Source organism: Epinephelus lanceolatus, chromosome 2 (assembly GCF_041903045.1).
Source record: "Epinephelus lanceolatus isolate andai-2023 chromosome 2, ASM4190304v1, whole genome shotgun sequence".
NCBI lineage: Eukaryota > Metazoa > Chordata > Actinopteri > Perciformes > Serranidae > Epinephelus > Epinephelus lanceolatus.
The window spans coordinates 29,235,118-29,379,296 of NC_135735.1; the positions used below are offsets into that span (position 1 = coordinate 29,235,118).

General features: G+C 41.6%; 2 protein-coding genes across 2 annotated transcripts; both read right to left on the reverse strand.

Annotated features, from left to right (window-relative positions):
* Positions 1-5,703: 5,703 nt before the first annotated feature.
* On the reverse strand, positions 5,704-96,736 carry kiaa1549lb (KIAA1549-like b). Its single transcript, XM_033627349.2, has 22 exons — positions 96,079-96,736; positions 51,712-52,080; positions 47,899-48,387; positions 47,641-47,756; positions 39,165-39,384; positions 38,665-38,798; positions 37,688-37,856; positions 30,776-30,835; positions 29,813-29,964; positions 29,163-29,334; positions 28,454-28,617; positions 27,350-27,385; positions 25,503-25,693; positions 20,279-20,409; positions 19,225-19,349; positions 16,997-17,226; positions 15,810-15,942; positions 10,411-10,785; positions 10,238-10,332; positions 9,726-9,874; positions 9,428-9,579; positions 5,704-6,162 (listed from the first exon to the last, which is right to left on the reverse strand). The coding sequence occupies exons 1-22, from the start codon at positions 96,296-96,298 to the stop codon at positions 5,899-5,901; spliced, it is 4,146 nt and encodes a 1,381-aa protein (XP_033483240.2). The 5' UTR covers positions 96,299-96,736; the 3' UTR covers positions 5,704-5,898.
* Positions 96,737-102,456: 5,720 nt separating this feature from the next.
* Positions 102,457-140,575, reverse strand: hipk3b (homeodomain interacting protein kinase 3b). Its single transcript, XM_033620104.2, has 16 exons — positions 140,228-140,575; positions 130,262-131,582; positions 117,686-117,809; positions 112,286-112,405; positions 111,621-111,707; positions 110,938-111,122; positions 110,694-110,853; positions 109,030-109,153; positions 108,809-108,930; positions 107,975-108,099; positions 107,496-107,663; positions 107,086-107,406; positions 106,846-106,992; positions 106,487-106,743; positions 103,874-104,013; positions 102,457-103,046 (listed from the first exon to the last, which is right to left on the reverse strand). Exons 1-16 carry the CDS (start codon positions 140,298-140,300, stop codon positions 102,576-102,578), a joined length of 3,945 nt encoding a protein of 1,314 aa, XP_033475995.1. The 5' UTR covers positions 140,301-140,575; the 3' UTR covers positions 102,457-102,575.
* Between the last annotated feature and the right edge of the window lie 3,604 nt (positions 140,576-144,179).

The window sequence follows — 144,179 nt, forward strand, 5'->3', positions numbered from 1 at the left end:
ACCTGTGCAGCTGCTCTATAATGCAAATCACTAATCAGCCAATCATGTGACAGCAATTCAATACATCTAGACATATAGACATGGTCAAGACAACCTGCTGAAGTTCAAACTGAGCATCAGAATGGGGAAGAAAGAAGATTTAAGTGACTGATCGTGGCATGGTTGTTGGTACCAGACAGACTGGTCTGAGTACTTCAAAAACTGATGATCTACTGGGAGTTTCACACACAACCGACAAATCTGCAGCAACTGTGTGATGCCATCATGTCAATATGGACGAAAATCTCTGAGGAATGTTTCCAGCACATTGTTGAATCTATGCCACCAAGAATTAAGGTAGTTCTGAAGGCAAAGGAGGGTCCAACTCAGTACTGGCAAGGTGTACCTAATAAAGTGGCCAGTGAGTGTATATTCACAAAAGTAAAATTACACAGGCTATACATTTCTCTGTCATTGTTATCTAATACTTATGTTTGTTGTTGGTTATATTTATGATTGTTTTATTCAATCAAACAGTTAATATTCCCAAAATTACTAATCCACTGGTCATCAGTCACCTGAATGGGCTGTCATTCATCATTGCGACTTCAACAGTCGATGTGAGGGATCATCTGCTGCACATAGGATTGTGGGTCGGAAAAGCATGCTACTTTACATATTGCAAAATCTGACTAGATGTAGTAGAACATCCTGGTATTTCTGGCATACTGCATTTGACATCCTATGTATGAGGTCACACTAAATCTTTTTCTGGTTACTATATAGTATGGTAGTATGGGTATTGGAACGCACATGGGTATAGGTCACAATAACAAATACACCAGCGAGAGTAACAAAAAAACGCTTAATTTCTTTGTAGGGTCTTTTCTGTAACGGTGTCAGACACTTATTAAAACAATCTGAGCCTGTCGGTGGCAAAAACAAGCACATTCAATGAATGTAAATAGATGGTGCACAACTGCCTGTAGTGATTTCATTGCAGCCTGTTTTGCAGCTGTGTCTCTGTTGGAAGAAGTTGTCTTGGTTAATGTTAGGAGAAAAAAAATGTGGTTTGGGTTAAAATGAATAGATTAATTAATTTCTTTTTGCCAAAAAAGGGCATAAACCAACCTCATAGAAAAATAATCTTTTATGTCCGTTTCTCTCCCTACTGAACCAATTTTAAAAACTGGTGTTTCCATTAGTCCCTTGGACACACAAATATGGGAAAACAGGTTTCCTATCAACTACAGAAGTGGAGGATCAGTGCAACAGTCACTTTAACTCTTCGGATCTTGCTCATCAGGAAAATGGCATGCAGGAAGTAAAGGACGTATTGAAGACACAGATTGATGATTGATTCTTCTAATAAAATCTTTTATTTAATTTTAATCATGTAGGCTAATATTTCTCTCATTCTCCATCTGTCTCGCGGTCTCTCCGTCTAATCAATCTCTGAGGAACATCAAATATAACAAGATCAAGCAGATGAAAAAAAGGAAATTAGAAACCAGTCAGGAAGACAAAAAGACATTAACTTTTAATAGGTTTAGCTCACTTCATAGTTCATTTTATAGAATAAATACTCGTCATTTTTCTAAACCGATAAACCACCTAAAACCCTTTTTATTTAATATCGCTAAGTTTTCTCAGTTATCCAGCATGAGAATGTGGAAAGGTGTTCACTTCTGGTATACACAAAAAAAAATGGTTTCACTGTATTTAGTACAGTTCTTAAGACATTAAGTGCTCCTCTGAATAATGGGTAAAAGGAATATTGGGGAAACAAGCAACAACAAAGTTCTTGTTGAGTTTAAGACATACAGTATTTCCTTATACCTACTTAGACACCAACAGGCATGAGTAGAAAAGAACATTTCTCAGAAGAGGGGGAGGGTTTGTTTAAAAGTCATAATGCAAAAAGGCTAAATTTATCCAGGACTGCTGTAACAGCAGCAATACTGTTCTACCAAACCAAACAATGATTTAAAGGCATTTTCACTTATAGTTGTCTTTCTTATGTCACAACCTGTCTCATGACAGCATTGATTATAATAATCAGCAAAGCATTCCATGTGATTGGCAATAATATAGTAAAAGTAGGCGATCTATAGCATCTGAATGTTCACGCAAACAATATTGCAGCACCCCTGCTATAGGCCTACATGCACTCATCTGCCCTCAGTCCCACTTTCCATTCCCAAGCCAGCAATTCTGCATTAAGAATTCATCATAACCTATTGAAGGCTTTTTATGCCACAGTGAAATATGAGTATGAGTCTTTTTCCAAGAAAGATGAATTCCTTTCATGTGTGCGATGATTTAATGACTTTTGTTTCATGGGAGTTTTTATTGAATAGTTTATAGCTTTGTTTTGTGCACTGCCCTTTGATGACGGCCGCAGTCTGATTTAAAAAGCAGACCAAATAAAATAGGGTGACAAAGCTGATTAAGACAATCAGATAAAGGAAGTGCAGCTTCAAGATATTAATTAAAGCACACCATCAGACGGGTCAGTTGGATCCTAGAATACCCAAATCTTCCACTAAAATAAGAGTTGACCTCCTTCCTTCTTGTCACTGCTGAAATAATTCTGGCACTTACATGTCTGGTTTATTCCAGTGGCTATCAGAGGGCCTGGTCTTTTGTTTAACATGTACAGTCAGGTCCATAATTATTTGGACAATGATACAGTTGTCGTCATTTTGGCTCTGTACACCACCACAATGGGTTTTAAATGAAACAATGAATACCTGCTTAAAGTGCAGACTCTCAGCTTTCATTTAAGGCTTTTTCCAAAAATGTAGTATGAACCGTGTAGGAATTACAACCATTTCTTCACACAGTCCCCCGACTTTAAGGGCTCATAAGTATTTGGACAAACTATCATAATCATTAATTAAACAGTCAGTTTTAATACTTGGTTGCAAATCCTTTACAGTCAATGACTGCCTGAAGTGTTGGACACATAGACATCATCAGATGCTGGGTTTCTTCCCTGGTGATGCTCTGCCTGCCCTTTACTGCAGCTGTCTGCACTTCCTGCTTGTGTTTTGGGTGTTTTGCCCTCAGTTTTAGCTTCAGCAAGAGAAACGCATGCTCAATTGGATTCAGGTCAGATGATATGACTTGGCCATTGCAAAACATTCCACTTCTTTGCCTTAAAAATGTCTTTGGTTGCTTTTGCAGTATGCTTCAGGTCATTGTCCAACTGCACTGTGAAGCATCGTCCAATGAGTTTTGAAGCATTTGGTTGAATCTGAGCAGATAATGGTGCCCCAAACACTTCAGCTTTCATCCTGCTGCTCTTGTAAGCAAGACAAGACTTCACTAGAATAAATACAGAGGGTTTATCACAAGATGCAAACCATTGGTTAGCCTTAAAAATGGAAGACCAGATTAGAGTTTGTCAAAAACCATCTAAAAAGCCTGTACAGTTGTGGAACAGCATACTATGGACAGATAAAACAAAGATCAACTACCAGAATTATGGGAAGACAAGAGAAGGAAGAAGGGAAGGAACTGCTCATGATCCAAAGCACACCACCTCATCAGTGAAGCATGGTGGAGGTACTGTTATGTCATGGCCATGTATGGCTGCCAGTGGAACTGGTTCTCTTGTATTTATTGATGATGTGACTGCTGACAAGAGCAGCAGGATGAAAGCTGAAGTGTTTGGGGCTACATTATCTGCTCAGATTCAACCAAATGCTTCAAAACTCATTGGACGATGCTTCACAGTACAGTTGGACAATGACCTGAAGCATACTGCAAAAGCAACCAAAGACATTTTTAAGGCAAAGAAGTGGAATGTTCTGCAATGGCCAAGTCATATCATCTGACCTGAATCCAATTGAGCATGTGTTTCTCTTGCTGAAGCTAAAACTGAGGGCAAAACACCCAAAACACAAGTAGGAAGTGCAGACGGCTGCAGTAAAGGGCTGGCAGAGCATCACCAGGGAAGAAACCCAGCATCTGATGATGTCTATGTGTCCAACACTTCAGGCAGTCATTGACTGTAAAGGATTTGCAACCAAGTATTAAAACTGACTGTTTAATTGATGATTATGTTAGTTTGTCCAAATACTTATGAGCCCTTAAAGTTGGGGGACTGTGTGAAGAAATGGTTGTAATTCCTACACGGTTCATACTACATTTTTGAAAAAAGCCTTAAATGAAAGCTGAGAGTCTGCACTTTAAGCAGGTATTCATTGTTTCATTTAAAACCCATTGTGGTGGTGTACAGAGCCAAAATGACGACAACTGTATCATTGTCCAAATAATTATGGACCTAACTGTAACTTTGTACTTTGAATCATGTCTGGTGTCTGGGTCCTAATCCTTAATTATTGGCTTTTAACAATGTCTTTTATTTAATCTAATTTCTTCTTACATGTTGAGATTTATGATTGTTATATTGTCACTTGGTAGGTGAAAGCTCATGATCTGTGTGGATGACTTAAAACATTATTGAGATCGACGACTAATGTAAAGAAGCAGCAAATTCGCGATAATGGAATTTGCTTTTTAATGTAAATGTCTACCTCAGCATACACGCCCTTTTGCACCTTACAAACTGGATGATTCCAGGGCTCCACACTGAACACGGCGCTTACGAAACTGTACTGTACACTCAATCTGAGTCGACGCTCAGGCAGACATTCACAACGTTACACAAAGGTTTGTGCACTTAAAACTTCTTAGAACAGGAGTACTGATGTAGGACCTCTCATTAGGTCAATAGTTTACATGAACTTTGTATTTCATTCATGAAATGCACCCATTGAGACCATTAAGATGTCTTAAGGCCGGTAAACAAACAATAGATTCACCTTGTTTGTAGTTTAACATCACAAGAAACGGCGGCACTACTTCCAGCAGCAAAGACAGTTGTTTAGTGACAAAGGTCTTGGGGTTGTATGTGCACTGAATCATCTGCGCATCATCTTAAGCCACTGGGCTGGCTATAAAACTGCTACTCTGTGCAAATATCATTTAACTTTTCTGTGTGGGGTTGTCTGTAAGAAAAGAATAAACATGTTAAGTTAAAGTTTGTGAGTATTCACTCAGTCACAAGTGTATAAACTTATGCACACTCAAACAAATAAGGATAAATGCTTCCTTCTATTTAAGATAGTAAAAGGCAAATGTTTCCATCTATATGTTACATCATCATGTTCAACTAAAAAGGCAGATACGTATGTACTGTATTTAGTCAATTTGTTAAATAACGGGAGCTACTTTAAATCTCTACAAATCATTAGACAACCAAGGCCAGTCAGTGTTTCTTGTTACTTTCATGGTGTTGGTATGTGATGTGAAAATAAACTGAAAGACCTCAAATGAAATAAAGTGGTAGTCTGATTTGATATGGATGCTTAAATGAACCGATACTGATGCAGTAGGTCTTGTTGAAACTAATGGTCTATAAAAGGAGATAAGATACATGATTCCCTAATACTGTACATGCTCATATACACTGTGGTTTATACTTTTACCATTGGACTCAAAGTTTTTGGTCCTCTCAGTACAGACAACAATTTTACTTTTTCTCTCTTCTCGATTGATGCTAATTGACGAAAAAATGTCTAATCCGGGGAAAAATTATAGTTTCAATATTTAGCGTATCCTATTGACATATCTACAGAGAGAGATGCATGTAGTTACTTGGGACATCATCAATAGAGGATGGAATTATTTTCTAAAAAAAAACCAAACCCAATCTTTTCTGTTTCTTTGAGTCAGGAGCTGCAAAACACCAATGGTGTGTGAAAAGAAATCAATCGGTGGGTAATCAGTGGGTAAAGTCCATTGTACAGTACAAACATCAAAAATCAGTCTGAAGCAGCACCACCTTCGTGTGCCTCTGTTGAAGAACAACGCACGGTTAACCACCTCCCGCACACACAAGGATCCAAACTAGAACTCAAACACGTCATTCTGCTTCTTCGCCAACTTGGCCACCTCCTGACGGATAGCCTGCACGAGTGCAGAGGTGGAGAGGCTGCTCAGGGGCATGCTGTCCATGTCCTTCACCACCTGGGGCAGGCTTTGCTGGGAGGCTGTGCTAGGGGCAGTGGGCGGCTGCTCCAGTGCCTGGTTGTATTGCAGGGGCAGCCTGGTGGGGCTCCCCTGTGGGTAGCGAGGATGAGGAAAAGCCTCTACATACCCAGGCAGGGGCACCTGGAAAACAGGGTAGACATGTAATCAGTAATACAATAATACGTATTATCACTGCCCACGAAAAATAATGGCTACCAATTAGATAATTAGAAGGATACAGTATATGCGAAAGTTTCTTTTTGTTATTTTGCTGCGTGAACATTTTCCCTGCACCACTATTTTAGACAGAATTCAATGGGTGATAAGGGAAAATATACACATTTGTATCTGAGAAAAAAATCATTATAATTGAGCCAAAAGAACAGGGAAGGTAATGAGTGTGGAGGTCTACTGTGTGAGTGTATGATACTGAAATGGACTTTGATTCAAACAGTGTTTGAACTCCAGAATGGGCTACTTTTGAATGTTAGTACAAAATCTTCAAGTGTAAGATTTACACCACAAGAAATAGGAAGAAAAAAAAAGAAGTAAAAGAGGTGTTCATTTAAGAAATGTGCTCAACTACCCCGGTATTTTGTTGTGTCCACTCAACGCCAGCCATAAATTCAGATCAGCAAATGGTTTCTAAATGACACTGGTTCTGCAAAAAGACACTGCGTGAAGACATCTGGTTGAAACAGGCAAACAGACAAGGAAAAAAAGAGAAAACATTCCATACAAACAAGGAGACTCCTGTGCAGGGGAGGGGAGGGGACGGGGAAGGGAGGGGAGGGGAGGGGAGGGAAGGGAGGGTCACATGGCTTATAACAGATCTGACAGGACGAATGGAACCCGTCTTATTTTAATGAAAAACAGAGGAGACGGTAGGAGGATTATTGTTTAATGAGGCCCAGAACTTTTCAAGGGTAGATAGGAACATGAGCACAAAAAGACTTATGTCAGTGCTGCACATGAAAGATATATTTCCCTGCTGATATGTCCTTATTTTGTGTTTCTGAGTGTTTATTCCTTTTTCAGCCCTTGCTGGTGCAGTGATGTAGCTCACTCTCTGGCTCCATAAGGTGACCAGAAGTCATGGGAAAACATCCCGATAACCAGGAGGGGAAGGTGGGGTATTTTATTAACACTACAGCAATCACTTTTTTTCCAACTGCTCAGTGAAAAACTATAGAATTCAATTGTCTCAGGCTTCTTGTCTGAACTGTTTAAAGTCAAAGCACTGGCCATTGTAGTCTCTGTACGAGTCTAAAGTACAGACACTGATTGAGTCTAAACTTACAACTACATCACTTACAAGAGTGAGAAACAAAGACTTTCTTTTCTGTGTACTTTTCTATCCTGGACATAGCATTAATCAACCCCTTGCTAAGCCCCGCCCCTGGATGCAGACTGGCCAATCATAGCGTAGCATCAGGCCTGCTCAGGCAACACACAACACAGCTTTGCTCCATTGACTCTAATGCAATCGTTTCAGATTTCCTTCATTTTCAGGCTGGTTTTGTGGATTTGGAGCTAAATGTTGTGCCTGGGGCACGTCATGTATTAATGATAGTCATTACCTGGAGAGGTTGGAAAAAGATATATGTTTCTTCCCTGTTCCAAAATCAAAATCAGACCCTGAAAAGTGTAGGGTTGTCTTTTTAACCTGTTGTTGCTGCTGAGTCAGTTTGACATCCTGGATATATCCTTCAAACACAGACTGTAGACCCCTCTGTCTGCTTCTCTCTGGAATCACTATTTCATTTTCCCAAAAACATGATAATATTTCTTCAGGGAGTGCAGTTGGTTACAGTGTGGGCTCCATGTTTACTCCAACAGCTTGTTGGACCAATGCAAAGGGGCGGGACTTAGCAAAAGGTCAATTGTGAAAGAAATTTTACAGTAGTCACTTAGATTAGCTTATTATCTGATAAGTAAAGACCTAATTATTAGGACAAAGAGCTGTTGGGGCATTCAGACATATGATTGAATACTGGCACTGTCCTAGTTTAAAGCTACAGTTAGCATTTATGAAAATACCTGCCTCTAATGGCATTCGCTAGAATCTACCACAGCACACTGGAAACAACCAATCAGAGCTGAGGAAATGCAGCGGTCAGCCATGTCAATCATACTTGTGAACTTCGATCAAACTATCAAACTAGGCAGTGCCGATCAAATATGAATCAAGATTCTGCTAATGCATTGCCTATTTCTCCCCTTAAATGTTTTCAGAAACATACTTTAGTGTACTGTTTAGCTGTAATGGGAATTTCATTCAGCCAGTGGGCAGTGCTTCCTACTTCAGTCAACTATTTCCAACATTGCAGCTGCGTCACAACCTTTCTCGCCTAATATGTTCTCAGAAACATATTTTAGGTTGTGTCCGAGATTGCTCACCACTTACTACATAGTCCACTATATAGTGAGTTCGCCATTTTGTAGTGCTGTCCCAATGTATAGTAGGAAGAATTATACCTTATACAGAGGACTCAAAGTATCCCACAATGCACCATGAATAATAGTGTACAACTGACAGTCACTCACCAAGCAATACATCCCATCATGCATTGCGCCAAAGTAACAAATGGACTATATAGGACAGACACAGAGAAGGATGAGGTGAGAGAGGGCAGCTCGATTAAAACCTGCTGTACATGTTTAACTTATAATGACATGTTTACCAGTTTTTATTTGCCATAATTTCAAGTTTTTATCACATATGCATGTCAGTATTTGTTACGAATGGTTCACCAGCTGAGTAGTATCCAAAAGTGTTTTTTTCATGTTGCAGATAAGCTCACTATATAGTCCTCTACATAGAACTCTCTACATAGTGAGTAAGGAGTGTGAATGAGAGACTTTGTGACCCAGCTGCAATGTTGGAAATAGCTGACTGAAGTACGAAGCACCGCCCACTGGTCGAATAAAAAATTCCCATTTTACAGCTAAACAGTACACTAAAATATGTTTCTGAAAACATCTGAAAGGAGAAACAGGCAATGCAGTAATAGAGTCTAGATTCATATTTGATCAACACTGCCTAGTTTGACAGTTTGACAGCAGTTCACAAGCTGTGAATGACATGACTGACAGCTGCGTTAGAGACTCCTCGGCTCTGATTGGTTGTTTTCGTTCATGTGCGGGAAGGCCATTATAAGCGCTATGAGGAAATGGATTAGGGAGAAGAATATGATTTTTTTTTTCACAAATCATCTGCCTCATTTAGTGCTGTGTGAATACAGTGACAGTGTCAGCAAATATAAAAAAGTTACCAACTACAGCTATAATGAAGATGTTTGGTCATGCTATTCTACCATTGTAAACTGCTCATCTTTCAGTTATTCATTTATTCATGTTTTGCAGGATTGGGTGCTTCCTCGGCAAACAAAATGGGCTTCCTTACAGAGTCTGCCCACTGTGGTGGCACATCCTCGGGTTCAGGTGGATAGGACATCCAGGACGGACTGTGGTAGGAGGTGGGTGGTGTGGAGACAAAGTATTCTGAGTAGCCGGGCCTGGTGGCTGGGATGGCGTAGACGGCTGTTATTGGGTTTCCTACAGAGACGACAAGAGAGGCTGACGTTCACTGATGATTGTATTTCAGGAGATGTATTACTGTTCTTGAAAGAATATGTTGTCATGGAAGCAAGGCACATTATGGGTTTCTCTTAAAAGGCAATGTCATCTCCTCATAGACGTACCTGAGTAGTTGGACACAGGCTGCTCTGCAGTGATAGATGGAAGTGCCGCTCTAACTGTTGGCCCGTATGGGTTGTTGTCATGTTGACTCTGCATTTCAGTGACAGATGTCTCTGAGCTCCTTCCCTTAGGCCCCAAGTCAGAAGTGGAACTAAGTTGGGCAGAGATTGGAGAGGCATAAACATAGAGGTACTGATGTGCTTGGTCAGTACCACTAGATGGCAGACATACTCCATGTGGAAAAGTGACTGCCTTATTAACATGCTTGCCATCTCTCAATGCACTAGTTCAATATTCAAATTTAAACAAGGCCTAAAATCACTCTGGCCACAGCACATTACCTGGCGAATATCTGGTCCCTGAATATGAATTTGAATGTGAATAGCTGTGGAATATCTGATGGGCTTTGGGATGCTACAGACAGGGTGTGTATGTGTCTGGTTGCTTGCATTTGTATGCGTGTGTGTGTGTGTGTGTGTGTGTGTGTGTATGTGTGAGACCTATTAAGCCTTACCGTCTTAAGGAGGTCCCAGGAGGAGGTCCAGTGCGAGGCGGTAAAGGGGGAGGAGAACCCATGGCCATCTCAGGAAGCTGGGTGAAGCGAAAGGCCTTAAAGAGATAGTGAAAGGCATTTAAGGTTACATAAACTCGTTCTTAGGAGAGGGGAAATAATCTCATCCCACTTACCGGTTTAGGCAGGCTGCATTGATACATTTCTGCGCCATAAGATGGTACCCACTGCAGGCCTCCCCGTCCACAACTCATTGTACCCGGGGCACTGGTCACCACGTCTGCGTAGGGGAGGGGAGGCGGTGCGTTGTTGTAGTGGTCAGGAGGGGGGTGGTGGTGATGGGAGTGCCTTCCGGATGTGGACTGCCCCCCTGAAGCCAGGCTGAATGCCTCCTCCAGCAGCAGGTGCATCTGCTGTCGCACTTCATCAATGGACGGCTGTGAGCTCAGAGTGGATGTCTCTGAGTGGCCTTTCAAGCCCCGGCCGTACATGTACCCCCTCGGCCCCATTAGACGGTCAACATTTGTCTCCTCAATCAACTCAGGCTCAGTCTAAAACATATAGAAACACGTTTACACGAGGATATGAATTGAGAATCAACTAAAAATGTTCCTACAGCTTAAGGAAGGTTAGATCCAAGACTTTTTAATGGCACAAAGAATGAAATTAAGACCAATTTGGGTAGGGAATTCCACAGAGAGGAAGCAGCAACTAAAAAAGGCCTGTCACCCCAGGTTCGGCACTTGGTTCTGGGTATTTGAAGGAGGCTGGCATCAGCAGAGGGGAGACAACAGGAGGGGGACTACTGATGGACAAGGGGAGAGAGATATGGAAGAGCTAGATTGTTAAGGGCCTTGTAGGTGATGAGTAGAATCCTGAAGTGTTTAACCGGGAGCCAGTGGAGGTCATGGAGGACTGGGGTAATGTGGTCACGTGAGCAAATTCTGGTAAATAGGTGGGTAGCAGAGTTCCCTACATGCTGAAGTTTATTGAGGACAGTGTTTGACAGCATGCTACTGCAGTAGTCAAGCCTGCATGTTGCAAGTGCATGGATGAGTGTTTCAGCAGCGGAGGGTGACAGAGAGGGTCAGAGGCGGGCAATGTTGTGGAAGTGAAAGAAGGCTGTTTTGGTGATTTGGTTGACATGAGGTATGAAGGAGATGGTGGGGTCAAAGACAACTCTGAGGTTGCGGACGATGATGATGGGGATGATGACGTAGCCATCAGTGGTGAGTGAGTAATTCTTGGTAGGGCAGGTAAGGGAGTCTGGGCCAGTGATCAAGATTTCCAACTTATTGCAGTTCAGTTTCAGAAAATGTCTTTGTAGCCATGTTTAAATATGGCAGTGATGGTAATGAAAGAAATGTAGAGCTGTGTATCATCTGCGTAACAGTGAAACTGGAGGTCGTGGAGGTGGAGGATTTGTCCAGAGAGCAGCATGTAAAGGTAAATTTGCCCTTCCCCATGTCATCCAGGGTACAGTGACATCTAGCTAGCAGACAGTGGATCATCTGCTCTGAACAACCTGGCCAGAAACAAATTATGAGTGATGCTGGTCCTGCTATCCTGATCTGCATGACATCAATGCAAGATGCTTTTGGTAAATTATTTAAAGAAAAATTTGATGTTACCAATCATTTTGAGACCTGTCAGAAAGATGAAAAAATCATAAAAATCCTCCTTCCCTTGTCTTAACAGTTTAGGGCTTTTGAAAGATTAATTTAAAGATTATTTTTTCATTTTAATACTAATTAAGGCCTTATTTTTGGATTAATGAATGCAATGTCTTTTTAAGACTTTTTAAGGATCCAGGCAGGAACCTTTCATACATACAAAAATAAAATAATATAAAACTGTGGGACAATTTTGAGTGAAGTGCCGACATTTAAAGGTAGTTTAATGATAATGGGCTTGTGCGGGTGAATCTATGGCCACACGGGAAGGCATGTTCTGACTTTCACCTCGATCAAAATATCAGAAAATTCAATCTCTCTTTCCTGAATAGGCAGGATATAAAGAGATGCAGTTTGAGAGAGCTGGAGAGTTACAAGTTCCATAATGTCTCCTGTCATTCTCTCAGTGGGTTGTTGACAGGGTGCTGACTGAGCTGGAAGAGGCTTATTAATGTTACGCAGAGTTTCTGAGACAAGTCAGCTGGAGGAGTTTGATCCAGCTGTGTTACTGCTTGGTCACAGCAGGTTCAGCCAGCAGCACCAGGCAGTTTGTTTCTAACCTGCACTTTTCTGTACTCATAAGCAGAGGTGTGGTCTTGAGTCACATGACATGATTCAAGACACAAATGTAATGACTTTAGACTTGGTAAATGGACCTGCATTTGTATAGCGCCTTTCTAGTCATCTGACCACTCAAAGCACTTTTTACACTAGGAGTCACATTCACCCATTCACACACACATTCATACACTGGTGGCCAAGACTACCATACAAGGTGCCACCTGCTACTCAGTTTTTTTTTAACTCAATAACACCGATGGAAGCACCATCGGAAGCAATTTGGGGTTCAGTATCTTGCTCAAGGATACTTCGACATGCAGACAGGAGGAGCCAGGGACTGAACTGCTGATCTTCCGATTGGTGGACGACCCGCTCTACCTCTGAGCCACAGCCGCCCCCAAAATTTGCCTGACTTGACAAAATCAATTAAGACTTGAAACTTGATTTAAACACAACACAAATGACTCATGACTTCACTCAGACTTGAGTCTTTCGGCAAGTATGTTATGAAAAAGTTACAAGTTGCAGAAAAGAACCATGAATAGCTAACATTTCATTACTGAACACCGTTTGAAGGGTGGATTATAACTTGTTTAGGACTTGTAACTCAAAGTTAAGGACTTGGGACTTGAAAGCAAAGACTCAAGACTTACTTGTGACTTGCAAAACAATGACTTGGTTGTACCTCTGCTTATAAGCAGTCCAACAATATAGTCAGGCAGTTGCTGGAGGTCTGTCGTATGTGTGTTATCGCTATTTGGTATCTTCCCTCTCCATTTCTTTTTTCTTATCTACACTATAGATGGTAAAAGCATCATCCTGTCTCCTCTGTATAATCTTTGCATCTCCATCTTAATTGTTTACCCACAACTCTATTCCATCCTCTTTCTCACATCTTTTAAAAGTCCCTCCATCTTTTCACACCCTGTACTCTTTCTCTGTCTCCCAGCTTCTGTTTCAATCCACCCAGTCCTTATATTCAGTGATAAATGAATACAAGTTGAGGCTGCCCTACTTCCTGTGCGAATAGAGGGTAGCCACAGGAGACCTGGCGTAGTGCACCTCATAAATCAGCCCGCCCTGCAACACGAAACGGCAGAGGCTTGCATCTGCAGTGACGGAGCCTGCAGCCACACTGGTCCCATTGTAATCAACAGGGCCAGGAGTTCTGGAAAGGACCGTGTAGCTTGTAGCAGTGATTGTGCCATATTTCTAACAGAGCTTAACAGTTGGCTACACAGAGTTTAGCCACAGCAAATTCAAACTGACTAAAGTCTTCTGCTACCACTGCTATTTGTCTGGGTAATCAAAATTTGTGGGGCTTATCAAGAGTCCCCTGTAATACAGTTCTGAAGTTTGTCACGTTAATACCTGTGGTATTTTGTCATCCCAAGAGCCTGACTTATCAAATGTAAATGCACAAGACACTATTTTCACAGCATAAATTTCACTTGCAGTACTGGTACTTGCGCAGGTCCATATAATTACTTATTCATATCCCATCTAAGTGTCCCAGTAAGTCATACCTGTGAGCCAGCACAATACCAGAGCCAGCTACACCTGTGTCTCTCCTGCTGTGACTGGTCAAAATGGCTGGCAGCAGGTCAGTGGCAGTTCAGTGAAATATTTCTACCACTGCTCATATTTTTTACAAAAGGACAGCTTGGAAATAAAAACACTTTTTAGGAACAGGCTGCTCAATTACTCTTGGGAGCTCACATACTCCTGAGTATTCTGACTTCATGGCGGAGAGAGCCATACACAGAGCCATAATGGAACAATAAAAGAGTGGAGGCATAAACCAGCCATCCTGAGACGCATTACGTATCTAAACGGCAGCGCCTTATAAATATTAACTCTTAATTATGAATGAACCACTTCCCTTCCCTTGGCTTGCTGTGGCATACTTTAAACCACACCTGAGTAGAATATGTCTGGTTTCCAGCTTGGTGGCTGCACAGTGCCTAAAAAAGGGATTGAAAATGAACTTTTCTACTTTTTTTAAGTCCATCTTACTAGATTGAAAACTATGGCATTAGGTTTTTTAAATTATCATCTGAAAGCTTGCTTTGTCAATCACTTTGTTGGAGTAGGTGCTACTGTATGTTCAAAATGGTAAGTTCAGTCAGGAACACTCTTGTCATAGATTTAACCATTTATTGCAACAAATGGAAATACAGTTATGTTTGGCGCTAAGGGCTCCAGCCTTGAGGTGCTCCCTGGATTAGACAAGCCGCATGCTACGTCAAAGCAGGGAGCACATGCAGAAAACCCCAAAGCACACATTAAATACCATTTTGACCTTAGAGCCATGTTAGGACTCTGAGTTAGAAAGGTGGAGGCTGGGGTGTTGGAGGTAAAGCTTTGCTGCCAGCAGCAGCAGCAGCAGCAGCAGCAGTGTGTGGCAGCATTGGTGTAGCAGGGTGAGTGAGTAGGAAGCCATATTTAAATGGACCACCTTGTGTGGGAATGGGCTGTGATTGGTGTGTGACTAATAAGAAACAATGATCCAATCAGCTGGCTGACTTCCGTGTCCTGCATGAACTAACACAAAGCTTCATTTGACGGGGATGAGTGGCATGTAGGGGTGAGGATTGCAGATTGCATCCATCTTTAACTTCAGCCTGTTAGAATTCCTTCAGTGTTCAGGAGGTTTTTACTGGGAGCCAAATTATACCTCTTCCTCGCAGAAACAAATGGACAAGGTGATTAAAACCTGTAAAAACAACTACTACAGCTAACCGTTTTTGCTTATCCAGACATCCGGGAGGTTTTTATCGACAGCTGAATTATCCACAGAGGTCTCTTCCTCTCCAAAACAAACAGGCCCAGTGACTTAAACTGGTAAAAACACTGAATAAAGCAGTTTCATGTTAAAAACAATCTCATCGCGGAGGGGCTGCTAAAATGTGAATGGCCCTGTAATAGAGGCAGTGTTTGGTTTGTCTGTTCTGGGCTACTGTAGAAACATGGCAGTGCAACAAGGTGATCTCTGTGGACGAGGACCCGCTCCCTGTGTAGATTTATTCATCTCATTCTAAGGTAACGAAAACATAATGATGCTTATTTTCAGGTGATTATACAATAACAAAATCATACTTATCATTTCTGTTGTTGTATTGCCTTCTGGGTATCCCGTTTCTGCTTCTGTTTTGTTTGTCAAAGCACTGTGCAAACTTTGTTTTTAAAGGTGCTATGTAAATAACGTTATTGGTATTATTATTATATCTTGTAGTATTCTATTCAGTTTCTACCAGTATATCCTCCTAAATCCAACATAGTGAACCTTTAGCTGCTTCTTGTTGAGACACAGGCTCAGTTGGTGATGACGTGTGACTCACATCATAGCCACTGTTGCGGATGCCTCTCCTGGGCCTCTCCCTCATAACAAGCAGGTCCATCTCTGTTCCTCCAGGACTGGGACTGCTCAGGCTCTGTCTGCTGCGATAGGCCGTCTGCCCGACCTGTGAGTGCCTGTCAATCGGAGTAAAGGATGGATTCAGTGCATATCCGACCTGGGGTACACTTATCATTCATTGAAATCCTTTCAATTCAGCTTTCTTACTTTTCAGCCATGGTTTCAGAGTGTCTGCCAGTGAAAGGCAGGTGGGGAGTGGAGAGGGTGGAGAACACAGTTGGGGTTTTTATCTGATTCCCTTTCAAAAAAGGTACAAAAAGGTAGCCGTGCAGGCCAAATAGATACAGTACATGAGGATATCCCATGAGGACATCAAGTAAAAGAGCTGAATCAACAGTAATTATAATAATAATGATCCATATGCATGGTATGAGGATATCCTTGAGGCGCTGCATAGCAAATGCAATACTGATAAAGCATCTAACAAAACAACAATGTACACTCAATGACAGAGGACGAGATGCGTATCAGCAAACCTGCTTGCAATGATCCCCTCAGTTAGGTAAATGCATGCTGCTGGTGTAAGTGATCAGTCAGACACTAGCCTTGACAAGTAGCTGCTAAAATCCTCGTCTTCCTCACCATGTTGGGATATAAAAACAGCTAAATTCAACCCTTTGCTGAGTCAACACATTCACAAATTCAAATGTTGCTTTCCGCTCTGAAGGTAGCTAAATGTTAATCTCATGTGGACGTGTTTCATCTGAGTCTGTACTGATCAAAGACTCCGTCTGTATGTACATCTGTAAAGTAGAAGCAGGACAGAACCAGCATAGTGGACCATCCGACACCCTGCCAGTCCTGTTATCTCCTTTTTGGAAGCTCAGGACTTGAATCAAATTAATCAGACAGGCCTGATGGGTCTCTTGCTGCCGACTAAGACAGGATAATGACAACATTAGAGGAAACAGTTTTACTTATCTATAAGCTAATTAAGCAAGGCAGGGGTCAGCAGGGAGGAATAACTGGCCATGGTTAGAAACTCTGTCCACCAATATGAACTGCCTTGTCACCTTCAGGACTTTGTGACTGCTTGAATTGTATCCTCACACCCTTGTGTTTACACTCAGCCAAACCCAGGTTCCACCTGCTTTTCCACTCTCTTCTCACCTCCTGTGAGACTTGACATAAGTGGAACCTCGCTCATCATCAGGCTCCAGTGGTCTGCCATGCTCACCGGCTGCCCTCTCATGGCCGTGCCGCTGTCTCTGCACCACGGCTCGACCGCTGCTGCTGCCGTCTGTGGAGGGGAAGTCATAATAGCCCTTCCTCTTAGCCTTCAGTCTCAGCTTGTTCCTGTAGTGCTCGATGTCTGACTTCTGCTTCAGGGCCAAGTTCACCTGCAGAGAGGAAAGAGCGCAAGATGCAAGGAAACATGAGGAGATCAGAAGCAAAGCAGACACGAGGTTTTCTTGCTGCATGCTGTCTATGATTCTGCACTGTCTTGAAAGGGATGTGAGGATGAGAGATCAGAGGGTTCATGAGGACAAGAAGCTCTGAAAATGAAACGGTTAAGCAATTATTACTGTCCAAACACTATTATTTTTCATGTTCATTATATTGCCTTTAAATCAAGTGGTGCCCCCAGGAATTTTTCATAGTGGTGGCCAAATGGAGCCATGGAAAACTGAATTTTAGGAATTTCATTTTGCTGTTGACGTAGGTAGTCTGGTCGAAAAATATGTCAGTATTTGAGTTAACTAATTGCATACTGATATACTTGATGGTTTCTTATTTTACACTTAATATTACCAATTATCTGATGTGCATAGACTAATACCAACACAGTTATCATTTTGAGTTCTACAAAAATGTTGTTTTAATGGGTTATGTATCTATACATGTTAAGTGATTCATTGTTCTTTGAATAGGCTGGTTGTCCTTTTCTTTAAAAAGACAAATATAGAGCTTTTATTTGAAGGGGTGCACTTATTATAAGAAGCAAAACATCTATTGGTAACAAGCCTTCTCAAGTTTAAGGGACGTTCATCGATACCCATAGAACCCATTCTCATTCAGATTTCCTCAAGTGAGAGTTCAAGAGACCACCTTGAGATTGGTCATGCCAGTTGTTCCTTTCAAAAAAATGTTGCCTAAATTTGGAGCATCATTTACTTCCTTTTGAAAAAAGCTATGCTGACATGGTTGGTACCAGTGGATGCCTTAGGATGTCTAGTTTCACAAGATACCACTACCTTCCTACCTAGCTTAAAAAATGAGCGTCTCATGGCCCACTTAATGACAGAATGTGGGCCTCCAATTATTTTCACCAGGGGGGGTCAGTGGGGGCAAGCAATTATATAATTTTCATCAGGGTGGCCATGACCCCCCTTCTGGGTGTTGAACCAGTTGTATCCAGATGTTTTGATCAATTAATTGACAATATATAAAAAAAATCATATGTAAATATAGAAACAATAAGAATATGCTATGATTACAGTGCCAAAAGAAAATGTCCTTTTCGAGCTTTGGACACCCTATTTCAAACACCTGATTGTATTCTAATGTGGTCACTGGAGGTCAGGTTCATTTTCTTAAAGAAAAAAGAATTCTATTTTATTCCACATAATTGATTAAACCCCCAGAAACCTCTTTAGTTATTATTTATTTAAAGTGTAACAAAGTGCTCTATTTAACTCTGGAAACAGACTGTTGATTGTTGAGTCTCATTCTCAGGTCGTCAAATACCAATTTGTGGGGTTAGGAGTCCAAGTAAGTGGAGCTCGGAGTACAGCCGCTTGAGGTGGTTCGGACATCTGATCAGGATGCCTCCTGGGTGCATCCCGTTGGAGGTGTTTCAGGCAAGTTCCACAGGTAGGAGGCCCCGGGGCAGACCCAGAACACACTGGAGGGATTACACATCTCATCTGGCCTGGGAACACCTTGGGATCCCCCAGAAGGAGCTGGGAAGCATTGCTGGGGAGAGGGACATCTGGGGTGCTTTGCTTGGCCTGCTGCCCCCACTACCCGGCCTTGGATAAGCGGATGAAAATGGATGGATGGATGAGGTTAGTGGTTCGATCACGCTACCTACCCGAAGCATCAGTAGTTGACGACTTGGAAATGAGACTCAACAATCAACTATCTTTCTCCAGAGTTGCACACAGCACCTTTAATTCATTCAGGACTGTGTGGTTTTGGTTTAATCAGAGCTGACTGATTGTTTCTTAAAACAGAAATAAAACTTTGGCAGAAAATAGTAATGTCCTTTTCATTGTTCATAAGAGACTGATAGAGAGAACAAGTTTTCAGGACCTTTAACACATTTGTGCATTTGTGTTCAATATGTTCATGTCAGTCTGTGTTTCTCTCTAAATGAATGTGTGCTGGTGCATCACCTCTCCATTGACAATGGCGGAGTCCTGGCTGCGGTCAGAGGATGCAGGGTGTGTGTAGTGGGGCTGAGCCACCATGGGCTTTATTGAAATGAGCTGCAGGGAGCCAGAGGAGGTGTCATATGGATCTGAAGAACAGAGAGGGAGTTCACTCACAAAGAGACTACAAATACCTCTGATCATTACATTGTCAGTCAAAAGGGGAACAAACTGTCAGACTCCCTCTTTGTATCTCTCCCCCCCAATCACCTTGTCTCTCCATGGCTGACACTGTGGGATTATGTCAAATATCCGTCGCCTGTGTCAGCAAATGAAGTGGTGGACGGAGACGATAGATCACAAAGATAGCGTTGGCTTCAAAAGGTTGTGGCAATGCATCTCTGTGATAGATGAAAGCCACTGACTTTGCACTTTCGTTCCTTATCCGACATCAGACAAACTGGATTCACTTCGAGTTTCCCTTAACTCAGCTGATGAATTATTCAAATCCACCCATTAAGAAAATCATAATCTAGCGAGCTCGATCCAATTTACAAGCCGGGTGTTTGAGTTAGATTAATTTCGCTCACACCCACCAAATGTGGAACATTTAGCTTCAGTGGACAAGAATAGAACAGCAAATAGTTCAACGTCTGAGCGGCTTTCACTTAAAGTGCTCTGCATCTGAGTGGAGCAAAGGATGTGTGACTTCATGTGGTCTTTATGCATTTTTCTAATCAGTGAATGTGTGACTGTGTGTGTGTGTTTCTGCCAGCGTGTCACAGCATCCACTGGTCTGACATACTGTATCATGTCAGCAGAGTGTCTGTCTCATGCATATTCATCGGGTCCATCTCTGCTTACTGCTGAGTAGCTACCTTTCTAGCTGTTAAAAAAAAAAGCTGCAGTGGGAATGCATTTCTCTTAGTGTACCTGTGTGCATGAGAAACAGAGACTGGAAAAGTGTTTCCCGCAGGAGAGGGAAAAGATTTTTTTGGCATTTGTGACACACCTGACCTTGTCGGCAAAGGAGCTGTAGAATAAATTATTTGTATTTGCATCAGTGTGTGACTCTCACCGTCCCTCTTGCGCGTCTCCTCCTTTGTCAGTTTCTGCTGCGCTGTGACTTTCAGCACTGTCAAGCCCCTGCCGGAATTCAGCTTCTCTGATTCGTTGCTGATGACGGAACCGTCCTCACTCGGCAACTTGCTGCAAGTAACCATAGCAACAGGAAAAGGCGGTGAGCTCTCCGGAAGCTGGGCTCACAGCCAGGTTATGTCATCCCTCCCTTAAACAACCTCACCTTCCTCTCTCGCTCGCTCAGGCTTGCATCCAGTAAACAAAACGTGTCAGTATTGTAATTTTTTGCATAATTCAGTGCATTATCAAAACCATCACTACACACTACACACAGAATCCAGGCTGTGTTTTGTGCACTCACCTGCATGTTTTCATGAATAAACATGTGCACTGTTGTGTTCACGTCTCCTCTACATTATGTATTCTTAAATACGTGTCATGCATGTTTCAAAACCAGTGCGCGTCCATGTCCACTGCTTCTTCCATTAATTGGACAAACAATTGCTTTATCCAATTCTTGTTTCACTAGCTTCAAACGCTGCACTGTAGCTGGAATTAGAGCTGATCAAGCGGCGACTCAGAGGACCACGAGGCTGACAGTGACATCAAAGCACCGTGGTCTATCCCCTAATTGTCTGGTAAAAATGATAACAGCACAGAAAGACAGAGGAACAGCAGCTGCCCTCCCTGCTCTCGTCGAGGCAGTGCTGCAGAGAGCGAACTCCACGCTCCAGTCACAGGCTCAACAAAGACGTGTAATGTGTAATAATTAATTGAGGTGTGCTGAATATGTTTATATTGGCTTTTTGCGAGGAGTGTATGTTTGATCCTGTGTTTGTATTCAGAGGCTAACAGATGTGCGACCTTCAGAGAGAAAGATGCATATTAGACGCGACTTTGTACAGCACGCCTGCAAACATGTTTTTAGATTTGTTTGTATGCAACATGCATACCAGCATCCAACCCTGAGTTCATTAATTCATAAGTTATCCTATCCAAATCGTTTTGAAGTTCAATAATCGCTCATAAAAATGTAACATCACAGCATCATTCAACACGTTTCTCTTTGTCTGGCAGGGCTCAACAGGCATTTTGGGACAGATGTCATTTCAAACAGGCTGTGCGAACGAACAGACACCTGATTGAACGAACACAACGTTTGTCTGTCACTGGTCATGGCGTAAAGTACAGATCTAAAATCATGTTGTACCAGAGACAGCTTTGAAACAAGATGTTGCACTAGCGGCACGTCCTGAGTCTGTTTACTCCAATGGGAAAAGTAAACCTGAGAACAAATTATGATGGATTCTTTTGCCCTCTCAGTCACTAAAGTAAATATTGGACCCTTTTTCCACAAGCTCCAACCCTTCTAAACATTCGGACACTAAAATGGCATTTTTGAGAAGGACAAATCAGGAGAAAACTAACTTTGTTCCAGACATGTCTCCGTCTCAGCGGCACACTCTTGCAAGATCTGGTAACAACTGATATGATCTTGTGCTGGGGTTGATATCAGATATCAAGCTAGCAGATAAGAACGAGCGGAAAAATAAGCAGCAGACACTGAATTTGTACTGTATCCAGTGTTGTGTTGTATTCAGTCCGCTCTTACACATCCTCACAACGGTTCACAACACCTAAAATGAGGCAGAGATCTGAGGTGGAGGCAGCTGTGCCCACGTAGGAGACAGGAAGTGTCTACCATCCTATATCACTGGTGCAGCTGGTAATGTGTCACTTTTTGTAATAAAGCATGGGTCTGCAACAGTTACAGTAACTGCAGTAGGAGGTGTTGAATCCAACATATTAAAAGCAAAGATAAAACAGCCTATTAGTTATAAAAACACCTGTTAGAGAAGCATCTTTGGTCGTACTTGTTGGACAGCTGCTTTTCTCCTAGCTATCGCCTTTGTTCCAGACTTCATCACCTCATAATGAAACCAGAGCTTCAGAGATGAAGTCTACCTTTATGCAGCTTGTTAAAGTCAATTAGGCTCGAGCTAATTGTTAAACATACACCACACAGTATATCTAATCTCTTTATTTTCATTCATGATGTTGCTATTTTTGCGTACTTTCTGAAAAAGCAAGCATGAGACCTTAAAGAGTAAGCTTGTTATGTCCTGGGACAACAGCATCTGGCTGCTTGTAGACCAGATGAACACTAATGAAGGCTGACTTACGGCTTGATCTCAGAAAGAGAAAGGAACCTTTAAGATCAACAGTTTGATAAATACATTTTAAAAAGTTTTGCTGCCTTAGGAGTCACCAAAGTCATTACCACAGGATATCCAGTCTATAGATTCCCCATTCTGTCACATACATTTCATTTGATCTCATTATCCTGCGTGGCTCTGAAAAATTACGCCCTTTTGGATTCCTTGATTAAATAATTTAGCATGATTTAACATGGCAATTAATTCCCGAAACAGCGCTGCTGACTGTCAGATGAGGAAAATGGTCGATTTCACCTGCCCACACAGAGAACCCTGTTAATGACAGCCTATCAGTCAGCGCGAGGGTAGAGTGAGGACAGACAATAGGGCTTGAGGGATCTTTGTGTTTTATCGTCCTGCCTCTCTAGATGCAACCCAGGAGCTTTCTGACAGAGCAGTGGTGCAATTGTTGAGATAACACACACACATTGTAAGCGAATGTAATTCCTTTTGGGACAGTGCTTTTCCTTCAGTGTGAGTTGAAGGAGAAACCTTAATACATTTATGAATAAATTGAGATGGTTCAACTGACTATCATCTCTTTGAGGAAGCAACACGTTTCCTCCTAACATGCTAACATGTTAACTGAGACAAATACAGCACAGAATGATGAAAGCTGAGCCAAGTGGGAACAACTACATCTTAGCTGAGCCTGGCTGGCTTTGAGATATTAATATTATTAACAGAGTGCTGCAGGAATGAGTCTTAAAACTTGGAAACAAGTTAGCATTTTACCACTCCCAGTTCCCTCATATTGAAGTCAGTGGGTTTTTGATTGGTTTTTGGTTAGATGCCTGAAATAAGGTCCGTGCTTACCACAAGCTAAGGAGACTTTCATGGTTTGTTCTACCACATAAAATATGTCTGTAAATACTCTGTAAATACTAATACAAGTGGCTAAATGAGACTGAATGTCATTACGTCAAAAATGGCCTTACAGCCTCACTGTGGTGGCAATGTTGAATTATGCGACTGTAGTGTGGTTTGTTTTTAGCCTAACGTTAGCTTTTTAATTCTGACAATTGCATTTAAGCTTCAAAAATCCTAAAAGTTGTGTTCATTTGTTGAGATTATCTTGCTGAACACAATGTGTAAGTATCATTAACTTTAGTTTCCCACAGATCTTATTTTCTGCAATAATCCAAAATCCAATGGAAAAGTCCCACAGGCTTTTGACCAGAGAACCAGGACGATGCTAACTTCCACGTCAGTCATTCCTGCAGCACACTAAAGTTGCTGTATATTATAGAGCGCTGGTTTTTAAACTATTTGTGTCCGAGGCACCCTAAAGGGCAAGCCAAAATCTCAAGGCACACCTGTATTTATATCTGTCAGTAGCTTCTGTAGCATGTGTTATCACTCTTATCACCACATAAGACAATAAAAATACGAAAAAAATAAGACATGTAGCTTTCGTGTTACTGTCTTCTTTTCTTTCAGTCATAGGTCGTCTTCGCTGGTGCTTTGTTGTAATTTGCTCTGTAAATTAAAGTGATCCATTGTCCCACTCAAAGCTTTCTCCTTTTAAATGTCATCATCCCTCACACTGGCTGCCAATCAGGGCTTTTGATGTGTCACACACTTATAATTCCAATGCACCAACAGCAACAAATAGGCTCCCTGTGAAGGTTTTTCAAATTAAAATAAATCAAATTACATTTTTTGCTGGAGTTTGCCTCTTTATAAGTAAATGGGTGTGCACAACATATTAAATTAAAAATGCATTCATAACTTTTTGTATAAGCCCAGTTGAAAATTGCAGCAACAATGTGCAGTAAACACAAAATCCCACGGTGCACCTGGGTTGGCATCACGGCACACCAGTGGGCCACGGCACACCATTTGAGAACCACTGCTATAGAGGATAAATGCTACTGAAAACATGGCTTTTCCTCTTTGCCACCCTCACGTAAAACACTTGAGGATTTAAGATGGGGTTTTTTTTCAATCATAAATCTATTAAAATCTCAAGTACTACAGAAAATAAAATTGTGAGAGAGAGAGCAAAGATACCAGGTTAGAAAATCAATGGTGGGATTATTTACATATAGATGTCCACCACATCCTAATTAGCTGCTTTGTGCAGCTCTTCATCATTGCAAATATCAGCAGGACATGTTAACTAGCTTCAGCTTTCCGAGTGGGTCCTCCTGGTTGTTGAATGTTGGCCCAGATGAAAGCTAATGCTACAGTTTAAGAGAGAAAAAATATCTTGTATCAGTGTTTATAGGAAACACAGTTTCACATTCAGTATTGCAGCACAGACACACACAGTCGCCTACCAACGCCTGTACAAGTCAGTCAAGCTTGGATGCTATTTCCACAGATAGGTTATTACTTCAGGAGCCAGACCCCAAAATTTAGCCATTATGCCAATTTGGAGGGAGTGTTTTATCCTAATTATGCACAATAGCTGCAGGGAGGAGAATTCAAATTTCATTCTAACCTTAAATGCACTTCAGTAACTTTAACTCCTCCAGAGTGAAGTATGCAATTAACACTAGTTCTAATAAACTCCAACTATATTTTAAATTAACTTTTGGGTGTTTGTGATGGAACTGTCCCAGGCTTTTTCATATCTATTACAATGCCCATTTACACAAGCGCACACACAGACACACACACACACACACACACACACACACAAATGCACTTATCAGTTTAAATAGTCCCCTCGTGTTTTAATAGTTTTTGTGTCCTTGATAGCTTTGTAAAGGAGATACTGATTAATCTGTTTTGCTACAAATGCTTTGTAAACAGACTTTTAAATTAATCCAATATTATAATTATCATAATTAAAAATCATGCTGTGTTTAATCTTACCTCCAAAATAAAATAAATCACATCTCCTGTTAGTCTGAATATCAGTGAGATATTGCTTCACCTACATCCAGCTACAATCAAGTTGCAATGAAGCCTAAATTGTTATTTTTTCCTACAATTTCGGAAGTTTTGGTGACACAGATTGCAGCATGAGGAGGTGAATATGTTTAGATATAACGGTACCTCTTGTGTTTGTCTGAGGTGAGGCTTTTCTTGTTGGCAGTCCCGTCCTGCTGCAGGGCTTTTTCAAGGGAAAGTGGCGTGTCCCGAATTTGTAGAGACATCACGAGTGTATCCTGACTGGCAGGCAGGGTCTCTTCATCTCCTCCCTGTTGGCCCAGGTGCTGCTTGGCATAGTCAAATCCCTGGACCGGCTGATGGACAGGTGTTGAGTGAGAACGGAGAGGGACGAAAGAGACAGCTATAAGTAAGATTGATTTCTATTCAAGTACCTGTAGTCATATAAAGTACTGGTTGATAGGACGCACAATGAGATATACATTAGCCAACCTGAAGTGTCAAGAAGACAGACATCTCAAAATAGCTCAAAAGTATATCTTTTTAATAGATGTCCAGAGGACTTAGGGAACAGAACTGGGATTACTGCACTGCTGCGCCTTGAAATAGATAAGCACAGATTCAAGTGAAGCCCTTTTTCATCTTCCTCCAAATTCTTGTCAAATAAATGACTCGCAGTGGGCGGTGACGAGATGAGATCAGCGGACTCTCACGGAAATACAGTAGTGAAGTTAAACATTAGAGGATGAGAGGGAGGAGGAGGAGGAGTCGTGGTGTTCTACCTAACACTGGGTGTCAACATGTTTATAGAGCAAGGACCAAAATAATTCAACCACACACACACGTATACACTAAAATATTTAGGACTGCTCTCACTGCAGTGTCAGAAACTGTGAAACACAAGCTGTGCTGCCAAATCATTACCCCACCGACTGAGGAACATGCATCCTCTCTCCTCCTATAGCACACACACACACACACACACACACACACACATACACATACACACATAGGGAGAGTAAAGATTTTCTTTGGAGCCAGTTTTCACACTACCTAAAAGTGCTACTGTAGCCAGTCTCGAAAGTGGAAGCTCTAACAAGGGTGTGTGATGAAAGTGTTTGGCTTACAGATGGTGAAAGTGATACAGGGAGGGTGGTGCAAGAGCCTCATTTAAATTTTTAGGACTCACTCTATCTTTGAGCATTTTAAGAATATTTCCCCAGCTTTTACATTACTTATTAGAAAGAGGTGGCTATATATTCTGCCTGGAATGTGGTGTTTGTTCAGAAGCGGGCCGCTCGTATTTCATATCAGATTGAATTAAGCTTTTTGGTGGTTTTTACATGATGAGACTTTGCAGGACTTTAGATGTTGTGTAACTCCTCTGAAAGTAGCAGCAAAGTGGCGTTTGCAGTTTAATATAGAAGATTTTATTACTTTCTCCTAAATGAAATTCCATAAATAAGGCAGTGGGATGTGCTGAGCGTTACACTTTGCAGTTTCATTTTTCTACACTGAAGTAAGCACTGGGCTGAAGGAAAAACAGACACAGAGGTGGAGAGACAACTTAGATTGGGACACTGTGTCGCTCTTGATGCAACAACTGTAGAAACAGTTGTCAGTCTTCTCGACACAAAACAAACAAGTGTCAGTACACACACACACACACACACACACACACTCACACACACATTCCTTCAGCTTGAAAAAACAATCTCTGTAATAGCTATTCTCTGCAAAGCTTAGTCTTTCAAATTTGCCATCTGGAGAATGCTATAAGAAGAATAAGCAACACCAGCCTTTCATCCAGGAAAATCTCTTTGTGAAAGGTTTGTTACTCAAAAGTGCTGCTGTATCCTTAGTTTTCATCAGCACAGCAGGAATTATTGAAATATATCGTAGGTGATGTCTGCCCAGAATCCTGTTCAGATCCCACTGTTGGCACAGTTAAGTCCCACAGATGAAAACACAGACCGGTAATGAGAGGCAATACAGAGAGGCAGATGAGATACCTGGTGATAATAGCCCACATCTCTCCGATATGCCATCTGAAAACATAAGAAAGTTTCAAGATCAGGAAGGATTCCCCCAGTGCCGTAACACAGGTCATACAGATGTCACTGTGCAGATAATTTATCCCTCACTGACACATACTGAACCACAGTCTGCACACTTTAGCTGTAAAGTCACAAATACCCCACTGCTGCAACTAAAGATCTTTTAATGGTTATTCTGCTGATTAGTTTCTCAGTCAATCATTTTGTTTATGTCATAAACAACTGAAAAATGGCCATTATAATTTCCGCGAGCCCAAGGTGACATCTTTAAATGTCTTTGTCCAAAACCCAAACACACTTCTCTCATATAACGTGTATAAAAACTGAGAGAAGCTTTAAAGTTCCCGTGAAATGAAAGTCAGAGCATCTTTGGCTTCTGTGCTGTAACGTATTCCCAGTGAAACAAAATATTGACCGCTGTATGTTTACAAGAGGGATTTACATCTTTAGATTAGGGTTAAATCCTTCGCATTGATTGGACCGCAAAAAATGGGCAGGCTTGGAGTTTAGCATGACAGCAAAGTCCGCTGCTGAACTCACAGCACACACCCTTCACCGTCAGATCAGGAGGAGGATGAGGGAGAGATGAACGAACGAGACCTCTGCCACATTGTTTTGGAGATGAAAATAAAGGTTTGGCTGTTAACAAAACACACGTCACTTCCTGTCTTCCTCCATGTTGCTCTGTTAGAGAGCTATTACAACCAACAAATGGTGAAGAGCGGCTTTATGTGAGCAGCGTGGCTAGCTAGCCGCCCAAAGTCTCATTTGATTGGATGAACTTTTGTAAACACCTGAGTGCAGGATGCGTTATCAAACATTTAAAACTGTTTTGCCTGGTTTGATAGAAAGAAGAAATGTGTGAATGCAAAAATTCTCTGATACTGATTTTTTTTTTAACATAAATTTGGCATTTACATTTCACAAGAGATTAAAAAAATCAATTGTAATGTATTTTTCATTTCATGGAAACTGAACAATGAATTGATCATTAGAATTGTTTTAGCTGCAGCCTCCTTCAACACAGACAGACGGACACACAGAGAGAAAGATAGATACCTTAGCTCGGGGATTGAGGTTGCCGATGGCATCAGCTTTAAAGTCATTTTTATTCTTCCTGCACAGCACAGCTGTGATGATGATAATAATGAGTGTTACTACGGCAATGGGGGCCAGCACTGCGGCGATGATCCAAAGGTTATTAGGAGGGTTCTTGACCACAGCTGAAAAAAGAAACACTTTTTCACCATCGTCACTTTATTACATGACATCTAACGGACTCTAAACACAACAACAGTTAGTTCATTGTTTGGTTCATAGGAAGAAGAACACACAGCCCACTTTTCCTGCTCAAACATGCAGAGGCATCCGTCACACCCACGCTAAGTGACACAGCCTACAGCTCAACCTGATGTGCAGTGAGCCTGATTCAGCTATTGTAGGCAACAATCTATAAGAGAATGCAGCATGCCCTCTCTCTTTCTCTCCCTTGCTCCTGACCGGCTCTGTTTTCCCCTCTACCCCCGTCTCCCTGTCTCTGAGCAGTGAGCAGCACTGCAGCCCAAACAAACACCATCCTGCCGGGAGCGTTTCAGAGAGATTAGACAGCAAAAGAGCTTTCTCAACCTTTTCTTCTACTCCCCTCGCCCCAGCACCAGCTCTTCTTTCTAAACTCAGCATGAGTCATGTGTTTTGGTTTGCATGTCTGTCTGTCATTGTTTCTGTCTATTTGCCAACTTGTCAAACGCAAGAAGGATGCTGTGCTTACGTTCTGCTTGCAGCTGGACAAAATAGCCCAGAGTGAGCGCCATGGTCTGAGAATCCACTGTGTTCAGGAGCTTGGCAGCTGACGTGCCCGATAAAGGAACGCCATTGTGCTGGATGTAGTAGGTCATCTCTGCGGGATTCTTCGACCCTGACACCCTACGGATGCTCACCATCTGATTGGAAAAGACGACAATATCAGCTGTTACTGAAGCAGCTTACATTTTAGAGAGGAAAACAAAGGTAAAACCATGAATTAAGGTGTGGAGTCTCATGAGAGGAAAAACTACACAGACAGAAGAGAGTACTTGTTTAGTAAAACATTCAACCTCTGGCTTGTTTTGATGAGCAATTAGCAGATGATGAGCTGAGAAGCTCCCTAATTATCAAAGGTTGACCATCGAGTAATCATGCAAGCGTTTGCACAAGTGTACATCTCATGAAATATTCATACTATAAGAAATAAGCCAAAAAAGCTATTAGTTCAATGTGTTCATTAGACATCTGACTAACAAGCCAGGGCATTCAGGCAGAACATCAGAATAAGAATGATTTACTGTGCTCACTCTCTATCCCTGAGCATCACAGACTGTTTGTTCTTTCAGAGACAGACAGACTTGGCACTCCCCGTAGGCCGCTGTGCCAGTTTCTTACCTGGACAGTGTAGCTGCCTACAGCAGTGGCTCGTCTGAAACGACTGCCCTGCTGCCCTGCCAACACAAACAGCTCTGCCAGCCGCTGCTCCATTAGACTGGCAAAGCTTTGGTACTGTCCCTCCAGGCTGACGTTATCCACATCCTGGATCACTGCACATGTAGACGAAAGAAAGAGGATGGCCAAATAGTTGTTAAGACAGAAATTAAATTGGTGGGGAGGAAAGAGAAAGAAGAGATGAAGGCATAATTAGAAATGTGCATGTGTGAGACATTAGCCATAACAAAATGGTAAGCTAATGACAAATCCTTCCTGTGCTTCCTGGGAGCTTGTTTCAGAGTCTTCCTGTCCCAGAGTGGTCAAGCATCACCCAATGCAGCTTTAATCGGTTCTGTTTTATCAACTGTTGAAAAGCAATGATCTTGGTTGTACGTCTTGTTTAGTGCAAGTAAATCCAATTATCCAGGGGATGACCTTGAACCGACTGGGCCTCTCTCTGCAGTAAGTGCAGGGTTAAGAGCCACACAGCTGGGTCTGAAAGGCCCATCTATTATACAGTATAGCAATGTGCGTGCCCTTGAACACTGTGAAATGTTCTCATGTTGCTGGGAACATGTAGTCACTCATAAAGCCAACAATAGACAAACCAGGAGTCATCTGCATCTAGCTGCTCATGTGAAAGAAGACAGCTCAGAATATAAAAATATGAACATGCATTAAGTGTTTAAGATTCCATAAAGTGCACCTGTATGAAATCCACGATTGTAAAGGTACACATACATCCTGTTCAGGTATTTTTGGTGTCGTACAGAAAGCAAAGAAACAATGTTTACTATTGGAGATTCATGTAGTCACTGCAGCATTATAATGTGCACATTATACAACGTAACACACATAAGTTACCCTAGAAGAAGTTGTGTTTAATTGATATAAAAAAAAGATTTGAAACAATGATATACCTACCTGTAATAACCCAGAATTCTCTTGTAGCAACGGAGGTGTTCAGATTGTGATACTCCAGTGCTGCAAGGACATAAAGACATAATTATTTCCTCCTATCAGCTTTAAAGGTCCCCTGCAGACACGTTTTAAAGTATAAAAACATTATGATTATTTTTTGTTCTACATGGTTTTCAAAAAGTACAACACAAGTACAAAAAATTCTGAAAAGGGGCTGAAAGCAGATCTACTCTCTCTCCCCAATTGAGAAATTCTGGATCTGGCCTCCGCCCCACCCACCACCACTGCTTGCTCTAGGTTTTGTAACATTTGCTTTTGCTTTCCACTTTCTCTGGCATTGGCACAACGCTAAAACGACATGTGAAGATAGGTCTGGATACGCAAGGCTGGTGAAAGAGCAGTGCCCATCAAGATGGCTAGCGTTAGCATATCAGAAAACTTCAAGTCTGTATATATCCCACATAATCATGAGGCAGTAATTTGTGTGTAATCTAACAAAACTGGGTAACAAAACCCAGGACTTTCCCCCAGGACTTTCCAGGAGACTGATGTTTGGAACCGTGTGAACCTTGAGTCATTTTAAGGTACGTCATCACCATGTTTTTTTTTTTTGCTACACCTAACCACGGTAACCTTATTTGTCTAAATTTAACCTCTGTAACTTTGCGGTAATTACGAAACTTTATGTTAAGTACATAACGTCATTCTTGGGGCCCTAATTCATAGCATATCATATGAACCATTGAATGAAGATAAGTTGGTCTGACCCAGACTCAGTCTTTTGTGTAGAGGGCAACCCACAGTGGATTTTTAATGGCCGATATAACAATGATAGTTTGGAGCAGGAAAAAACGATAGCCGATTAATCGGCTGATAACACCTGAGATCCCACCCTACCCCTAAATTTACAACTAAACTAATGAAGAAGTAAAGCTATCCTACATTAGTTAACTTTCATCTAACTCATACAAATGATTGCATTACCTTAAATTTGCATGTTGGGTACGCCATGCAAAAGCCTTACAGCCATACCCACATGACCAGTAGAGATTACAGCCATTGGCCACTATCGGAGCCACATTCTGCCATTAACGACAGTTCATATAAAGTCCTATTGGCACTGATTAATCGGCCAAAACAATCAACTGGTCGACCTCTAACAGGTGTGTCAGAATGGTAAGTGTAGTTAGCATCTTTTATTTGTTCATGTTAGCTTGTTAGCTTATAACTGAGAGTAGCTGACACAGCTTGAATGGTTGTGAAACATACAAAATGATCTGCTACAATGTTACAGTATATTTACACTGTCACATTGTTTTAGTATAATTATGAGGTCCAATGAAAGTTTGCAGAAAGATATATTCTGTCTGGCTAAGATTTTTATATTAAGTGTAATAAGTCTGTGTAATAATAAGCTGGAGGTTTCAGGTTTTATTTGCATATCAGACAGTGATTAGTTTTTGTAGTACCTAATCTAGTTTGCCTTGGGTCCATTTGAATCTCATATTTAAGGGAAGTGCACAGAGGTCACTCCTTTAAGTAGAGGAATTTGAAAACACCTCTTTGGTGATAAACTTTTCATAGACAGAAGTCGGTAAATTCAAGGTCAGGCATTTCAGGAGACATTAACATAAGAAAACGCTATTTTGAGTGGAGGGGATCTTTAATCAATCATTGGTCTTGCCTGCAACGCCTTTGAGCGAGCTCAGGCAGTCAATTTGAGCTGCACTGATTCATACATACACATCATACATCACTCCTCATATGTCATCTAGAAAACACACCCTCCCAATCTGGTGGTCTAATAAAGCTGCAAAATCTTCCCAGCTCTCCCTTTGCATTGTCAAACTGCTGCTGCCCTGCATCTGTACTGCTGCTCGCCGTTTCAGCCCCACCTCCACCCCAGCATCCACCTGCAGGCTCCAGGTAAGGGGGGAATATTTAATCATCACTCTCCAGTATCTCATGTAAACATATCTGTGGGGAGCGATGAGGCCAGAGTCTAGATGCCAAACTCTATCTAAGATCTGCTGTCAAAATAAAGATTTAAACATGAGTTGTCTGACTGAACTGCACTTCCTTGAATTATATTTTACTGAGAAGTTTCATTCACTGTTTACATGCAATCATTTTAATATTACCGTCATAAGTGATAAATTGAAGGTGCAAGATAAGAAAAAAATTGAATTGAAAGTAAATCCAAAGAATTACATGAACATTTTTAGACACCGCAATTTCATTTTCATTTTTCACTTTTTCAGACTTTAAGATGCGTGTTAACAAAGACCTGCACCCTTTCTATCAGTCATCACAATCAATCTTTAATCTTAAAAAATGCACAAAAAATCATCAGAAAAAAATATTTTAACTACCACAACTGTTATGATTGCCACAAGTGGTGGTGGTGCTAGCCTGATATTTGTTACTTGAGGAAGCAGTGCTTATAAACCTGGCCCAAAAGCCTCAGAAACTTCTTGTGGAGAGGGGGAAAACAGTTTTGTGTGGTTGAAATCTCAGTTTAAATCCTCATTATCACTTCATGTCAGACAAATACAGAGGCAAGCAGAGCTTTCAGCTGCCTGAGCTCTGGTTGTCTCTGTGTTCTTTTACATCTATTTCCTGCCTGATTAAGCTCTTGTGCTGGAGGCTGGTGCAGTGTTTGGGGGAATGCTGTATCACTGGCCTGTGAAAGCAGGCTCGCTACAGAAATGTACACTCAGGCATGACAGGAGAGGGTGGGGGGGGGGGGGGGGGGGGGGGGGGGGGGGGGGGGGGGCACGGTGAGAGGAACAGTCAGGGCTTTAGCATTGTTAATGGATAGGGCTGCAGGGCTGTCAGCAAAACCAGTCTAACATTGTCTATAAGTTTGAATCATGTGGCATATTACTCGGCGCGGAGGTTTAACATGAGCCTCTGCTGTTGTGTGATGAGAGCCTGGGGGAAACATTTGTACAGCATTTATAAGTCATTCCAAGAGAGGAAAAAAAGCTCCCAATTCATAGACAGAAGGCTATTATTAAAAGAATTTTGCATCAGCCCTTGGATTATAGTTCTCAGTGATTGTTATGGTCTAAAAGGAGACATTTTGCAAACAGCTCCACTCATATTCCACCTGAGAGAAATAGTTGAGAGGGGGAGAGGGGGAGTGAAACAGCTAAGCGCAGCCATCCAGCCTACACAGTCGCCACAGGAACAACGGAGTACTCGGCGCTACAGACAGACACTGCGGAGTGGTGTGAGATCCCGGGCCTTTTCTGTCAGAGCAGAGCCCAAGGTGGTATGAGAATCCCCCACTGTTAATTATTTACTGCGATAATTGGCTTTGAAGTGAGGAGGCAGCCGCTGCCAGCATATGCTCGCACCTCCTGCGAACGGCATAATATCACTAATGGCGAGGCTACAAAACAAACACAGTGAAGAACTCACTGTCACACGTTCCCTCGCTCTTTCTTTAACACTCCTGCCTTCCTGAATTTTTCTGTGTGTGAGTTTACGCTCTCTTTGAGGCCGTTCTTGGTGTTGAGTTGCCTCCTATGCTTTCCCTGCTCCCCAACTAAATCATCCTGCCCGTGGGTAACTTTGCCTTCGAACTTAATTCAATCACAACACAAAGTGAGTTTTAATTTAACGCTCACTAGCAGAAATCCTATTTATCTTGATTTAAATAGTGTGTAAACCCAAACTGCCATCTGCCCTCATTGACACTGACGTTGTATCCAATCTCTGGAGCTGCATCAGACTGGATTTAAGGGATGCAACTTGTTCTGTTTTGGAGGAAACAACCTTAGAATTTTCTGTCTTATATTTGTATCGTCTGTAGCCACCAGTATTCCATATTCCACTGCAGCCTGGTTGACTGCGTTACACAGCACTAAGGCTGCCCTCATGACTATGTCTTATGTACTTGGTTCAGCTGGTCATCAGGCTCCTGTAAATACTATACATCACATCTAAACCAATTTAAAAAGCTACTGCAGAAGGTAAATCACGAATGCAAGGCAAAAAACTCCACTGTTTGTTCTTGTAAGTAGCTTGAACCTATTTATCTCTAACACCAGGTCACAGGGTGTTGGAGCGCACTAACACACCATTAATTCTGGTCTCTGTACGGCCAGACGTATAATTGAGGAGGAAAGCACAGTTTCTGCTTCACTTTCACATTCTGCAAAGGACACATAAGCCCCTGATTTGGAAAACCGTGTGTGTCTTTGCAGATAAATGGATATTATCTAACATACTCCAGACATAACAGCACTTGACTGAACATGGAATTTTTCGTTCAAAATTCGGCTAAATGTGGTCCAGCCAGGTGCACTCTGGGAGGTTAGAGAAGATCTGTAGCACATATACCCACTGGGCTTAGCAAAGGAGAAGAGGAAGGTTGTTTTTAAAGAGTGCTTTCTAGATTGGGCTCAGCTAGGAGGCAAAACAGCCCCTAGCTTAAAGGGACCAGTCCGTCCCAAAATTAATGAATATATATTCTTCCTCTTACCTGTAGTGCTGTTTATCAGTCTCGACTGTTTTAGTGCGAGTTGCAGAGTGTTGGACATATCAGCCATACCAGTGTCTGCCTTCTCCTGAATATAATGGAACTAGATGGCACTGGGCTTGTGGTGCTCAAAGTGCCAAAATACACATTTTAAAAACTCAGCAGCAATGTCTTTGTCCTAAAATCATGACCGACTAGTCCATACACATTGGTAGCTTGTCACCTTCTACCTATGCCAATCCTCAATGCCAGTTTCACATAGATTGACCACGTCAGTGAGTAGAAAAACGTAGGACAGACAGAATGACTGACTGACAGAATGACACACTGACACTGTCATTGACAGTGACAGGCATCTCTGTGCAAAGTTTCATGTCTCTACGACATACGGGGCATGAGATATGCTCATTCAAAGTTTGCAATTTCAATCAGTTGCTATAGCGCCCCCTTTGGCCACTTGATGTAATATTGCTTCATTCGCATCCTCCCATGACCCTCTACCACTGTGCCAAATTTCACATGGATTGACCAGTCAGTGAGGAGAAAAACGTGGAACAGACACACAGACACACAGACATACCCACAGACAGAGTTTTCGTCATTAGTAAGATTACTCAAGACCTGGCTGCAAGCCCGGCAACCGTATCACTGTGCAGTAGAAAGCGTGCATCTACGCACAGACGAGAGGCTCCTGCTCAAGATAGTGTGTGATGTAAACATTAATAGCGTCCTCCTCTGCTGAGCTAATGTTAGCTAGCTCAGTGGCGCTACGTGGGCTAGCAATAAATGCACACTTCCCTCTGCGCCGTGATACAGTTGGTGGGTGTAGTTTGGTAGAAAGAAAATAGTTCCTACATGAAACTGCTCACAACAGGGTCTGTGGATTATCTTGAGTAACCAAGTCATGATTTCTGGAAAGAGACATTGCTGTTAAGTTTTTCAAACGTATTTTTGTGGCACTTTGAGCACCACAAGCTGAGTGCCATCTACTTCCAATAAATTGGAGAGAAGGCTGACATTTCCAACACTCTGCAACTCACGCCAAAACAATCTAGATTGATAAACAGCACTACAGGTAAGAGGGAAAATATGTATTTGTGATTTTGGGTGGACTGTCACTTTAACTCAGGCATCAGTTCTGCTGTGATCCTGAGCATAACCTTGTATAGAAAAACCTCTGTCTTGTCAAACTGAGCAAAGTCTGGAGAAACTCGAGCACTGCAGCTGGTTAGAAACCATTAAAATTCAGCTAGCGAGACTCATTTCTGCTCAAAACCTAACCAGAGCTGCAATTTACAGGCGTGGGCCAATCCAGTGGCTGCCTCTGGATCTCCAAAGTCTCCTTGACCCGGTGTGTCTTCATACAGATTTTCACAAGACCTCCTTGAGCTTGATAAAACAGAGATAACATTATGCAAGACAATGAGGTCTCTTTCACATATATAAGCTGTAATACTGTGCCTATACAGGAGACATAGTGTGAACAGCACTGTGAGCCCAATACACAATCACTCCACCGTAGATACAAGCATAAAACAGGAGAAAATAGACTTGAAGCTCAAAAATACGCTTTGGGTCGCACTGTAAATGTGAGAGAAAATGTGTGTGAAAGAAGCTTATATCCCCCTTTCATCCGCAGCTGCCCAGTTCTTTTGCTGGACCTGTATTTGAATTATGCCTTCTGCATCTGCCGTATCTCCCTCTATTGAGCAGTTTACATATCGCACAGGAAACAGGCTACACACAGGGACTCTGCTAAGATTGCTGTTTAGACTCCGGCTGATTCCCTGTCACTCTTCATTTGTTTTTCTCTGAGCACAACTCTAACAAAGATGGAGCGCTTGGCTGAGTATGCCCTCAAAGGAGGCTAAGATGAAAGGCACGGGCTTAGTTGTGTCCTTGCATCAACTATCTTTAAGTGACTCAATCATTAAAAAACAACTGTGATCGTAAAAGCAGCAGAACAGTCACAAACATCCAATTACTGAGAAGCTGGACGTCAGTCAGGCTTAGCGATACGAATTCCTGAGTTTTACCATCGCTCAGATAGACCATCTGAAAGAGTCCGGTCCATGTAAATGCAAAACGATGCTCAGAAAACATCCACTTTCACCACAATAAATCAATCACAGTTTCTAAGGTTGGAAGGGGTTCTGATTCCTCTTGTATAGTCAATAAATATATCAGTTCCTTTGTCCAAGGGTCTAAAACCAAAACAAAGCCTGAAAAGTTTATATAAAACCTTCTGAATGCTTCAACAAAAGGAAGAAACACAGAAAGGCACAGCACCTGTTGTCTTTTTCTTTTTTCATTGGTCTAATTTGTTCCCAAGAGAACACGAGAGCTACTCCTGATGTCTCTTCTTGTAAGGCTGTTGAATTACTCCCGACTAACGGACATATATTTGAATGCAAATTGTAACTTACGCTCAGCAATGACAAGTGGCGGATAGAAGAGGAAGTAGCCCACCAGCTCAGCTGACAGCTGACCAAGGAGGTTTGAGGCAGTGGTGCCATTAAGGAAGACAGTCCCATTCCTCACAGTGTAGACCAATGACACAGCAGGAGAGCCTGCTGCCTGGGAGACACTCAGCATCTGGGAGAAGAAAAAAAAGCAGTAAGCGCACAGGCTCAGAGTCAGAAGAGGACACTGAAATACATAGGTATAAGCACATAAAATGCTTGGGATTACATTACAGTAATGTGCACATCTAAAAGATTAATCCGCGTCTTGTAAAACAAACTAGACATGGCAATAAAACAAAGCCGAGATGACAAACATCAAAAAATCAATTGTTGTCTTGGATCAACAAATATGAAAATCATCAACAAGCACAACGGCGGGGGAAATTGGCAAGGCATCAAAGAGTGCAAAAATACTGCAGCATTATTTTTTTTCACCCATGAATAACCGTCAAATTAGCTTTAATATAGGGTGCACTTTAATGTGGCAGCTCATTAAAATTAATACAAACATTGCCTCCCTAAACATAATTAATTTGCATCTTAGAAGCGGCTCTTGTTTAAAAGGCAAAGCCTGAAGGGGACAATTTTGCACAAATTGCACACAGTTTGCATCTGTCTGTAGCTGTCAGATCACCTAAACCACACAGTACAACTGATGCGTGACGGGAGACGAAACTGTTACAGTTACATCTACTCTGACACGCTGCAAACAATATTTAGAAAAGTCTGGTATGCATGCATCGTCTAGCTTAACATTTGTTTGGGTTGCTCTGTATACTTGATCTTGTCCAAGATAAAGGTGATATCGGGTCTCTATCAAAGTCACACCTGTCACAATGAAAACCAAACACTTCAATGCTCGTCTTAACTTGAAAATTATGTTATAAATCACAGGATTACCACACACACAGTGCTACACAACTGTTACACCACATTACCTGAACAGAGAGCCTGCTGTTGGTGTTGAGCACTTTGACCTGCGCCTCAGAAAACACCCTCTCAAGCCTCTGCTCCATCATTTGAGAGAAGCGACAGGACCGAGGATCATCGCCTGGTCCCACAAACTGCAGCACTGGAGCAGAAAAACAAAATGACCTCACAAAACAGTACACTGGCAAAACTACTGACGCCATTTTAGAGAATTCTTCAGGATGCTACAACATTGTGTTTTTGCTGTTTTTGGCAGTGTTTATATTTGGAACACTAATTATATGATGGGTTTTATTTTATGTCATGTAACTAAATTCTGAGTAGACATGCATTATTGTCATTGCCTCCTCTGATGTGGTATCACAAGATTTATTTTATTACTCCTCAAACCTAGTTTCTGCTGAAATTGCTCCAGAGCACAGTCACAGCAGGGACAAATAACAGTACGTCTCAAGCTGATCTCTGACTTTTTTTTTTTTTCTTTTATCCCCACTGAACACTAGCTGACCTGTTTTCAGCTGGAAGCCAGTGGCTGGGCTGGATCTCCATAATGCAACTGGGATGGGCAGGGCTGTTACCATGGGGAGGTACTGTCGCAGGTCTGAAATCAGCTTATCACGGCCATAGGAGTCCAAGCCTTCCAGCACTACAGAGGGAGGGTAAACCATGTCCCCTCCAGTCACGTGATAAGCCACTGTCATGTTGGGGGAACCGAATACTGTCTCCACCTGAGAGGGTGAAGCAGAGAAGAGGATTAGATGTCTTTAAAGAACCACATTGGTAGTTTTTACCATGTTTTAGTCCGTTAACTGTACAATGCCTCTATGTGAGTGGGCGATAATTTTACATTTCTCTTACTACACTAAGCTAAAACAGTGTTTCATTGCCTCCACTGGTTGAAAATTTCAAGCCTTTTTCCACATCTGATTATACCCAGCTTGTTTTCCTGGACAGGTATGATTTTCAAGACCCACACCTGTCCCCACTTTTCAATGTATGTAAAACGTATTCATTGTGCAATATAAGAGAAAGCATGCTGGCCAATTCTAATAGTCCATTTTAAAGCCAATATCGGCCAATACCGATGACATGCCAATATTATCATCCTATAATCAGATCCGCTGTTAGGCAGCACATTTAAAGCTATCGTTTTGGGAAATTTCAAACATGTGAAACTAAGATAAAATACTTTAAAACTAAAGTAATTCAGGAAATACAATTTCAACAAATATTTTTTGGTTATTCTCATAACACTGAGCAGCATATCTCAACAGTTAACGTGCCTGTTAGTAACACTCTCATATTATGGGTGGCGCAGGAAACAGCTGACACACAAAGTCAGCAGTCAGAGGATTAAAACATTAAGATACTAAATTATTATTCTCATTTTATTTAACATATTTATCATCCCACAGATCTGAGCCACAGAACCAAACCTGTAAATAAAATTAAGACAAAATATCATTCATAAATAACCATTTTTGCAGTGCACCCTCCGAGCACCCGCAGGTACCCGACCTGTTGCAGGACTCTGGGATAGTGTCAGATGTGATCAGAAGCAGTGATGTCCCGAGGTTTTGAAATACACCGGTGTATCTCCACTGCAAGGTGAGAAATTAAACCACTGGAGCTCAACGTTAAGTTGCTCTTTGAGCCAAATTTTCTGCTACTTTTTATAGTTTTAAATTCCAGTAATAATATATATCTAGATAAAGAAGTTTATTTTAATCACCTCAAACAGGAAAGTTCAATCCAGTGAATTACAGTATACTTGAAAATCAAATAAATACATTAATAAATTATAGCTGTCTTACTCGAATCAAAACGCTGATGACCAAAACATAGAAAATCAATACTCACAAAAAAAAACGTATATATAAATAACATAAACTAAAGTATAATCAATAATAAAACTGTTAAAAACATCCAAACAATACAAAAGCAAGATTAAAATCAATCAAAGTTTAGTTTACATCCTCCTGAAAAACATCTGGGTGTACAGTGGCATCTCCTGTGGAATAAAAAGGTACTTCATCACACCGATGTTAAAGTGGTGTAAATCAAATGTTACCATAAAGCTGTTACTCGCCGCATTGCAGCTTGATCGGCATCATTACCCACAATATAACCACGGGTATTAACGTGATAAACGACATGATAAAAGTCTCTGACGCTGACTAATTTCATCTCATGGTCTCTATCGTACTGCCAACTATGTTCCGAACACCACCACAAGGGTTGAAAATGATTCTCTACCTTTCAGATAGCCACTGACATTTGCCTGAAACAGGGAATCATAACAGTAAACACAGAGAATCCGTGTGGTAAAATGTGATCAAGATGACAGGCTGATCTGAAAGCTCTTTACAGATGGGCATTTTCATTAGAAATAACATTTCACTGTGCTTCAGCAGGAACAGCGCAGGTAGAAAATCATAAAATGAATGAAGGCTGAATTCTATTTAGCTGCTTCACTTTCAGGGCCCTGGTATTATGCGTGCCGGCTCACTGTCACGCCGTCATGGCTCACTGGGACACTTGAATGAAACGGAGTCATCGTTAATGTTATTAGTAACACCTGTGCTTTTTCTGCTGTGACAAGTCAAAATGTCTGCTGTGAAAAAGGCCTGTCTGAAGCAGTTTTAAAGTTTTATATTCACGCCATACTGATGAAATGAATGAGAAGAAGCCACCCAGTGTATAGAAGCCGGTGAATCAATTCAAAATTGCACGCATGCTGTGGTCAGCTGTGATGTAAAATATTGTAGTTAATCTGTACAAAGACATGCGTGGTGTGTTCCTTTGTAAGATCAGAGGGTAGTGTCAATCAGTCATATTAGCAAATGAGCTGAATGACAGGATGTTAAACTGTACTGGATTGATGGAGCATGTGAAGAGTGTATTCCAAACTCTTGCTAATGAAAGCAACAGGGGAGAGAGTAATTATGGAATACAGATATGCGGAGAGGCAACCAGGAGGGACGGGCTGCTGAGGAGGGAGATAGAAGAGAGTACAATGAGCGAGACATGGGAGAGACTGTTAAATAGAGAGTTTGGGACAAAGAGGCTTATGTTCCCTCACTTCAAATCTAAGAGGCCAGGTATCACTGTGCTCTCAATGTGTGTGTTTCGTAACTGCATCTATTGACGAATGCACGTGTTCGTCAGTAAGAGTTTGACGTTTTGGTGAACTCCACGCACACAGAAACCGGAAAGGGAACGATGATAGATGTTGCGAAACTGGGTGTGCGTGTAGGAGAGGTGAAACCATTCAGGTCTGTTATCTAAACCCATCTGAAAGCCCGCGCTGACAAGGAGATCCACCGGCCAAAACACTGAGAGCCTATCCTCTCTATAGCTGAGAGTAACCACTCAGCCTCCTCACAATTCAGCCTTGTTACAAGCTCTGTGAAAAGAGCCCTTTATTATCACTTCATCCTCTCAGGCTTCACCCATGTGAAGGTGTTATTAAGAGATTGCATTTCCAGCAAGCCAGAGATTGGTAACACACCCACCAACTCTATCTAAAAGAGCGTGAAAGACTGCCAACAGATTAACCCGACGGATCTCAGTTAGTCAGTTTTCTAAAAGTTTCAAGTCACCGGAGAGCCCTGAGTACAAGCCACCAAAATAGTTTACTTTTATGTATTCTTTAAAGGTTCAAACTGGTTTTAGCCTCGTGGTTCAATTCATTTAGTCTATTCCTCATCATCTTTTTAGCATCAGCACGGCACATCGCTCTACTCCCAACCATTTATAACCTATAATTAAACACAGAGGCAATTTCCCTCGCCAGCAGCTTGCTTCCCATTGGATGAGAGAGCAGCGCTACTAAAAGGAACCCAAGCAATGTTGAAATGGGTGACAGGAGTGCACTGAAGCAAGACACCTTCAGAGACTACAGAGACAGAGACAGAGTGAACATGTGAGAGCATTGACCTTCACATGGGCAGGACGAACACACCGGGCCTCACTCAATTATTTGATACTTCCACTTTGAGAAATACAACACGCTGATACATTTCACCAGATTGCAGATATACAACTCACACACACACACACACACAGAAACATGCACACATAAATGTACTTAACACTTGCTCAAAATTGCAACACTCTAAAGGCACTTCAACTCACTGGAGACTGGGAGGAGAGAATTTTTTTATGCAGGGAAGGAATCCAGCTCCTGCTTCATGTATTTCCCCTGCAAACAGTATTTTTTTTCCACTGCCTAATTTTATTCTCAACATTGATTTTTTTCTCCCATGTTCAGAGTATGCACAGAGAACATTTTACCAACTCACTAAAACTGTCCCCAGAGGAAGTCTTTGCTTTTTACACACAAGTGCTCACATATAGACTCAAACACATGTTTCTACTTCTCTCCGACTGCATTCTGGAGCTTCTCATAGCCAAGAGGTGCTCCTGATACAAAGTCACACTGAGCGGAGGTATTAGAGGCTTATTGGAGGGAGAAAATGGTTTTTGGCACAGTGGGAACCATGATTGGTTCCACAAATGGCTAATCCACAGACACAGAGATCACTGTGAGCGCACTGGATCTGCTTGTGTCATTATTGCAGGAGAAATGATGAGGTTGATTTTTGTCAAACCAAAATCTGGTGTGTCCATGGCTGTGATAAGATTGCCTTTTGGTGATGTGTTGTCTTGTTATAAATCAGTGAATAAATAAATGAGGGAACTGGAGCAACAGTTCTCATCTACAGCACTGCTACAGTCCTAATCTACATCTTGTTTTAGTGTTGGTACAGTTACTCAAATATGTGACATCACCCGCTGCCTTCAGGGACACATTCAGTCAACCTAATTTCTATATTAGTCCTCATCTCTTCTCACATAGCCTACATGAGAGCCCTCGGTATAAGTGTCTAATTCACTCCATGCTAATAAACCTCCAGATTTCTGGTGAGGGCACAAATAGGAACCATTCACTGCTCACCGGTGTTGGAAAAATGCTTGATTATTCAGCCGAGATTGAGCAACAGATTGGGTCTGAAAAAAGTAGCTGTCAATCAACATGTCATATTTACTAACTGCTTCAAAGGAAAAAAATGTGAGATACAAGCTTCACATGAATCTGTTCATTAAGGAGAGGAGACGCTTGAATAGCAATAAATCTGCATCTCTTTCACTTCACTCCATGCAGAAGTTACCACTGCACAATCAACCACAATCTGCACCAGAGTACCAAGCCTTTGTATCTGGCAGAACTTTTAACACTTCCAAGAACAAGGCAAAAGCTTTTTACAATTAATTTTTGTATGCAGTTAGATTCTTTGGGCAACAGGACTTTAATCTGTGTCTGAGTACTGATGCTGATTGATGCTGCAGAGATAGAAAAACAGTGGTGTGGATTTCACTTAGTGACCAGCATTAAAGAAAATACTGTTTGTAGGTAAACCAAGCATTCATTTATTTTCCGTAACCAATTATTCTGTTAGTGGTCACAGGTGTGCTGGAGCCTATCCCAGCTGACACTGGGTGAGAGGCAGGGTACACCCTGTACAGGTCACCGGACTATCGCAAGGCTAACACATAGAGACAAACAACTATTCACGCTCACATTCACACCTACAGACAACTTAGAGTCACCAATTAATCTGCATGTCTTTGGACTGTGGGAGGAAGCTGGAGTACCCAGAGAAAACCCACACTGACATGGGGAGAACATGCACTCTTTGCACAGAAGGACTCCCCCACCCTGGGTTCGAACCAGGAACCCTCTTGCTGTGAGGTGACAATGCTAAACCATGCATACTACTCTAAATCTGCTCCATGTTAAGATAACTCCTTGAGCTTATAGTCGCTTTAGTGACATCATCAGTATCAGAGAAATTGTTAGCACTTCTTACACCAATGGCTCTCTTCACAGCTATACTATTTCATATTTTTGTTATATACAGTACAGGCCAAAAGTTTGGACACACCTTCTCATTCAATGCGTTTTCTTTATTTTCATGACTATTTACATTGTAGATTCTCACTGAAGGCATCACAACTATGAATGAACACATGTGGAGTTATGTACTTAACAAAAAAAGGTGAAATAACTGAAAACATGTTTTATATTCTAGTTTCTTCAAAATAGCCACCCTTTGCTCTGATTACTGCTTTGCACACTCTTGGCATTCTCTCCATGAGCTTCAAGAGGTAGTCACCTGAAATGGTTTCCACTTCACAGGTGTGCCTTATCAGGGTTAATTAGTGGAATTTCTTGCTTTATCAATGGGGTTGGGACCATCAGTTGTGTTGTGCAGAAGTCAGGTTAATACACAGCCGACAGCCCTATTGGACAACTGTTAAAATTCATATTATGGCAAGAACCAATCAGCTAACTAAAGAAAAACGAGTGGCCATCATTACTTTAAGAAATGAAGGTCAGTCAGTCCGGAAAATTGCAAAAACTTTAAATGTGTCCCCAAGTGGAGTCGCAAAAACCATCAAGCGCTACAACGAAACTGGCACACATGAGGACCGACCCAGGAAAGGAAGACCAAGAGTCACCTCTGCTTCTGAGGATAAGTTCATCCGAGTCACCAGCCTCAGAAATTGCAAGTTAACAGCAGCTCAGATCAGAGACCAGATGAATGCCACACAGAGTTCTAGCAGCAGACCCATCTCTAGAACAACTGTTAAGAGGAGACTGCACCAATCAGGCCTTCATGGTCAAATAGCTGCTAGGAAACCACTGCTAAGGAGAGGCAACAAGCAGAAGAAATTTGTTTGGGCCAAGAAACACAAGGAATGGACATTAGACCAGTGGAAATCTGTGCTTTGGTCTGATGAGTCCAAATTTGAGATCTTTGGTTCCAACCGCTGTGTCTTTGTGAGACGCAGAAAAGGTGAATGGATGGATTCCACATGCCTGGTTCCCACTGTGAAGCATGGAGGAGGAGGTGTGATGGTGTGGGGGTGTTTTGCTGGTGACACTGTTGGGGATTTATTCAAAATTGAAGGCACACTGAACCAGCATGGCTACCACAGCATCCTGCAGCGACATGCCATCCCATCCGGTTTGCGTTTAGTTGGACCATCATTTATTTTTCAACAGGACAATGACCCCAAACACACCTCCAGGCTGTGTAAGGGCTATTTGACCAAGAAGAAGAGTGATGGAGTGCTGCGGCAGATGACCTGGCCTCCACAGTCACCGGACCTGAACCCAATCGAGATGGTTTGGGGTGAGCTGGACCGCAGAGTGAAGGCAAAGGGGCCAACAAGTGCTAAACACCTCTGGGAACTCCTTCAAGACTGTTGGAAAACCATTTCAGGTGACTATCTCTTGAAGCTCATCGAGAGAATGCCAAGAGTGTGCAAAGCAGTAATCAGAGCAAAGGGTGGCTATTTTGAAGAAACTAGAATATAAAACATGTTTTCAGTTATTTCACCTTTTTTTGTTAAGTACATAACTCCACATGTGTTCATTCATAGTTTTGATGCCTTCAGTGAGAATCTACAATGTAAATAGTCATGAAAATAAAGAAAACGCATTGAATGAGAAGGTGTGTCCAAACTTTTGGCCTGTACTGTATGTTAAAGATACCTTGTGGAATTTTTGACCACTAGAAGTGCTAGTTTTCAAGAGGGGTTCCCTTTTGTGTTGGTTTCTTGTGCATGAGCAACTGAGATACACATGCACGTGCACATACAGTATATGCAGGTGATACACACAGTCCTGGCAATGGTTTCACACGTCTCCACTGATTGGTGGCGGTAACGTACCCAGACATGTAGCAATGGGAAAACAAAGGCAAGAAGGAAGAAGACTGCAAGCAAGTACATGTGGTGGTTCACTGGGTTTACAGATGTTCTGTAAGGAAGGTCATGCATTCAACACATTTATCAGGCCTCAAGGATACACACAATGGGCCTCATTCACTAACGTGTGTAGAAAGGTTTTTTTGTCTGCGCACAAAGTAAGTTTGCATGCCAAATTGCCATCGGATTCATGAAACGTGTGCACAGGCAAGTATGTTTGCCTAGAGGTGTGTTGAGGAGAAAGCTGTTTATTTGTTGTAAGAAAGAAGCATGGCTTCTTATGCAAAAAAGCAAAATAATTTCATGACTGAAGTAACTTAGACAATAGTGTCTGAGGTTGACGCCAGAATAGGCAAACTTTTGTGAATTGTTTCCTTGGAAGAGACAATCGTAAGTAAAATTTTAAAAAGAGGCTTAGGCTGCAATAACCGAAGCATGTCCCCTGAGAAACCAACTGTGGTTCAGGTTTCATAGTTGAATATTTTAATTACGACAAAAATTGATGATGGTGAAAGGGCCTCAGTTCCGTAGTAATTTTATACATTTGGCCAATGCATTCGTAAATTAATGGTTTCAATAAATGCAGTTTTAATATGCTACACATTTAGTTAAAAGGTGTATGTTTAAATTTTTTAACACAGCCACGCCTTCATCATTTGTGGGTATGCATAGTCTGAGACAGAAAAAGTACACAAAATACTGAATCCTGGACTTGCGTGCGTAAAACGTTCATACATACAGTTTAAGAGTAGATTTGAGCGTATGTACTGTTTGTGAATGAGGCCCAAAGTGTTTTGTGAGAATCAGGGAATATATACATAACTTTCTTTGATTGATAGAAACCTCCACTGGGTATATTTGAGTCTACACATATAGCTAAATGGATGTTATGAACTTATCCATTAAATGGACTGAATCTGTAGAGCAATTTTCTACCTTACTGCACATAGTGCTTTACAATTTGCCTCTCATTCACCCACTCACACACATTTACACACTAATGGTGGCAGAGCTCTAATGTAGCAACTTGGGGTTCAATGTTTTGCTCAAGGACACTTCAACATGTGGACAGGAGGAGCCGGGGAGCAACCGCCCACCTTGTGATTAAAAGGTGACCCGCTCTACCTCCTGAGCCACAGCCGCCCTATTAGTTGAAACAGCTGCCTTTCTCTCGAGTGATCAACAGTAACTGATAACAGCCTGACCTGTGCTTGGGCGGATGTATCATTCAGAGCTTTGCGGAGGCCCTGACTTAGTCCCCTTCGCAGGTTCTGCCTCTGAATGCTGTCCAGCCTGTTTCTTCTCACATAGATGGAAACAACTAGGGCAGACATATAAAATCACAGAGAGACAGACAGACAGAAAAAGGGAGAGACCAGGACAGACACCGGACAGAACGTTAGAGAAATGATTAACATTCACAATTTAATGTTTTTTTAAGAGCATGGTAAAATGTTGTTTACCTGTTTTCACCCACAATCTCTCCGTGATGTTGCACTGCTGCGGTGGAGCCTCTGTGGTGGTGGTAAAAGGAGAAATAAAGATGGTGGTGGCCCCCCTGGGAGGGCTCGTTCTGGGGACAGGTGGTGTGAACGTTCTCCTGTTGGTTTGAATCCTGACGGTCGTGGTGGTGGTTGTTCTCCTGGTCACAGGCGCGGGCTGTGTCGTAGTCGTAGTGGTGGTGGCGGCTGACGGTGTGGTTGCAGTGGAGAATCTTAGGGAAGGCATGATTGTGGTGGTTGGAGCTACAGTTGTGGTGGGAAGCTGGACAGAGTCTGTTGGGGTGTCCTGTCCAGGGGGCAGAGGTGATACCTGAGATGTCCTCTCGGTGGGCCCAGCAGAAAGGGTAATTCTGGCTGACTGAGAGGGGGCTAGACTGGCCGCTTTTTCTTTGGGGAAAGTGAGCGCATCTGCTCTGGATGTTCCAGCGGTTAACTCGTCCGTCCCTGCCTCTGTAAGGACAAGTGTCTCAGTCACTTCCTCTGAGCGATCAGGATCTACTGATATGGTGAGGCTTGGTGATGAGGATGGAAATGGGGCTTTTACAGACATTGATGATGATGCAGTGCCTGGGTGCATGGTTGGTTTGATTGACATTATCTTAACAAGTGACTGTGAGTTTGACGGTGACAATGGTGGAGCTTTAGAAGACACTGTAGAAGCGGGTTTCATATGTAACGAGGACGACTGAGGAGCTTTGACACTACTGTAAGATAGTGGTGAAGTCTTTGAAGATGACGATGATGAATGAAATAAAGGAGATAGTGACACCAGCTCTGTTGGAAGGGTTAACCCCCTCGCTTTTGAATCAGTTGTGTTATTGATATTGTCTGTCTCAGAGAAATTGGGTGCTGGGATGTTTGAAACCGTGACGGCAGCATCAAATGCATATTCAAGAGAGTCAACATCTGCCGGAGGGGGGCTGTGCTCGCTCTTGTACACCAGTGCAAGAGAAGAAGCTTTTGAAGATTTCATGGAGTCAGGAGTTGTGTGCAAGAGGGGCAGAGAACCATCTGAGCCCCATGCAGTGTTCACAGTGGCTCCATGCTGTACATGGGCAGCCGCAGCAGATCTGATATTAGCCGGGGACAAACTCAGTTTCTGTTTTTTATATTCTGATGTTCTTTTAACATATGTAAAAGATGGATGCTCTCCAACAGTCGGGTAAAATGTATTTGAATGGCTGGCGACTACAGTTGGATCAATTGAATTCAATATATGCACATTACCCTCTTGTCCGTCATCCAGCTTTGGATGTTCATACGCCGGGCCATCTGCTTGTAAATTAGAATTTGCCCTATCAAAGCCAGTAGATGTATTTTCTAATTCAAAGGCAGTGCTTTGAAAAGACACAGGCTTGGTTGCTTTCCACTTTGTATATGATGCCATTAATTTTGTGCCAAAGCTGAAAATAGGACTAAATGATTCACTGCTGCTTTGTCCATAACTGGGGGAAGTAGTTGCAGCAGAGGAAGCAGCGGAGGGAACAGTTCTTTGTCTGTCTAAATAAAAATTTGCCCTCTCAGTTCTCACACTGGTGATGTGATCCTGAGAGCGAGAAGGGGAGTTTGTCCTCTGTGTTGGGATGATTTCAGACCATGAGGAAGGAGAGGACATCATCGCATTGTCTTTACGAGAAAGATTTTCAAGAGGTTCTAATGCAGAATCAGACGTCACTGTAGCAAAGGGCATTTCAGTGGGAGACCCATTGCCAGAACCTTCTGAGCCTTTATCCAACATGACAAACTCATTTGTAGTTATGAAATTTGGAAGCTTTGTTGTGAACTGCCCTGATGGAACACCCTTGTCTCTGATTACAGTAGACTCTTCATTTCCATTAAATAAAGCAGAAACTGAACTCTTGGCAGCATTTCTGTAGAAACTCTCTGTAGACTCATTTCCATGTGTCATGTGAACAATGGAGGCCGGTGATGTTTTACTGCTCCCTGCAGTGGTTTCAGCATCGGTAGTAGAAGGTATACTGCGACCAGCTCTGTCGGATTTGATGATGTGAGCAGAGATTTCAGCTGAGGACACTGTCTGGTGAGATTTATTGGGAGATGAAGTTAGACTAGGCGTTGTATTAAACTTGGGGGAAAACGTGAGTAGAGATCTTGTTTGAAAAGGTCTTTGTGGGGGGGTAATGTGGGGTGATAATGAGACTTTGGGTCCGTCTGCAAAATTTTTCTCACTATTGGCAGACAGATCAGAGATATCAGTGTTGTTGAGGCTGAGGCTTGGAAACAAGGGCAATAAGTTTGTAGGCCAAGTGCTGTGTGAGAGACTTTCATGCGTGGTTTTGTAGGTCACATCTTCTCCTAAGCTAACTGGCAATGCTGAACCAGTAAGAGACATTGTCTTACGGTTGGAGGATAGGATCATTTTTAGCGTTGACCATCCTCCAGACTCATGACTGATGCCCTTGGGAGACACTGTTTGTGTTTCAAATTCTCTAACGCTTATAACTCCATTACTTGGCAAATGAAGCGAACCTGACTCTGATGTGGAGGAGGTTGTTCCCGTTCTGGTGATCGAACGGTGGATGGAACCAGTGGCAGAGTCCGGCAGAGTCCCTGTGAGTGAAAGTGAGTTATTTTGTTGAGCTTGAGCGGAAATGGATTTGAGCTCTGCTCCCGCTATCTCTCCCTGGTTGTAATTTATATTGATGGCAGGAACTCTGGGGCTGCGGTGACCCGCTGCCATCAGTAAATCACCTGGATTAGATGTGTGCTCTGAGGACACCATGCCAAAGTGGATAGGTGTTAGCTCAGTGTTTGCAGTTTCAGAGAGAGACGTTTCATCTGCTGAAGACTCGGTAGATCTGAACGTCATTGCTGGCGATACAGCTGGATTTACAGCATGTGAACTGAGAGGCCACATCATTGTATTTCCAACGCTTTTGTGAACAAAAGTCTGACTATCTACCGTAGTCTTGTTTTCCATTTCTGCATATGCTATTTGATTTAACATCTGCTGTGTGACATGACTAGAAGCTGAATAGCCTTTAGGAAGGGTGGACAGCAGTGCTGATGTGGGATTTTGTAAAGCTCCCTGTTGCCTTTGAACAGCTTGACTCTCTTGATTGGAAGGAAATGAGGTGCTAAATTTAAGATTATCGGCTGATAGAGAGTTCAAACCTGGGTTCTGGGTTTGAGTGGTTCGGTATAAAATCTTTAGATTTCCTCCATTGCTAGAAGAAGGATATGATGTGTATGTACTGGTTGCTGGTGACTTGATTACGTTTATGCTTGCACTCCTTATATATGCTCCACTCGCTCCATAGATTTTATCTGCTGATGAGGATAATGAGTATTTTGTCACTTCACTGCCCTTTTCAGTGCTGGTTTCACTTAGAAAGTGTGATGACTCAGTTTTTGTGCTTCGCAGTCCCTTCGTAACAGCTGGTGGGTCAATAACCGAATGAGTAGTTGAGTGTGTGGTTGTTAGACTATCTGTCCAACCCAAAGACCCTGCTGGTGATAATGTCTGAGGGGCAGAGCTAGACCTTATCCGCTGACCGTGAGATAAAGTGGCTTTGTTTATCCACCCAGTAGAAGATGATAGAGAAAACAGAGACGCTACGAGTGATGACTCAGAGGAAGTGGATGGAGCTGGTGAAGATACTGATGATGACAATGAGGAAAACGATACTGTTGATGATGAGACATTTTGGTTTCCATCCATGAAGGACACATGTGATGGTGTAGAGACAGTTGATGCCATGATAACAGTCTGAGGTGGTGTGGTGTGTTGGGGAGACATGCTGGAAGTCAGACCTGAGCTGGCGGGGGAGATCCTGTCTCCCGCAGACGACGATGAGGAGGACATCTCTGAGCCCTGGCTGGAACTATGTGAAGGCCATTGGGTGGTGTGGGTCTCGTCCCTGGTGATGGTTGGCGAGGTTCTACTTCGATCCAGAGTCACTGGATGTTTGACAGTTCCTGCCATGACGGTTAAGACAGAAGAAAAGGCAGGCTGCCCTGATAAACCTTCCCCCTCAGACTCTGAGACCCCATCTGAATGGACGACTGAGAAAGGCACCTCCCCCGCCACCGACAGGTCGGCCAATGGATGAGCAGGAGCAGCTGTGACTGCGGGGTCGCTTGGTAACGACGAGGAGCCGGAGGCATCATAGGAAGATTTTTCTGTTGACAAAAAAGAAAGTGAAAAGAAAGGTTATTATTTGTAATAATACTTTTGAAACTAAAGCTATTTTTATTTCCACTTCAAGTGAATCCTTTAAAATGTTCACACATGTTGGTCAAAACTCTTTTAAGGTACTGTAAGGACTGGCTGAGTGGTGGAAGGAGAACACACAGAGATCAGAGTAATCCGTTGTATGTTGTATTTGAGGTTTGCATAACAGCAACAGTTCAGACTGGTTTTGGTGAGGTTGTGAAAACAAAACTATATACAAAAACACATGAATAAACTTCCAAAAATTTTTCAAAAGAACATAAGGAAACCCAAAAGTCAACAAAACAAAAGTTTAGTTAGGGCAATGGCTAATGGGCAGCTAGCAGCAAGCTTCCAGCAGGTCTGCAACTACATGAACTGAACCATCTTTAACTTCCCTTGAGGAGCTTCTATCCCTTGCTTTTAGGGTACTGGCACACACGAGTGAAACTAACACTGGCGAATATTCACCTTCCATTCATTTCAATTCAGTGTGAGCAGAGGGGCGAAGCAGACATTTGATTTCAGAGGCAAAGCACATTCACATCTTTGGATCACTTGGTGAAATTTTACAGGCAAAGTCGCAGGCTCAATGAATAGCAAAGGAGTATGTGTGGGAGAGACACTGATTTTTGCTGTGTTCAACCAGCTGCTTTTATATAGCCTACTATTGGCCTTGAAAAATAAAAACTGCCTGGTTAACAGTGATGGCATGGAACGCAAGAAAATGGAAAATGTACCAGTAGCATCATATTTCACTATACTTATTAGCAAGCTACCTAAAATTAGCAAGCAAGCTAGCTTCCCTGTATGCTACATCAGACACTGCCCAAATTCAGTCACTCACCTGCATCCGCTCACATGACCATGCCCTTAAACAGGAAGCTCCTCAGATAGACATTACCAAAGTTTGTCTATAATCAATTAATACAATCAAATAATATCTTTATGTGAAAACAACAAAACAGTAACTAAATTATTATTATATCTTTAATTCAGAAATAACAATACTGTAACAGTTGTTGAGGGGGCTTTAAAAAAGACTGTTCTCTGAATCACTGAAACCCTCCCTCCCTGTACTCAAAATGGTACAGTCTGAGTTTCCTCTACTATGTAACTAATTGGACGCTCTTACTTCCTGTTTGGCAGTTTGGACCCTTGGCCATTAGGTAATATGAGTAGGAGCTCATGCAATAAACATTTATTCGACAAAGTTACACATAAGCAATAAAGGAATCTGATGGTTATTTATTACATAAAATGTAAATGATGATAGCATGTATAGCTGGGCAATATATCACATATTATATCAATATTGTGATATGACCCAAGATATGGTCTTAGATTTTGGATATTGTAATATCGTAAGTGTTTTCTTTTCCTGGTTATAAGGGCTGCATTACAGTAAAGTGGTGTATATTTCTGAACATTACTCCTGTTTTTTTTAATCAAAAATCTCATGTGTAAATATTTTGTAAAAGCTCCAATAGTCAACCCTGCAATATTGTCACTTTTAATTACTGAGGTATTTGGTCAAAACTATTGTGATTTTTTCACAATATCAGCCAGTCCTAACAGTTTGCATCCTGAAGTTATAATCCATCAAGTCTTCAGCTGTGAATGTTAATAGAGGCTTTTGGCTCAGATGTTCTGCAGCTCTTTTCCAGAAGGTAAGTGGTCAAAAGCCCACTGGAGGGTCTTCCTAAGAGCTGTTCAAAAACAAAAAGCAGGTGTTGTTCCAGATGAGGATTAATACCACCCAACTGTTGTTGTTTTTTCACAACCTGGCAACCCAAAAGCTGTTCTTATCAATGGCTCAGAGCTGATCTATAACACATTAGTGAATGATTTATTAAAGCCATTATTTACAATCGATGGACCCATTTTAAAAGGTGCTATATTAAAAAGTGGTACCAAATTCCTGCAGTCTATAAGCCAAAAAATGTATAAAACAACATGGTGATGCTCTGCCCTATTAACTGGCAGCGTGAAAAATCAGACTGCCTAAGCAGTGAGCATAATAATTCAGCCTGCATGTCGGCAGAGAATTACATACTCTAAACATGACAGATGAAGCTATTACAAAGCTAGGTATGTCACAGCACCATGTAAGACACCTGATTTGACACACTGCAGATGGCTCAGGTTGTGAAGATTCATTCTGATGGTGTTAGATAAGCTGCAAAGTTACAAAACATAATAAATTAACGTATGAGTTCAGTCTTATAATTGACTGTTGCATGATTATCATTTTAACCTCTGTGCCAAGGTGAAAACAAACACATCTTTCTGATAGTCACAGATAGTAACGTACACCAAGGGCAGACGTTTATGTTTTCCCAAAGGAGAGAAAAAGAGACAATCTTCAAAGTGGAACAAATAGAATTACTTAAGAGATGGCAGCTGTGCGCTCAAGTATAGCTAAGATAACACAAAATGGACTCATGTTACAGTGGTTTGTGCCTGTGCGGGAATTATGCCTCAATAAAAGGCAGCACAAGAGAAGAGATATGGAGGTTTACATTACAGTAAAGTATAATAAAGGTGATGGAGGTGATTAATGCACCAAGACGGCCAACATGAAGTTTTCTCTCATCCATCCCTGTCCTCTGCTCTCCTTTTATTCTCGACACATCCTCGACACATCCACAGAGGGCTTCTTTTATCCATTTGTAAAGCTTTGCAGTCCTGTCACACCTCCCACCCCCTCAGCATGTTTCTCCTGCTGAAGTGTATCCAGCTAGTGCTCGCACACAACTGCTCCAGTGTTGGAGCGACACGAGCAGGAGGAACCTTTTGATGGCAAACATGAACCTCGGCTGCAGAGGGATACTTGCGTGCCAGTCGTTTTCCCTCACACTGTTGTCCAGCTTTGCTTAATTGAACGCACCCTTTGAACATGAACTGTAAAATTCGGAGATTGTCCAGCGTATACTGTGGAAATTACCAAAGCCCTTGAGTCCATGTTTTCTGAATTACACACATGATGATTAGCCTACGGCAGTATGTGCTCACACAGCTGGCACTGTAAAGCTATCTGGAAACATTTCTCTGTCTTTAGATATTTCCTAACCATTAAATGTAAACTGTAATAGGATCCAATGCTTACAAATTCAGTAAAAGTTCCAGGTCACTACCTCATAACGTTTTCTTAAATGTCACCAATATCGCAGTGAACTGGCATAATACTTTTCATAATTTGTTTTCAGGGGAATAAATCTCTGAATTTCATTAGCTGCCGCCATTCATTTCTTAAAGACAGCTCCTTCATGCTGTATTCCTGATCCCACTTAATTCCTTTTCTTCAATAAATCACTAATGTGCTCAAATGTGATTAGTGAAATTGCTATACTGCAATTTTTAATCCATTCTTTTGAAAAAAAAAACAAAAAACGGTGATGTAAAACAAAGAGTGGGAAGAAGGGAGATGTTTTTCTGTGTTCACAGTTCACGTAAGAGCTATAAGATAATAAAGGATATGTATCCTGCTTCAAGGCCACAAAGAAGTCAAACCACCTGGTCATCAAACTGAAAGACAACTTCCTGCCCCCTCCTCCTTCCCCTGCTTAGTGTGCCCGGTGGCAACATGAGTTTGGGTGCACGGGACAGAGGCCAGTCCAAGCGGAGGTGTGGGGTCCACCTGTGGTTTGCCACCTGCTCTGACAGAGCGGAGCATATGGGAGGATTTTAACAATGGACCAGAGAGAGGGGAAGGCAGATTAAAGGAGATAGTGATAGAGGCAGGCAGAGAGGGATGGAAAGGTTTGGCTGTGGAAGACGAAAGTAGCATAGACCCACCAAGATGAGAGAAATAAGTACGGGGTAAGAGTGGTACAAAAATGGGAAAATGATTGAATTTGCCATGAAGTGCCTGGTTTGAAGCCTCGAGTTTGAAGCTGTGAAGAAGTCTGCAGGTCCTCTCCAACAAAAGTAATTTATCTTCATGATTCCTCATACTATCCAGCTCCAGCCTTGAAAGCAAAGATGGCACATTGCTTGACTTTACAGGAGGAGTAGCACTAAAATGAATAGTCAGTCACTGAAAATTACTTAATCAAAAATTAATCAACAACTATTTTGATAATCAAATAATTGTTTTAGTCATTCATCAAGCAAATCAAGCTGTTCTCTGTATACCTATGAAAAGTAATGCGCCACAATTCGTATATAACCCACGTAATCATGAGCCAGTAATTAATTTTTTCATTCATTCACTCATTTTCCATAGCTGCTTATCCTGTTAGGGGTTGTAGGGGGTGCTGGAGCCAATCCAAGCTGTAATTGGGTGAGAAGTGGGGTACACCCTGGACAGGCCCCCAGACTATCACAATTTGTGTGTAATCAGGAAGGCTGAGATCACGTGACCAATGCGCTGACAGGGGTAGAGAAAGACTAGTATAAAGAGCAAAAGTCCGTTTAAGGAGATAGGTTGGAGTCATGGATGGGTCAAACAACGCAGGACTTTTCCCAAGGAGACTGGTGTTCATGTCCTGTGTGAGTTAACGTTGAGTTATTTTAAGGTACATCGTCACCATGTTTCATTTCCTTAACCTAACCTTGATAACTTTAACTTAACCTAAGGAACTTTAAGGCTGATTTATGGTAGGGCACTCGACACTCTTCAAGAGTGTTTTCAATTTATGCGTCGGCGAAATGTTTCATCCGTCTATGGTTAACAGAGATCCCCTGTGTTTTTTGTCCGTGTCTGTTTCCATCACATTTAGTGAAGCATAATCTGCACAGACAGCTGTTAAAAAATCACACAAATATACTGCTGTATATGTGTATTTTATTTATTACCTATAAATTCATTGCTCTGCTCTTGCTCTGTCTTTGAGCAGCATATTCCCCTCACTCCCTACAGTGAGCTTGAAAGTAAAATTAATTAATTAATCAATAAATAAAAACACTGTTTATTTCTTCACATGGAACTGACATAAAAATATCTTGGTGTAGTAAATGTCTGCTAACACACAGCCTGGTGGAGGCAGTTTGGTCAGCACATAGATATATAATGCACCGGCCGTTGTCCTCTAAGCTCATCAGGAGCAGCTGCTGACAGACGGCTGCTTCTGTGGACAGAGACACTGACTGCAGGTCAGAGTTGGTGTGGATTTACAGTAAAACTACAATCTCCGTCGCCATCTTGACTTTTTTAAGCCAGGAGTGACTATATTTGGGTGAGAGGCTGGCACTGTGGAAGAGCAAGGGGTGGATCTGACTGAGAAGCTGAGGACACTATTGGAAGACAGCCTGTCCTGCCCTTAATTATGCAAAACTTCAAGCCTTAATTAAAATGTAAGCATGTCAGTTATATAAAAATTCACCCTCTGTACTGTTGTCATTGGATGGGAACATAAGCTATATGGACCAAATTCATTTTTTGTACCAGGCTGTGAACATGTTTATATCTGCTGTACAGTTGGGCATTTGAACATGGGTGTCTATGGGATTGACTGGCTCCTGGAGCCAGAGTCCAGCAGCTATTCAAATCTTATGTGTTGGCTTCATTTTCAGCCCCGGAGGATGCCGCTTGGATAAAGCAAGCACTTAACAATGTCACCTTGGGTTATGGGAATATATATATTTTATACTGTTTCCTCTGGCATTTTAAAAAGATTAATGGATCAAGAAAATAATAATTAGTTACTGCCATGCAAGCCATAAAAGCTTAATAAACCAATATTTTCTTTAGCATCTTAAACCCCACTGACTCACAAGTTCAAGTCAGTCTTTATCACAAACTTGTGCTATGCAGCCAAATATTGATTGCTCAAACCCAGAGAGCTTTATGTGCAATTCTAGTCTCAACTTCAATGTTTCAAATTCTAATACGCTGGGCTGAATTTTGGGCAGTGTGCAGAAAATGATGTACAAGACATCTAGAATATTTTCATATGATGGTTGCAGCCATAAAAAAAACATTTAGTATTGGGTGTGAATATTTCATGCAGTGTAAACATCATTTAGCATCAACAAAGAGCCGGAATATGCTGATACAGAAAAGTTGTATATGATATTATCAGGCAGTGTGGAATAAAGCCACAATGTGATTAAATATGAATGTGACGATAACCTCTCGTAATAAACTGATAGTTCAAGCATCTATGATCAATAAAATGTTCAGTTTTGGTATACTTCCTACGTTCAGAGACAGCTACATAATTCTGACTTGTCTTTAAACCCTCTGCAACCAGCACACACAAACCACAGACCTTATTTCCACACTCATTTTTTTGCCCTTCTGCAGCCAGCATTATCTTTGAGCTACCAGGACACAGACATGACACTGTCGGGCTCCCGCTGCTCCACTCATATTATACACTGCTTCCCCTTTTGCTTTGAGCTGTTTTTGTTCTCTTGTGAGAGGAAAATGGTAAACAGGAGAGCATAATGCAATGGTGAGGTGGATGGAGCCCTACGAGCAGAGAAACGAATTTAAGAAGAAGCTAGTCGACTGCTTTTGAGGAAGTGCCTCAGAAGTCCCTTCTATGTTTTGGCTGTTTATGGAAGGCGGCAGCATATACTGCTTTGAGCTGTTGTTCCATCCAAATTAGAATTAAGAGCTTAGTGGGTAGGGGGGGAAGTCTGGAAGGAGAGAATTTGATTGAAAAACAGTATCTTAACATATGTATTGCACATACCCTCCCTGTTTTTGTCTATGTACGGAGGCGTAATGTCTGTGCAGGGCTGGAGAAGGAGGATGGCGGCGAGGATGCCAAGCAATGCTGAGGTGAAATTATGGATGGGACGGAGGCTGTCACACGCACACACACCCAGCACCATGCTTTTTTTTTCAGAGGGTGCAAACAACACAGCAGGCAGAGACACGCATCAGCTGTCTGGAACAGAGCCCAGCGGACACTTAACCCTGCAACCACGCAAAGAAGTGTACACAGTATTAGTGGAGATCTTCATTCATTTATTCTCTCATTTATTACTCCTGACAAGGAGGGTACTGTATGTTTTTGGTCCAGCTTTACTGTTTGTCTGTGGCCGAGAAGACCATATGATTAGTTTGTGGTTTGATTGCAGGAATTGTTTAAGACCAGGCTGCAATTTTTGAAATAAGAAGCAATAACCTCCTTTTCTCACAAATGGAAAAATCATTTATACCCAGAATACACACCTTGCTCAACTGAACACACTCAGTTGAGCAAGGGGTTTATTGCTCTACTTGGTATGATAAACACCTCATGGTGGCTTATATAGATTAATATTACCAAACTTATGATGGATATTGTAGTGTTACTGACATTACAGAAGCAGTCTGCAGACAATGACTTTGCTATACTATTACATTTTGAAATTATCACTGTTTGCACAGGGTGCGCTGTTTAGCAAATCTTACATTGACTGGCTTTTAAGTATTTCTTAACACTGAAATAAGGGGAATTCGTGGTCATTGATTGAACTTACATGAATGGGCTATTTCTAGTACATGCACAACATTGGCTAATCCAAGGAAATACATTCCACCTAGCCACCTGAGGTTTGGTGGGGAGTTTCTAACACACACTTTTCATAAAGCAAGGAGATATACTCTCCACCATCTAACCCATAAACAAACATTTCAATGACCTACTCAAAGGCTACCTATCAGCGTTCTTGTGATGCAGAATCCAGCAGGGGTATACTATACATGACACACAGTCTTCATGTAGGTATCAATTTTAATTAATAAGTGACCAATCTTAATCTCCTGTGGACCACACAATAAAAAGTAAACAGTTTCATCTCATTTAATTCTAATGTTCCAAAAGTCAAATAATGTAACTCAAAATATCCCTCTTACTTGCCTGGGTCCAGACCTATAAATCTGCCCAGTCCACTAAGTTTGAGTTGACTGATTTATCTGGCATAGTGACATCAAACAGAAGTTTATCGGTTAAAATAAAAAAACACCAATGAGAGCGGTGGGACACAGTTAGCCAATCTGTGCCATTGTCAAGCTGTTGTCAGGCATTGCCAAGCGGTGCGCCAGTACCAATGAGGAGTAATAACAACAATGGCTAGCACCATAGACAAGGCAGGTGTTGCTGTTGAGGTTGTTTAAAATCGACATCAACTCCACTCCTAAAAACCCAGCAAAACAAGTTTGTCAGCATGGCTACTCATCAGTGTGGACTTAAGACAACGTTAGGTTGGGTCTGCCCATTTTCAGTGTGCTGGTGCTCCACTTAATATATAACAGCAAGGGCCAGGAAAACTGTTTAAATGGAGTGCAATCAGCAGCAGCAGCCACGCAGTTGTCCGCTGATAAAACAAACAACAATGTCAGCCTACAGGGCACAAGTCATAGTGGTTTTCCGAGTTGACAAACAACTGCCTGGATGGACAGTGAAGTTCACAATGTGATTTTATTTAAGCCGAAATGACATTTATCAGGTCTCTGTCTTATCAATTCCCCTTGACTTGTTGGGGTTTATATGGGCCATGTGGTCCTGTTGATGTATATGCCACTTTTGCCGCTAAAATTTAGTCATGGACCGGCTTATGTGTTGGCTACGACAACTGTCAAATGGTGTGCAGACTCAAATGGTGTGCACACCACAGACAGACGTCGGAGCACTAATGATGCAGACCCATTCAGGCAGATTCGTTGATCTCTATTGATTGGTTAGGGAAAAGTTGACAGTTCTGTCTGATATCAGGCAACCCTCTTACAGGTTTTCTTATCAAATACAAAATCTCTTTATATAGTTCCAACACCTACCAAATCAAGATGACTGTCTTTAACACATTTTGCAGATTGTGTAGCCTTGGTAGAAGGAACGCACTCCATGCAGTGCTTTCTAGTTAATAAATCTGTATGCTGTGTACCATCATCCAAAGTGCACAACTAACAACAACCACATCAAAACTTGTTTTTGTTTTCAACATTTCTATCACTCATGTTAGAAAAGCAGAGGGACCTTGGGACTGACACCAACAGTCTCTCAATCTTCACTGATAAAATGATGGAAACAAATACTTAAAGGAAAGAAACAGCTCTGGTCAATACACTGACTCCAGGGAGGCAGAGCTCTCTCTCCCACCGCCTATTTTTTTCTGTCCTCCCTCTCTTCGTGTCTTACTCTCTCTATCTCGCTCCAGATAAAAGCCAGCCTATCCACTGACGCTAAGGCTCTTCGTCTTTTTCAGCCTGACATGTCGACACACTGACTTCTGTCCTGCTGCAGCCCAGGACGCTGTAGTCATGGCTTATGTTGTCGCACTCTGTCCACTCCTATTACTGCTCACCAAGGCTTTTCTTCACTGTCCTTGTCCCTGTGTTCGAGCTAGCCTCATTTAAGATTGGGTGATATGATGATATATGCTGTGAGGTGATAGTGATGAGTTAAAGAAAAGTAATTTAACACGAAGTCATATTCATGTGAAGCACTATCGGTCCAGTGACTAAATCGTCACTGATGGGCCTTCTGAACTTTATAAATAGTCCGACACCAGACATTACATTAATTCCTTCCTGTATCTGTATCTCCCTATACATAGCGATTCATTATGTTCCTATCAAGCAACTGTGTTTCCCACTGCAGGCACTGGTTGAGTTAAACACACCAGAGAGCCATTATTCAGGGCTTTTAGCAAGCTTTTTGGAAGGTGACAGCGGACACATTCCCTCCACTCTAACATGAGGGATCATATATCTGCTGGCTCAAACCCCCAAACCCTCTGCAAAACCGGATGAACAGCAGCCAAACTTAATTGATTTTTGGGCCTCATTATGTAAATTCAGAAATTAAGTAGCAGCAACAATTCAGTGAAAAAATGATATAGACACAGTTCTGCTGAGCAAAACAAACTATTCCAGAATAAAAATCTTTTCATAAGATGAACAAATATTTAGCACTTTTACAATGCTGCTGCATTATGTTTATAGTACATAAAGGTTTCAGTTAACAGGGTTGGAAATTTACTTTTTTTGTCCACCTGCCACTGTGGATGGCTTTCCAAAACCTACCAGCCACTCAATAGATTACCATTGTTTTGTTGTTTGTTTTTTTTGGCTGGTGAATAAAGCAAATTTAGCAGCCACTTGCATATTTTACCAGCATTTGGCTGGTGACTGGTGCTAATTTCCAACCATGGTTTCAAAATATACTAACAAGTACATGTGAGTGCCTAAATGTGGAACCAAATGTGCTGACTAATGGCTCTTGGCCCATATTGTCTATGCGAGAAAAGAATAACAATAGGTTGTTTGCAGTCACATGACTGTTAGGAAGCGCAAAATTCCAATGGAGAGCAGGAAGTGATAAATTCATACACTGCATGAACGTTACCAACATTACACAGCCAGCCAATCAAAGAGTCTAGTGGACTATAATTATTTTGTGTGTGGGTGGGTCCACGACGGAAACGACTACCATCTTGCTGTTGGCCAAGTGAGTTAAGTGCTGGAGTAAATATCTTTTACATTTCAACTACTTAAATGGATGCACCGCAGTCAGGCCAACGTTGCTTGGTAAAGTTAGCTAACTTTGGCTACTATATTCTACTGACTAGGTCAACTGTTCCCCGAGGTCTGGTGAAACACCATTTAAAATCTGGGTCATGGCTAAAAACATGATAAGGTGTCAGAGCATATTGTTCATCCAACTCAAGGCATTTTTAATACACTTTAATGTTAACATTTGAAATTAGTTGACTCCACGACTCAAGACTGAAGATAGAGTTTTTTGAGTTGATTCTTTTTTCCTTTTCCCCTTTATGTCCTACTATTTTCGGGACTTAAAGTGGCCTTAGTTTTTTCCTAATTTAACCGATGAGAACAGCCATAAACAGCACAAATCAGTGTTTGCCTCCAGTTGCCTGCCATCCATCCATCATCCCTAGAACGCCACTGTCCAATGCTACGTTAGCAGCCTTGACTAAGCACGAGAGGCCTGTCAAGCCTTTAGAACAAGGAAAAATGCCAAATGGTGTGCATACAAAACCTGAGTCTGACAGCAAGGATCCTCAAAGTTCAGAGGGGGGTGTTGTATGTTTTGCTTTTCTAAAGCTCAAAACTTTAGAAGAAAGATGTAGTATGAAGATTAAACAGTGTCAAAGGCCTCAGTCACAGCTCAATCCACTGAAGATCAAGAAAAACTCCTTTGTTTGCTTCACAGTAAGATACTAACGTTAGCTAGCTTAGCACGTTAGCAAGCAAACATGTTTAGATATTAATGATAAGTTACTTAGAATTTTTAGTCAGGTAGTTGCAAACCATCTGAGGCTGTTTGTGCTTTAAACAAATGGAAAAGTGGGATACTTTGGTTTTGCTAGCGGTGGGCTAACAATATATTGACTTATACTGACAATTGACATTGTTGTTCCCTTTTGTCTTTTTCTGTCTACTTCTCTCAATATTTCAGAACTATTATACCATAAAATTGCAATTATTTCCTTTGGAAAATTTCTCATTGATATCGTTGAAAATGCCATATTGATATGACAGGTGCAAAAGCTTGACAGGCTTGACAACAGGAACCAAGGGGGGCAGAGCTTAGCCACGGGTCAACATGGCTACTAAATGAACGACCCTATGTCTCAAAAATATGCTTATCATCAAGCCATATTTGTTAAACACTGTCTTCTAACTTGCCCTTGTTGATTGTTTCTTCAAACTTATAAGCTCTTTACTGTTGACTATAGTGCAAGATGAGTTATAATGCATGGTACTAAATACACTCAAAAACTGTTTAAATAAACTATAATCTATTGTGGTTTCACAATAAAACTAATACTGAGCTGGGGCATAACAACTGATAAACATTTATGGCACTGTATTTTTTTAAGTATAGCACATAAACACTGAGATGATTCAGAGGCATTTCAGTCTGTATCTTGTGTCTGACAGCAAGGCCCCTAAAATAAACCAACACATCAACTATCACTATATCAGCAGTAAGGCATCTGTGATGTAAAAGCATGAATAACCTTTAGTGTCAGTCAAATGCATGGATTTTTTTATTTATTTATACTGCTCTAATCCTCTACACTTGATACTAAAAAGTCGGACCAAATATAACCCTCAATACTCTGACAACATAAACGCACAGCTCTTTAGGCAGTTTCAAATAACATTTCTAGAACTGAACAGACCAAATAAATTTTGCATGTATTTGTAGCTTTGATGAAAGATCTTCTGAGGAAGTTCAGACTTCTCGAGAGTGTAATGGCTGGGTGGCCTATTCAATATTAATATTAGATAGACAGCACTATAGCATTATCAGGTGTGGTTTTACGCTTCCAGACGAGGAGGATGAACTGCCAGGGTTTTATGTGCTGATGGCTGAAAATTGTAATTCACTTAAAGGGACAGTTCATCCCAAAACCAAACATACAGATTTTTCCTTTTACCTGTAGGGCTATTTATCAATCTAGACTGTTTTGGTGTGAGTTGCCAAGTGTTGGAGACATAAGGATGCCTGCTTTCTCACAAATATAGTGTGATGGCACTTGGCTTGTGGTGCTCAAATCACAAAAAAAATGCCTTCGAAAAACTCAACAGAGATGTCTCTTCCCAGAAACCTTGGCATGGTAACTCAAGATAATTTACAGACCTTTTTGTGAGCAGTTTCATGTGGGAACTATTTTCTTTCCGTACTACACTGCCAACTATTTAACCACACAGAAGTCTGACATTGTCAGCTTGTGGAAATTAGTTTATAGTTAACCCATACTGCTAGTACATGTAACATCACTGAGCTAGCTAACATTACAGTTCAACCTATGAGGACGCCAAAGTTTACATCTCCTGCTGTCACAAGCACGAGTCTCTCGTCCATGAGTAGATGCACCGTTCCTTCTGTACATTGATACGCAGGTGTAGTTCAGAAGAAAGAAAATAGTTCCCACATGAAACTCAACAAGGTTTGTGAATTAGCTTGAGTATCTAGGTCATGATTTCTGGAAGGAGACGTTGCTGTTGAGTTTTTCCACATTTTTTATTTATTATTGTTTATTTTTGTATTTTGGCACTTTGAGCACCATGAGTCGAGTGCCATCTAGTTCCATTATATTCAAGAGGAGACAGCAGAGTTGGGTTGATTTCTGGTTTTGCCAGGCCAGTCCAGTGAACGAGCTTTAACCAGTTTGAGTATGTGCAAACCAGCTGAACCAGCGTTTGTCATTATGAAAGATTCTGGCAAATTAAAAAGTAGCCAATATCAGCAAGCTGTGTTAACAGTGCCAAGGCACTAAATCCAGCTCATGACAATGTGATTAATATTATATTATGTTTATAAATGGACCAACGGAGCCACTAGTGTCTCGCAGGCTGTGTGTAATTTACTGCCGAGACGAGCAGCACCAACATGACAACATGTTAGATTTTGAGGCCGACAGAAGAGATGTCCTAACTGGCTGCAGGTGCCATTTTGAGCTGAACTTTGGGCGCCCTGTTTCTATTTTTATCTGTCGCTAGTTTTGAAGGCGCCTCAGTGGACAAGGAATGGCTGATTCATTAGAGTTGAAATGAGGAATTACTGATATGATCACTACAAAACCTAAACAGAGGCAAGTGGGACACCTGTAAAATTCGGTATATTGGTCTGGGGTGTTTGGCTTAATATCAAACTGGTTAGAAAATGTTCATACTGTCCAGAAGGCAGACCTCTCTCTGAAATCTCCAACACTTGGTCACTCACCCCAACACAATCTAGATTAATAAATACCACTCAGATAAGAGGAAACGTGTATTTTTGATTTTGGGGTGAAATGTCCCCTTAACCCTTTACATGACAATGTGGTGCCAAAGCGTACACTAAAAGCATCACACTTTCTTCGTGTAACTTTAAGGAAAACATTCACTGCACAAGATTCAGTTCAAAAGCCAGACTGAGATTTCTCAGTAATCTTGATTTAAGAGTTTATAGATCAGCCGATAATTATTAAGAATTAAAAGACTAGGGAGGTGATTCCAACTTCAGCAGTTTCAGATAAACAGCATATTTATATGAACCTGCATCTTCCTCAGTTCCACCTGTTCAGTTTTATTTGCAGACAATAACCACAGCTGTCCCCAAACTTAATTTCTAGATGCACAATAACTGCAGAGCATTAAATAATATTTTCTCAAATATAAAACAAGCTGGTTGTTAAATGTTTTCCCTCTTTTAGTAACCACAAATGTCATTGTGGCTTGTTTGCTTTCAAGAGTTTTCAAAGTGAAAACGCAAGTGTCTAATAGACTTTTTCACAGCAGATATTTTGAATTATCATACCAAGAACAGCACAGGTGGAAGTAATAGCATTAACAGTGGCTCAGTCAGCTCCAATAGTGTCCCATGTAGCCAGCTCAAACAATAGCAGGCTCTTCTAAGTGGAATGCCCTTGTTATTTATGTTATTAATTACACCTGTGTGCTTCCTGCAGTGACTTAAAATGGTTTATATCAAGATAGAGTTTCACTACATCCTGTGAAGAATTATTCCTTGGATTAGCAGTATGCTGGTCGAGAGAAATATTCTGCATTTCATCACAAAATAAGACTCTGAAGGTACTGATCGTAAGAGATTAATCATACATAATAATGTAAGAACATTTTCAGGGTGAAATATTCCTTTGATGCATTCAGCCATCAGATGAGACCTTGTATGAGACAGACGGGATGACTGGGAGTCAGAGAGCTCAGTCTGGGCTCTGCAGGTGACTGCAGTCCCATTAAAACCACCAAAAAGTAAGTCATATTTCACTTCAGCACCGTGCCCAGGGGCTACACTGGCCTGTGAACTGTCAAGGTTGAAAGCAGAAGGAGCATGTGCCAGTGCCAGATAAAAGCAAAGGTAAATACATGTGCTCTCCTGCCATGGAAGCATCATACAAATGAACTGTAACGATTTCACTTATGTTTCCTCACCAAATGTTTTATCATTTAGGCTGTACAAATACAGTACAGAGTGGAAAACATTAACAACAGCATGGGTTAGCCAACCAATATTTCAGCAATTAGGTTTGTGTGTATCATGTTCACATTGTGCGTTAACAAAGTTCCAAACCAGACTGGTAATCTGGAGATGAATCTGATTTGTCAGGGATATCATACATCATCACCACTTCAAATAAGGACCTCTTCCCCTAATATAACCTCATACACACACAGACAAGGGACTGTATCAAACTGGAGCTCTATGCCGTCTCCTGGGGCCGTGCATATCAGAGAAGGCAGGGGACGAGTGTAGGAGTTTAGCCGCATGCTGGGGCTGTGATGGGTTTGGGATTACAAAAGTCATTTGACATGCAGGATGTGGGTGTGAAGTGACAGGTAGGGGTCAAGGGAGGGCATCAAATAGTGACGCGGCAGCTGATGCGAGAGCGTACTGGGTGAACGCGAAGGTCTCATCCTGAGTTATGTGTTTGCTCTGCTTAATTTTGAGCAAATAAATATATCAAACTGAAGAGGGCATTTTTCCACACAAAGGTTAATGACAAACAGTAGCAAAGGTTCCCTGTGGAGTTTTTGACCTCTAGTAACACCACGGAGGTGTCTTTCTATTAGTGGGTCCCCGTTTTGTTCCTTTCAGGCACACGCACATGAGCATACATGCATGTCCTTCCAGTGGTTTCACACTATTCCAGTGATCTACAGGCGGCGATATGCTGCAATGCACCAGCAAAGTTAGGGGAGAAGACTGCAAGCCAGTCACATAGATGTAAACAATACAGGATTAAAAAAAAACTTATGAGGAAGGAAATGCAATCAGCACATTTCTTAGATCTCAAGGACACACATTATGCATCTTGGAGAGAGACACTGTAAACATTACTTTTATTTGTTTACAATGTGAACTCCACAGGGCACCTTTAATTTGACTGAAAACGAATCACAAAGACATCCAGCGAGAACACACATCACCCCTAGTGTTGTAAGAAAATATCCGTGCATTAACTACAATCATGTTGTTTGATACTGATCAAGCCTGGCAGTCATTTAATGAGCTGCAGCTGTTTCAGTACTGGGTCATGATGTATGATTATATGCTCAACCTAAATTAGAAAAATATAGGAATAGAAAGTCGAGGGCCTATTTTCACAGATTGGAGCCAGATCAGTAGCCAGCTGAGAGAGGTTCACTTTTGTAAGTACAAGCATTGCTGATGGTGTTTAGATCTTATCTGGTTCTTTAGGTAGACTCTGTAATATCAGTGTGGGAAAATAATTACATGGAATCAGGTGAAAACAGAGATAACCTACTAGACAGGATTGGATTAGCATTAATAAAAACAGGGTAAAAACCCTCCAACCCTCACATTAGGAACGTCACTTTCGGTTTATTTTGCTTTCAATAGCCCAACATCCACTAATTGGTGACTAATTAGTCAAATGAAAAAATGCAAATTGACTTGAAATACAAGAGGCCTTTGCTCCTGCCTCTCAGTGTGAGCATTACCACCGCATTTCAAAGTGCTATCCATTATGAGGTGGTGAAATTCTAAAGTTTTGTGATGTAAATGTCTTGTCTTTTATTTTCTGATGTCTTTGCTGACCGTGAGTCATGCTAACATGCATTAGCATGGTGCCCACTGCCCACCCTGTAGTCTCCACTGGCTAGTTAAAATTAGCCTTGGCTGATCTGCACCTCTGCTCATGCACACCAGTACGCTTAAATGGAAGCTGGCTTGCAGCGCCACTAATTCACAATTACTGCAAGGAACAACACCCCAGGGGCAGGACCACGCTCCTGCAGAAACATGGTGACCACCCCTGGTTTCCCCCCAGGTAGCCCCTGTCAGTAAGCAGCTTCATTTTGCACTGAAAAACCCCTTTAGCATTGTTTTCTATGTCAGCAAGATTAGCTGCACTGACATTGTTAATAGTCCGAACAGGGCTAACAGTAGTTAACAATGCTAAAGATTGAGGTTAATGCAGGATTTATACTTCTCCCTTGAATTGACGCCATTCCCAACACCGTAGCCTGACATGCACCTCCCCAGAAATGTAACTACACGTCCCAGCGACACAGACCTCCTGTCTATTTTTGTATTTCTGTATTTCTATTTTTTTGAAGTTTTTATTTTCTTTAATTTCACAGATAAGAAACAATAAATTGTGGAAATAATAAAGCCTCCACAATATAGCATTTAAAGTCCTCTGTATGATTCATCCTTAGAGGATTTATATTTCTGCATTTATCCTGGCCTCAGGGTCGAGGAATCACTTGGCTAATTCATACAATGTAAAATGCCATAGGCAATGTTAGCTAGGGATGTCCCGATCCAATATTCGGATCGATATCGGCTGCCAATATTAGCAAAAAACGTGCATCGGCATCGGATCGGACTGCATGGAAAAATGCAGATCCCAGAACTCCAATCCAGTTTTTCATGGAGCACGATCCAGGTTTTCTGGCCAGCCCAGCGTTCCACAATTCAAGCAGTCCATTCCAGTGATCCGCTCCAGCACTTACTATCAATCCACCAGGCCAGCATGCAGACACACAGGAAACAGCAGCACCAGGCTGGCACTGACCATAGACATATATACATAGACGCCGCATTGACTGCCGCTGCCTATTGGAGCCGACGTCCTCGCCGGCCGCCATCTTGGATGGGTCTCGCTTCACTTCTATTGAGGAAGGAGCTGTATGCACAAGTAAAATAGAATAACTCACTGAATTTTCAACTGATTTTCACGCGGTTTGGTTTGTTACAAACGGCACACATGTAGTCATGATACAGGATGCTTTCGTACATTAAAAATGCGGGATTTCATGCTTTAATACTTTCTGCAGATAGCAGCAGCATGTTATTTAGATCACAACACAGTTCTTTTATTCACCTCAACCCCAGAGTGGGATATATATATATATATATATATATACAGTATTTATATACTGTATAAACATACTGTATAAACACCATATACACAATACAAAACACAGTATAGCATATTATGTATAGCATAATATGTAGATCTGAGGTTTGCTCAAACTGTCAGCTCCCTTAAATCAGGGCTAAGAACACTATTGTTTACTGAAGCGTACTCTTAGATTAAATACTTACCTGCTGTATTCTGCTACCCGTACTTTTTAACTACACACTGCTGATTTATGCCTTTTATTATTTTACTTCTTTTCTTATCCTGATGGTTCAGTGTATTGAGCCTGTTTTTATTTTATGTTACTGTATTTTATTATTATCACTATCATTCTCAATTTCTATTTCCCTTTTCAATCGACTGTTTTTATTGTTTTAAATTGTGTCTTGTTGCTTTTAATGTCTCTGTAAAGCACTTTGAATTACTGGGGAAACTGGAAAAGTGGCAATAATGTTTCCACAGCAATACTGTTGGGTGGGGACAATGTCCAAGAATCACTGAATGAGGCCCACTGCTAGCTAGCTCCCACACAATCCGGCTGGTTTGCAGTGCAGAGCAACCAATGCCTAACTAACCTGGAGACTGGAGGGTGGGCAGTGGGCACTATGTAAATGCAGCTAGCCAGCCGGCTGTCTTCCACCCGAATCCAGGTGGTGCACAGTGCAGTAAAATGAAGAGTAGCAAAATTAATCTGTAGACAGACATGCATAACAGGTCAAAAAAATTCTCAGCTGTTAATTAATTAATGGTGAACTGTCAACATCCCTTTCTTACATAATACAGAAACTAATCATCCCTGAATTAGATGAATAAAAGCAATGTGTCCCTGCAGGGTGACCTTGCCAAAGGGTTGATGCGTGCAGTCTGCTATTCAAAAGACCAAAACATCACAGAGAGGGAAGGTGAAGTAACGGCTTGGTCACCTGTGACACAGTCTGAGCTGGAAAAAAACAGACTCCACAAGAGTACTTTGGTGTCACAGTTGGGGATATCACATGGCTTTGCCTCTGACTTTCTAATTGGGCCCTCAGAGAGACTTCAGAGGATGTCAAAGCTCATCTAAGTGACAGAATGTTGAGTGTGCCTACTGCGTGTTATATGTCCTGTGATAACCTCCTTCTGCACAAATGTGAGGTCTTACTATTCCCATAGCGACGTATTTAAAGGTACAACATGTAGCATTTTTAAATGAGTATATCACTGTCAAATAATTGCTTTACTTTAATATAATTACCTTCAACTTGTATTTATAAAAATTCAAACCGTATTTTCTGTACTTTTGTTGCAATCTGTCGCCCTTCATTGGCAGTCCTCTTTGTATTCTGCTTTGAAGAGCATGAAGAAAAATGAGCGCTAATAACAATGCATAAAAAGTAGGCTAATGAATAAACATCGGCAGCTTATGAGCTTTTACTCTATGTGTGCTGGAAGCGTAATAGTTTTCTTCCTGTTTTGTTCGGTAGATTTCCTGCAAAAATCCAACCCCAAAGAACACCTTTTAAAACACAGGCAGCTAAAACCCTCCTAATGGTCTCATTTGTTTATGGTAATAATACTAATTACACAAAATTATATTACTTTATAGTAATTCATATTTAATTTCTTGCACCTCTAGTTGTGACATCGGTGTCATTAGGGCAAAAAGTCTCTGCATTTACTGCACTTGGAGGATAGAGTGACTGATTCTGTCACGGGGATACATAATTCATGCCTGCCGTGTCAAACTAAATTGCCTCTCGAGCATATTAACATAAACATGATGCAAACCAAGGCTCGTAAGTGACATAACAAAGACATACTGCAGCAGTTGTCCACCTATCTGCCGCACTAAACATTAAAGTGAAACCTTCCTACACATGACCTTGATTGAACATGCAAGGTGGTGAGCAGCTCAACCAAAAAGACACCAAATGGAAACCACTCAAGTATGATGCTGAGCAGGGCTGACTCTGACCGTATTTACCAGCTGTAGTGCAGCAGAGGTTAGCCGAGGCATGAGGGGGATGGAGGGAAGAGGACAATGAGGGATAACAAGGTGGGATAAGCCTGTTAAGCTTCCAGGATCCCTCAGAAATCCACACCGGAGTCAAGCACAAGAATGTCAAAATGTATGTAATACAATCACAATGCTCTATAATCTGGGGTCAGTGCAAGCAGCTGGCCCTCAAATTTAGTTGCTTGTGTTTTACCTGGTGAAAGTGTGTGGACATTTTGAAAAGGATTTTTGGAAGGTCACTGTAATCCAAAATAAAGTTGTTGTATGATAAGTGTTTAAATGTTTTTAATGGACAACACATTACTTGTGTAATGGAAGAGTTACTGAACAGGCCTACTGGGCATAGGCCCGGGGGCCCAAAGTGTAAAGGGGCCCCCCCTGGCCCTCACCTGCAAAATGTCACTCAAATTAACACGTACTGACCAGAAAGAGATTCAAAAAGACCACAAAGAGATGCAAAACAACAAAAAAGACACTAAAGCCCTGTTTCCACTGAGCAGTACAGTGCGGTACAGTTCAATTCGGTACGCTTTTTTTCCGTTTCCACTGTAAACGGTTGTGGATGGTACCAATGGAATCGGTCCGTACCATCCCCATTTTTGGTCACCTAGCACACAGATCTGGTACTAAAAGCTGAAGCTGTGAACACTGCAGTCTGTTGATTGGTCAGTAGCTGACGGTCACTCTGCTCAGGGCTGAGTTGTGGCTGGCTTTAAGGCTCATGTAACCACTGTTCAGTTTTATTAGACTGTAACTATAAAATGAAAGGATGTTTTGCTGCCTCTCACAGCATCTGTAGTCGCAAAAAAACCCAACAACAACAATTCACTGGAACGACTGCCGGTGACTTTTAAGGTGGAACGTTTACTTGTAATGTTACTCAGTGCATGAGCTGACAACACGAATCAATCAACACACCTTAAATTTCACTGACAACTTTGACCATTACTTTTGTTTTTATATTGAAGGGAAACGAAGTCAGGTGAATTCAGAAGGTGTTAAGGATAGGAGTTTAATAATTCAGTTTGTCCGTGAGGGAGAGAAACACAGAAGAGATAAGTTAGTGAGGAGGCTAGGGTGTGGCCGCCTAGAAGGTGCTTGTGATTGGGAAATGCAAGTAGATTTAGGGGGAAAGCTTGTTGTTCCCCAGGAAATAGTTTGTACCAGGCAGAGGCCTGACTTAGTGTTGTGGTCAGTGAGTCAACGGATAGTTTATTTCATTGAGCTGACAGTTCCTTGGGAAGACTCAGTGGAAGAAGCCTATGAAAGGAAAAAGCTTAGATATGCAGACTTAGGAGCAGAAGCTGAGCAGCGAGGATGGAAGACTAGGATTTGTCCAGTGGAAGTGGGGTGTAGGGGATTCATAGCAAGATCAGCTGTCTCGCTCCTGGGGGAACTCAGAGTGCGGGGACAGAGTTTGAGGAAGACAGTGAGGGAAATGTCAGATGAAGCAATTAAATGTAGCCAGTTTATCTATAAGAGAAGAAATAATGTCAGTTGGGGGCCAGCAGGGGGAACTACTAAACAGGGCACATAACTCCTTGAGATCAGGTGGAGAGATCCACTTCCTCTCAGGAGGAAGTCCAGGAAGAGGAAGTATTTAAGTGTGGGAGTGGCCTATTTGAATCCATTTTGTTTGAGGCCATGCGGCAAGGTGAGTGTGCTTGCTGATCCTGTAAGTTCATTTAGCTCCTTTAACTTTAGCTCATATTGTAGTTATGCTATGTAGCGTGTGAAATAGAGTATGGTGAATGTGCTAGGAAAGGTAGTATCAGCCCTGTTTCTACCTGGAGCTCGCATGTACGGAGCCTGGGTTTGGTTGAAGATGGCAGTGCTGTTTGGGCTGAGAAAGCCATGTGTAAATAAGGAGGAAGTCCAGGAAGAGGAAGATTATTTAAGTGTGGGAGCGGCCTATTTGAATCCATTTTGTTTGAGGCCATGCGGCAAGGTGAGTGTGTTTGCTGATCCTGTAAGTTTATTTATCTCCTTTAACTGAGAAAGCCATGTGTAAGTAAGGTAAAGGAGGTTATTGGGTTGGTGCTGGGAGGGGAGCAGTGAGACCTGGCATTAGGGGAGTGTCTCTGGGACGCTAGAGATCACTGTCTAGCCTCCTGGAGATGTCGTGGGACCAACTAGACGAAACACTGGTGAAAGGAGGTTCCCACCCAATGACCCCAAAGACATGTTAGTTATCACTGCTCATTGGTTTGTATAGTTAAGCCTTGCCATATTAGCTTATCATAGGGCTTAGGTTTTTCACTGAGTGTTGATCCTTTCTCTAGAGCACAAACTTCTTGTGTTTATTTGAACTTTATATGACAAACACTTTTAGTAATGAGTAGATCTTCAAGCGTTTATATATATCTGAACTGCATATATTCTAATCTTCACTCTGAGAAAAAAAAAAAGTGTTGTGGAGCCTTGTTCCTGTGTGCTCCGGCAATACAAAACCCCTGAGCTTGCCTGAGAAGGACTAAATGCACAAACCCGCTATTTTTGAATATCCCATGGAGAGACTCTCACTGCAGCCTGTTCTATTTTGGTATTAAAATGTCAGCATGTCACCCCATTCTGTGGACGATAAACGAGACCAGACTTCCCTCTGTGTCACCGGTAAGGAGGAAATACAGCGAGTGCTGGATGGAGCAGTGAGTGACAACAACCCCGCCCACATTTAAGAGTAATGTTTGCGGTGTAAACATTAAGTGGACCTAGGGTCTAGGTACCATGTCTGAAGGGTTACTTTTGGTTCCAAAGGCACCGTACCGAAAGTGTTTGGTGGAAACAGGGCTTTAATCACCCCAAAGGGGTGTGATTATCTCAAGACACAACATTATGACAGTGACACAAAACAGCCAAAAGATGCATTATGACTACAAAGAGATGCAAGACAACAACACAAAAAGAGGCGAAACAACTATTAGGTGTTTGTACCTTGCACCTATGTAGGAGAGGTGTAGGGGGTTTTGCATAACTGCGCCCAGAACCCCACTGTCTGATAATTTGCCCCTACTCAATACAGTTTAGCCTATAGCATTCACCTTCATGAGCTAATACTTACAGATAATGATGGCCAATTGACAGAATATTATAAACTACTTAAAAAATAGATAAACTGTGTTACAAATCTTTTAAACAAAATTGCTAAAAATCCAATAGCAGGCTAAAAAGTGATTTATTTGCTGCTTCTCTTTAGTCTGCTAGTATTAGAAACTGAATATCTTTGGGCATGTAACTGCTGATTGGACAAAACAAACTAATTAAATATGTATACTCAGGCTCTGGGAAAATATGACGGGTATTTCTCACAGTTTTATGATATTTAATGTCTGTTTTTAATCAAGAAAACAATAAGCAAAACAAGAAAATAACCGTGAGGTGCAGTCCTGGCTCATGCATCTCTGGAGGTGCATGGAGCCCAGAGCCACTATTCAATTAGGCCCATTTGACCACTGGTTATGCTTTGTGTCGGTGAGTCAGCGTGAAATATTAAAATGGCAGTAACTGAAATATATATCACTGAAATATTTCCCCGACTTCAAAGAGCAAAGCTGCTGCTTCTCGTGACCAGAAAAGAAACAGAAAATAAGAGTTTACACAACACCTTCTGTTTTGGGCACATTGGGAGGCAGAGAACAAGAGCAGAGAGAAAATCTTACAGACACAGCATGCAGGTGAGAATAACAACAAGACATGGGTGCATTTTACAAAGCTGAATACTGGTCGAACAACACGTCTGAGCTACAATACTGTTAATGGTTCACATCACAGCAATCATAAATCCGACCTTGACACTCTACACAGTCGAAGCAAACACAGAGATCACCACCGACTCCAGCAGGCAGCATGATGGATGAGCTCTCAAACAAAGGCCTTGGCCGCATCCTCAATTCACCACAACACCAGCATGCCAACGGCTGTGTCACACTGCAGCTACAGCTACAATGTTTGCCACAGACAGATACTGTCATGTCTTTAATGAGCCTGGGTGCATACATTGCAGATATTTACACCAGTGCAGTGACGTCAGCATCCTCCTGTGTATGACAGATACACAGCGACATCTCATCTGATATGTTTTAAGGGCCATTCCAGTGTTTTTACTTATCATAAATATCCATTACATCACTGCAAGCCTTTTCAATAATTAAGATTTAGTTTTTATTTTGATTTTCCTATAGTTAATCATTGTTTTTTTAAGGTCTGCTACCAGGTAGGATATTCTTTTGTCACCTTATAATGTAACTATAATTTGAAAGTGATGTAAAACTTCTCTCTAATTTCTTCTTTTCCTCCATTTTGAAAAGCATGGAGACATGCAATTAAATGATTTAGAGGCAATTATGTAACGCTCTTTCAGCTGGGCGAAAAACAAACATCTAATTAAGCAAGTCAATTACAAGAACAGTTGGGAAAACAAAGAGCGCTCGGAGGGCATATTCAAAGATATGTACGGTTTAAAACCATAAAACCTGGCTTTGCGAAGGCCATCTTATGTAAGCGAATTAAGAATTTAGATAAGAGAGACGAGGATTTGTTAGAAAGTAGCACCTGAGGTGAGACCTGGCACAGAGATCTGAATGCTCAGCGGACAGTGAAAACAGATTTAGCTTTGACTAATGTCTCTAAAATCCAGCCAGAATTTAGAGGAAATTGCAAAATCAATGGATAATACATTTGAAACTGTTTTGGCAGAGGGAGCACAAAAAACTAAGTCAGTCTCGAATTGTGATCTTGCTTTTCTACATACTTTAGAGATAGAGCTGGGTCATTGTATGATCCCTGTAAACCCTAATAATGATTGAGATGGTACAACACCTGGTAATACAACATCAGCGTGCATTGAGGCAGACGTTTTATTAAGATTTGTGATTTTATTTTTTGGTGTTAAAGACAGTGTTGAAGAAGAAGAAATCAGTCATTAGATTAACACATTCTGGATCTTTTGAATTTATTTCATTCCCTAAATAGATACAGATATTTTCAGTGGTGTCCCTAAGATGGCCATCAAGAGATGTAACATATGTTCTCTTTACAGCCAAGTAACAACACAGAAGTGCCAAAAACTGCATTTCTCTATTGGCCACTTGAGGCTGGCTCCAAAAGTGAGTCAGTCCCTGTGGACCCTCATGTTAAAATGCCCAATTTTAAAGTAGAAATGAATATGTTTAAAGCCTGGTACAAAAACAGTTTGGTCCCTATAACTAATTTTTCCCATTCATGACAGCTGTAAAAGGGCTGATTTTTTATATAACTCAAAACAACAACAATAGGTTAGACAGTGTAGGGGGCTCTATGGCAGTATAGTTAAGAAGAACTCTTACCATTGCAGCATATGATGCACATTAACAAAGGCACTGATTGTTTCCTACGTAACTCTGCACACAAAGCAGGTTCTGCCACCAAAAAGACACGCATAGTCTAAAAGGCTTTTAAAATGAATAAATAGATAGGCTATCTTGATTGAGGTACGTATCGGAAGGATCCATAAAAAACATACAGACAAAGCTGCACTTCTTCTAAAGTCTGGCATTGAAAAGAGAGTCCTCATTTTCTGAATGAGCCTTTAAATGGGCTGAAAACATTTGTTGCAAGTGGGAAGGGTAAATCTTTTCAGAGATACCTTTCCTGAAGCTAAGACACCTCCTCTGTGCTCCTCGGGTTGTCAAGAAGAACTCCACTTCAACACTTAGACTGAGTCTCCTAGTTCACAAGTATAATGGATTCAATATATTATTCAATGATTTTTTTTCCCCCCACACTTTGTAAGAAAATGCAGCTCTCGGGGACTATGACTGAAAGTGCTTAATGCAGAGAACAGAGGACATTTTTCTAAATACTAAAAACATGTCTGCTTCAAGGGACTTAATTGATTCTGCTGGACACCGTTCAAGATGTGGGTGGGAAAATAACACAAAGAGTTGAAAGCGTCAGAGTTCAGATGAGGCCATCTGCATTGAAAATGTCTCCTTATTGTTTTTGGGGGGATAAAATTCATAATTTAATAAAACGCCTACAAGCTGATTTTTGACAATTATTATATATCCACTCACAGTAGCCCACTGTAGTGCTGCCGATTCATTCCAGACTAGTTTAATAGCGAGCAGACAGATACTATTAAGAGGATGGACGCCCCCACGGGAGCCGTCTTTTCAGGAAGGGTTTATCCAGCAAGCCAAGGTAGCCTCCTTTGAGCAGGTTTCTTTCAGAATAAAAAATAGGACAGATCAGTACATATCAAAATGGGGACATTTTTCTGATGTGCGTCTATGGTGTCATGTGAATTAAACTGTAAGCATGAAAAGGTAAGATGCTGCGTCTTTGAGGAAACTGACGTAGGAAATGGAAATAATTGGATCTATTCCCTGTGCTCTCACTCTTGTTTTCATCTTTTTCATATGCAATTTATTTCAAGTCCACTTCTGATCTCATCTGATTATTCTTCATCAGAGAGAACAGACAAACAAGACAAAGAGCCTTGATTTCTTAAGTTTTTTGATACATGTTTTTAAATATTAAAACTCGTCTTAATTTTTCACCAGAAACTGAAAGTTACAAAGTTTTCCTCCATCTGATTCCAAAGAGTGTCTGCCTGATCCTATCAACCCTAAGCTGCATACTTTGTCCATTGTCCTTACAGACTTACTTTTTGAATTGAATATTCTGTCATTCTTCTAATTTGGTCGACTCCCTGTCCCACATTTAGTACGCACAACTTAATGGGTACCATCCATGACTTGTAATGACGTCCACTGTCAAGGAGAAGCCCGTCTCCTAGGTGACAGTATTATTACTGAGATGTACGTATTCCATGAGGTACCATGATCTTATCCTATGGACAAACTCTTGACCTTCACAGGCCACAAACACAAGACACACACAGTCATACTCTAAACTGCATTTCATTGATATTGTACAGTAAAATTGTAAATTTGGTTTGCTTGTTTGCTCGGCAGATGAAAAACTGAGGCATTCATGGCTGTAATTAAATCATTGAGCTCTGGGTCTCATGTGCAATATGGGACATTCTACCGAATGTGTGCAAAGTCAGGCTGGAAATATTTTGAAATTTTGTATGTTTTATTTCCAAAACTTTGTCCCTATATATATTGTACCATATGTAAAGGTCACATATCTAGTAAAATGACTGTAAATTTTTATATTGTATTTTCAGACTGTTTTGGAATGTTTTTCCTCTCCCAAAATTTGTCACTACCGAAACATATAGTATTATATTATACAAAAAAATATATATCAACCTGTTATGCTTGTTCCTTCCCTTGTCTAAAGATTAAAATTTTTACAAATTTTTACTGAAGGTTTTCACAATTAAATCTGTAAAAATTAATATTTTAACAAATTTCGAAGTTCAAATTATAGAATTCTTCAAAATCTAAATGCAATCTTTCTTTGTAAAATGCATAACGCTGATCAGATTGATTTCAGAGTTAATAACTGATGAAATAGAACATAAATGTAACCCATTAGCATCATAATACTTTAGTTGATAACTCAATATACTTCATTTTTTACAAAACACCCAGTGTTTCGGTAGTGACTGCACTGTTTCGGTAGTGACCATTATTCTGTTTCTAAGGCTGCATCATATTTCCTCAAATGTATGCCTTATGGTGGGAATATTACAAAGACAAAGACAAATGTTTTGTGGTCAATAAAACAATTTAATTTTTGAGAGAGCACAGCAGAGCAGAGCAGAGTGGAGCAGAATAGAGCAGAGCATAGTAGAGTAGAGTGGAGAAGAGTATAGTAGAATAGAGCAAAGCAGAGCAGAGTATAGTAGAGTAGAGCAGAGTAGAGCATAGTAGAGTAGAGTAGAGCTGAGTATAGTAGAGTGGAGTAGAGCAGAGTAGAGAAGAGCAGAGTAGAGCAGAATAGAGTATAGAGTAGAGCAGAGTAGAGAAGAGTAGAGTAGAGTAGATTATAGAGTAGACCAGAGTAAAGTAGAGTAGAGTAGACCAGAGTAGAGTAGACCAGAGTAAAGCAGAATATAGAGTATAGCAGAGCAGAGTATAGTAGAGTAGAGCAAAGCAGAGCAGAATAGTGTAGAGCAGAATATAGTAGAGTAGAATATAGTAGAGTAGAGCAGAGTAGAGTAGAGCAGAGTCGAGTAGATTATAGAGTAGAGCAGAGTATAGTAGAGTAGAGCAGAGCAGAGCAAAGTATAGTAGGGTAGAGCAGAATAGAGTAAAGCAGAGTAGAGTAGAGAAGAGTAGAGTATAGAGTAAAGCAGAGTAGAGTAGACCAGGGTAGAGTAGAGCAGAGTAGAGCAGAGCATAGAAGAGCAAGACTTTGGACCACAAAATTATGGGGTTTCACTACTGACCATTCCATTTTGTCACTACCGAAATGATCATGTCACTACCAAAACTTTACCATAGGTTTCGGTAGTGACTGTTTCGGTAGTGACATTCCTGGCTATTTTTCAGGATAACTAAAGAATGCTAGCAGTCACATGGCTAACAAGCACATGTTTGAAGAGTTGTTCACACAGAAAAACATAATATTTTGCATAAACCCCCCAAAGCTTTACATAATTGAAGAGCACATGTGTTCGGTAGTGACGGTTTTAAAAGTTACACACTGATTTTCAGACTTTGGAAGACATTTATTTAAAAAATGATGGGAGTCAGCGACTTACCATGCAGCCATGTGGGACGGGGGTGCAGTACTACCCCCCTTCTCAAAAATTCAGGGGTGTGGCTAAAATCCAGACTCAACCAGTGCATTAAAACTCTTGTGTTTTGGTAGTGATATGAAAACAAGGGACACTATTTTTTTAGCATAGTTTCTTAATTTAAAAATTAATCCTACAATACATCTAAATCTTTCAACTTGTGTTTAAACTTAATCACAAAGATGTTTTAAATTACACTTTTGAAAAAAATATGAAAAATGTTTTAAGTGTTATTTACATGAATTGAATTTTAGAGGTCAGGGTTGGGGACAGCTACTTCCCAATAGAAAGTACCCTATAAATGGTGATTTTGTATATATTTAGCTTATCACTTTTTCATTTAATGTCCTGGGTATAAATAGGTCATAACATAATCTTTGTAAATATCTATGTCTGAATACTCAATTATATCATTTTTGTTGTTTTTTTGTTAAGGGACAGCACTTTGCACAAAATCGGTAGAATGCCCCATATATCAGAGCTTGTGCCGTACTGTATTTCAGCTTCAATTATATTGATGCAATACACTTGATACTAAGAGACAAATTAAACATCCAATATGGAGGCTCCACGATTCAAAAAATGTTCATATGGAAACAAAAGTAAAGCTCCCCTCTCTGCAGCACGGTACAAAGTGCTGAGAGTGGACGCAAATCACGCAAACACATGAAAACACACGTGCAGGGATGGCCTCCAAGGACAGACTAATACGGTATCCAAACTCTAAAGTTTGCAGAGACATTTACCACAGATAGGTATTAGCAGGAGCATGTGTTAGGGCCGTGTTTGTGTGTATGCAAAGGGTTAGTTCTCCAGAGGCGGTGGAGCCACACACTCGGATTATCCCAGTAATGAATTGGCCTGCAGGGAACAGCCTGTCTCATTTTAAGACTTAGGGGATGACTTCAGCGCATTAAAGTAAGGGCATAAATCAAACAAATGCTACATGTTATAGATTTATGAATGTGCAGAAAAGTGCATTTATGAATATGTGTGTGTGTGTGTGTGTGTGTGGGTGTGTGACTGCATGAAAATTATCCTCTTCCTTAAAAAACAATATTGTAAAAACAACAACAAAAGAGTAAATGATTTAAAATACATGACACATCTTAAGGTTTTATCTTAATTTAACTTTCAGGATAGCATACCCTAATTTAGTTTCTGCAAGACATTCAAATTACCTCCAAATGTGATAAAAGTAAGTATAAGCACTAAAACCACTTCCATATTCTGTCAGTGGAACATCTTTAAAGTCCTAAGACAGCCTGATTACTGATTAATAAGATAGGCTTCTAAAACTGTTGATCACTTCCTTTAATGCTCTCCGAGTTCAGCTAAGCCCTCCCTGGCACTCTTGATGCTTCACTGACGCTGTCATCTTTGCCTCTACTCTAAACCTGCTTCACTAAAGCTAGAAATCACAGAGTGAGCCCCTGAATCTGTGATGTCACTGGGATTTAAAATCAAAGGCTTCTCTATAGACTGTGAGTTGGACGCTGATGTTTCAGAGACATAATATACTGCACACAACCTCTCTCTGCCTGAGGCTGGGGACACTATAGTGTATATGGGGTCACTTCATGTGCTGAGTAAGTTGTGAGCAATGTCTACGACCGATCAGGGTGTTATCGCCTCCAACTCGTCAAATACAGCAGCTTGGTCAGTGGCCATATGCTTCGAAGTATGACACTCTACGTGGCCAGGGCAATTATGACAGGAGCAAAGGAGGAGGTCAGGTGACGTAGTTTAAAGAACGACAGTCTGTATACAGACAAGGTCGGGGTGGATGGATGGGTCAAACAAACACAGGACTTTTATCCAGGAGACTGCTGTTTGTGTCGTGTGTGAAACCAAAAGTCAAAGTTGACCTAACTTAACACATATACATTCACTTAGGTAACATAGGCTGCTTAGTCTTTGTAAGTTAAGTAACGTACTTAACAAAGTACCTGTTTAAACCCAAACCATTATCTTTCCTTAAGCCTAACCATGTAGTTTTGGTGCATAAACCTAACCAGAGGTTTATTTTGAAAAGGCACTGTATGCATGTAACAGAAACTGACAAAACTGATGCTAGAAGATACACAGAGCATCATAGTTTGAGGTGTGGGGCCACTGACCAAGCTACCATATTTGACAAGTTGGGAGTGAGAACATGTTGGACTGCTGTTATGAATAAATTATTTCTGAAACTAATATGACAATATTGAATATTTCTAAGATATTGATAATATGGGTATCACAATACCATAACATCATATATAGCTACATGTAATATCACATACTGTAATGATAAAATGGATGGTCAGTGTGATAAACTGTTACAGTGTTATGCATCATATCAGAAAACAAAAAAATCTTAACGTTACACAAATATTATCATCATGGTGCGATTCTAATGTAAGTCACTAAATAATGAATTATCCACAGCCTCGTCCCAATTTCTATACAGTCCAATTAGAGCGCACAAAACAATGGCATCCTCCCATTTACATGACAATATGAAAATGTCCTAATCATTGTGGTCATGAGAATTCTCACAGCAATAAAGAGGTCACAGACTAACAATGTACCATTCATTGGTAATCTTCTGTTGTATCACTGACTCAGATTACTACATCTAATATTAAAGAGGTTACTTGCAGTGAAAACCTACAAAGAATAATTCTAATGTTGATGCTTACACAGTTGGCTTCTTTTAGCTTAAGTTTTTGTTTTTTTGTTTTACATCCACAAACCTACTTTATACACAAGTGCTAGTTTTAGGCACTTCAGGTTTAAACCCACATATTACACTGCAATTACAGGGTATTATGTAAGTTTAAGTGTAATGTTTTAAAAAGATTACATTTTTTATATGCCTTGCCAAGAAATTTGTCCAACAGATCCCTTAGAATCTATTATATTTGAAAATATGGCCATCAATTACCATTAAACGTATCAATACACAAAACTTGCCTAAATGTAGATCAACTAAATTTCATCAAGTTTCAACTGAAGGCTAGTTGTGCTGTTATCAGCTGTTCAACAACACATTCTCACTCAGACCTCGTCACATGTTTGGTCATGGACATTCCATATGCAAGGTACCCTGGATGTGTTGGTTGTTGACATTCTGGGATGCCGTGTCAACTTCAGCCTGTTAAATGCATTGTCTCTGGTCAAAATACACTTCCATTTTCACAGAATATGTGCAGTCTGCATGCAGTCTGTTTCAAAATATTGCACTACATCAGTACAACACAGCAAGTTTTTTTCCTTCAACAACAAAAGCACAGAGTTGGGTTCAGACCAAAAAAACAGAGTTTAGCTTTACAATCAAGCGAACACTGGCCTCCCAGGTAAAAGTCAGTGGTCGTTGGACCCATCCAACATCACTCCCTGTTCTACTATGACGCTGCCTTAACTTTCGTTGTCCCGCCAAGTTTCCCCCTAACGCTGCTGGCCGCTGTTCAACAATAACGTTGATCGTTACGTTAATCAAGCGCTAGTTTTTGACAAATTTGGAGTAAGACTGCGTTGGCTCGGGAGCGTATCTATGTTTCCAGGGTTCTATGTTTCCCGGGTTCTATGTTCCCCACTTAACCCTGCAAAAAAGGTTCTATGTTCCCCGCTTACACAAAAAAGCTTCTATGTTTCCCGGGTTCTATGTTCCCCACTTAACCCTGCAAAAAAGGTTCTATGTTCCCCGCTTACACAAAAAAGCTTCTATGTTTCCCAGGTTCTATGTTGCCCGCTGAACCAAGCGGGAAACATAGAACCCTTTTTGTGTAAGTGGGGAACATAGAAGCTTTTTTGCAGGGTTAAGTGGGGAACATAGAACCCTGGAAACATAGGGATGACCCTGTTGGCTCCAACAACGAATTGAGATTTTGCAGGGAAAAAAATGGAAAGTAAAAGTCATGTTTCTGCTCTATCTGTTAAATCCTCATGTTTTCACTGTATTTTGAGGGGCTGGCTGTCAAAGGACCAATCCTGAACCTCGAAAGACACAAACAATTCCTACACTGGGCCAATGTTGAGTAGCTAACTACCCACTGTGCTAACTTGGTACTGCATTTTTTGGCCAGATTTTATTTTTACATACTTTATTAATTCTGCTCAAGATTGATCCACTGTAGAAACGCAATTTCCTAGCAGCTTCAAGCATTTTTAGCAAACAAACATATATAAACTCACTGGAACTTGAACCACTTGCTCAGCCTCAAATGGCAGACAAAGCTAACAAGTGAAAAACGTTGAACAGCTAACGTTAGCAAGCTACAGACCAAGCTATTTCTTATGTACTGGTGCAGCCGGGAGAAGAAAGCAAAAATAGGACTGAGTATTGGACTTGCATTCCTCAGGTGGACAGAAACATAACTCCAGTGGGACATTAATGTAGTTTTGTGTCTGCTAGATTTCTAAGTATGCCACTGTTTGGTAGCACGTTAGCTTAACACCCTTGTAAACTGTCAGGGAAGTGTTTGCTGTTCAGTTTTTCTGCCCTCTAGTGGCCAAAAAAGAACAAATGCCACACACTGATTACAGTACTGACAAATTAATAACAGGATTTACTGAGTGGCTAGTATTTATTGCTAGTGTGAGTTTGCGTGTACACTTTTGTAGCTGCAAAGCAGGTAACACTTTGAAGGTTCAGTGTAAAAAAGTGCATTTGTATGTGTCAGTGATCCAGTGGCAGTGACATCATTAAATGTGACTGATGACCCCATCTGCTAAGAGGCAAATCCCCCAACTCTCTCTCTCTCTCTGTCCTTCTGTCTTCCTCATTTATGCACACCATAGATCTGATCCAGCCACATTAACTTCTGCTAAAAATCTTCTTACATTTTTAAAATCCATATCTTTCACTTTCATGAAATCTCTCAGTTGCAGAGAATGACTTCACTTGTTGAAACATGACAAAGACCACCAAAGTCAAGGTCCTCATAGTTTATAGAGCCATAAATTACTCTTTAAATACAATGTTCAAGAACTTTTAAAGACCCAAGACACCACTGTCCCAGCATAACCCGACCCTTTCAGTGAGATATATTTATCATCCTTATTGCTACATGAAGACTGGTGGCATACAGTGTAGCTATGTCCACCTTCAACCTGAGCAGGAGCTTAATCAGCCAGGAGAACAGAAAACACTTGTGCAGGAGTGCAGGATCTGTGAACACTAGATTAAAGTCCCCCAGGACAATATTACCACAGTATTTAAATCATGATACCATATTATTGCAATTCTAGTATTTTGATGATAACATATATTGTGATATATTGCAAATTATTACCTTTTTTATGTTCCTAAAGGAAAACTTTGTCTATTTTATGGAACTATCTGTCAATCTCACTTTAATGATCTGTATTGCAGCAAAATGTATTCAGCGGACTGAAACAGCAATTGATTTTTTTATTCCAGTAGGCTATAACAAGTTTAATTTGTATTTGCAACATTAACAAGTTATATAATTAAAAATCGAAACTCGGCATTGTGTATCAATACAATATTGTCACGCAAAACATTGCGATACTATGTTGTGTCAATTTTTGTCTTTGTTCCTCATCTTTGTTCAAACATCTTTGTTTGGTTGGTGTGTCTTCCCTGGCTAATTATTAAGCCCCATCTCCACCAAACACTTTCGGTACGGTACATTTGGAACCAAAAGTAACCATTCAGACATGGTACCTAGAACCTAGGTCCATTTAGCGTTTCCACATAAAACAGTACTCTTAAATGTGGGCGGGGTTGTTGTCACTCACTGCTCCATCCAGCACTCATATTCCCTCATTACCGGTGACACAGAGGGAAGTCTGTGCCTCATTTATCATCCACAGAACGGGGCAGCATGCCGACATTTTCTTAACAACATGAAACAGGCTGCAGTGAGAGTCTCTCTACATGGGATATTTAAAAATAGTGGGTTTGTACATTTAGTCCTTCTCAGGCAAGTTCGGGGGTTTAGTGTTGCCAGAGCCGACGGGAACAACGCTCCGCAACACTTTTTTTTTCACCGAGTGAGGATTAGAATGCAGTTCACATAACCTGGTTGACATTAATATAAATGCTATAAGATCTTCTCATTACTAAAGTGTATGTCATAAAAAACTAAAGTAATGGTCAAAGTTGTCACAGTGAAATTTAATGTGTGCTGATGGATTCACATCATCTACTCATGCAGTAACATAACAAGGTAACGTGCCTTTTTACTAATAAAACTCACAGTGGTTACAAAACCAGCCACAACTCAGCCCTGAGCAAAGTGACCATCCACTATTGACCAATCAGTGGACTGCAGTGTTCACAGCTCCACCTTTTAGTACCAGATCTGTGTGCTAGATCCCAAAAAATGGGGATGGTACGGAATGGTTCCACAATGGAAATGAAAAATAAGCGTACCAAACTGAAGTGTACTGTACCGTACTGCTCGGTAGAAACAGGGCTATAGTCTTAAGAAATAGATTAAGCTAAAGTGATGTATTTTCAACTTTCTTGAAAGCAAAGTTCCTCGATTTGTTCTTACCATGTTCCTTAAAAATAGGAGAATCTTATATAATAACTTAAATCCCTTTTGCACACATTTAATATGGATTAAGTAAACCATTAATACAGCCAGCCCCAAAACTAGCCTAAATTATTTTCTAGGGGAGAAAGTGGCCTCAAGGCCACTGACAGACTGAATCTTCTATTACTGATAGAGGTGCAACAAATAATCTACAGTCAATCATTTAGATGTCAACTATCAAATAAGTCATCAACTAATTTGATAAGTCTGTTTTTATTAAATAGTCAAAATTTTCTAATACCAGCTTCTCAAATGTGAATATTTCCTGGTTTCTTTACTTCAGTAAACTAAAGGTCTTTGGGTTGTGGGCAAAACAAGGCATTTTTTACCATTTTCTGACACTGTACAGACCAAACAACTAACTGACTAATTGAGACAATAATCAACAGATTAATAAACAATAAAAATAATCATTAGTTGCAGCCCCACTCTCTGATCACAGTTTATTCTATGGTAGGTTATTAGGTTTGCATTTTGATATTGTTTTAAAGTTTTATTCTTACAGGTCACACAAGTGGATTTACACTCTCAAATAGCAATCTAATGAAAAGCAAGAATGATTAGACACAAAACAACTTGGTATTATATATTCATTCTCAAAGATGGAGTCAATTTTAAGATTATATTGGGGAGCTGCTCTTCAAAATCAGAATTTTCTAAACTTCCAAAAGGAATCAGGCCTCTCAAGCTGTCTCCTGCTGTGGTGTTGTGCGGCGTGATGAACGGTGGCCTTGTGAGGAGCAGTGTGGTGTATTATACAGTGTGTCCCAATAAATCAGGCAGCCTGCTGTCCTTTCTCAAGCAGCAGCAGAGCCAAGCCTTTGTCTGCCATCAACCCGCACCAAACAGACAAAACACAGAGAGACAGACGAAAGAACAGAGAGGCGCAAAGGTACACAGAGATACTGGAGGGAAACACACACACACACACACACACACAAACTCACACAATATTCCCTGATTGCACTGACTATACAAGGGATAATGCGAGGCAGATGGTCCAAGATACTAATTAGAAGCCTGTTTGCCTGTCTTATCATTACATCTATGTGTTGTAGAAGTGCTTCCTGCTTTGTTTACAGCGGTGAACGAGAGAAGACTGCAAACCTTTTGACTTTCTTTAAGATCTGACAGAAACGGACTCAAAAGAGCCCTGTGGGTAAATGAAAGCAGAGATGGATAACAATGAATGTTATATTCCTTTCAGAGCGACTGCCAGCACTAATATATAAAATACTAATATATACATTTCATTTTATTACACTCTGTTTCTGCCCTTTCAGCATTTTCATTCCTGGCACTCAAGTTCTTGCATAATGTTAAACACAACTCACACTCCCTGTGTCAAAACATTGGCGTAACATATGAGAGAAACAGATGGACGACTGTGAGGAGAATATAAACAACGTGCAAATCAATTTTGAAGGCTCGGCTGAGGCTCCACCTGAGAAGACACCGTCCACACACATGCACATACATCTTAAGCCCCTCTGACATGCTTTACCCACAATGTAATTAATTGCCGTACATTAAATCACTGCAGTGAGGTGAAATGAGGAAAATAAAGAGGGAAGTCATGCCCTCTACGCGCTCCTGAAAACCCAGAGCCCACGCAGACAGGTCATCAGACCAAGGGTGAGTCATGGTTGCTGTTTTTTAAAACCAATTCCTGGAAGTCATTTTAACTTTATCCATTGTGACAGGCCTTAAAAAGGCTAACCGAGACTGCAAGATACTGCACCACACAAAACAAGTAGCAGACCATGGAGAGTGTTGACGTGCAGCTCCCCGGTCGATCAGTGCACATAACAGCATTTAACAGCTAAAAGCACCAGTAAATGACTGTGAATCTTACTGTCGTGTCTCTTTTCAATGAATTCCTAAGCAGATAGTGATGACTGGCAACAGCTCAGGGATAGCATCTCATACAGCAAGAGGTCTGTGGGGTTAACCCCTGTCAAAACCAAGCTGTCAGCACTCATAAGCAATGGGCCGGTGGTGGTAGTAGGAGTAAACAGAGCTGACGTCAGAAGACGGGCTGAAGATGCCTCTGCTGAGCTCGTGCTTCTGCATGTCCTCCAGCTGCTGCCGCTGAGCATAATTTCACCAGCTGTGTTAATAAGAAAGCCATAAAGCAGACAAGAAATCCTGCAAGTGCATTAAGGATCAATCTAACTGCATGGAAAGGCTTAAATCTTTGCAGGCACATTACTCAGGAGGCCCACCCTGCACTGTCCTCTCTACTCTGCTGGCTGCTGAAGAAGGGTTTAAGAGGGGATAGGTTGTTGTTGGACAAAAATTGGCGTTCCCATCGTAACCTCATGTTGCACTGGTTTCACACATTAAGGGGAGGAAGCTATGAGTCAGGATATTACCAGCTCACAGCAACCGAGGATGTTTTTCATTCAGTAAACCTTACACACACACAAACACAGCAGTAGAGCTCAACCGATACTTGTGTTTTGTTCAGGAGCAGCCAACATGACATGGAAGCCAATGGCATATTTATATTATTGACGTTGTGAAAAGACATAAAGGAGGAGGAGGAGGAGGAGGAGGGTCAATTTTGTAATGTATTATTTATCATTTATTGTCTATCGTGGTAATCATGTTATCATTTTGTTAAACCTGAAGCCACCTTGAAGACTGATATGATGGACATCTGCAAAACAACCTGAAATGTGATTTTACCCACCTAAAAGCATATCGTGATGTATGGTCAATCTTAGAAGAAGGCCGTCTGGTCATCATTATTTTTATTGTCTTGGCTGAGTATCAGTCCAATACCACTGCTCTCTAGGGCTGCACTATACGAGGAAATGTTATATATGCAATACCGTTGTTAAATATTACAATAACATCTACTTAAGGTCCAGTGTTTAGGATTTAGGGGTATATATATGCAAGAAATTGACTAAAATATAAGAACATATTCCTTTGTGTATAAAAATACAAAATAAGAATCTCTGTGTGAGCCCCTTACATCAACATAGGAAGCTGGTCCTTGTCCACAAAGTCTGCCATGCTGCACCGCCATGTTTCTACAGTAGCCCAAAACAGACAAACCAAACACTAGATCTAGATAGGGCTAGTTGCATTTTTGCATCATCCACCATAGTTAGTAACCCCTCTGCAACGAGCATAGCTTATTCAGTCTGTTTCTGTCTGGTTTTAATCAGCCGACCCATTTGTTTTGGAGAGGCGGAGACCTCTGTGGATAGTTCGGCTATTGCTAAAAACATCCTGAGCAATGAACACTGAAGAAATTCTAACCGGGAAAAGTTTCAGCTGGGTGCAGTGTAAAATCTTCACCACTAGATGTCATTTTTCATTCATTTTACTTAAAGGGCCAGTGTGTAAAATGGGTTGAAAACCGTTGAAAACAGTGACATCAGTGGTCAAATTCTAGATTGCAGGGCTCTCTCGCTCACCCCTCCTGTCGGGTAAATGACGGTGGCCTCGTAGGGACAAAAAGCCTTGCGCACGAGTTTTTCAGGAGTAGGTCTATCTAGCGACGAGGTGAATGTTTATTTAGAAATCTAAGCCATGTTACGATATTGTAATGAATCCCTCACGAGCAGGAGACCAGAGGAGCGTTTGGGAAAAAGGCCAGTTTATTTGAGCACTCCAGAAACTCCGGTAACACTCCACTCCATCCCAAACTCTGACTCTTCTAGCGTAACAGACACACTTAATAACTTTACACACATACTCGTTTAAGATACTAAGTGGGGACCCCCCTCCCCTCTCTGCTCAATCTCCAGCCCGCACACTGACTGACAGCGTAGCCAGTAAACAGAGCTCAGCTGTTTATTTAGCCTAGCAATATCTCCGGACTATAGTAGCTGCAATGGACGACTTTGAACGTGATTTTGAAGAGTTTCTTGTAGCGGACACAGACCCAGAGCCATACCTGTTTGAGCCGGAGCATACAGATGAGGAACTCCATGTGTTTGATGCTGAGCGGGCGAGAAGAGAGGCTGAATGCACACAATGGGATTCGGTGCTACTGCTACCATTGTTGGGGAGATATATCATCAGGAGGAAAAGCGCTGCAGAGAGTGCATCACAAGGAGTGAAGTTGCGTCTTCTTTTCCTCACAGATGATGGTTCGGGTTCATTCTCTCCTGCTGCGTGGTAAGTGTGGTCCATTCGCAAACTTTATAACTAAAAAAACTTTTCACTACTCTCTATCGATGAACTACTAACACTCTCTGCTGTTTCTTCCTCCTTCTTCTTTCCTCCCGCTGTCTTCGTTGGTTCATTTATACACACAAAACGCATTCTCTGGCTGGCTGGATTGTCCGCTCGGTCTGCCGTACATACATGGCGGCGCAAGATGGCGACCTCTCTAAAGCAAGGCCCTTGATATATATATATATATAAAAGCATAATTATAAGGCTACGAAAACCAAACGAATTTTATTTTATAGCGATCATACACTTGTATAAACATATTAATGGGTAGAATATTCAGATTCAGATTCAGATTGACAATAAACCATGCCAAATATTACACACTGGCCCTTTAACTGCTTATCCTGGGCTGGAGCCTATCCCAGCTGACATTGGGCGAGAGGCAGGGTACACCCTGGACAGGTCAGCAGACTATTGCAGTGGTGACACATAAGCCCCCTTTACACTGCCAGATTTTCCGTGAATGTTGGGCCGTTTTGCCGGCCAGCTGTGAGCGTTTATACACACACAGAGGGGGAATGGAACGCCTCGGAGGGTAGTCATATTGGCGGAACCCTTTTCGTTTAAACAGACCGAGACGGCCTTCCGCAACGGGAGGGGCTGTTGAAGACTTGTGGGAGGAGCTGTTGATGACGCCGCACCAGTGTTGCCAACTTAGCGACTTTGTCGCTATATTTAGCGATTTAGGGTTTTTCAGACCCCTCTAGCGACTCTTTTTCAAAAAAGCGACTAGCGACAAATCTAGCGACTTTTTCTGATGTTATTGAAGACTTCTGGAGACTCTGTTGTGAGAGCACGTATCATTCTTAGTCTTCTCAACGGGCAGCGGATGCTACCGTGGGCTCCTCTCTCGCCCCAAAGCACTCACAGACGGCCCAGTCCTCCCTCCTAGCAGCAGTCAGAGCAGGAGACGTTAACCCCTCCACGTCCAGACTGCAAGTGAATCGCACATGCGCGGAACCGCCGCTGGCTGATCTATCGCTCTGATCCCGACCTGGCTTACAGTCAGGCTGGGATGTAAATGTAAAATTTTCTTTGTCTAATATAAATCACTGAAAAAAGGTTCATTTGTCGTTCTTAACATATTCAGGGTGTTTTTTTACTCAGTTTTTGTCTCTCCCACGATGTTATTCCTCTCTCCTACAGCATCCATTACAATTACATGCATATGGACAATTATGCAAATTAGGCGATGACGTCATTTAGCAAGTTCTAGCGACTTTTAGGACAGCCAATAGCTACTTTTCTTACTGAGGAGTTGGCAACAGTGCGCCGCACGTGCGACCCACTGGCGGTGGATAAACAGGAAACAGTTGATAGCAGGAATTAGCGAGCAGCTAGTAGCAAGAGGGAAACGCAAACCTGACAGACACTGTAAAGATGAGCAACTGGGGAGACAAGGCATTACACACCCTCCTTGCCCTCGCAAACAAAGAGGCCATTAACCGTCATTTGACGGGGACGGTGAAGAACGGGCCGATTTACGAGAGAATCGCCGTCTGACTGCCGCCACCTGACTAGCCGCGGCTTCCCTCCCACGTCACTGTTTACGTGACTACACTATCTATCTACACCTTTTGTTACTTGCTCACACCCCCCATTGCCCCGAAAAAGGCGCATTCTGTATAAACAAAAGTAGGTAGGCCGCAATTTTCCGCCCTCCCAAATTTTGTTTTCATGCTGCCAATGCTGAAAAAAGACTGATTGGGCTGTCCTGCAAATTTGCACAATTCCTATCTAAAAAGGGCTATAGAGACAGACAGCCATTCACACTCACATTCACACCGACGGTCAATTTAGAGTCACCAGTTAACCTGCATGTCTTTGGATTTTGGGAGTACCCAGAGAGTACATGGGGAGAACATGCAAACTCTGCACAAAAGGGCTCCCACACCCCAGGGTTCGAATCCTCACAGTGGAATTGAACCAGGAACCCTCATGCCATGAGGCGACAATGTTAACCACTGCCCCAACCTGCCTAGATGCCACTAAATCCCCCTAAAACTGACACACTGCACATTTGAGGTTTATCGTGCAAGCTGACATCATGGTAAGGCTTGGCGATATGGAGAAAATCATATTCCACGATATATTTTAACAAATACCTCAATATTGCGATGATATTGCAAAACGTCTACAGGTATCAGACAGTTAAATCTAATGCTTTTTAAGACCTGTTATGGACACCTTTTAACCAAATCACAGGCATGGCAGGTAAGCACCGCAGGCAAGTGGTATATATGTGGTCTTGTGCAGAGCTAAGTGTTATGTAGGATTATGGTTACTGGAGTGAGTTAAGTCAGTCTACATTTTGCCAACAGGTAAGTGCAAATATGAAGCAAAGTGACAGTGTTATAGTTTTTTAAAGAGTTGTAACATTAGAAATGTGGACTTTAACATAGAAAGGCTTCACTCACTTTCACAAAAAGAAATTCAAAATGGATAAATGAAATTAGATAAAATGTTTGTAGTTAAGACCTCACAAACTCTAATTTAAGACTAAGAATAATTATTGACTTTTAATGCCTTCTATTTAACATTGAATTTAAGGACCTGTAGACACCATGTATTGCAGGGCTGACTAATAGAACAGCTAAAACAGTCTGGTAAAAGGGGTCTACATAAATCACTTTACTGTAATGAAGCCTTTAAAACCAGTAAAGACAACACTTGTGATACCACCATATTCAAAATCTGAGGCAATATCTAGTCACACATCACGATATCGATTTAATATCGATATACTACCCAGCCCTGGTGATGACAGTTTAAAAAATGATATTGTGCAGCCCAAGTGTAGCTCATATTGAGTCTTTTTTTTTATGTAAGGTAATATGAGGCCAGCTCTAATAACTGATCAGTGGCTGGCCATAACTGAATGAAAGTAACTGATGAAGGAAACACATGATTTCATAATGGCGTTGACAAAGAAATGGTCTTAAATGCACGTCGGTCACATTGTGGCCAGTACCTGATCTGTTTAATAAGGTCAACATCTGCGCCAATACCAGCACATCGTAATGGGTGCATCCCTAATTCACTCAATAATCTGTCCAATTAAAGATCCCTGAGGAACCAAGGAAGAAGGAGATCTGGTATAAGCCAAATCTTAGAAATTACATTCACATCATTACTGAACCATAAATATAATCTAACTGAAAGAGGATGAGGTCCCTGTGTGCTCCATCAGTAGTTACACAGAAGATACTCATTGTGACTGAAGGCAACTCCAGGATCATGGGGGGTTTTCTTTGGAGCTGGGAGCACATCCTCCATGTTTCACACCAGTAACACTACTAAAAGACAGTATAGCGACTGTTGTAAACACTCAGTCAACCAGTGCAAACAAAAAAAACAAGCATTCACTCTCAGTGAACCAGTTCATGTATCTACACAAAAGACTACAGTCCAAGAGCACAGCTTCCTGCTCCTATAGTCTGACGTAGGCGAGTACTCAGAGTGTACATATGTCTCCTCCACCAAATATGTACTGTATAGCTCAGGTGCTGCTGCTGCTGGGCTCATGTGCTTAAGAATGGATGTGCTGACTGTGAGAAGAAGGAGGTGGAGGAGGAGGAGGAGGAGACTCTGCTACTGTAGCAGTGCATCAGCAGAGGTGAGACTACAGCCACTACATCACAGTTTGCAGACTGGAGGGAGGTGATGGAGCCCCTGTTAGATACACACACTTAACACTCGCCTAAACATCTTGTTGTCTTCTGCTGCTAAAACCAGAGTGTTTTAAAGCCGTCCACAGTGGGGTGGTGTAAACAGCCACAGGAGAGGGAAAATGAGGTGATGCAGCCAAATCAGTGCACATGCAGACTTGTCTTTTGCAGTCAAGCCTTTCCCTCCCATGCATTTATGGTTGAAGGGCAGCTATGTCGGCCAACCTTACCCCAGCTGCCTCTCATGCCGCCAGAGACACACAGACCTCCAGTGGGCTACAGTATGTGTGTCATTAGTGCTGACCCAGATGCTCTGAAACACTGACTGTCCTGTGACTGCTCTGCATTTCCCCCAGAATAAAAGTCCCCTCAGCTCATTACACTGAATAATAACCTCCATCATGGAAATGAACGCAAAATGAGATGCCCAGTGCAGAACAAAGGGGGAGTGAAGTTGAGGTGCAAGACAAAGTTGAGGCTGAGATCACATCCAGCTGCAGAGGAGAGGCAGAGGCTTGAGGTATGTGCAGTGCAATCTGATGATCACAGAGACAAAAGAGTTGACTGGCGTCAGGTGGACAGATTAGAAGGTGACAGGGAGTTACATCACGTACAAGCAAACCCCTGCGCATTCCAGCATCAACACAATCTCTCATACAATATATCATGCCAGTGCGGTCAGTGAGGGGAACCAATCCTGGATAATAGCCGTTTGGACACACTCCCCTGACTGCGCAAATTCCAATGCAATAACAACCCTCTTCATGGCACAGCATTTGTGGACAGCTTATGGATCACATGTAGTTTTTGTTTGACTATAAATGACACAGCAAGCTACAGAGGCATCCACACAGCCTGTAGGCTATGTGTAATGAGCAGCATTAGATGTGCGGATTACAAAACGCAGCCTGTGTGAGACAAAAGACCCATTTTCCGCCGACTGTGATCCAACTCCTCACAATAGATGTGACTGGCAGTGTGGATGTGACAGAGGTTAATGCAACACATCAGCATGTGTGTGTTGTTGGGAGCAGACAGCTCGGCGGTGTGCTTACCCTCTGCGGCCAAAGCGCACCGGACAAGAAGTAAAAGCGTCCCCACAGACAGCAGACAGTTCGCAAGCATCCCCGCTGCTCCGACTCGCCACCTGGTCCTCAAACACCTCCCCTCTCCTCCGGCATCGGTCCTCCGCGGCGAGCACCCACCGGGCTCCGCTCCGCCGGCTCCCACCACTTTGGGGTGACCTGTCCGCCCACTCCTCACACCGGGAGCCATATCCAGTGGATAAGTTGCTGAAGTTTCGGTCGTAAATAATACATTGGATCAATCCTCGTGCGTGAACGGGAAACACAGCGGTCCCGCGGTCTCGTCGTGGTGTCCAGGGCTGGAGGGGGGGAGACGGGGACGCGGCGTTGAAGGGAAATTAAGAAATGCGCCCTATCGCTCCTCCGCTCCGCTCGGTCCACCCATCATCACCGAGTGGCGCAGGGAGGCGCGCACACTTTGCCAAAGGTTTGACATTTAGCTGTTGGCGGTAAACTGCCTCGCACTGACCTGCTCCGCGTGCGTGACAGACATTTGAGTGGGCTCAAGAGACAAGTAGCCACAAATATAAAGATAAGGACGCAGCTGGGTCACAGATTTAAAGTCAAACACCCCTCTGGTCTAACTGAGCAAATTAGCCTCTGTGCTGTTAATTGTCGGGAGAAAGTCAAAGCGAGCAGACTGTAGGGCGACCTCTGCTGGAGGAGTGACGCAACACACATGTCCATATGCAGCAGGTCACATCTCAGACTGCTCACACATATGGCGGATACATATACAAAGGGTGACTTTACGGTTTTCCTTTAACTCCACTAAGAGGTATATACAATGTGTCCACATGGCTACAGTAATTACTACCTGAATATCTGACTGAGTAGATACAAGAACGGCTGCTGTACCTCCTCACCGCCACAAGATGTCAGCACAGACCCGGAACTACAGGTGCATGTTAGGGGCTGCAGGGTAGTGTAGGAAATTAGAGTAACCTCGTTTGACTGGCTTCGTTTTATAATCACAATAATGACTTAATGACTTCCTTATAATTTCTGCAATGCCTGTGTATTTATAGCTTTTCTCAAGGCATGTGCAATACATTATATAACCTGTTGTTTTTTGTTGTTGTTGTTGTTGTTGTTGTTGTATGTATGTGTTTTGTTGTGGTTTACCAATGCTTCATGTTGATTGTAGCTGGGTATTGCATCCAGGTACAATTAGATATATCTTATCATATCTTATATTTAGCAATAATAATAACACTAATAACCATTTTATTATTATTTACTATTATTGTTATTGCTATATTTTATTTTTATTTTTTCATTTCATTTTTTTTTATTTTTATTCTATTTTATTTTTTATTTTTATTTCATTTTATTATTTTTTTTGTTCTTTTGTTTTAAATTGAATCTAGGATATGCTGTGAAGTGCTCGCCCATGTTATTATTTGAGATCTCACCACAGGGTCCACTTATTGTGTTCCTGAGCTCTCAGTCATATAAAATTATCTTCATCATCAGATGAAATTTGCACAGTAAGAATGGAATTATTCCCACGAATTGTCCAAATCTTTTGTGTGTTTCGGAACAGAAACTTAATCACCAATCCAGCATTTTACAGACAGAAAATTAATTCACAACAATTTTGATAATATTGAAAAAAACACCCTGATTTCAGTTTCTCAAATGTGAGGATTTGCTGCTTTTCTCTTTTTGGTATCATTTCAAATTCAACATCTTAGAGGTCAGGCAAAACAAGGGATGTGAACGTGTCTGGAAAATTGTGATGTACATCACCCAGAAATTAACTCAGAAATGTTTATGACAAACTAAAAAACACAAATCAGTTGCAGGTCCTTTCCTCCTACTACAAATTTGGAAACACTAACTAGCACTGTTTGACAATGTGGTGTAGAAGTTGTAATATGACCAATTAGATTTGTTGTACATGCATGTGTTCCATACTAAATAAAAAGGATCTGAATGAATTAAATGATGGTGAAAACAGACCAAGTCAGAAACAGCTGCATCAATAGATTTTTTTTAATTCAAAGTGAATCTTAACAATAATACACGATAAAGTCTTATTTTGACACTCACCAAAAGAGTCACCTGGAAAACCCGCTTAATGTGACAAAGTAGAGAAGGCTTGGTCACACCTAAATCACTGAGAACTAGAGAGGAAACACTATCGCAAACTGAGACATCACATCCATAGAGTTAGTTTTCCCAGTCCTCATACTGTAAATATTGCACAGTGCAATTGCTACATGGCAAACTAGTGTAGCACAAAATAAAAAAAGCAAAATGAAACGAAAAAAATAAAAAATAAAATAAAACAAAGCCACAAAAAATCTACAGGTATTAAAACAGTAACAGTTCAGATTTTTCATAATCAAGTCTATTTGATGAGCAATCTAAACAGATGATTCCATAACTTGCAGTGTGAATTAACTCTGAAATTGATACAGATGACCAGAAAAATAAGAGCTCGAGTAAAACAAATCTTATCAAATCAAAGCAAAGAGTAACACAGTAGTACATTTAGACTAATACAGACCCTGAATTAACATCTCTAAAGGATAATACCGCAGCAGAGGATTTGTTTTCTGATATCAAAGTCATAACTTTAATAGTAGTAATTTTACAAACGACCATTTTTATCTGTTAAATGTTACATGAATCTTTAAAAAAAGAAAAAAAAATCCATAAAACCCAAGGTGTCAATCATGTGGAAAATAAAAACAGATTTAAGATATCTCTCCACTTGCATCCATTCTTTTCCTAACAAGTATGGGAGAGTTTATGCAGGCGCATTGCTGGTGAATACCTTTGGAGGAATCAAAACACAGATTTCATTTCAACATGCGTATTATTGGGGAACTATTTCAAGCACTAATCTGCCAAGTTCATGCCTTGTTGTCATCGTCATCTTAATTTCCCAAAATGATACTCGAGTACGATCGGTAAAGCGTACAAGTAATATATATATAAAAAAAAGCTTTCAAAAAAACCATATCAATGTCAGTGTTTAAATGTGGAGTATTGCACTCATGACTGACTGTGCAGAGAAACCACAATAATCTCCTTGACAGAGAGTTTCCATCCAGAGCACAGAATCCAGATAAGATTGGATATAAAGCACTGGCTCCTCGGATTTGTTTTTTTAAAGGCCAGTGTTGTCAGCTGTGCTCTGGTTACTCCCGCTCAGCCTGTACTTGCACGATGGAAAAGCTGCTCTGAGCAGACAGCTTCGAGGCAGACAAAGTGAAGCAACTTAGGTGTACATGCAAGGTAATGTAAAGCATGGAGATTATCTAAGAACACTTGGTGGTGCAATGACCGCACAATGTAAAGTATTGCATCTGCTGTTCAGCCAGAGTGACTATCCAAAGATCGTCGAGTGTCATATCATTCAAAGTGTGTGTGTCTGTGTTTTTTTGTATGTGTGTGTGTGTGTGTTATCACAGAGAGGCTTTGGCGGCGGCTATCTGAAACAAAGAGCACCACCACCATGTGCATGTCCTCTGTCAAAGTTATCAGAGGAGCACGAGTCCCTGGAATGACACTGTGATGAAATCCTATTTTGTGTTTTTGTTGTTATTATTCCTGGTCATGTGGCCGTAGAAAGACTGCCTACTCTATATGGTAACGGACTGTTGGTGGATTCTATGCCTTCCTCCTCATATAAGAGGTGAAGAATCACCATCTTGAATTCTCACTTTCTGAAGCTCAAGGCACGTACACAGTGTTGCTCACACTGTCTCAATTTCGGTAAGGAACACATAACGATGGCCACAGTTTTGCGTTGACAAAACATCATTTCGATATGAGACACTCATAAAGGGGAGAGCGATCCGAACACAAGGCAGTTTAGAATAACAAGCTGTGAAGCTGATATTCTAGCCGGATATAACATTGAACAGTTAAAAAGGTTGCAATAAATATTTGATCAAATCAATTTAACAGTAAAACGAGTTGTAAAACATTATTTTTGGAACAGAAACATTGGGCTTAATTTAGTTCTGAACACACAGTCCAATCAACCCCGAACCCTTACAAGCCTAACTACCTGTATGAGTGCTTAGTGGCGAGTGTGCTTCTGTGTAATCGGTGGAAACATTACTGAAGCTTCTCAATGAACACAATGGATTTTCTCTTTTCTGGCATCTCACAGTGCTCCTGTGACACACACAGCAGAGTACTGGTAGTATACCGTAGATACGTACAATGAAAAAGTTAAATCAATCCTGCAAGCTACAGCTTTAGATGTGTACAAAACGTCAATATGAAAACATACAAAAATTAAGTTACATCGATACATCATTTATATGCAGTGATGAGCCCGAAAGGTTAATAAGGATAAAATACTGATGCAAAAACACACACCCCGAGAAACAACAAATGCAACTAATGTTCATCATCAGCAATACAGTAGTTACAATGACACTCCAAATATGAACTCAAAAACACAAAAATCAAAAAACCACTTCTATTTCAGATAATTAGGGACCTATACAAAAATAGCAACGCTAAGTTTAAACTCAGAGAAATCACCTAATTTCACAGCTATCGAAGTGGCAATCATCATATAGCAGCTTATCTATGATACATTCAAGAAAGAAATGATACGACTTATTAATTGCCCAATAAGCTAGACAAAACCTCGGCCGTGTTGTTTTTTTTTTTGTTTTTTTTAAATACAATGTTTTTTTGTTTGTTTTAATTTAACCCCATTCTACGACTACAGTATAACTGAGGTCTATGCAAACAGAATAGCTACCTTGCTCAGGAAATGAATTACAGTCTTTGGTGCTGCACAAGCAACTTCATTTGAAAATAAAAGACAAAAAAAAAAACACATAACTAGTAAAATGAACAGATAAAATGCACACACAGCATATCTACATATATATAGACTGGTGCTACCATCATATATATATATGTATATATCCTCCCTGACGGAATGTATAAAATAAGCAGTCGACACCGATAAGCCTTAAGCCTTTAACAAATGGTATAATGTAAAGGGAAAAAGTTAACTTTGTCACACATGCATAAATGAGAGAATTGCACACAATTAACTCACACCTTATCAAGCATCTGTACTAAATAGTCTAGCTCTATAATATATGTCCATATATGTGTGTATATCGAATACTGCATGGTTTGCTCAGGCTTAGAAAATTCCATACCGTGAATTAATTTGCATTTTTTTCCTTACCTAATCAAAGCCATGCCCACCACACTTCTAAACACCTAAGAAACAAAGTGAAAACACTCAAAATGAAAATACGAAGACGAGAAAAGAAAACGAATCAACAACTATTTAGATTGTATTGCAGTTTCATCAAACAGTACAAATACTGTTTGTAGTAATAGTTTCACTAAATAGAAAGTGATTATCAAATATTAAGCAATACTCAGTACTTGCACTTTGTACACTAGTTCATTCGGGGGGAAAGGGAGAACTAAAAAAACAAAAACGAAAAATGTTTTTTTATGAAAACAGTAAGCATTCGCAACAGCAAAGCATGCTGTTCTTAAAGAACAGAAAAGTAACTCACTACACACTGAAATATACACTGACTCCAAAAGATAAGCACCGCTATCCGCGATACATCACATCCATGCAGGCTATGCATGGACATATACACGTGTGCATATATATACTCACACATAGGATGCATCGACTGATTGGAATTTCAAGTGCTGCAGTCCAGTACATTAATATTCATGTATATAGTCATATATAAGTAGTAACATTAACAACCTCAAATATGTAAGGCACTATGGCTGGGGACAGTTATACAATGCAGCGAGTCTTGTGACACAAACAATAAGAGCAACGTCTATGCATCTTTCCGTTTACATTTTTGCTCATGCAAGACCACATGCAGCGTGAGGAACAACCCTATATAAATCGGTTAATTGACTTGACATTGCTAACACCAAAAGACACCGAAAAGGTACAAATACTTCAAACGCAGTACAACATACACTGTGGACGACGTGTGCATCTGTCGATCTAGAGCTAGAGACTGGGATGGCTTTACAAATATGGATGTGTCTTGCACACGTAAGAAGGCAATATAGAAAAATAGCTGGGATCAGGGGTGCAAAGTCTAACTATTCAACACCACCCCAATTATTTACCTGTTTTGAGGAGTATTCGTAGAAGATCCAATGCAAAGATATATATCAAATGTGCAAAACACATTAAGTGTGAGTTTAACTACTCATTCATTCTTTCATTCAATCATTCATACATTATTTCCTTCTTAATTTTTGCCCAAATCATCTCCGCCATTGGAACTCTTTTTTTTTCTTTTTTCTTTTTAAAGCTTGAAGTTCAATTACACCCAAGTCTACATGATTCAAAAAATAGCTTGCTTTCTCTGTGGTTGTGCCATGGTTTTGGAAATGAAAACCATGTTGTTTGTGGTTTAAGATAGATTTCGCCCTGTTCGCTTAGCCCTCAGGTGGTATAAAGGGTACCTGGGCAGCCATGCTCAGATGTAAGGGTACTGGTTTATTTTGGTGGGGCTGAGAGGGAAACTGGCGTAGGCGGGCGAGGCGATGTAGGAGTGCGGGGGAAAGAGGGGCTTGAATTGGCCCTGGGGGTGCAAGGTGGGGGAGGGCAGCAGCCGCGGGTTGATGCCCACTGTGACCTGATGCACGATGCCTGCCGGGTGGGAGATGCTGTAGGTGGGCTGGAGGACGGGGCGGGAGGCTACAGGGGAAGCCAGAAGGTGGGCCACGGGCGCAGCCGTAACCAGAGGACCAGACGGCGGGTAGGACAGTAAGGTGGGCTGGGTGTGCGGGTGGCCCCCAAGGTGGGGATGAGGGCCCGTAGTGTGGTTTGGGCTGCTGTGGGACAGGGTGAATGTGTGCCCATGCATGGTGGGTGGGATATAGGCCTGTGGTCTCCGGTGGCCAAAGTTGCCGTTCCATTCCTGATGGCAGGAACCGAAATGCTGCACCTGAGGAAGAAAACACCTTGCTTATCAGATTCACCATCTTCACTGACACAGAATTTATCTTTAAGAGCCACTAGATGCTGCTGTTTCCACATTCTTACATGTCGATACAGTGTCTCTAATCAGTCATTAACCACCTTGAAATTCACCTCATTTCATTGTTCAATCTGTGTGTTAACATTACAATATTCCATTCATTCTCTGTCTTGCTAGCAATCCATTAAGTAGGCAGTGTAACAGTAAAATGCCTTCACCGTCAAACACAATTGGAAACGTTCACCCACCAACTGTGAGTAATTCGGAGCGGAGCTGGTAGATCTGTTTGCGACAAAAGCTACTGTAGCGGATGAATTAATTTCAGTATGAAGTGTGCTCTTGGTCACTGCTCTCAATAAATAGGAAGTATTTGCAATTCAAATGTGCTTTTTATCACCTAAATGTACAGAGTGTAGTCACACTCACTTTAGAAATGGCACTTTCTAGTACAATTTGCCAACTTTTCCACTTATTCACATTCCAGAAAAGAGGCAGGTGCAAGATACAATGACTTGACATGGCAATAGTATAAATTTGGACTTCCCACAAGCAAACACTCCAAAGCATTACCTCTGCCAGTGATGAAACCGAGGTCGTGCATTAGTGCTTTTATCCCTGCAACTGTTTGTCAGCTTTAATAAACACCAATTCTCTTTGGCCATACAAATACTTGTCCTACATATTCTGCTTGATTTATGGGGCCAAATGTCCCTAATGTCTCTCTGCAGCCAACACGAATAAAATATAAAAAGCTGTGTATAAGTGTGATTGTGAAATACGTGCTTGTAACTTACCTGCCCAAAGCCTATAGGCTGCTGTTGCTGGGGCTGGAATGCAGGGGTGATCTTCTGCGGCCTGTTGAGGAGGGGAGTGGAGTGGTGATGCTGTCGCCCAGGAATGCCTCGCCCTTTGGACTGGCATGAAGACTCCAAAACTGAGGTAGGAGGTCATGTTAAGAGGGGCAGCAGAGAAACACAGAGAGATGGAGATGACATGTGTTAATGCAGACAATATGGAGTTGCACTATCAATATCACAGTGTAAGTAAGGGCACGCAAAAGGCAAAAAAAAAAAGATGCAACCAGAGATTGGATCCAACTACAACTGCAGAAATGGCAACATTTGTGGCAGGAGGCTTTGTAAGCTTATCAGTGATTTCAGCTGTGTTTGATCTGGTCCAAACCTTTAAACATAGTGGCATCTGTCCTCTGAACATGATCTAGGTGATTATAAATAGATATGTTTGGGAGGATCTGGGAGGAGTTTGTAACTAAGCTTGTTCATAGAGCTTATAGTGGGGTCAGACTGTCAGCTATAAATACACCTGGTAGCACTAGAATAGCAAGCTGTGCCCTTTTATGTGTGGCTTTCGTTGCAATAGTTTGAGGGTTTGGGGGGAGGCTGCCTCTGACATGAAAGGCGATATGACTCTGTATGATTTTCTCTGGGGATTTACAGTTGAACCCTCTGCTTTAAAACACCTATAAAGAGGTAGCTCTTAGATGTACTCAGTTTATGAGAAAGACAGTTGATGTCTCGCTGACCACAGCTGTTATAGCGCCTACATAGAGCATGCGTAACTCCACTTTAACACCAGAAAGAAACATTCATCACACATTTGTTTGTTTCTGACAGCCAGACAATGTTCTCTGCCTGACATCCATGTTTTGAATATTTTATTCCGGGCATTAAACATTGTTGAGCAATTACGCATGTCTTATGTAGCTTTAAAAAGAGCACATCCACACAGATAAAGGGGCACTCAGTCAGTCTGGAGCCAGAGTAAGGAGTGATGACAGCAAACAAATATCCACTCCAGAGATCAGAGCAGATACTTCAGGCCACTCATAATCACCTGTGAAAACCTCTGTGGCCTACAAAGACAGCGTAATCCCAGGCCATGTGACCTGTGGAGCAGACAGCAGCAGCAGTGGTGACTGGATCTTTGAGCCAGCATGACCTACTCATGCACTTGCTAGTCTTCTGACCAGCTAACACGATCAGAGTGTCAGACACAAAGCAACTGAGTGTGCAGAAGGAAAGATGTCCTGTCACCTGCTTCATTCATATGAGACAGGTTTAAAAACAACCAGGGTAAATACTCTGATGGCCACTGTCACTTCCAGCAGTTATTAAGTAACAAAGCACAAATTTCAACCTGTAGGCCTTACATATAATATGATGTGCCTTATTAGGTTAACTCAAAGTCAGACTTTTAAGATATAATACATAACATTTCTGCACTAAAATGTCTAAAACGGACAGTACCCAAGTTATAAATTTTTGTTGAGTTGTGTATTTGTATCATCCAAAATGTTTACGTTTGGGTTTTGTTTTGTCAATGGCATCATATCCCCTTTACTTCCTCTATAGGCTCTTCACACTGCATTCTCTTAGCCCATGGCTAACCTTATCCCTGGATTGAGAGTTTATCCTGGGCTAACCTAGCCCCTTTTCACAAAAATATTGCTAACTCAGGGTTAACCTAAGCTGAGGATCTACATGGTTCACACTGCACTTCTATTATCTCTAGGTTAAATGTAAGTTGGAACATATACCTCATGTTAACATCTCAAATTCTAGCATTTACTTAGTTCCGTTTCCGAGTTAAGTCCATTTTCAGGGGATAACCCTGCAAACCCTGGGCTAACCCCGCTCCAGAATAGGGCCAGCAAGCTATAGGCTAAAGTTGGGGTACGTCCACTTGGTATGTGTCAAGACAGTGCCAATGTGAAGGCTTTCCTAGCCCCACGCTAACAGCTACCTTAACCTGGGGCTAAGTGCAGTGTGAAGAGCATACAAGTTACTCTGACTTCCGCGAAACACCAGATAATATGTCTTTGTAAATCATACAATGTCACAGAATTTTACTCAGCAACAGCAAAACAGTGTTTTGTCTGTCAAACAGCATATTTTTTCATTAAGTGCATGCCATTTTGCCACACAGTAATCCAGTGGAGACCTAATTTATTGATATTATAATTCAATTTCGATCCAGATGAATTTGCCACAGAAGGTAAGCTATAGTAGCTGTATGGGTAGCTGACTCATCTAACGCTAATGGTAAGTAAACAAGTTGGCGTTAGGCCAGTTTCGACTATTTCATTAGAATGAGATGACATAACATCAACGTAAATAAACGTAACAGAAACAAAACTTAAATACATTACCTCGTCAGTGAACATGATTTCTGCCTGAGTTGCGTCAGATAGATTTTTGTCGAAAATGGCGGTTGTTTAACAATGTAGACAACAACTCCCATGCTACTTTACAACGTCATCTAAGTCCCTCTTTTGTAATTGTTTTGGTTGAAAGATCCCTAGTTGCAGAAATTATAGTCTGTATGTTTAAATAAAAAACATATTCAATGTATCTGTGTTAACATTGCATCATGTGTCCAGTTTTTACCTGTGCTGCCACATGTTTCATTGACAGCAGCGTTGTTGTTGTTCTGCACCCTCATTGGAGGCACCACAACAGTACGAACTGGTGGCTTGCTGGGCTCGGTCTCCGGGGCAACGCACGCAACACGAGGCTCGCAGTTCTGGTTGCTGTCGCCAATGAAGCGTTGCTGTGCGAAGGGACTGTTGCTATGGCCGGACGCGTCTGAGGCAGGCGAGCTATCCACTGTGTCACAACCACTCTCCTGTTCATCATCTGACATACTGCAAGGGGGGGAAACCAGTGAGGAAGGGAGGAGACAACTGATGTAGAACGAGGAAAAACATTTGTAGGAGCTTTGTTTGAATCGGTTGAACTGTCCGTACCTGTTGGGGTGTTTGCAGGGTGAGGTGCTGGACTGGGCTGAGGCTGAAGAGCTAGTGCTGAGCGTGCTGTCTGGACTGCTGAGGGAACAGACTCTCTCCATACTGACGGTGCTCTGACACGCCTCACAATCTGCACTACCCTTACACCTGTGTACAGAGAGAGACAAATACAATGAGACACAACATTTTTTTAACCAGTTTAGATATATCATTAAAAGGAACCTGATGGCTGATACTCACTCCCCCATTGAATGTCTTTGTGCACTCTCCTCTTCGTCGCTGCTGATACTGATGACACTAACAGTTGGGCTAGCTAGGTCAGAGATCACCATAGCCTGCCGCTGCTCCTGCGAAACTGAAAGCTCCTCACAATCTGGCTCCACCTTACAGCAGTTCTCATCATCCTCCTCCACCTGCTCTGTTCCTCGCTGCTCTCCTGCAGTATGCCCTTCCTCTGGGCACCTGGCTTCTACCTGCTGCACATTCTTTGCTGTATCGGCCATCTTTGGGGACTGGCATGCTAAATTTTGGACGTTCGTGTTTTGGGAGAAGTTGCTGCCCCTATTGAAGAAAAACAGGTCGTCTCAGAAAGGAAGAACCCTTTAAGTGTATGTGTTTTAGCTGCAAAAGGCACAACTCACATGCCGTACCTGTTCACACAAGGCTTGGCTCTCTTGTTGGCAGCTGGCTGTGGCCACACCACATGTGCAATGCCTATGTTGATTGGCTGGTGGGTGGACATGGTCATTTGGTTGGTTAAGAATGGCTGAGGGTGTGCAATCATGGAGCTGTAATGGTTACCATGGGGACGCACTTTCCTGCATTAAGAAAACAGAACATTGCAAATTGAGCCAGAAGCCTTTAGCACCGTTACTGACAAAATGGTCTCAGTCACTGGTCCCAAAGGACATGTATGACTCATTGATCATTAATATTCAGGGGAGCAGGCGTGCTGTATCAGAGCAGCGCATTCCCAAGGGTGTACATAGCAACTAAAGGTAATAAAGCACTGACACATATTGCTTTAGATAATGCTGCATATTAAAACACATCAACACATCAAGAAGGAATACGTATCAAAAAAGGTATTGTGCTGCAACCCCCTGAAACAGACAAACAAATTCCTTACCCCCAGTCACCCAATCTTTGTGAGCCCGCCACAGTGTCAGATGCCAAAGTGGTTGGTGGTGGTGGCACTGATGTCACCTGCTGCCAAGTGGGCACCAAGATCTGCTGTGCACGGTTTGACCAGGCCTGTACAAGTTCAGAGAAGCAAAGCAGTTACATCTATTTCTGAATGACTTTGAAATATAAATGATATTAAATAAATTCACCCATCAAAGCGTTTACCTTATCTACACTTACTAATGAAGCCATTACCTGGAACCAGACCTTTGAATCCGCCCACTCCACCAAGTTTGAGTTAACCGATTTGTCTGGCTTTGTGACATGAAACAGCGGTTTCTCGGCTGAAATAAAACCAACCAATCCAAGGGGCATTGACGATTAGCCACTCAGTGTTATAGGCAGGACTAATGCTGTTGTCAAGCACTGTGCTGGAACCAATGAAGTGTGACAATGCAAGCACTATAGATAAAGGTACACACTGCTGCTATCAAGGCTGTTCTAAATCATCATGTTCTAAATATCACCAGACATTGTAGTTTGTACTTCACTCTGCTCAGCTCCTAAACCCTAGAAAAACAGGGTATGTTGGGATGGCTACGCATCAGTGTGGTCTTAAAATGACATAACATACAGGCAGATACCTTGGTCTGTAGTGACTGGTCAGGAAAAATCGAACCCCCACGGAAATCAGTGGGCGCAATGTGAGACTGAAGATGGAAATGGAGTGTAACAAGTTGACAATTCTGTCTGATATCAGGCAGATTAAGCTAAGCTCTCCCTCTCAATCAGTGTTTGACCACTAAGGCCATCATTCCTATCCTTGCTACCCCATTACCTGTGTGATGACTCCAGGTCTGATCTGTATGGGCTGGATGGGGGGTGCTTGAGTGACCAGAGGCACAGATGCCTCCATTCGAACAGAGTAGCCTGTTGGTTTAGCTGTGTTGGTGGGGATTCCTGTGGGGACAATGGACAGGAAATATTTAACTTTTAGATATTTAATCCAACTACCGCAAAGAATAATAAACAAGTAAAACAAAGATTCAACCGTTGTACCTTGAATGGTTGGGGGACATAGAATGAGTGCCTGCTGAAATGAATCGTTGCATCCAAACTGACCACTTCCTGTCTGCAGTGGTATCCCAGGGTGCATCACTGATGGGGCTGATGGGGCTAATCCCTAAAAAAAGGAAAAGGGAGTGTGACTGAACTTTACTGAGGTCTAACAATGAACAACAATAGCATGAAAAAGCCAGTAGATGGCGACATCTCTGTCAAGAGTTGTCTGTATTTTATCCATACAGAGCCCGGGGACCGCTCTGGTACTGAGATATTACTGGGTTAGTCAGTGACCTTTAAGGATTACCCTGCCTTTTCAGTCGAACAACAGAGTCTCTCTTAGCTCACCTGTGGTAGATCACTATCATGACCTCAAACACATGAACTGAACTACTCCAGAGGAAGTTCAGGCTGCTGAATCAAAAAGAATCCAAGGCCCACTTGATTACAACTGAAATCACCATGCTTTAAGAACTTCATTAGGCAAAGGAAACTAGTGAACATGTCTTGATCAATACTTTCATCTCATCTGTTGAAACTGCATATGATTGGACACCTTTTTTAAAAAAAAAAAACAAAAAACATTCATAAAACTGATTCACCAGTTAATCCAGGTTCAGCAATGTTACATTTTCTTTATGTTGGATAACAAAAAGGTTCTCAGATGATGCTGAACTTACTCTTTGAGAAAGGCCTGAGGGCTAAACAAAGAACAGTCAAGCATGTGCCTCTGCTTCACTACTCAGGCTGCTCTCGTGCCTGGCTATAATCACATTTATTGAATAACGAGAACTAGGCCTATATTGTTCTGCAACAGCTCCTGCATGTAGCCCAGCCCCCATACACATGATAGTAAACACAAAGCAGCCTTTCAGAGGATAATACTAAAAAAGCTACCACAGTTTTCTTGTAAAATTCTCCTGAAGAACAAAGATTTACCATTTCTACTGCTCCATGGAAACAGAAAGTACAGCTGAGCAGTTTTATTTTTCAAAGAAAGTGACTGGTTATTCTTTCATCAGGTTTCAATTCTACATAATAAGACAGCCTTCTTATTTTATCCTTATGTTATCCTTATGTCTGTACTGATCAAAGACACGTGCAGTCACCGTTATGCTGTCAAAACCCATCATCTTTCCAGGTCACATCCTCAGAATAATGGTTTATGAATAGACTTTGAGATGTTTTGCTTTATAAAAGAGCCAATGCCAAAAAAAGGGTCAGCTCCTTTTTTTTCCTCAGCAACAACACTGATTTGCACTGTTGCCATGACCTCAGAAACATGACGTGATTTTGTTGCCATGACAGCAGTGCTAGGACGCAATAAGATGGCCGAGTCGGCATACACGAAAGCAATAAAGGTGAGGAAATTATCTACATGATCAGTCCTCACAGGAGCAGATGAGCAGAACACACTGCATGTCATTGACCCACACCACCTGTGATTATTCCATTGCTTAGACTTCTTTTTTCAATCTCCAGCTCAGGAAACAAGAAAATATGTAACTGTTATAAATAGTATTTCCGAACTTATCAGCTGGTTCCTTTGTTCTAATTCCCTGATCTACAGATTAATATGTGTAAGTATAATCACATGCCCACACACACACACACACACACAGATGTCAGATCATGATGCAGACACATCCTGAGCAACTTACTTGTGTGTGGACACCGGTAATCTTGCTGAATGGGTGGTTGACAGAGGCAGCAGCGGTTGTGGTCACAGGTCTGATGAAAGGACCTTTATTTCTGTTGGCTGCCTCGTATGCACTGGGACGAGTCCAGCAAACATCCATGATGTGGAAACATGACTTCACACTACAGGCAGGGGAGTGACACAAAGTTATGTGGGAAGGTCAAAATGACAGCATGTCTGAAAAGTCTCAGGCAAAGTGGACTCACTGGTTGCTATGGGGAAAGTCGAGCAGGTGTTGCATTGTCACAAAGGGGTGGCTGAGAGCTTCAGCAGGGGCAATCCTCTCTTCTGCATCAATCAACAACATCTTCTTCAGCAGGCCCACAAACTCCCGACGGTCTGCCTTCTCTGCCAACAAGTCACTACCTTCCAGATTCATCACCAAGTTCACCTGGAATAAAAACGTTTTAGTATTAAAACTACTTTTCATCAACAAAGTAACATTAAAAGAATAAAGTTTAGTAAAATTAGAATTATTACATTACAGTACGCTACACACAAGTTTAAATATGATACCAGTTTCCTAAAAATGCTAATTAATTAGTCATGAACTTGAATTCTCAAGAATCTCCTCAGACTTACTACGAAACAGATCTGAAACAACAATGATGGTTATCTGGGGAATTTCCACCTGTGGTGTGTTTCTACAGAGAATAGTGAGTGAAACCTGAACCTCCATCTTATAATTTGGGTTATGCATCTATCTGAAGGGAAGTCAAGCTCAAAGGTGCTTGTTTCTTTCCCACTTATAATCTTCATATTCTGCTCAAACAGCTGTGGGTGTACTTCCTCTGATAAAGACCCAGTAGCCTACATCCTCTCAACATTTGATGTTGAACTTCCTCTCAAGTGCTGTGAGGTACGATGTGGTCCGAGCAGCTGTACATACGTGCGCTATGTCATCCAAACAGCTGAAGATGTACTTCCTGGCTTCCTTTGATTTCATTCCCGTCTCCGTCTCATGTTCATCTGTTGACTAAAGAAAAAGAAACAGTTAAATCGGGCCGCAAGAACTGAATTTAGCAAGGCAGTTGCCATGCTCAGTTACACTAAGATTTTAAATACATTATATGTTCCTATAAACTGCTTCACTCTTCCTAAGAAGAACTTCAAAGCCCAAAGCAGGAAGGCAGGGTGGGTTTTCATGACTCATATTCCCAAAATGCATTGCCTCTGCTAGTAAAGTGCTTATTGGAAAAAACGTCATTTTAGATCCTTAAGCTGATTCACAGTATTTGAAGCACTAAGACGAGCAGACTGTTAGTATAATATTCTCTCAAGCTTTATCTTTGAAAAGACTTTAACCTCACAGTTGGTCCCTCTGTGCATGTTTTGGTTTTGCTTCCGGAAAGCTATCATTGCCTCTTTATTGGGAACTGCATTCTTGGTTTCCCCAGAGGACAGAAGAAAATATTTGTTCACTGAGTTGGAGCTGACCTATGATTTTCACCATCAGTTTTATGTGAAGCAAAACAAGGGTAGAGGTTACTTGTTCTGAGGTTAGTGGCAGTGAGCCAATCTGCCATATTTTGCAGGTGTGTAAATATGTCTCACCTTTAGTCTCCATGCTGCATAAGGTGAGTCAGACTCTCTGCAAAAGAACCGTGCTGTCTTTGTCCCCGTGTTCAATAAATGTTCCCCCGGCAAACCTTGTGTCTGAGAGATGTAGCGAATCTGTTGGACATAGGGAGGGGAAGTGGGAAGAGACAAGAATACAAACAGAGGAAGAAATTAATCTTGTGCCTAAAGAAAAAGGCAATATATGTTGGTTTAAAAGAGGAAGCTCTGCAGTGCTATTTTATATTAAACAATCAACATTTGTGTTCATTCTAAACATGTCATTTCAAGAGTAAATGCTGGTTTTCACTGTTAGTGTTAATTTCTCCGCCATCCACACTCTCTCCGAAACCAGCACATCACCACAGCACTTTATACTGACACTCTTTTATGTGCTGAAAATTTACAAGGTCATTCACAGTGACATCACACTATAATATCCCTAACAGTTAAAGCTACTGTGTGTGGATGTGTACATAGTGGAGACAGCTGCAGAGACCTTGAAGATGCCACATTCCTGACAAATGGCTACACTCAAATGAGACCCTTGTACTGAGTGTAACTTGAGCTTATTATCCCTGAAAGGTGTCAGGGTCTTTTCATGTAAACTCTGATAACAAGGCTCCTACAGTCTCAATGCCACATGCTTTGCTGGGCAATGATGCTCATCAGTCAGATGCTGCGGGGCAAAAGTGACACACACAGGTTTATGAGAGGAGTCCGGTGAGAAGCCTGGCTGACGTCAATCACACACAAGTGTAAAGGACAACAACCATTAGAGATTCAGCGCTGCTGAGGAGCAAAGAGAGAGCCAAGAGTCGCACATTGGGAGGACGGTGAGGATACTGAAGGAGTCACTGGACACTTTAAAATGGAGCAGATTAACATAATGAGATCCATCTTCCCTTTTCTCTGTGAAATACACATCTAGATCTAAGGCAGATAAACAAATCCTCACCCCTTTACTTCACACATGAAGCTTCCACACTGCAGCCTGATAAACGTGAACGAGTGAGTCAGTGAGTGACGCCCCTCACATCTAAAAGATGAAATACGGAGACTGAAATTGTTTTTGTTGGAAGCTACTCAAGTGTCGATCTTCAAGTTGCTCCCCTTCGCCAATGTGATGCTTGAGCAGAAGGGTTATATCAGTCTGTTGCTGAGGTGCAAACACTGCAATGTGTCTCTGTTTGTGTGGGTGGGACCTATGCCTATGATAGTTGGCTATAGATGAGTTTATGATCAAGCAATGCATTCATTGGGATTCTGACGGCATGCATGATAAATATAATCTCATCTGCCAAGAGATTTAGATTGGATGGGATGAAGATCCCAATGCTTATCGCAAGACACACTAAAATCCAAGTATCATAAAGCACACTGTGTCACTGTCCATTTCTCCCTTTTGGTTTTGCGTTCCTTAAATCATTTTCTCAGGACATGATTTATGTCAGCCAAGATCTCTCTCATTTTCAGTCTTACACATTCACATTCATAATCTAGTCAAGGTTTACCGACACTGTCAATTCCAACAAACTTCACCCTTAAAGTACACCGACAAAATTCCCCTCTTTTCATGTCCATAATATAGCTGTGCTGCAGTTCAGCAACATCATATAAACAGAAACAGACACCAAAAAAACAACACAGCCCGCCAGTATGTGTGGGTGGGAAAATTCTTGTGACGGGAAAACCCTTATTTTTCCCAGAAGGCGTGCCTCTGCAGAGATCTCGCAAACCAGTGAGATCACTGGTGCAAAGCTACGGCTCCACAAAACAACTATCTAGCGAGCCTGCGCCTGCTGCAGAGCAGACAGGAAGTACAGGCAGTATTTTATTTTATGGTAGTCCAGATAACAAAACACACCATGACATGACAATACTCACTACAATAAATTAAAATAAAATAATAGACACACACCCTCCTACTTATCCAATGTACAATGAATCTCTTCCACATTTTTGACATTGGGGTACAGGAGGTCGCGCCAGCTTACAAACAGGAAAACTCTTTCTGGAGCCTTGACACTAACCCAAATCCCTTTTGCTTCCCCTGACCCTGCCTACATCCTCTTATTCTTACAGATCCTCCAGGTTGCCAGCTAGGCCAAGCCACAAAGAGGAAATAAATGGGCAAGCACACATATCCTTGATCTCTGCAACAGTGTGCACCGACCCTTACTTGTACGGTGTCTGAGAAAGCAAGAGACAAAGAGCTCAAAGAGGACATAAAGAGAGATCAACAAGACAAAAACATGGGATCAGGACGAGTCATACCCAAGACTCTGCACCTGCGCTAATCATAGCCATTCATAATGAGACACTGGCTGAGTCGTGAGGTTTGCAACATCAATGAGGTGAGCAGCCTCGTGCTGTCCGCATGTGGTAAAAGATGGTGTAACTGGGGGATGAGGTAAGGAGAAGGGAGAGCGCATGGGGAGGATGGGGGGAGGAGGAGGAGCCAGGGTTATAAATACAATATGCTGTGTGGCATGGAACAAGACCCCTAGCAGAAAGATAAGAAGAAGAAAGGGGGGAAGAAGGATGTGGCAGCAACTCAGTCAGCTCCAGCCAGATCATCTTGTGGCCCCTGGATGACACCTCACACCAGCAGTCAGCTGCCTAGCTGCTTTATTTAAAGCAATAAAAATTTACAAGCTTTCTATTTTAAAGTCCTGCTACATATATATATATATATATATATATATATATATATATATATATATATATGTACAGTATGTATCGGACTGATAGCACATGGAGCGCCAATTTATGATCATACATGTCTTAAACCTTTTGAACTCACTTCGAACTCTTGTTTTGCTGGAGGAAGCCAATAAAGGATCATAGCAGATGCACTGCAAGTGGTGCAAACCTAAAAGTAACAGCTGGTTTTGATGCTAGAAAAACTAAGGATGTCCATTTATATCGAGACAAGTTGGATGAGCTATTTTTTTGTTTTTGAAATTTGGATACTTTTAACATCAAACACCTTTGAATACAAAGGATGATGGTTTGCATCTGTGAGCTCATTTGACTGTATGTCATGTTTTTCTGTCACTGATAGGGCTGTGGGTGACTGTGAGAGACAAAAGATGGGCAGACAAGTATGAGTCTGTGTTCTTCATGCTACTCTATTTCTCTGAAACGCTTACACAATGATTATAACTGATGATGACTTATTTGAGAGAACTTTAATTAGCTATGTGTGCATTGTACTTTGCTTCATTATGAGATTAAAGCCTCCAGAAAAAAAAACAGAAAATAAACTCACTAAACTGGGATTGTGTTTTTTTTGTATTCACCCTATGCTTCTGCACAGGCTGCTTTTCCCCATTCACTGGAAAGGTCCATGACCAAACTGAATCCAACGGACCAGTTGGCCGCAAGGGAAAGAGAGATGGTGTTTCCTATGTGGGGTGGGTGTCAAAGCACAGTTCAGTCAGAGAGCAGGGATTCACTCTATTTCTCAAAGGCACGGGGCAAAAACAGGGATCCTCTGGGACGTGCTTCCGACTCTACTACATAACCGTTCTGCTAAAACGGGCCAGGGTGGCAAGTTCAGTCATCCCAGAGAACATCCAGAGCTTAACATTCACTGCAGGTATTAAAATAATCAGACAATAATAGATGGTAACATGAGAGGTGCAAGAGCCAACAAGCTGAAACCTAAAGCGCCAACTCTTGCTTTCTCTCTGTGGATTACTCACACCCTCCACCACAATCCACCGCCAGTGTTTACACCGTTTTTGGATTCGAATTCAGTCGTCCGTTCACACACAGTAGTTTTTGATCTCTATCTGATACATGTTACATTCCACAGGCTCCTTCTCAAATGTTTCTTGCTTTTTATTTCATCGTCTCTCTCCACCCACCCCTGTCAACCCCATCAGCTCCGAGCAGTCCCTTACTAAATCGAGGAGGCTCCCCCCCAGATATCTCTAAAGCAGCTTTGCAACATGCTGACTGGCTCCTGCAAAAACAGATTCATCATATTTAGACTGGTGGTGCTGCGCTCAAGTCAAATCTCTTTCGGAGGTGTTGAGTTATCTCTCCTGTCTCAGTCCTGGGGAGAGTGAAAAATGATGCCTGGCCATAAAAATACTTTGGTATGAGCGCAGTGTGAAGTGGGGCTGAGTGCTGTAATGTAGGGTGCTGCATGGGACACAGCAGGATCTGACTGAGGCTCTGTTGGCAGGCTTTGAGTAGATAGGGCTCCGGGGCAGGGGAAAGCAGCTCAACATAAGCCCAGATCAGTCTAGTCCAGGGAAGACACTGTCAGGGCTCCACCGGGAGGGGCAGACATCCAACAGCTCCTAATAGACATACCATCAATCACAATAATATGCCTTTCTGCTCACTGTCACAGACGCCAGCTGATACAATCCTCAGGGTACGTTCGTCACCACGGAAGCAGTAAATGCTGCACTAATTTGTTACTGTAAGTCACTTGAGCCCTCGGTCTCTTTCTTCATTCAAACAATCCATCGCCGTCTTTCTGTGTGTGATTACGCACAGAAGTTTTTCTTTCCCTAAACTTCAAAAGTTTCTGCTCCCTCCCATCCACGTCATCCTTATACAGATAATCCCTCCAGTACTTTTAAAATGGCATTAGGCGTAAATCTCACACAGATTAAAATAACAGATTCTTGCTATTGTACACACTGTGACAATGTCGCATTCTTGTTCTAGCTTCAAGCCATCTGTCCTAAACTCGGCTGCTGACAACCCCAGCCTGCCTTTTAAAGGCTTTGTCAGCTTCTCTTCCCAACTCAATCCTTGCGACACATCTTTTGGGAGATTTAGACTAAAGTGGCCATGGATCACATATCCCGCAAACTTCAACAGCAGGAGCCACGTGTGAGTCAGTAACCTGAAGGCAAGCCAGTAATAGAAAACTGGACTGAATGCAAACTCGGAAACACACACAGTGAACCCACTCCTCTGTGGGCTGCCTTGATTGGAAAGTGCAGGGGATAATGGAAAATGGAGGGGAAAAGAGAGAAGAAAAGAGGGACAGAGAGGAGACCGGGAAAATAACTGGTTGGGTGGAAACAGAGGGCGTAACGCTGCTCTGACAGCCACATGAGTGGGGTAAGGATGGGGGGGGCTGACCTCTAAGAGAAAAGGCTGTAGCAAGGGTAAAACCTATAAATGGAGGGAAGGCCCACTGTGCCGGAGGAAAACAGTTTTCATGTGGAGATGGTACAGAGAGGAGAGACTGAGTCAGAGGAGCTGGAACTAGAAGCAGGAGATGCTGGGATAAGTTGCCTATAGAACAAAAAGGAAAGGAGAGCAGGAGGCCCACAGGAGGGGTTGAACAGCACAAAAACAGCAGCTAAAACCGTAAACCAATTGCAGCTAAAAATGAGCGGCGGTCAGAAGAAGGTTGTTTACCTGGTCGTACTCGAGGGCCCCGGGGTAAAGGGGCCAGCCCAGAAAAAGTTCAGCTATCACACAGCCTAGGGACCACATGTCTATGGCTTCACAAAACGGCAATCCCAAAATAATCTCTGGAGCCCTGAGGAACAGACAAAACACACAACTGTTAGTCTAAGGTCACACGATAACATTATTTTATATGAAACAGTGATTTATTTGTACTTTTTTTCTCTCATTTAAAATTGACTAAATGATGTCTTTGTGCCATCTGTGCCAAAATTAAAACAGATCTCTGAAACAAACACTACATATTCATATAGCTCACAATAAACACTGAATATTTCCCTGAAGAAAAAAAACTGAGAAGAATATAAACTCCTTTAATATATCGTTTATATTTTTGTTATCATACTTTCACATATAAAGCATTTAAGTCAGTTAACTCAGTTTAAGCACTAACAACACCTTAAAACCATTTTCTCTCAGTTTCACCACTGATGCATGCATTTCTTTTTGGCTTTTTAGGCTGGTACTGATGTCCTGAGCAAATTAATTTCCATTGTTAACACTGTCATGGTGGGAAGGAAGTTTGTCGTACATGTGTGTCGGTGCCAAGTGACTTGTAAGTCAGTGTTGTGCGTGAGAGTCACCCAGCCAGGCGTCAGCAGGCTGAGTCAGTGGGTTAGCAGGTCAGCCAGGCCAGGATCAGAGCTTTGACAGGCTGTTGTATCTGCTCTAGGGCTGATAGGAAATAAGAAACACAGCCACTACGTCCTGGCCTACGTGCTGGCTCAGTTGCTTCAAGTAACTCCATAATAAGTGCTGTAATACCATGTCACAGGGATGGCTAGCAGTGACACAGGCTTGTCAGCACCAATACAGGTAAAACATGCTGACAACTGTCAAGAACTCTGTGTTTAGGACACACCACAAAGCCTATAAACTGTGACAGTGCACTGACAGCACGGTGTAGCCTGAGCTCTTTTCTCAGATACAAGCCTGTGTGTGCAGGAGTGGCCTCCGGGCTTGTTAAAATAAGACAAGACACAATGACTACCTGGCACTGAGAATAACAGTACATACCTATTAGACATTAGATATCCCCTATTTTATGCAACAACAGGGCTGGGGATGTTTGAACATTGTTTATAATCATAATGATTCAATACAAATATATTGAGACTGTGCTTTGATAATTATCAAAAAAATAATTATGTCCTTATTCTCTACATAGCTAACAGCATCAGACTACCTCAGCTCTAATACTAACTTAGAGAGAAACTTGAATGACTGAAAGATCTCATTTCATTTCCATTCAGCACTTATACAAAATATAGCCTCTACAATCTATTTACCAACGTGAAAGAATCCAGACGATTGAAGTAATCCCAAGAATGACGAGGATGAGATTTCAAGACAATTAGCACAAGTGACTAAGATTGCTATTTCAGAAAGCTGCACATACCAACTAAGGCAATCCTGAGCTTTCATAACTACCCTATGACGTCTTTGGAGCCATATGGGACTGAATGGTGTGGGACATATGGATAGCAACAGCAAATTTAAGACCTGCTAAAATAAGTTTTAGACTTATTTATCACATGGTCCCAAACAAATGCATGCAACAGCTGGTGCAGTGGGCAACATAGCTGCAGAAACACCAACCAGGCAGTTATGCCAACAATTTCAGCCTCACAGGCATGGCCTATTTATAAGGAACAGGTTTTCCCTGAAGGAGTGAGAAAAGAGAAGCTACACATCAACACAGCATTGCATTCATCAGGACACCAGGCTAATAAAGGGATGTACAGTAAAGCTGATCACTACAGCTTGAGCAGCACAACAAGGCATCGTTGCGTTGGTCTAGTAGTGAGACTACTCTGTAACCAAAACCTTGCAGTCTTGCCCCCTGCAGCAGGTAATGCATGAGACCATCAACAGCTCATATTCAACTTCTGAGTTTGACTGCCCACTGGCTCTGTCAATTCAAGATGCAGCAGATAAGAGCTTCTATTCGGGCCTCCATAATCTGCTTTTATTAAGAATACTTCCCTATTTCTTAAAGTCACAATAAGCCTGCTCATTGTGTCCTATGCAAACAATAATTACTACGGCAAAACAATTCATTTTAAGGCCTTCTCAGGTGCTCAGTATTCTTATCCATATGATAAATAACATTTTTAAGACTTCTCTAGGCTGCTTTCATAATCTAAAAGCCAAAAAAAAAAAAAAACACATCAATCAAAATGACGACGCCAGTATGAACTTAAGTCATCCTGAACCAGTTCTATTTTCAGGAGAATCGCCAAGACATAGACCAAGAAAAGAAAGTGACAGAGCATTTAGGCATCACCATTATGATTAGCTCTCATTTGTCTTTGTCAGATTCCACCAACAGTTCAATTCAAAACAAGTGCTTCTAGGTACACAGAGGAAGGTTGTATTGCTGTATTGCCGTTACCTTTCCCTGTTGAATGCCATGTAGCAGTGCAACAGTGAAATCTAAGAGTGAAATAAAGAGACACAAACAAAAAACAGCAGGTCCTTCCTCTCTTTAGTTTTGTGGGGTTTTGGGCGGGGGGTGTTGCCATGGTTGCACGTGCTAATCAACGCAACTGAAGCCTCACCGCCCTCCCGTGAAACCAAATCTATTTTCCGTCCTGAGGATATGAAGTACAACCTGAGGGGCCAATGAATAGCTACAAGAGCAAAGGCCTCGTGACCGCTCATGGCCACGTGCAAGGGCTCTGGCAGAAATGGACAGGTACAACAAAAAAATGACTAAGGTGATGGAGTAGCATCCTGCTGTGCATGGACAGACTCGCTACATGAAAACACTTATCAGGAATAAGTGGGTATAGCAATTAAATGAATAGCAGTTCCTGAACAGGCACAAACTCACACACAGATGACAACACAAAGCACCGGCCCTGCACCTATGAACCTGTAGAATAACATATTGGAGGTCAAGTTTATCACAGGGACAAAACTACAATGATCATATTCAATGACCCGATGCCTCATAGCTGCACCTTAACAGGCAGTTATTTGTTCAATTTGTGATACTGGAGTCAGATTTTTTGGACTCACAGAATGTTTGTTAGCTTCTTTTATACCCAAATGAACTTTTTTAATGTTCTCAGAAAATATACCCACATACACAACATAACTCTGGGTGCTCTCAATGTCATCTATAAACCAAATTAAAGTGACTTTGTACTGTCACTTCCAGGTAGACAACTGGCAACTGATTTTAATTGTGGAGATGTGTGAAACTGGCAAGCTCATTAATTTCTGTTGCCATTTTCAGTTGTACCTGTAATGTTCTCTTTTATCTAATAAGACAAAGTCTTAATTTTGTTTGATAGGGACGATGCAATTTAGCGTAATTAATTAGCAGCTGAAGAAAAATAGGGATAAATCGCAATGTATGTAACCGCAACACTCAGCATGTTGCAACCAATTAAAATTGCCTAAGTATTGTCATAATATCAGATCATGGGGGTCTCTGGTGATTCCTACCTCTATTTAATACAGTGGTCCATCCTATCTTATTTTATATCTTATAGTATGTGTTGTGTCACTTTGCTAGCATTTTTGAGAAACTAAATCCACTGGCACGAAACCTAAGCTATGTACTGTGTGGACAGGGGTCGCAGCAAAACATATTTTAGTCACCTAAATAAAAATCAGCATCAGTTTAAGTGTAAGCTATTTTTAGAATATTTTTCTCCACAATTACCTTACACTTTAGAGAGAAATAAAGGCAGCAGTAGACCATCAAATGCCATACTTTGCTTAGTAAAATCACTGTTTTTGTCAATGGAGTGTGGTGGCTTTGAGATGACTGCTTCAGATCCCCGTCAGGAAAGGCTGTCTGACGGCAAGTAAAGCAGTGAAAATAGTCTATGTATAGTGACACTTCAACTGATATGGATTTTTTTTGGTGTCAGTGCTGTCTGATTTTAGCTACATGATGCTGGGATTTTCTACCCAGAAGTTAGTGTAAACATTGTAATTCAGTCTATAACATCTTTCCTGATTCATCGCCTATGGAGCAGCTCCAGACTTTATACCTTATGACATCACAGTTTTGAGTTTTAGCACTCTAGTTTTTAGGGTTTGGGAGAGATTTATGTTTAATAATATGTTCGGACTGTTTTAGGACATTGGAATAATGTATGAATTTTGAAAATGGGTCTAATTCCCCTTTAATATCAGTTTTTATGGCCTTACTCTCTTTATATTTTATGCAACAACCAGGGGCACATCAACATAACATTAATATACTTTTACCATCCATTAAATGCAGTGAATCTTTTACTAATGCTTTAATGTGCTGCAGTATATCTTTGTATGAAAGCTGAACATGTTTTCTCTCAGCACCAAGACAAAAGGGCACACATCAAGTCTGCTGACTGATACTGCTGCGCTGTTCAAAGGTTGGAAATGAACGGCTATGAGTGAGACAAGAGTTGTATACAATATCACTGCGTTCAAAGGTTTCCATAGAGCCTCGTGTGTTATCGGTGAAAAACACATCCAGAGGCAGCAGAGGGGGGAAAAAGACACATCTTCAAAGAGCTTTCTGCGCCTGCTGGCAGCGTTGTCAGACACTCTTTTTCAAAACATTCCCCTGTTCACAGCTCACTTTCAGAACTTCAACCTTTCTGTAAACCATATAATTTAATATGTGTTTATTAGATTGGAAATACTTGAAATAATCTTGTGAGTATGTTTTAAATAAGTTGTGCTTCTAATGATTTTATTTAATAGATTCAGGCTGACGTGGTGACATTTGGTTTTGGTGATGTCACTACTGAGCAAGGCCTGACTTAGAATAACAGTCTCTGCACTGGCTTTAATGGAAACCATCACTAACAACCCCTTTTGCACAATGCTGAGCGCAGCAGTAACAGCAGGCCCAGCACGGGCACACCACTGCTGTGCCAAGTATAACCCGCCCACACTGCAGGTAGAATATTCAGCAACAATCACAAAATAAAACCCAAACAGGCGGGAGCAGTGGTGAGGTTTGGTTGCCATTTTTTCTCTCCTCTCGGCCCCAACCCTGAGCTATGTTTTACTGCTCCTTTGTGGATAGGCTGTGACCAATGAAAACAAGTCTCTTCCTGGTCAACAAGTTCAACTGTTGGCTCCTTTGCCTCAAACAGCTGCTTCCTTTCTCCCATGCATCTCCTCTTTTTCCTCCCTCTTTGTTTATCTGTCTCTCATCCACACAGAGGCTGAGGTGCAAGGCGATGTTATGTTAGTAGAACCAATGCAAACATGATGCATGGCCAGACTCCAAAACACACAGTGTACGTGTGCACTAAACTGTTGACCCAGAGGTTCAGATCAACACCTCAGACACTGGAAATAAGTTGTGTCTTCTATCCCGATATCCTGATAAACATGTTTCTTTAACCTAGACTGCATTTTTATGTCTTCACCACTGAAAGTCAACTGAACATTTACTAACTGTGTTTCCAGTTTCCTTGGAACTAGTTATTAAATTAAAAACTGTCAAGAGTTCAGCTAAAAAAAATGCAGCGCCAAGTATGTCAATAGTACCCAGAGTAAGGGTGCCAGATTTGCACGCTGTCTGAACTCTGGACACATCTGACTGATGGGTTGCACTGGCTTAGATTTAAAGCAACAATTTTGGAGTTGTTAAAAAGTGTATTTTTGCTTCCCCTTTAGTATTTGCGTCAAGCTCGGCTACATATGCCCCAGACATATCTCTATACTGTACTCTAGATACAAAAATGTTATTAATCTTCTTCTCTGACTGCAGGTAAGATAGTAAACAAGCATATTCCCAAAATGTCAGTGTTCCTTTGATATGCAGGTCTGATGTTTTTCCTTCAGTTGTATCTTATTTTTATCTCACCTGAAAAAAAAAGTGCTGGCACGAGTCTAATTCTTTGCACGAGGGGACATGGCAGAGCAGAGAAATTATCTCCATCTCTATTTCTTATTCATGGCCATTATCTCACACTCCAAAAATAGTTCTCTGATCCTCCCTGCTCTGTCCTCACAGGGAGGAACCAAGTATAAAGTGGCATCCTACCAGCTCACACAGGGAACAGCAAATAAGGGTGGCTACACAGGGAGGGGGTGGGGTCATTGCCGTGGCATGCTTACGCAGGCCTTTCAGTAAGCTTGCTCTGATAAATAAACTCATTTGGGCCACACTGCAGTTGGCGTGAGCTCAGTCACAAAGACAAACTGACTACACGGTGACTCCATGATGGAAGAATGGAGCTTTACCGCACGTCTCTTCCAGGAACTGTAATTCCACACACTCTCGGGGCACTCTGCATTATTCAGAGGAACACAGAGGCAGTGCAGCAAAGGCGGAGGTAGCACTTGCACTCTGATCTGCCCAGACCTCAGATTAAGGATACAAGGCTTTAGACACGTTTTACAGATGTTAACCATTCAATGTGCTGACATGGAGCCAGTGTTGAGAGAGATACTTTTCCAGTTGGTGGGCTGAGCATCTTCTCTGCAATTTTGCTGTTTGAATCCAAGTATTGTGAGTTCAGCAGGCTCTGGACAAGATAACAATAACCCTAGCCTGTGTGTAATTCAACAATTTTAACAATAACATTTGTTTACTTGCACACCTATAAAAATTCCTTGACAGATGGCTTATAAATGATTTAAACTAGCAGGTCCAGCTTAATGAGCGATTACTTCTATTTGATGTTCATCATTTTGTAATTTTATGATGAAACAAACTCTTCAAATGATATAAAAACAAAGCAGACAGACAACCCACACCTATTTAATCAATTAAAATCTCTTAAAGCTTAACATTTAGCCTGCCAGAATGCATGAAGTGAACTACTAGCAATTTACAGCCTTGACTACAACATATCTAAGCTTTTTGTTGCCAACTGCATGGCCTTAATCATGAAGGATGCCATTTTCAAGGTGTCTCTCAACTACTCCATGGACATTTCACCCAGGCTTTCTGGAATACAATCGTGGATCGTGGAGTCTGAAGCACTTTCTGCAGGTTTCATTTCCACTGTTATTATGTTTGAGCAATTTGTTTGACTACCAACTCAAAGAGCCATTTCAGAAAGGCCAGCATTTATTGTGAAGCAGTAGTATCACATTGTGCTAGGCTGAACTGTGTCTGCCCACTGTGGTACTTTCAATAATTCTTCAGGATTATTCAAACAGTATTTGTACCATAATAACACACTGGCAAAAGCTGACAATCACATGCTCACTCAGCTGAGTGTGTGAAGATTTATTGTAATGTAACAATACGTTTAAAGCTTTGCAGGAGGATAACGAAATTGCTATTTCATAAAAAGATTTCTTAGCTGCTCTGGTGACTGCAGCAGTTCTCGTTACTTATACCAGTAACAACTTATTTTATTAAAACAATGTGACCGTTGGCACAACACCAGCAAAGTCATTTGTTGCTGAAAATATGAAGCAATCAGAAAGCCCTGGTTATGGGAACTTCACACCAGTCGGTACATCAAGCTGAATTTAGCATGTGAGCACGAATCTGAGACATTTTTGCAAACCTTAAGGGAGTTGCTTCTGCTACAGATGCAACATGAATTTATCACCAGCAGGGATACTGATTTGACACAGCATCAAAGTCAAATGAAAACTAAACGATCGCATCTTGTAAATAAAATACAAGATGCTGCAGAAAACACCATCATGAGAACCAACCTTGATGCATAATTTAGGTTCTTGCTAACAGACAGATTGCAAGCTACTTTGGTATGCTGCTTACTGGCAATATGAATACCTGGAAATACCCATTACCTACTAACCCAAAAGAAGTATACAGTTTATAAAAAGAGAGATGCCTGTGTGCCCAAAAGTTCCCACATACACAAAACATGTTTTGAAGACTCTCTGGGGGATTACTTGTTCATTCTGTAAAAATGCCAGACCTACTTCTCAGGAAAAGTAAATCCAGTAGTCTTAGTTCAATTATTCCATGTGTAGACACGAGAATGAACAACAGTTTGTGGTTTATAAGAGGTACTGGTCCACGGTGGCCAATCTAGAGCAGACCTTTACATAATGTCAATGTTGAAATGTTGTATAGGAACACAAACAAAATGTGGTAATGGAAAAAAGCTACTGCATGCCAAATTCAATGCACGATCAAAATTAAAAGACTTAAAAATCAAATCAAAAAGTGAAAGGACAATGCATTTGCAAATCCACATCCAAATAATTAACTACCATGTCTCATTTCCATCTGATCTAAACCAACCCAAATCATTTGTCTGTAATTATATTGTTGATATATGCACCTAAAAACTGTGTAAAAATTGCCACTTCTATTTAGCAAATTGAGCTCTGAGAGCTCTCAGCTGACTGTGCAAATCAGGGTAGATTGGAGGTATCCACCAGCCACGTTTGATTACAGAATATTAAATGCTGCACACATAACCAAACACACACAAACACAAATGGACATACGACAATCAAAGCAGCTGACGTTAGAGCTGGTTGACCTTGAGTGAGTAAGCGAGAGCTCTCTAGTATTTCAAGCTGTCCTTATTTCATTTTGGCTGCCTATGTGCTTCACCATCTATAGAAGTCAAAGCCCACTGGCCAGCATCCCAGGAGCTATTTTAAGCAACCCTTCACTCTTAGCCTCAGCAACGCTGTTCCCTCACAGTATGCTTTGCATACTCCTGTCTGTGAGGGGGGACAAACTACAGAGGGAACACGTCTTTTCAAAGTATTTTTCATCTATTAGTGTTTTGTAATCAAAACAATGTAGTCCTAAGAAGGGAATCAATCAGAAATAAATAAAAAATATTCTGTTCTTACATTGCATACTGAAGACTCTCATGATGTCCTGTATGAATAAGGAAACTGCCCCTCTGCTTATAGCCTATGACAAGTATTATTGTACAATATAACTACCATGAAAACGCCACATAATCCTACTATATGATGGTGATATGTATAATATAGTAAGTATCCTTTGTTTTTTATATTAGAATAAAATGTATCGCTGCTTAAATTACTGATATATTAACTCATCTGTCATAGTGTATAAAAATACAACACCATGCAAACACCTGTGAGAAACTGCTGGTCACCAAAGTCTGAGGTTGACAGAACTGACAAACAGTTGAAGCAGCTGTACTCTTCACTTCCTCCCCCATAAAAGCACAGCAAGGCACGACAGTTCTATTTTGAGCAACTTCCTGAAACAAAGTCCATTTACAACAATACCACAACATTCACAAAAATGAAGAATGATTGATGTGAGAGATGGAAAGAGAATGTAATAATTAGGTGTCACTGACGAGTCTATTTTTTTTTTTAAACTGTTCCCATGAAACTATGGCCAAGGAACAGGTCAAAGCAAGTACTGTCTTCTTACTTCAGCCAGTGAGAAAAGCTACAGTAAATGCAAATAGAGACAGACATCAAATCATTTATTTGCATCTATTTTCATCGACAGTATTCTTATTCCCTCTGGAGCATACTGCTTCACTGGCTCAGTGTGCAGGCAGTGAGAATTATTCAAATGCCATGTAAATGCCTTTCACTAAAACAGCTAGCACTGACCTGAATGTGGCTCATAAATCCTGCTCACTTCTTCCCAGCCTCAAAAAGCACGGTTTAAGACAAAAACCATCTGTACCACAAAATCAATTGGCTTAATCTCGCCATGTGAGCAGATCTCCACTTGGTTTGGTATTCTTTGTCAAGCTCTGTCAAGGCAGTATGTCTGCTTAAAATGTCCAAGTCTAGATCTTAACTGACCTTTTCAACTTTTTTAAAAAGAGGCAGGCCTGAAGTCTTCCTCTTAACTTATTACATTTAGGTGATAACATCACAACTCATGGAAATTAGATACGACTGGAGGGTGAGGTGCTTGCCATGTGTGAGAGCAAGGTACAAAGAGTGGGAGAGTCTAGAGGAGGGGCAAATTGATCAGGCATAAATCCACACACTACATCAATCACTCCACAGCATTACGCTGATGCAGAGTCGACATCTTATCTTTTTTAGCACGTCATCACAGAGGAAGACCCAATGACATGATAGAAAGAAAACAAAGGTTGTTTGCTAGTATCGACCTACGCCACCAGTGTGAATTAGGGCTGCACAACTTGTTTTTTTATTGTCATTGCAATGTCAACGTTTGCAATAAGCATATTGCCAAAGACTGCAATATTGCACTCTGAATACAGTAACAACATATTATATTACATTCTGTCTGTAGGAGCCATCTTGTCTGACACATGCCATGCTGTTAACTCTATAACCAATCAGACAGAGTCCTCACAGCTAGGCAGAGGCCAACAATAAGGACTTTCCAATGGCCCATGGCTAGTGCACAAGTGCGTTCACACTGAGAAGTATGGAAAAATGCAGTGCACTATGAGTACCCGGATGGTGCACTCAAAACGGTCAAGAAGTTGAGTGTGGAATCATGGACACTTCTCGCCCTCAATGGTCGCCAACTTGGCTATGTAACGGAAGGGGAGGGACCACTTTTCAAACAGGAAATGGCGGCCGAGGACTGCGCAACCGTGACTGTCGCTGCATTGTACAAATGTAAGTTATACATGTTATATATGTTTTTTGCACTAAGCACCACTATACTGTTGTCGGATATAAGCCAGCAGTATGTTTATTGGGTTAATTTAGCAGTCTGTAATGATTTGGTACCGCAAACGATAACACGTATGCTAATGCTAGTTTGCTAACTAGCTAAAAGCTGCACATTTTGACGTTGTGGGCAAATGGTGGCGGTCATGCTCCACTGGCCGGTTACAATTAGGCATTAAAGAGGAATAAGAGGTCGAAATTTGCGGTCGTCATTTCTGGTAAGTGCACAACAGCCGTGTTTGGTTTGAGACAACACTACCCTGTTGAAATTCATGCACTACACCAATAAGTACATAGTGCACATATTATACTACATGGAAGTGTACAAACAGAAGTATGTGATTTGAGACACACCACATTTTATTGTAGCTCGTATCTACATGTCTTACTTGACAGAAATCTTTATGATGTGACAGATTTTTTACTGCACCATATATTTATTGTTTATAAAGGCCATATTTTAAATATTGTTTACTTTTTCTTAGCAAGTTTTACTGGTATTTTGTTCTCTAATTGAATTATTAATTTAATTACATTGCATTTCTTTAAAATCTGGTATGCCCATTCCTACTGTGCCAACTGTGGGGGCATTCACCAACATTGCAGCCCGAGCCAAATATGTATAATGTCATATACTCTCCACGTAACTATACATAACATCCTTACATTATATTTCCAGGGTGACCAAGATCACAGCTTAATACATGATAGCCTATCTGTGTGCTCAAATAGAGAGAAATATACTCACATCTATAGCCTTGCACATATTCAATTTGAAAGTTGAATATGTCCCTTTTCCATGGGCTAAATGTAATACACAGTGCATTTCCACTGTGCTCTCACACCAATGGGTCACGAGCACAACAACAGCACAATGCAGGCATCCTAACTGTATGGACATCAGGCAAAAATTGAATGTCACAGTTCATTCCTTGTGCCTTAGAAAAGGTCCAATGAAGCTATAATGATGTTATAGCTTGTGACTCAGTCATAATATGCCTTGGTTGAATCACTACCTCTAAGAGTACACAGGCTGTGAAGGTTTGAATTCAAATCATTTAACAACCATTAGTCATGCCACTTGCGCATCAACCATATACCTAGATGCTAGGATTAACCATGTCAAATTCCACACAAAGCCTCATGTAAATTAGTGGAAGCCATCTGAGGAAACTATTGGTGAAAAATGACTTTATATCTTATCTCAGTGGCTCTATGCAAAACAGGGAGAGGTACGAACCAAACAGTGAACTAGGTCACTCCAGCCTCTTATCCAACAGCTGAAACCATTTCAGGCCTGTTTTTCTAATCAAACCAAAGCACTCACAACATAACGCCAAAGATAATTTGTCCTGCCGGTTTTCCAAGTGCACATCCAAGACCAGAAACAGACATCCTTCTAAAATAAACATTAGGTACTATATCTACAGCCATGTCATACCCTACAGCCTGTAACTGCATACTTATGTTTGGAATGGCATTCAGTAATTTCTCTCCCAACCTTTCTTGACTTAGCCTAACTGTTCATACTGTGTATTAACGCCAGTCGTCAAATATTTGCCTGTCCATTCTTTTCTTCGTAACATAATCTCTGTAATTCTTTTTAACTCCTCAGGCCGTGAAGCTTCACCCTGAATGTAAATAACTTTTTTCTTATGATTTAAAATGTCATGCAGAACAGTTTTCTCTTCCAGTCTGTAGGGACATGGACAGTGAGTGTATAGTCGGCTAGTAAACACTGCAGGGTCACATTTTTTCAGTCTCTGGTATGTGACTCCTAAACAGGCAGGATGTTGTGCAGTATGGGAAACATTTCCTTGTTTTGCTAGAGGAAGGACATTTTTTTTTACTTGACTATGGGGACCTGGACACCAGCAGAGACTGGAAATAGTTTAGTTTGCACTGACCTCAAAATTGCTGTGTAAAAATATAAAAAATCTGGTTCTCCTTTTTTGTACTTACCTATAGTACCGAGACTGGAGGTACGTGGAGCACACTGCTTTGGACACATGACTGGCTGAGCCAAAGTCTATCACCTTCACCCTGTAGGGTTGCCTCACTGGGTCCACCAGCATTATGTTCTCAGGCTTGAGGTCTGCATGAATCAGACCCATACTCTTCAGCTTTTTCAGAGCTGTAGCTACCTGCTGTAGCACAGGTCTGATCACTTTCAGCGGCAGCGGGCTGAACTTATTCTGCTTCAGGAAATCATACAGGTTCTGCTCAAGCATCTCGAACACCAGGCAGGTGTGGCTGCGGTGCTGGAAGCATTCAAAGGCTCGCACCAGGTTGTGCTCATCTGCATTCTCCCCACTCAGACGAGCAAGGATGCCAACTTCGATTTGACCCTGCCGTGCGTATGAAGGGTGGTTCTTCAGGATCTTCACAGCCACTACCTCACCCGTGCCCCTCTTCCAGCACTTAACAACCTGGCCGAATGTGCCGCGTCCCAAGAAATCCAGCACTTCATAAGTATTCTTCATGGAACACAAGACTTCATGATGTACTACCTGATAGTCCCCATCCCCTCCTCCCGTCCCTCCTGCTGCACCTACACCCTGTTTGGAGGGGCCCCCTCCAGCCCCCACGGCCGCAGGCGCAGTCATGGTTGCATTCCCCACATTCGTCGTGTGCATCATGGCAGGCAACATTGACAGTTCCTCCACAATCTGCATGGTGCTCCCTCGGTTATCCAGCTCCTCACTTTTACGTTTCAGCCCACATCGCTGAGAGCTGTCAGCTGAGTTCAAACCTCCACAGTTCTCTTCCCTGTCACCCTCCTCCTCTCCACCTCCCTCGCCTCCTCCACTGCAGCCCTCTCCCCGTCCCCCTCCTCCTGCCCCTGTTGCTCCACTGCTGCCCCCACTTGCTGTGTCTGTCTGCTGCTGCTCCTTGCCCTGCGAGTGGACGACCCCTGCGTCCTGTCGCTGCTGGGCCGCAGCTGGGCCTCCGCCGCCGCCTCCTCCTCCTCCGCCTCCTCCTCTTCCTCCTCCTTTACCGGGCTGTTGTCTCTGTACACCACGCACCACCACCGTCTGCACCGGGTACTCTTGTCCTCCACGCACTTTCACGCCCACTGCCAAGTCTCGGTTCACAAACGAGTGGGCTTGTTTTGTTGGGTGCACAATGCCAAGGGTTCTGCTGTTCAGATAAGTCCGCGGGTGTGCCCTCTCATGGTACACACAGCTGCTGGGCTCAACTTTGAGTTTCTTCACACTGCTAAAGGCACTTGTCTGGGTTTGATAAATGTGTGGTGGGTAGACCAAGACTTGTGAGGCCATACCTGCGGAGACAGAGAATAAAGCAACAGGTCATCGGTTTGGTTCCTCAACAAACTGCCATTTTAGCATGTTATGTAAAATACTGTCATATTCAATAACCATACTGAAGAACTTTGGAAAGTGTTACGAAGCACACTCACACTTAACTTAAATGTTGAACAACTCATTGCGCAATAAAAAAACCTATCTACCTGTTACGTGATCAGTTGAAAAACCAAAGAGCAGTCCGGAGTGTTTTCCCGTCTTTATTTACTTGAGATCGAGGGTGAGATTAAGATAAATTGAGCCCAAAAACAACTGAGAGACACCCCCAATCCGATAATGTTTAATAACTACTACTTGATGAAGTCACAACTACAAGTGCCCCCACTAACATCCATCACTCCAGCAGCACATGTCAAATGGATCAGGGCAAGATGACATGTTGTAGTGGAGTGCTTGAGAACACCTTCACCATTCTGCCCTATCCACTGCAATCCCACTAACACCTCCACACGGTGGATGACTAACTTCTCAAAGGTTTGCCTGACCTTTTCCTGCCATTTCCATGCATCCTACTGCAGGTCTCTAGGCAACCAATACAGAGGGAGAGAGGATAAGAGACAGACAAAGAGAGAAAAATAAAGTCACAAAGCATCATCAGGCCCACGTGTCCAATTACCTAAGAAATGGTTTATTTTTCCCCCATCCCCCATCCCCCATCCTGTGTCTGTGTGTGTGTGTGTGTGTGTGTGTGTGTGCGTGTGCGTGAATAAAGCACTTCATTCTCATGGCGACCATCACATCTCGCTAAAATATGCTGAAATATTCTGAAACTCAATTATGTGTGAAAAAGAGCAATGAAGTAAAATAACAAGTTCCGTGATCCCGGTCATTTTTAAAATCCATATTCAAAACTGGCACAGTGACCTTATCAGACACTGTCTGTGTGCCAAAGTGGAGCCATTGACCTACTTTCATTCCAGGGCAAATTGACTGAGACACAAGCAGCTTGTCCCCGAGGGTTTCCATACTTTAATCAAAAGTACATTTGCGGAACCATGTTTACCTCCATAAAAAACAAATCAGACAAAATCAAATTTAAACTAGTGGTTCTTATTCTACATGCCGACCTAACAGAGCAGAAAACTCTCATGAGAGGAGACCTGTGCTTACAACAAACAAGGACTGGTGTGACGGTGGGAATGTGAGGTTCTCTCCTAACCAGTCCTGCTGTGGATCACTGCTAACAGCGGCTTCAGTGACGTGCTGTCGTACTCAGAAGGAGCAACCATGTGGCCTTGCTAAGGTCAGGATGTGACAGTTAAATCATTCCACAACCAGAAACCATGGATTACCAGAACCATCTGGAGACATGGACAATTATAACGCAGCAGCCACAAACATAAGAAGACGCAAAAAAGGACTGAGCTGATGAGTTTTACCTTGAATAAATCCATGTGACAAATAAATGATTAAATTGAGCCAAACTGAAATATCAGACTAAAAGACAACACAAGTGTGTCCGGTTTGGGCTGTTAGTGCCCCTGTGGTCTCCTAAAAATAAATACCCCTGATGGAAAACACACTTGTGTTGTGATAACACTAGCGCTGTGAGCCACCCCTTTGACTCTATTCTGAGCAGCAAGATAAGGTCAACCTATTCCCTTGACAGCTCTTTGCACAATAACACCCTGTGTTACTGTTTGGTGACACTGTTTACCATCTTCTCTCTTCGAAACAATTCCTCAAATTATCCCAAGCGAGGCTCAAAAGGGTAACCATTTTGGTCAGGAATGAAAACAAAATTGGACGCGTTCCACAGGGAAATTAAATTTGGTCACAGTGGCACACCTACGAATAATTGCCCTGGCTGTCCAGTCTGGAAGACGACCACAGTGATGCAAACATATTCATTCTACACCCCATACAGCTAAAAGGATTTGTAATGGTGTTCACTAGACTGTACACATTTTAATTATCATATTATGGCAGCTGGCTGGAGACTTTCTGTGTGGAGTTTGCATGTTCTCAGTGTGCCAGTGTGGGTTCCACAATCCAAAGACATGCTGGTCACATTAATCGTAGACTTTAAATTACCAGTAGGTGTGTGTGTGAGTGAATATTTTTGCCTGTCTCTGTCAGCCTTCATCTCCTAGCCCTGAAATAGACAGCACCCCACCTCCCGCCCAGTGTGTGCTAGAACTGCCTAATTGTCGTTGGGGCCATTGCTGCTGCACCTATGTTTATGGTGTGTTGACTGTAATTACCCTAGCCTCTATTATTCATTACAGCCACTGTGGGTACTATTTGAGAATTTCCTAAATGGGATTTTCAAAAAAGACACAGAGGCAGACAGCAATGCCCACCGCATTGCAGTATTTACACACAAGTTATAATAGCTTACAGATCCAAGTTTCAAACTATACTCACTTCGCCTTTAAATTCCTCAATAAGTTACTTGCGTCAAAGCTTCACAAATATGAGGAAGCAACAGCAGAGCTGCAGCACATGGTGCGTTTGGCTATGTTGTGAGCAAACTATGAGTGTTGAGAACATATAAATCAACAGCAGAGAACTTCGTTATGCCGCAGGAGTGGTGTGAGAAGTTTTATGAATGTCTTAACAGGACTCAGATTTTTGCCATATACCAAAGCCATGTAGCAATCAATATTGCAGAGCCACAGCCTAGTATTTTTGACAGCTCTTCCACATATTTTTCATGATATACACATGAAATGTTACATTTATACTGTGAGTTTTGTCTCAGCGCTTGGGGAATGGAAATGTAAATTAGCTGGTCTGGAGATGGAGAGCATGCTGTCTGGTACAAGAGTCCCTAGACGTAGGGAGCCTGCACTTGGACCACTCTCACCAACTGAGCAATCAAGATGTCCAGATTGCAATACCAGCTTAGTGTAACAAAAACACCCAAGTTCAATTTCAAACAAAACTTACTTGGGCATCGGTTAATTTCCCTGGCCACACAAATACAATCACTAAGTGGTCAAGAACAGTCTGACTCAAGGATGTGAGGCAGACACCCACTGTTGTTTCCAAAGTATGGCAGCTGCTGCTATTATTACCATTTGAAGCCAGATACTCCCTTGGTCAGCCGTGAGGCTCCTCCTGTGGCATCGCATTGCCGTCAAAGCTGCAGAACTGTTCCAGCAACCTTGAGCTGCTAAGTAATTGCTCACAGTTAAACTTTTGACCCTGGTCTACTCAAAATTAAATTGAGAAAATAAACACTAGAGCACCTGTCCACGATGAACAAATGGTACTGACAGACAAAGCCAAAGTGCCTAAAGACACAGAAATAATGGTAATAGGTGAGAAGATGAACAGGTGATGACAGCCACACCATGTTGTGGGCAGAAAAACAAACACAAAACTACGTAATCTTTCCACCTCATTTCCTCCCATACTAAGGAAAAACAGAGCACTACTGTAATCTACAGTCAAAGGTTGGGTTTCAATTCAAATGCCATGCAAATTCAAAAGACATTTTGAAAAAGTCAACAATATACAACAATGTTTATCAGTGTGTTTTCAAGTACTCCTGTTATGCTGCCAGAACATGAGTTATAAATGTAAAATCCATCAAACAACAGACCCATTACTCATGAACACTTTAAAAACACCAGATAACCGCAAAACCAGCTCAGCTGATAACATCATCAGGCATTCGTTAGGTAGCTCCATGTCCCAAAACACAGAGGCCTATTTCAGTTCATCAATTAAAAAAAAACAGGCTGTGTGATCCTCAAGATTTGCCAGAGTACGTAGGCTCAGACTGTTCATGATTAAAGTCCATACTGCTAAAAACAACCTGTCAGGTTTACGTATGTTTCTATAGTTCAGCTTGATCATAAATCTGGGGCTTTAAAATGAAGTATTTTTCTCATTTCTGACTCGACTGTTGCTTGATATCTAACGGTAGTGTAACCTTAGAGCAGGTAGCATAATATGGAGAACAGCGGTGAGAAGACTTTGCCTAGCATTTGTTTAGCAAAGCATTAATCCTGTGTTTTGCAGTGGTGACGACAGCCAATACTTTTGGCTACTTAAGCAATAATAAGTCATGGTATCCACAGACTTTTCGGCTCCAGCTGTGGATCTGCCCTGCCGTGCCCTGATGAACCCTTTGAGTTAAAACACATAGGCGCTAAGACCATTTATTAAAGGCTTCTTAATCTTTGCAAAGCAGTATGCTTTGGTATTTTTTATGACTGACTGATTACAAAGTAAAGTACAAGTCTAACCTCTCCCTCTTTTTTGGCCTCTAACTGTGGATGTTTGAGTGGTCAGTGACAGGGATTTTCCGCTGAGGTTATCCTGGCCTTTTTGTGACATTTAATGTCATACACATTTGCTTTGTTGCATTTGTATCTGACAGTCATCATCCTCTTTCCAAGACTGCAGAGTATAAGAACAGCATTTTCGTAAGAATTTGAGATGTATAAGATCTTTTGCTCCTCTTCACCATCATAGTTCCTCCACAACTAAAATATTTTTATTGTTCCTGTAACTTAGATCTTTCTTTCATAGCATTTTGCTCCACTGTCTTTCATGCACATCTGATTTATTTACATTGATGTCTTGCCCTGGAGGGGTAGGGAGATGAATTTGTTTCAATCAAAAACATTTCTCTCTGCTAATACAAACACCTCAGAAATAGTTCTCACATAAAAATTAGATTCCATAGGGGCCTGAATCAAGATCGTATCTGAATTAATCATGCAGCCCTAACCATAATCTTAGCCAAATATTTTTAGTTGCCTCCCCTGAAGCAAATTTTAGTTGCCTACGCCAATTCTTAACCATTACATTAACCCAAATTGTTCTATTTCTTTGCCTTTCACGTAGTAAAAGGGCATTAGTGCGCATAACCCAAGTCCACAGACAGCAACATGTATTACAGTTCATGCTTTTTCTCCTCTATGTGTGAGGCTTTGTTAGAAGCAAAGATTTTGGACAGCCCCATAGTCCACTGGACTGGTGGTGATGACATGTGAACCTAATTCATCATAGGTAAAATTCAATGGTATTTTGGTTCTCTGTTCCCTAGTTAACTAGCAGGATTAATCTTGGCCAATATGCACAATAACTTAAGGTCATCCATTTTGTTTGACAAATAAACAAAAAACAGCTGTAAGTGTTATATAGAGACACTGAATTACTGTACAAGATTTTTTTAATGGCTGTGTGTTTTATTACAGCTACAAAAACATGAGCCGACATATAGGCCTACATCTTCTTACATCACTGTATCACCACATTCAAATAGATACTTTGCAAAGAACATTTCCTTGGTATGCTTTTTTAAATTAAGGTCTTAGTATCTTTCAATTCATCTAGGTTGTACGAGATATTGTGGGGTTGGGGTCTGGGTAGATGCTCTATCATGTGAAGAACAAGCTCATTTTGGCTACTTGTGATTTTAATTTCATTCCCCAACGTGACCCAGAGCACATATCGTTATTTATGAAATAACGCACTGACGTCTTCTGGGCTGCTGCTCAGTTCAGAGGATGACGACCAAATGCAGACTGTGAAAGTGGAAATGAAAGCACCTACTTTAGTCCATCTCCGCTTCCTGTTGAAGCTACCCCTTGATTGTTAAGCAGGGTTTACTGCATTAACTCACAGTCGCACAACCTCACTGCACACTGTGGTGCTTTGCCTGTGTCTCGTGAACATGATCTTCTACGCTCATTAGATAGAAAAGGCCCTCTATTTTCTAAAGCATGTGACCACATGGTATTTCCACTGTGAACTTATGACTATCATTTAGAAGAGAACTCCTTGTTGGATTGGCGCCTGTATACAGGCAATAGACTTTACAGTTGACTACTGTACTGAAGGGATGGTGAAGGCTGTTTATAAGCGCCCGTACCAGTTTTTCCCTCTTCTCACCCTGCTGATATCACGCCATCATGGTGCACTCTTTATTTGAATACATAAAGTAGTGACCTATCAGCTTTTTATACACTTTGCAAATGCAGGCTAAACGAAAAATTTAGATACCAAGCACAAATGGGCAGAGATAAAGCAGACAGAGGCCTCATCATAATACTAGTCATTCCTTCTTTCTGTCAAAATGAAAGATGCTATATGTCCAGCAGCAGAACTCAGAATTTTAGATGCCCAAAACCTACATAGATAACGTTTTACTACGGACAAATATGTGTGTGAAGTACTTTGCATTCAAAGCCACCAGTCTATTACCTCTTTGAAACATAACAGCTGTTACCACGTTGCACAAACGGAAATACTAGACGCCCCAACAAGCTCTTGTATTGATCAGCAAAGCATTGATCATAGAGCGGCACAAACTGTTACACTTCTCATCAAACCAGCCATGAACACGGTAGCAGAGGGAGCCGTTTTACCTTTCACCAGATATTTTTTTTCCTGACCAGCTTCCAGACAAAAGCATCTACCGTGTTATTAAAATCCAGGGCTCTGACCAGCTCGCTGGTAATTATGTTCTGTGTACTGGAACCGATGTTTACTTCCTGGGATATTGGACATTTTCCACCCATCACTTATGTGATTCATGCAAGTTACCGCACAACATCGTCTTGTCATGGTTGTCTCTCCCTTGTGTCTATACACGTCTCAAGATGACATCAGTCAGAATCCTGTCTTCAAGTTGACCACAATGCAATACAGATAACCAGCTGCCCCAAGCATAGCATATCAGTATCACATGGCATCACATAACAACATGTTCCCTAGTCTTATTGCCTCCCCACCCCCGTTAACAACCAACATTACCCGCTAATACCGATTATTGTAGGGGAAAACACTGTTTACACATTTATTTACTGGCCACACTGTGCTGACTGTCTTCTGGCATTACTGGTATCAATACCACCCACAACCTTGCTTTTGCGGCCTTGCTAGTGATAAGCTGAGGAGTGTGACACACAAAAAGCAGACAGCAGTGTGTATGCAAAGGGGAATCGCACAAACGTAGCAGTACAGCACGTTAGTCTTGGTGTTGTCTAAAAGGTTCACAGTATTCACAGATAGTAACTGATGACAGCTTAGCGTACATGATTTTAGATGCAGTAGGATGTGAAACTTGAATGCCAGCGCATCTCTACTCACAAGAATGGATAAGTAATGCTATTGAGCAACTTGGCAGTATTCATATTAGAGCAGTGTTCAATACAATCACAGAAACAACATTACAGTTAGCAATTATCTTTGGGACAAGAACTGAGACCGCAAAACTATGCCACAATGTCTGCTGAATGAGTCAATATTTGCTGGGGCAACTGGACTTTTTTATTAATTTTCCAGCTTATAAATGGAAAGCAAAACAAATACCCACAATATTGAATTTCTTTGTTTCAGTGCAACAAAAGAAGTAACATTCCTACTACTATACGGGACAAACATGCAGGAGGGAAAGTACCTTAACTTTTAGCTCTACAGACCAAAGTACTTTTTGATTTTCCCTTTCCAGTTCCACCATTTTACAAAAAAAATACAAATTTCACTGGGCCGAGGAACTCCAAGTGATGGTTCCCTGCCACATAATGACCAGTAGCGCAAACAACCTTCCCTACAATTATATAGGGTACTTTTGTTTTGCTGGTGTGTGGTGGTGATGTCCACACCCTCACAGGAGCTTAACTATAAACCCTATACCTCGTCTTTAACGCAAACAACCACCTTCAGTGTGGTGTAAGACCTTACAATAGTAGATTATGACAGCCACGTTTAGTATGTTAACTGAGTTTGTGTCTGTCTCTCACTGTGTTTAGCCTGATTAACATTATATCTGCTGTGCTGGCAAGGGTAGATGTCAGGTGATGGGAAGGGTCTGCTTTGTTTGAGCTGTGTTGGTCAGAAAATAGAAGTTGTGGTGCACTGCTGACAACTCTATGAACAGCAAACCTGCCACAGTGACCAAAATACTTGACAACATCAGTGGGCACACACCCTGAGACACGTACATTCAGCTAACCTAGCTACCTAGCTCCAGCACACAGTTTTGACATAAGTTACTCAAGATAAACATAGCTTAGCCTAATAATAATACGTGTTTAGTAACAGGTGACTCTACTAGACATGTCAGACGAAGAAGACGGTGTTTATGTTATGATTATAATATCATCTTAGAATGTTTTCCTAGGTCAACCGAGTCACGCACGAAGCCAAGTGTAACATTCAGCTAACACACATGAAGTTACACAGCACTCACGAGTTGAGTCACTCGGTCCATACTGTCCAATTCGGGTAGGTTAATGGCAGAATAATCTACGTTATGTAAACACAGCTAGCGTTAATGATCTAAGCAACACGCTAAACAGAAACCAACGGGTCTCCGTGACAGCACTGAAATAACAAACACAACAGAGTGTCCAGTGCACTCACGTTAATAATTGCCACCAACGTCATCGCCACCGCTGTTTGGCAGGCTTTAAAAAAACAACTCCCCACTGGTACGTTCCTTATCCAAAGTGCTGACAGAGCTAACAGCTAGCTACGTACGAAGGTTATGTTGAAAGGGTTGAAACCTACAGCCAAAAAGCTCGCTAGCTAAGTTTGTTGCTAAGTTATGACTTTGTATTACGTCACATTTCAACTGTCGTTTCAAAGGTTAGGCTAAACAAATATGACCGTTAACACACCTCACCCCGACACTTACCTTCACATAGAGTCACTATAAGTATAATCCAGGGCTTCTCTGAACATGTTATGGACTTATAAATCCATACCATGCACAGTTCGCCTGCATTGCTGCCATCTTGTCCTAGACGACAGGAAGGGAGAGCTCGCTCTCGGTAACGCCACCATCTCCCACATTTTAAACATTAAATAACTCTTGCATACGAGCGTCCAGAAACACCACACCGAGCCCAGGTTGTAGCTACACAGTTCAGATTCGTCTCCTTCCTCTTTGGGCGAAGTAGCCCATCTCTGAAAGGGTGTCCGTTACCCCGTCTAGACGTGCTGCTCCGCGGGCCTGCCAGCCTCTAACATGTCCCTTTTCTCTAGCAACTGCAAGCGAATGTTTGTGAACTGACGGCATTGGCCAGACCAGAGCAATCGATCAGAGAGCAGATGCATTCACAAAAATCAGGATTCAGATAAACACAGTACAGTGCAATGCATTACAATACAGCGCAAAACAATAAAGAAAATGGGGGGGGTTACCTAATTAGAAAAGCCCAATATTTAATTAACATTTGGTGGGAAGATACACGCTGACTTTGTGAAATTATAAAGGAGGAACAAAGGCGTGGATTGCTGTAGTCAGAGGGGTTACCCATGAGGGGAAAATTTGCTGCTCACAATGGTTTTTCCCTTGTCTCATCAGAAAATAATCAGCTTCCTATTTGGGAGCTAAGAAGAGGAACAAGGAGTGAAGAGTAAATCAGCAGGAGTTCCTTTGCTGTACTCATAGGCTTCTGGTTTCTCAACTCTGAGAACAGATACACAGAGTTGAGACTTAAACATTTGATCACTGAGACAATTCTGAAATTGTGCAGGCTCATTTATAAGCCAATCAAGTCTTCTTTTGGATCTCACTGTTATCTCAAGAGCTGATTATTTAAGAAAAATCAGCATTACTGCAATGGGAGAGAAAAAGAAGCAGTTTAAGATCTTAAATCAGGATTGGGCAGAGACAAGAGGAGGGATACTTCTCAGGAGCTGGATTTAAGAAGTATAAGAAAATGGCCAAAATCTCTTACTGATATTATATTAGTTGGCTATGTTTGGGGGAAATAGGAAGGATAAAGGGGATATCTTATTTTAAATTTCCCTTTCCTACAGTGTAGCCATGACTTGTAAATACAACAAGTTAAATTATAGGTCATTGGTCAGTGTATGCCATTTACTCTCAAGGAAGTTGATTAAAAAACACTGAGGACAAGACAATCGCATTCTCTAGACAGCCTCCTTAATAAGCAAAAGCTGAAATTTTGCATTAAATATAGAGTTGAGAAGGCTTTATAGGCAATGACATTGATCAACTGAATGAGAAAACTGCATATTTTGTTTTACAGACATAAGTATTAAGGGTGAATCCATTGATTAGTTTCTCAGATGTGCTCCACATTTGCTATTTTTAAATGCAATTGAAGAACCTAATGATAACAAACAATACAAATTAATTTTTCTTCTTTGGCAAAGTGTCAACAGCAGTGTGCTCTTAAGGAAATTAGTGGGACTGAAGTCTCAGACAGTCAGGAGGCACCCAGCTGACAAACAAAGCTGCCCATAAGCCCCCAGTGTCTGAGAAGACCAGCTGTAGGCTAATCTAATCCACCAAAATGCAATTGTTTTCCACAGTCCTCAATGGGCCCCACCCCAGTTACTGACAACAAACCAACAGGCCTTATCAGCTGGAAAGCAGGTGTGAACACCTCTTGTCTAACCTGGTGCACCATTAGTAAACACAGCTGGTGTCTTAGTGGAAGCACAGTAGCCCACACACATAAAGGCCCCCTTAAGTCCTTTTTGTGGCTCATGTTAACCACAGGCAGAACATGCTGTCCCCTCCAGCTCCATACTGTCAGTACATTCTTTAATACTGTGACAAAGAAGCTCTCAGTAACAGTGTCCATAAAAGACACACCAGCAGTGCCACATCATCCATCTATCCTGTCAGGGCATGCCTTTTCCAAATTTAGCTCAAAACCTTTCAGACTCAGAAAAAAAAAAAACTTTGTGTAGTAAATGAAAAACCAACATAACATGATTACACATAACAACTACTGTGAGATCTTGTAAATAATCATACACGGGGAGTAAAAAAGACACTTGTTCACGTGTGACGCTCTGTGGTCTTTTGCTCTGGTCTGTTTCTGGTTGTTGGCGCGCGCTCTCGGTGACTATCATTTGTCTCCCCCTACTGGCCTGTACGGTGACCAGCATTGTGCGGTACAAAACGAGCTTTTGTTGTGTTTCTGCTCATAGATCTAATGCAATTTTGGTCACCGTAACAAAATTGGGTTGCTTACAGTCCTATTTATAAAGTGCACTGAGGTCCATGATATAAACCTCTCACACTAGTCGAGTATTATAAATATAAAGGTCTGTATTTGTCTGGTGACCAATGCGAGAAGCCGCCTATCGGCCAAAATTAGAAACTTGGTTTCCAGTTTCGTATGAGTCACCTGAATGCACGTGCTTCTCATACATAAACATATATGTACAGTACAGGCCAAAAGTTTGGACACACCTTCTCATTCAATGTGTTTTCTTTATTTTCATGACTATTTACATTGTAGATTCTCACTGAAGGCATCAAAACTATGAATGAACACATGTGGAGTTATGTACTTAACAAAAAAAGGTGAAATAACTGAAAACATGTTTTATATTCTAGTTTCTTCAAAATAGCCACCCTTTGCTCTGATTACTGCTTTGCACACTCTTGGCATTCTCTCCATGAGCTTCAAGAGGTAGTCACCTGAAATGGTTTTCCAACAGTCTTGAAGGAGTTCCCAGAGGTGTTTAGCACTTGTTGGCCCCTTTGCCTTCACTCTGCGGTCCAGCTCACCCCAAACCATCTCGATTGGGTTCAGGTCCGGTGACTGTGGAGGCCAGGTCATCTGCCGCAGCACTCCATCACTCTCCTTCTTGGTCAAATAGCCCTTACACAGCCTGGAGGTGTGTTTGGGGTCATTGTCCTGTTGAAAAATAAATGATTGTCCAACTAAACGCAAACCGGATGGGATGGCATGTCGCTGCAGGATGCTGTGGTAGCCATGCTGGTTCAGTGTGCCTTCAATTTTGAATAAATCCCCAACAGTGTCACCAGCAAAACACCCCCACACCATCACACCTCCTCCTCCATGCTTCACAGTGGGAACCAGGCATGTGGAATCCATCCGTTCACCTTTTCTGTGTCTCACAAAGACACGGCGGTTGGAACCAAAGATCTCAAATTTGGACTCATCAGACCAAAGCACAGATTTCCACTGGTCTAATGTCCATTCCTTGTGTTTCTTGGCCCAAACAAATCTCTTCTGCTTGTTGCCTCTCCTTAGCAGTGGTTTCCTAGCAGCTATTTGACCATGAAGGCCTGATTGGCGCAGTCTCCTCTTAACAGTTGTTCTAGAGATGGGTCTGCTGCTAGAACTCTGTGTGGCATTCATCTGGTCTCTGATCTGAGCTGCTGTTAACTTGCGATTTCTGAGGCTGGTGACTCGGATGAACTTATCCTCAGAAGCAGAGGTGACTCTTGGTCTTCCTTTCCTGGGTCGGTCCTCATGTGTGCCAGTTTCGTTGTAGCGCTTGATGGTTTTTGCGACTCCACTTGGGGACACATTTAAAGTTTTTGCAATTTTCCGGACTGACTGACCTTCATTTCTTAAAGTAATGATGGCCACTTGTTTTTCTTTAGTTAGCTGATTGGTTCTTGCCATAATATGAATTTTAACAGTTGTCCAATAGGGCTGTCGGCTGTGTATTAACCTGACTTCTGCACAACACAACTGATGGTCCCAACCCCATTAATAAAGCAAGAAATTCCACTAATTAACCCTGATAAGGCACACCTGTGAAGTGGAAACCATTTCAGGTGACTACCTCTTGAAGCTCATGGAGAGAATGCCAAGAGTGTGCAAAGCAGTAATCAGAGCAAAGGG

What these genes read in the sequence shown, in the direction of transcription:
- hipk3b (XM_033620104.2), bottom strand. Translation starts at nt 140,300, where the DNA reads ATGGTATGGATTTATAAGTCCATAACATGTTCAGAGAAGCCCTGGATT. An exon ending in GTTTGGATGACATAGCGCAC is followed by an intron (nt 111,123 to 111,620) that starts GTATGTACAGCT and finishes TTTTTATTCCAG; the next exon opens with GTGAACTTGGTGATGAATCT. An exon ending in GACTTTCCCCATAGCAACCA is followed by an intron (nt 110,854 to 110,937) that starts GTGAGTCCACTT and finishes CCCTGCCTGTAG; the next exon opens with TGTGAAGTCATGTTTCCACA.
- kiaa1549lb (XM_033627349.2), bottom strand. Translation starts at nt 96,298, where the DNA reads ATGGCTCCCGGTGTGAGGAGTGGGCGGACAGGTCACCCCAAAGTGGTG. An exon ending in ATACATCCGCCCAAGCACAG is followed by an intron (nt 39,385 to 47,640) that starts GTCAGGCTGTTA and finishes TCACCCTCTCAG; the next exon opens with GTGGAGACAGTATTCGGTTC. An exon ending in GGAGACGCGCAAGAGGGACG is followed by an intron (nt 19,350 to 20,278) that starts GTGAGAGTCACA and finishes TCTGTTCTTCAG; the next exon opens with ATCCATATGACACCTCCTCT.